The 116524-nt window shown below is 49.8% G+C and overlaps 5 protein-coding genes across 22 annotated transcripts in view; 3 read left to right on the top strand and 2 right to left on the bottom strand.

Annotated features, from left to right (window-relative positions):
- Window positions 1–3677: 3677 nt before the first annotated feature.
- On the bottom strand, window positions 3678–61248 carry VAV1 (vav guanine nucleotide exchange factor 1). 2 transcript variants are annotated; one of them, XM_084885508.1, is made up of 27 exons: window positions 60962–61236; window positions 29710–29826; window positions 29202–29260; window positions 29006–29074; window positions 28744–28852; window positions 28556–28651; window positions 27289–27357; window positions 26966–27069; window positions 26207–26306; window positions 25637–25732; window positions 25332–25400; window positions 24755–24841; window positions 24566–24651; window positions 24062–24194; window positions 23640–23749; window positions 22826–22927; window positions 22494–22591; window positions 22388–22410; window positions 22153–22198; window positions 20525–20661; window positions 20123–20188; window positions 18745–18776; window positions 13589–13705; window positions 10371–10458; window positions 8301–8415; window positions 6867–7015; window positions 3678–5470 (listed from the first exon to the last, which is right to left on the bottom strand). In XM_084885508.1, exons 1-27 carry the CDS (start codon window positions 61163–61165, stop codon window positions 5417–5419), a joined length of 2535 nt encoding a protein of 844 aa, XP_084741634.1. In that variant the 5' UTR covers window positions 61166–61236; the 3' UTR covers window positions 3678–5416. The 2 variants fall into 2 exon arrangements, with proteins under 2 accessions (XP_084741634.1, XP_084741633.1); XM_084885507.1 differs by having other exon boundaries at window positions 3679–5470; window positions 6867–7018; window positions 60962–61248.
- A 2598-nt stretch (window positions 61249–63846) lies between these two features.
- On the top strand, window positions 63847–75002 carry SH2D3A (SH2 domain containing 3A). 13 transcript variants are annotated; one of them, XM_084885573.1, is made up of 12 exons: window positions 63847–63982; window positions 64680–64741; window positions 65336–65433; window positions 67248–67384; window positions 69077–69426; window positions 69769–69845; window positions 71509–72014; window positions 72132–72247; window positions 72407–72581; window positions 72663–72774; window positions 73246–73431; window positions 74087–75002. In XM_084885573.1, exons 4-12 carry the CDS (start codon window positions 67316–67318, stop codon window positions 74245–74247), a joined length of 1752 nt encoding a protein of 583 aa, XP_084741699.1. In that variant the 5' UTR covers window positions 63847–63982; window positions 64680–64741; window positions 65336–65433; window positions 67248–67315; the 3' UTR covers window positions 74248–75002. The 13 variants fall into 13 exon arrangements, with proteins under 13 accessions (XP_084741699.1, XP_084741697.1, XP_084741695.1 ...); XM_084885571.1 differs by having other exon boundaries at window positions 64677–64741; XM_084885569.1 differs by having other exon boundaries at window positions 64053–64741.
- A 27-nt stretch (window positions 75003–75029) lies between these two features.
- On the bottom strand, window positions 75030–88938 carry TRIP10 (thyroid hormone receptor interactor 10). Of its 2 annotated transcripts, XM_084885558.1 has the most exons (15): window positions 88815–88938; window positions 87510–87625; window positions 87366–87422; window positions 86259–86406; window positions 86119–86181; window positions 85746–85850; window positions 85527–85655; window positions 84820–84966; window positions 84510–84704; window positions 83312–83479; window positions 82942–83051; window positions 76094–76226; window positions 75742–75887; window positions 75533–75651; window positions 75030–75433 (listed from the first exon to the last, which is right to left on the bottom strand). In XM_084885558.1, exons 1-15 carry the CDS (start codon window positions 88836–88838, stop codon window positions 75285–75287), a joined length of 1809 nt encoding a protein of 602 aa, XP_084741684.1. In that variant the 5' UTR covers window positions 88839–88938; the 3' UTR covers window positions 75030–75284. The 2 variants fall into 2 exon arrangements, with proteins under 2 accessions (XP_084741684.1, XP_084741685.1); XM_084885559.1 differs by lacking the exon at window positions 83312–83479.
- A 2287-nt stretch (window positions 88939–91225) lies between these two features.
- Window positions 91226–96712, top strand: GPR108 (G protein-coupled receptor 108; the record flags this gene model as incomplete). Its single annotated transcript, XM_084885347.1, is given in 6 exon segments — window positions 91226–91264; window positions 91903–92041; window positions 95726–95779; window positions 95782–95847; window positions 96345–96399; window positions 96613–96712. Coding segments are annotated over 6 exon segments (453 nt in total).
- An 8949-nt stretch (window positions 96713–105661) lies between these two features.
- LOC311623470 (complement C3-like) overlaps window positions 105662–116524 on the top strand; it is a gene marked incomplete at its 3' end in the record, with an annotated part of 113448 nt that continues 102585 nt past the window's right edge. For 3 of the 4 annotated variants that reach the window (XM_084885504.1, XM_084885505.1, XM_084885506.1), the window contains exons 1-17: window positions 105703–105862; window positions 106623–106815; window positions 107168–107333; window positions 107426–107496; window positions 110121–110215; window positions 110316–110398; window positions 110483–110573; window positions 110769–110871; window positions 110985–111114; window positions 111338–111453; window positions 111546–111695; window positions 112134–112343; window positions 112457–112660; window positions 113000–113161; window positions 113534–113663; window positions 113909–113980; window positions 114124–114324. In XM_084885504.1, the coding sequence (XP_084741630.1) occupies window positions 105783–105862; window positions 106623–106815; window positions 107168–107333; window positions 107426–107496; window positions 110121–110215; window positions 110316–110398; window positions 110483–110573; window positions 110769–110871; window positions 110985–111114; window positions 111338–111453; window positions 111546–111695; window positions 112134–112343; window positions 112457–112660; window positions 113000–113161; window positions 113534–113663; window positions 113909–113980; window positions 114124–114324 (2257 nt within the window). In that variant the 5' untranslated portion in view covers window positions 105703–105782. Of the gene's footprint in view, window positions 105863–106622; window positions 106816–107167; window positions 107334–107425; window positions 107497–110120; window positions 110216–110315; window positions 110399–110482; window positions 110574–110768; window positions 110872–110984; window positions 111115–111337; window positions 111454–111545; window positions 111696–112133; window positions 112344–112456; window positions 112661–112999; window positions 113162–113533; window positions 113664–113908; window positions 113981–114123; window positions 114325–116524 lie in introns of all 4 variants that reach the window. The other variant, XM_084885503.1, reaches the window with a different exon arrangement.

Genomic DNA, 116524 nt, shown 5'->3' with positions numbered 1-116524 from the left:
ATACAATATAATCCTATATAATAAAGAGGTAATATGCAAATTGACCATCACATCCTCATACAAGATGGCTGCCCCCATATGGTCACAAGATGGCTGCCACAAGATGGTTGGCAGGGGAGGGCAGTGAGAGGGACCAGGTCTGCAGGGCAGAGCAGGGGGGAGACTGAGATGGCAGGCAGAAGTGGTTAGGGTCAATCAGGCAGGCAGGCAGGTGAGCGGTTGGGAGTCAGCAGTCACAGATTGTGAGAGGGATGTCCGACTGCCAGTTTAGGCCCGGTCCCTGTGGGGGGGGGGCGGGGGGGGGGGGAGAGGGACACCTAAACCAGCAGTCGAACATCCCCCGAGGGGTCCCAAATTGGAGAGGGTGCAGGCTGGGCTGAGGGACACCCTCCACCCAGTACACGAATTTTGTGCACCGGGCCTCCAGTAGAATATAATGGCTGTTGTATTCAGCCACTGCATTTGGGAATAGTTTCTTACAAAGGAAGATACCTGGAACCACGGGGAAATGATGTACACGGGTTCTTTTATTAGTAGCTCTGGATGCCAACCACACAGGCTGAGCCAGGAAAGACAGTAGTAAGGTGAGACTGGGAATGTAATACTCTTCCTCAAATGACACACTTCCTGCTTGAATTTCAGGGTGTTTGATTCCTACTGTCTAGCTGATGGACAGACACTGTCAGGTGTCTGGGGCTGGGAGATGGATTGGGGCTGCCACTCCAGCACTCATAGGTCATTGGACCCATGGCCAGGAGGGAAGAGTCCAAAAACAAAGTGTAATTCCAAGCAATAAAAATAAGAAGAGGAGAATGGAGCAAATGGAGTAGACATTTCTCAAACTTCGTTCCAGCCGTAGTATTGTTTATTTGATATTTTTCTTTAAACTTGTTTTTTCTTATTTTACTGACTAAGCTGTTTCTGTAGCCACAGCACCCTTACTAATTTTGTCAGGGAACTGCCGGGGCGGGGCAGGGTGGGGGGGGGGGGGGTGTTGAAGACGACAAAGAGTGGTGTGTGGAGCTGAAAAATAAATTTAGTTGATGAATTACTCCAAGTGTTTGAGAGATTTACGTGAACAGAAGACAGGCAACTGCTAACTCTGGGAAAAACAAAATGTTGTTGGCTTGCCTGGCCAGTGTGGCTCAGTGGTTGAGCATCAACCTATGAATCAGGAGGTCACGGTTCCATTCCTGGTCAGGGCACTTGCCCAAGTTGCAGGCTCGATCCCCAGTAGCGGGTGTGCAGGAGGCAGCCGATCAATGATTCTCTCTCGTCACTGATGTTTCTCTCTCTCCCTTTCTCTTTGAAATCAATAAAAATATTTTTTTAATGTTATAGTCTTAGTACACAAGGTCCACTTTGTGAACAATATAAATGATCATCAGAATATAAACATTGGCTAGTAATTCAATATTTTAATAGACTTCTTTTTAGAAAAGTCTCAGATTTACAGAAAAAATTGATCCTATAGTTTAGAGAGTTCCCACGTACCAATACCCAGATTCACCTGTCACTAACATTTTACGTTAATCTGGAAAATTTGTTACAGTGAACAGACCAATCTTGAGACATGATCATTAAGTAAAGTCTATAGTTTATTTAGATTTCCTTAGTTTTACCCGATGTCGTCTTCTGTTCCGGGAAATCCCCATTACATTTGATTGTCCTGCCTCCTTAGGCTCCTCTTGGCTATGACAATTCCTCAAACTATCCTTATCTTTTTATGTAAAGTGCCATTTTCATCACATTGCATCCAGGGTACATGCTGTCAACATGACTTATCACTGTTGATATTGACCTTGATCACCTGATAAAGGTAATTTTGTTGGTTCAGTGTTTTTAAAATATTGAAGTTAAAATATATTTCAAAAATTAAGCCGTGTCAAAACTATCCTTAGAATATGAAATAAGGAAGTTTGTATATGTGTAGCATGTGGAGGGGGTGAGTAGGACTAGAGAAAGATAAATCTTTACCTTCCATACTTCCATACATAGGGGAGACTGGGATGGCAGGCAGAAGTGGTTATTGTGGTTAAACATTGATGTGAGAGAAACACATTGATTGGTTGCCTCCTGCACAAGCCCTGACCAAGGCTGGGGCCAGGGAGGAGCCTGCAACCCAGGTACAGGCCCTTGGCCGGAATCGAACCAGGGACCCTTTGGTCCACAGGCTGACGCTCTATCCACTGAGCCAAACCAGCCAGGGCCTAAATAAATATTTTATTGAATAAAATAGAGATAATACAGAGGAGGAAGAGACCATTAAGACAGTTAAAAGTGATTGCTGTAGGAAAGTGAGAGTTTATAACTGACTGGAGATTTCTGGAAAAGACTCTGTTCCCTGCCTCCTGCCTGGAGCACAGATGTGGCTAATGAGCTGGGAGGGAGCTGCACCAGCCGTCTTGTGGTCATAAGGGAAGAGCCAAGGAAGAGCCATCTGACCTAACGCTGCTGAGCGCGGAGAAATGCAGGGGCCACACCATCAGATAGCAGTCCCGCCACACAGATGTCATAGGCTGACCACAAGGACACAAATAACAGCAACATGTACAAAATAACTAGCAGGTGATGAGCGAGATGCCTTTATCACCTGTTTGTAATTCAGCCTGTTCCAGGATGCGATTATATAATGCAAAACCATCGCTGTGTTTAACAACCAGCATGCAGAACTCCTGGGGATTTCACCGTCAGCTTTCATAACCACTGGGAGCTACCTCCAGCATCCCACTGACTTGGAGGACGTCTCAAGGACAAAATGAGGACTTGCATCAAATAATGACCCCGCTCCCTCCCTCCCTCCCACTCTCTCTGAAAATCAATGGAAAAATATTCTCCGGTGAGGATTAATTAAAAAAAAAAAAAAAAAAAAAGATGGTTCAGTTTCTTCCTTGTGAGCTGGAACACACCTGAAAGCCTGCAGCTTCCATACATGCATCCTGGCCTCCCTGATGCCAACATGCTGTGAGCACCCCCAGCTAGCTATGCAGAGCCTGGGGTGGCGGGGGGGGGGGTGGCGGGGGGGGGCACTAGGCTCCATGATGAGAGAGAGAGAGAGAGAGAGAGAGAGAGAGAGAGAGAGAGAGAGAGGGAGAGAGAGAGAAGAAGAAGAGGAGAGGAGGGGAAGGGAGGGGAGAGGAGGGGAGGAGAGAGGAGAGGAGGAGAGGGGAGGGGAGGGGAGAGGGGAGGAGAGGAGGGGAGGAGAGGGGAGGGGGAGAAGAGGGGAGGGGAGGGGAGGGGAGGGGGAGAAGAGGGGAGGGGAGGGGAGAGGAGAGAAGAGGAGAGGGGAGGGGAGAGGGGAGGGGAGAGGGGAGGGGAGAGGAGGGGAGGGGACAGGGGAGGGGAAAGAGGGGAGGGGAGGGGAGAGGGGGGGAGGTGAGGGGGGAGAGGAGGGGAGGGGAGGGGAGGGAGAGAAGAGGGGAGGGAGAGAAGAGGGGAGGGGAGAGGAGAGGAGAGGAGAGGAGAGGGGAGGGGAGAGGGGAGGGGAGAGGAGGGGAGGGGAGGAGAGAGGAGGGGGGAGAGGAGGGGAGGAGAGGGGAGGGGAGGGGGAGAAGAGGGGAAGGGAGGGGAGGGGGGGAGAGGAGGGGAGGAGAGGGGAGGGGAGGGGAGAAGAGGGGAAGGGAGGGGAGGGGGGGAGAGTGAGGGGAGGGGGGAGGGGAGGGGAGGGGAGGGGAGGGGAGGGGAAGGGAGGGGAGAGTTCAGGTCAGCACCCAGCTGCCCCCGCTCCAGCTCCACGTGACTACAACCGCACAAGAGACTGAGCTCCAACCACACACAGGAGCCCTTGGAGAAGCTCCGAGCAGGAGGGCAGTGAGTCTTCAGAGAAACGTTGCTGGGGACGGGAAGGAAGGGACACGGTGTTACAAGCTGGCAGGAAGTCTGTCCCCTGCAGGAACCCGGAGGAGAAGCAACGTATGTAACGAGCTCAGTGATAGAGCAGAACACTGAGAGTGTCCGCCGGCTTTTTCTTGCTCCCTCTGATAAAATGCAAACGGACATGACTCATGAGCCAACGATTAAATATCAAGGAGCCAGGCCCCGCTGGGCTCACCAGCTGAACTGTGCCCCATTGCCAGCTACTCCAGATGGCAATACATCCTCCAACCGAGACATCTCGGGCTTTTATTGTCGGATTCCAAGCCACAGAAATCGAGACAGAGTGGTGATGGTGAAAGAGTAGACACAGATCGATGAAGCAGAACAGAAAGTCCAGAAATAGACCCACGCGTGTTTGGCCAATCGATTCTCAACCAAGGTACAAAGGCATTGTCTTTTTCAACAAATTGTGCTGGAAAATTGGACATTTGTATGTGAAACAAAAAACCCCAATCCTTGCCTGGGCTCTGCCTCTGGAAAAGTCCAGTCTAAGACAGTGACCATATAACGTATCATCTCAACCAGGATGCTTTGGTCAAGGAAAAGGGTTGCCAATGACCACCCAGGGCAACCCTGGGGGTAGAGTCATCCCACCCAACCTTCAAGGAGAAACAGCTCGAGAAGGAGGTGGAAGCCACAGAGGAAGCACAGGTGAGGCAGAAGCCACGACCGCTCAGCAGGTGGCAGGATGACCGCCGATCGGCACCAGGTCCCAGTGGTCTCCCCATCACCCCGGGGCCACAGCCCCTAGGATGTCAACATGACCCTGGGGAGAACTGACTAAGGAGACCCAGACTCAATTGGGACAAAGTGTTGACTGCCCAGTAGCAATAGAGGGGCTTCAACTAGCAATCCCTTTCCGGTAAAGAGAAAGCAAACGCGAGTGATGCTTTGTGATCCAGCATCTATGAGTGTCAAATGCTTTCATGCTACCTGGAGGTCCATTTCCTTCTTCAGGTTTTTTTTTTTTTTTTTTTTTTTTTATTTCAGAGAGGAAGGAAGAGGAAGAAAGAGATAGAAACATCATTGATCGGCTGCTTCTTGCACGTTGGACTGAGCCCACAACCCAGGCATGTGGCCTTGACCAAAATCGAACTGGGACCTTTTGGTCCGCAGGCCGATGCTCTATCCACTGAGCCAAACCATCTGCTAGGGCCTTCAGGTCCTATTTTAAATGGCAGAAAGGGTGGTAAGGCTGGAAGGCAGAGTTCAGTGGGTGCATCTGTCTGTGCCCCGGCATCCCTTTCCCTTCTGCCCCTTCCAGGGCCCCTGAACAACGCCAGTCCCTCCATTCATCATTTTATTCAAAGCGCTTGCCTTGAGGCCCACCTGCCCGAGGAGCCCCCAGGGGAAATCAGTGTGTTATAAATTAACCACGGCCGGGCATCACCCCCCGAGGCCCTGTCAGCTGGGACCAGACCCTTTATAGTCCATCTCGGGTGCTCCGCCCGCTGGGACCTGTCACAGTCCCTGGCCACACAGCCTGCTCATCTCGGGCTCACAGCCTGCAGCGTCTCGTCCTCCTGCCCGTATGCCAGAGCTAGCAGTATTCGGAGTAATCCTCCTCCACGTAGTTAGCGGGGAACCAGCCGATCTGGAAGGAGAGGAGGAAGGGGTCAGGACCGCCTGTGCACCGTCCCTCCCGCAGTTCCTCGGCACAGCAGGCATTTGTGTGTGTTGCTCCCGCCTCGGGGCCGGTGCACCCGCCATACCTTCCTCCCCAGAAAATGCCCCCTCAGACACACACACCGCCGACCGCTCCCACCTCCTACCGCCCCCACCTCCTACCGTTCTCTACTCACACATTGCCTTACCAGTAAGGACTTCCTGTTTTAAACGGCAATCCTCACTCATCCCCACAGCCCTTACCGCCATCTAGTGATTGTTTATGTTATTATTTATGGACTTGTTACCTGTCTCCCCCTCTTTCCACACACAAACACTACAAAATAAACTCCACGAGGCAGAGATTCTTGTGTCTTATTCACCACGGAGTGCCCAGAGCCTAGAAGCATTCCTGGCACTCAGTATAAACTTAAAGAATATTTGTTGAAAGGATGCATGGTTGTGTGGATGGATAGATGGATGCATGGATGCATGGATGGATGCCAGGCTGGACGGATACATGCTTTACAGCTTAGACTTTCCTAAACACCCCAAAAGGCTCTCTCAAACCCTAACTGTCTTCTACTGCAGACTGACCTTACCCTTCATGGCCTTTAACTAAACTCTTCACCTAAGCAGTATTCCGGGTCACTTTTTCACATGCTCCCCCTCAGCAGAACATAAGCTCCTAACCCATTCTTTGTCTTTAGTCAACAATTATTCCTGAGAAACCGTTACAAGTGAGGCAGCACTCCAGAGGTTAGGGGTTCAAAACAAAAATTAAAACACCTGGCAGAAACAACCTGTTTGTGAGGAATCTCGAGGTACCCTCCTGACGGTCTGAATTCAGGCAGGAAAAAGTGGTTAACCCCAGCTCCGCCTCTTCATGCACTCAGTATTTTATGGAGCATCTACTAGAGTGGCTCTTGTTCACTGGAGTATCACCAATGAACTGTTCCAGGCACTGGTGATACTCCAGTGAACAAGAGACAAAAAGCCCTCAGCAGTCAGCTTGGCCGCCTACAAGCTGTCCTGACCTGCACCCTTAGGGTTTTCACACTGCCCTGCGATCCCCCACCACAATGCTGGCTGTTGTCCCTCCTTGATTACAGTTTTGTCCTCTTCACTAGACCGAGAGTTTTCTGAGGGCAGTGATTGCACTGTGTTCATTTCCGTCTCCCGGCACTCAGCAGGTCTGGCACATAGCAGGTGCTCAGTAAGTACTAAATGCAAGTTGCGTCAATGAATGAAACCCCTAGGTGCCTCGCTCCCCTTCACCAGGTGAGGCCTCCCGTGAGCCACGCCCCAGCTGCTCCAGCCCCTCATTCCAGCCCAGCGTCACCGTGGCTAGGCTGCCTGAGGTGCCAAGCTCAGCCCTCACTCACCCGGCCGTAGATCTCCCCTCGCCACCAGCCCTGTTGCCCCTTCTTGTTAAGGATCTTGACAATGTCACCCTCCTTGAGGTTCAGCTCTGATCGGTCCCGGGCGCAGAAGTCGTAGCGGACTTTGGCTGTGCCAAAATATTTGGTGCTCCCTGCTGTGGAGGGGAGAGCAGAGGTGGTGAGAAGCCGCGGGCAGACACCCGGCCCACCATCCAGGCGCAGAGGGAGGACGATGCTCTCAAGAGGGTACTACTCGGATGAAGGGTCCTTCAACGCTTCTGTGATCAGGGCTGGGTGTCCCGCCCTCCGAGGGGACCCAGCTGTACTCCCAAAGCCACCCTTGCAGCCCAACCGGCGTCCAGATTTAGAAAATAACACCATAAAAATGTTTAAGATGGTTTGTATAGATTTATAGTAAAGGGAAACAGAGAAATGATTTGGAAAAGAAAACATTTTAAGCTATTAAATATTAATCATTTTTAAGAAGGACCGAGAGAGTCAGAAAAGAGGAAATGGGAGAAAGATAAGCAGGGGGGTAGAAGACACAGAGAACTCTTCATAGAACAATGTAAGTGATACTGTAGTTAGTTTGTAGCATTTCTGCAACTATGGTAAGGTTGGACATCCGTATCTATGCCAGTACAAATTAGAAATGTGCAGGCAGACGGAAACATTTATTCAATTTGGTGCTGTGAACAGAAATAATTTTTGTCTTGGAGTCCTTATGTTATGTTGTTTTGCTTTTTCAGTCATCCAATAGTTTAATGATAGTTACTTCTTAAATATCTTTAAAAAAACATTTTGGACATAAAAAAATCCAGGCACCACACAACCTATATGACTTTTCTGAAAAACATACTTCAGAATGTTTGCCAGGAAAACAATATAATTTGAATCAAAATAAGAAATTAAAAAAATAAAGAAAGAAAAACATAGGAAACAAGAAATATAGGGTCTAGGTAATTCTTGATTCTGTTTTTACAGGTCTGATTCAACTGTTATTAAAGGATTCATAAACATATGTCATATTATTTTAAGTTATAGAAAACTATATCCAACATTCCAGATAATTTCAACAAATCCCGTGGGTAAGAGATGCAAAGGAAAGGGGAAGGTAAACTGCGCTAAGGGAGGTGCCTTGTTGTGGGAGAAGGCTAGTAAATCCTTGGTATTGTTACAAAAATATAGGCTTAAAAGGAACAGGTGAGGACACTGCCTCGTGTCCTCATCTTCCCCAATATAAAAAAAAACATAGCCCGGTCCACCTATGCAAACCACTCAAGAGCAGAGGGACAGACAGGAGTAGGAAGGGTCCCTGCTGATTGACAGATAGGACCTCCCCGTGTCCACCGGAAGGAATGTCCCTGGTGTCCCCCAGCGTTCTCTCCACCATGTGAAGGAGCTGGGGCTGCAGGGCCCCAGCCTGAAGCATCCTACCTGTCGGTTTGCTGATGGTTCTCCTCTCGGGCTCCTTGAAAGGGAACTGCAGGGTGGTGTCCAGCGACTTGAAGCAGTCCTTCAGGGAGTTCTGCTGGTAAAACTCCACCAGCTCCTGGCAGGGGGCAGCAGGACAGATGCTATCCCAGCAGGCCCACGCCTGAGGGGGCAGCCCTGGAGGGAGCCACGCCCAACTCCTCCCATGAAGCAGGGCCTCCCTGGCAAGTGACTCCTCGAGTAATCCCCAGGATGGGAAGCTCATTCCATTACTGCACAGCAGGGCCATTTTATAGGGAAGAGACCACATTGCCTAAAGCCAGTTCCTCTAATAACCAATTTGCTTCATGACACACTTACACAATAATCAACCTATCTAACGACCACCTCACCAAAATCAAACCGGACCCCCATGCAGGTGGCCAGGAGCCTTATTTTTATAATTTAATCCTATGTAATTAAAGACTAATATGCAAATCAACTAAGCCCCAGAGGACTGGTTGTTATGGATGCACACTGACCACCAGGGGGCAGACGCTCAATGCAGGAGCTGCCCCCTGGTGGTCAGTGTGTTCCCACAGGGTTAGCACTGCTTGGCCAGAAGCTGGGCTCACAGGCTGGTGAGTGCAGAGGCAGTGGTGGGAGCCTCTCCCACTTCCGTGGCAGTGCTAAGGATGTCTGACTGATGGCTTAGGCCCATCACCCAAAAGCTCCTGGACTGTGAGAGGGCTCAGGCTGGGCTGAGGGCCTCCCACCCCCAGTGCATGAATTCCATGCACTGGGCCTCTAGTTATAATAATAATAATGAAGCTCCTAATATGTGCTGGTTAGAGTGCAACCATACATCATCCAAATCTCCTAATACTCCCGAGGGGAATGTGTTCGTGGTACCATGTGTTTTATAAATGGTGAAAATGAGTCACAGAGAAGCCAAGTTCCTTGGCCAGGGTCCCATGGCTGGAAGAGTGTGGATCCAGAATTCAGCCTCTCGGGAGGCAGTGGAACAGAGCAGCTAAGAGCTGGCTTCTGAAATATGAGTGATCTGAGTTCAAGTCCCAGATGCATTGCACTTAGGAGTATTTATTACACAACTGCTCAAGCTGATTCCAATAATAAGTAAACAACTAAGGGATATTCTGTAAAATGACACGCTTGCATTTTAGAGTTCTAGATTCCAAAGATGTCCATGAGGACCCTGAGAAAGAAGATATCTATTAAGAAGGGCTCCTGGCCTGGCGGGAGTGGCTCAGTTGGTCGAGCGTAGTCCCATGAACCAAAAGGTTTCTGGTTCCATTCCTGGTCAGGGCTCATGCTCAGTCAGATGATCGTGAAACAGATTAGGCAAAGCTAAATCTTCAAATCCAACAGGAACAAGGATCTCTGCTCTTCTCAGGTTCACTCATCTGTGAAATGGGAACTCAGAGAATGAGTTTTGAGGGGATTCACTGATTTCCTATCTATAACCTGTGTGGCACTCAGTGAGTGCTCTGTCAATGCTCACTGCTGTTACTTATTACTATTACTAAGGCCCAGTGCATGACATTCGTGCACTTGTGGGTGAGGTCCCTCAGCCTGGCCTACACCCTCTCACAGTCTGGGAGCCCTCAGGGGATGTCTGACTGATGGCTTAGGCCAGCTCCCCATCTTGGACATGCCACAAGATGAAGAAGGTATGGGGCAGTTGGACATTCTTAGTGCTCCCGCCACTGCCACTGTGCTCGCCAGCCTTCAGCCCAACTTGTGGCTGAGCAGTGCCCCCCCTGTGGGAGCAAACTGACCACCAGCATGCGGCTCCTGCATTGAGTATCTGCCTCCTGGTGGTCAGTGTCCATTATAGCAACTGGTCGTTCTGACGTTTGTAGACTTACATACTACCCTTTTATTATATAGGATTACCATCACCATCATCGTTATTGGTCATTAGTGGATTGCATTTAAGGCCAATTGATCCAAAGCGCCCTTGGAGGGCCCACTGTGAATATGGATAAGAGGGAGGTCATCTCAAGACGGAGCTTCAGGAAGGGTCCTGCCTTCATCCTGGAAAACTGGAGCTATGGGGAGATGGGCCCTTACCGCCAGCCCCCGGAAGGCCTTCTTTTCCGTGATCCGGTACAGTCCTTCTGCCGTCATGATTTTAATGTGCTTGACCTCAACATTGTACCTGAGGGCAGTGAGAGAGTGGGTGAGACGGTCATTGAGGCTGGGGACAGAGGCCCATACTCAGCCAAACCTCAGTCCCAGGCTATCCCCCAAACCATGGAAAAAGCAGTCTCGGCTGTTTCAGGGAGGGGGCGACCGCGGGAGCCTAAGACAGAAGCTGCTTCTGGCTGCACCAGCCGGTTCCTTCCCTCGGGCCTTTTCTGCTCTAAGCCTCCATTTCTTCCTCTAAGGCTCCAGATTGTCCTAAGATAACAGGAGTCATCTTCCTGCACTCACGGGGTTGTTGAGAAGTCAGATCTCTACAAAGAAAGGAATGTTCTAGAACGGTGATTTTTCAACCCGTGTGATGCAAGAATTTTTAAAACAGGCAATACCTGACTCTTTAGTCAGGGGCACTGCCCTCTTTTCCATTAGATTGTCAAATTTAGAAATGACAACACAACAGCCGTCCAGTGTGAATGAATCAAAATTACACTTTTTTTTTTTTTGTAAGATTGGCAAAAAAAAAAAAAGTATTTTTTGGTGTGCCACAGAACTCGGGTAGTTAGTTTATGTGCCACAAGATAAAGAAGGTTGAACATCGCTGGTCTACAATAGCGAGGACCAGACTTACAGTGTCTAGCTTAAACCACATGCAGGCCTCAGAGCAGAGGATGTGCAAGAGATGGTCACTTCGGCCTGTTTGGAGAACTGGGAAACCAAACCTCCTCCCACACAGAAAACCCCTAGAAATGCCCAGGAGAAAAGTGCTGAGTTCTCAACAACAACAAAAAAAGGGGAAATGCCCAGATGCCAGAAATGAGGACAAAACTAAAAACGAAGCAGTAAGCATGAACTGTGACCCTAAGGAGTCGCTGATCTTGGGAACCAGGAAGCTTATGTCTCGATGATCACAGAGACACGTGAAGAGGTACAGCGTCCCTCCAGGTGGAGAGTTGGCCTGAGACCCAGTGCACGACATTCATGCACTTGTGGACTGAAGGGTCCTAAGTTCTATTCTGGTCAAGGGCACATGCCCAGGTTGCAGGTTTGATCCCCAGTGGGGGACATGCAAGAGGTGGCTAATCAATGATTCTCTCATCATTGATGTGTCTATCTCTCTCTCCCTCTCCTTTCTCTCTGAAATCAATATATATATATATATATATATATATATATATATATATATATATATATATATATATATATATATATTTTTTTTTTTTTTTTTAAAGCTTCACCTTCGCCCTGACTGGTTTGGCTCAGTGAATAGAGCGTCGACCTGCGGACTGAAGGGTCCAGATTCGATTCCGGTCAAGGGCATTTGGTTGTGGGCGCATCTCCAGTGGGAGGTATACAGGAGGCAGCTGATTGATGTTTCTGACTCTCTATCCCTCTCCTTTCCTCTCTGTAAAATATCAATAAAATATATTAAAAAAGAAAAAAGCTTTGCCTTTAGGAAAGGGGAGAGGGGCCTAAAAAACCACCTCCCATCAGCGCAGCCAGGATGATAAGCATCTTGTCTGTCTCGGCTCCCAAACAGAAAGCCGCCCTTGCGAATTCATAACCTCAGCCTGCCCTCAGGAAGGTCTGCGGTGTCAACCACGGGGAGGTTCAGACTGACATGAAGAACAAAGGGCATTCATTTAAGCAAAAAGTTGCAGCCCTGGAGACACAGGTTTTGCAGGTATCAACCCAAATCGTTTTCCAGGGGAGAACAAACAAAGGCAAGGTCTGTCAAGGCAAAATCCTCGATGCCTCATTCTTTCCTGCAAATAAAGAGCTGCTGGCCGAGTGACCAGAGCTTCGCTCGTTTAAATATGCAATGGAAGGGGGTGAACACGACAAGGAGGAGGTCCGGTCCAAATTCCAGGCCTCAGTTGTTCCAGGATGTTTATGGCTCAGCCTGGAGCTCAGTTTAGCAACAGGTTAACAACTTAGTAGCAGCCCTGAGAAGGGCTGCAAGGCCCCCCTTCCCTAAGAGCCTCCTCACTCTATCTTGGGTGTCTTAGCCAGGATCACTCCATTTCCTTGTTTCCATCACCAGGAGTCTGAACTTGAGCCGGCGGGTGTGTCATCTGAGAAAACTAAGGAATCAGCCCAAAGGGCAATGAACCCGCTCGTGGGTCCCCCAGAACCAAATGCAAAGTCTCTGGAGATCCAGGCAGCAGAAGATCCTCACGGGGCAGGCCCCTGGTTAGGATGGTGAGACACAACTACAAAACCTCCCAGGAAGTGAGTCACCCTGAGCCAGCAGCTGGCCTCAGCAGCCAGAGGAGCACAAGAGACAGGATGTGTGTGATTCCTTGCTCTGCCTCTTCCGAGGGCCGTGGTCAGCAAACTGTGGCTCGCGAGCCACAGGTGGCTCTTTGGCCCCTTGAGTGTGGTTCTTCCACAAAATACCATGTGTGGAAGTGCGATTGAAACTTGGTGGCCCATGCGCAGAAGTCGTTTTTTGGCTCTCAAAAGAAATTTCAGTTGTTGTACTGTTGATATTTGGCTCTGCTGACTAATGAGTTTGCCCACCACTGCACTAGCGGGGTGATCAATGCCTTTTGGAACCTCCTTAGGAAACATCTCTCTTTCTTGCGGGTTGTCAGTGATTTAAAGGAAATAAATTTGTTTCAATGCACTCAGGACCCCAGGGTTGAATGCAAGGTGGCTATTGGCGCTCTCCCACCCAGGAGCACATGGTGCCTTCTCTTCCCCCACCCCCTCCCTCATTCCCAAGATCCAAGGGCGGTCCTTGACCTCTATAACTTGTTTCCCAAGCCCATTTCTTCTGGGAATTACTTTTTCTACCTCTGTAATTTGCCATATAAATGTTCTCTTACAAACAATAAAAAGAAGAATGAAAGAAAGAAAGAAAAAAAGAAAGAAAGAAAGAAAGAAAGGAAGGAAGGAAGGAAGGAAGGAAGGAAGGAAGGAAGGAAGGAAGGAAGGAAGAGGGAGGGAGGGAGGGAGGGAGGGAGGGAGGGAGGGAGGGAGGGAGGGAGGAAGGAAGGAAGGAAGGAAGGAAGGAAGGAAGGAAGGAAGGAAGGAAGGAAAGAAAAGAAAGAAAAGATGTTGATTGAGACTGTACATTCCCTTCCTCCCAGCCACCCGAGTCACCCAGGTCACAAGGGGAGGTGGGTCCGGGAGGGAAGTATTACTTAATGCTGATGGCAAATTCGGCCGCGTCCTTCACCCTCTGCCGCACCAAGAAGGTCCCGTCAGAGCGGTTGGTGAGGATGCTTTCTGCTCCAGCGCGCTCCATGGGGCCGGCATACCTGCCAAAACACACCAAGGAGAGAGGTCTGCACAGCCCCCATGCCTGCGGCCCCCTATGGCCATATGGGGTCACGTCTTCTCCTAATCCTTGTGACTTCTAAGTTGGTGACAGCACAAGTCCAACCACCCTTAGACACCAAAAGAAGTCCAGAGGAGGCAGTGGCCAGCATCCAGAGGAAAATTAGGAAGCAGTGAAATTAGATTGCAATTTAAAGGGGAGGGAAGGTTGTCAAAAAATTCAGCCATTAGGATAAATAATAAGTAGTACTTAACACTGTTGAAAGAAATGGAAGAAGCCACAAAGAAATGGAAAGATACTCCATGTTCATGGATTGGGAGCACCAACATAGTTAAAATGGCCATATTACTTAAAGCACTATACTGAGTTAATGCAATCTTCACCAAAACCCCAATGGCATTTTTTTTTTAATAAATAGAACAAAAAAATTATCAAATTTGTAGAGAACCACCAAAGACCCCAAATAGCCAAAGTGGTCCTGAGAAAACAAGAATGAAGTCAGAGGTATCAGCAACCTTGACTTCAAAGTCTACTACACAGCTACACCAATCAAAACGGTGTACTGGCAGGAAAGCACACTCACAGACCAGTGGGATAACATTGAGAGCCCAAGAAATAAACCAACATGTGTATGGGCAACTAATTTTTGACAAAGGAGTCAAAAGCATATAACAGAGAAAAGAAAAGCCACTTCAATAAATGGTGTTGGGAAAATTAGGAAGCCATGAAACTAGACTGCTATTTGACACCGCCCATAAAAATTAACTTAAAATGGATTAAAGACGTAAATATAAGACCTAAAATATTAAAACCACAAAGAAGAAAACATGGATACTAAACTTAATAGACCTTGGTCTCGGAGAGAATTTTATGAACTTCGCCTTAGAGGCAAGGGAAATCAAAGCAAAAATAACTGAATGGGGCTATATCAAACGAAAAAGTTTCTGCACAGCAAAAAAACCCATCAACAAAACATAAAGGCAGCCCAGCCAGCATGGCTCAGGGGTAGAGCATTGACCTATGAACCAGGAGATCATGGTCTGATTTTGGGTCAGGGCACATGCCTGGGCTTTGGGCTTGATCTTGGGTGTGGAGGTGTGTAGGAGACAGCCAATCAATGATTATCTCTTGTCACTGATGTTTCTCTCTCTCTCCTTCCCTCTGAAATCAATTATATATATATATATAGATAGATAGATAGATAGATAGATAGATATAGATATATAGATAGATTATATAGATATATAGATATATAGATATATAGATATAGATATAGATATAGATATAGATATAGATATAGATATAGATATAGATATAGATAGATATAGATTTTTTTAAATTATACACTTAAAACTTAGATAATGTTATTAACCAAGGCCACTTCAATAAATTTGATTTTTAAAAGTAGTATTTTAATGTAATGTTTTTAAAAGTCATGAAGACTACAAAAGCAGCCATAAAAAAGGAGCAAAGTCCTGACACTAGTTATGACATGGATGAATCTTGAACACGTGATGCTCAGTTAGAGAAGCCACACACAAAAGGCCACACAGTGTGTGATTCCATTCATGTGAAAAGCCCATAGCAGGCACATCCAGAGACAGGAAGTGGGTTAGTGGTGGCCAGGGGCTGGGGAGGGAAGGGAGGTGACTGCTCATGGGGGCAGGCTTTTCTTTGGGGTTATGAAGATGTTTTTCAGCAAGAAAGAAATAATATACACACATCCCTGGGAATGTACTAAAGTGTCATCCTTCCTATATAATAAAAGGCTAATATGCAAATTGTCCCCTTGACCAGGAGTTTTGACAAGGGGCGGGGCCAGCCCACCAACCACCCATAACCCCTCTCCACAGCCGGCCCCACCTTCAATCGCCCCCCCCCCCCCCTATTGGGGTCAGGGCTGGCCCACTAACTTCCCAACTGTCCCTCCTCTCTGCCGGCCTGGCCCAATGGGCCCCGATTAAGGTGGGCCAGCCAACCCCTCCTGTGCACGAATTCATGCCCTGGGCCTCTAGTTGAATATAATTGTCACTATGGGTATATTTATGTTGTAAGTGTAAATGTATAATAAGTATATTAATTATAGATTACATACAATTATAAATAATATGTAAATGTGAATATACATATGTTTATGCCACAAATGTAAATATGTAACATAAATAATATGGTAACTATAGATAATATATAACTAAATAATATATAAATGTGAATATGTATATATGTATGCTATAAATGTGACCATGTAACAAGTGTTAATTACAGACACAAAATTATAGATGATATATAAATGAGTATTAATGTATACTATAAATATAAACATAACACAAATAGGTATTAATTCTAGATAATGTATAACTATAGATGATATCCTATATAATAAAGATGTAATATGCAAATGGTCATTATGCCATGAAGTGTAATGACCAACTGCATAACAACTGGATCGCGGGTCAGCAGGAGGGTGGGGCAGTGAGCTACAAGTGAGCATCAGAGAGCTACAGGAGGGGCAGGGCGGTAAGCTATGAGGGGGATTGGGGGGGCAGGGGGAACTACAGGAGTGGGGCAGCAAGCTCCTGGCAAACTACTGGCACACAGATTCATGCGCAGAGATACTAGTATAATGATAAATATGTAATATAAATATAAACATGAATATACATTATACTTAAAATGGTCATTAAAAAAAAAAATCCTCATCCAAGGATATTTTCCCATTGACTTTTAGAGAGAATGGAAAGGTGGGGAGAGACAGAGAAAAGAAACATCGATGTGAGAGAGACATATTGAAGGGTTGCTTTTCATATATGCCCCAACCAGGGTTGGGGATCTGGGGATTGAGCCTGCAACAGAGGTATGTGCCTTTGACTGAAGTCAACCCAGGGACCCTTCAGTCTTTGGGTCGATGCTGTATCTACTGAGCAAAACCGGCTGGGGCTCAACATGGTTAATTTTATGTTATGTGAATTTCACCTCAATTTAAAAAATGAATGTGGCCCTGGCCTGGTATCTCATTGGTTAGAGTTCCATCCTGATACACGAAGATTGTGGGTTCAGTCCCTGGTCAGGCACATACCAGAGGCAACCAATGAATGCATAAATAAGTGGAACAACAAATCGATGTTTCTCTCTCTCTAAAATCAATCAATCAATAAAAACTTTAAAAATGAATACAGCCCTGGCCATTGTGGCTCAGTTGGTTGAGTGTCATCCTGTACACCAGAAGGCTGCCAGTTCAAATCCAGTCAGAGCACATGCCCAGGTTGTGGGTTCTGACCCCAGTTGGGGTACATGTGGGAGGCAACTGATAGATGCTTCTCTCTCACATCAATGTTTCTTTCTCTCTCTCTCTCTCTCAAATCAATAAAAACATATTTTTTAAATGAATGCAAAAGAACCCATGATGAACAAAATATCAACATTTTAAATAAACACAGTCTGATTCTGCACTTCCCTGATTCCACACAATTCACTTCTTCCTCCTCCCAGCCCGTCATACCTATCTGTATTTACAATTTTGATGTCTTGCTCATCAAGGATATTTTTTGCCTCGATCTTAATTTTTTAAAATGTTACATTAAAATGTTGTGGCTCTCCATGCCTGAGGTTTTGGGATCCCCCTTAGATTTTTCACCCACAGCAAGTGCCACACTCTCCTCACCCCATTTTCGACCCTGGCGACCGATTCCCAGCAGGGAGGAATGCCCTGTGATCTCAGGAACTGATTTTTCCGCTCTGAGCCCCAGTTTCCTCTTCTAGAAAGAGGGTGAGAAGCCCACACACCACAGAGGAACACTTTCGGCAAATGGCGATGATGCAGTGGAGGCACCTCATAGATGACATTCACAAGGGTGTTACATGCCCGTTGTGTTACTGCGACTCTCAAGAGGCAGAAAGGCCGGCCCCGGAGTCAGGCCGACGTGGGTAGAATCCCATCTCTGTCACTTCCTCCCTGTGTGGCACTGAACAGCTCACTGCTCCTCCCTGAGCCTCCGTTTCCTCCTCGGCAGAAAGGGAGTGAATTATAGCACCTACTTCAAAGGGCTGTGACCAGAATGAATGTGCTGACACCTGGTCATAAAACAGCACTGCTGCTATGTCAAGTCTAAGATGCCAAGACTGTAAAATGCACCCTTCTTTCATGAACCATTACAAAATGAAAATCACTACCCATAAAATGAGGTAAAGACGGAGACCCCATTGATTGTAAAAGATGTTAAAATGTGTTGGAGAGGGGTTGGGGGGGTGGTGAATGAACACTTAGGATCAATGAAATGAGACAATAGTTAATGATAAAAACAACAGATAATAAAGTGCCTATTGTGTGCCAGTTATGAAGCCTCATGACAATCCTGTGAGTAAATATTGGTATTCATCTATTTCCCAGAGAGGAAAGTGGAAGCACAGAGAAGCTGACTTACTAGCCCAAGGTCACACAGCTGGGAAATGTTGGAGGCAGGACTTAAACCCAGGTCAGTGGATTCCAAAAGCAATGCTGTAAACCTTCACCCCTCAAAGTTCTATATGTAGTAGATGCTCCAATGTATATATGGACCACCACTACCATGGTCACCATCATTTTCCTGCCAGGAGACTATCATCTCCTAAAGTTTGGTGTCCTCTTTTGTCTGTTCTCTCCTCAGCAGCTTCAGATGCTGGTCTGGACCCTACTGTCAATGCCAGAGTTCAAAGAGTGGTTTGAAAGTCTCAGGCACCCACCCCAGAGAGACCCCAACTTGAAAGTAAGGAAGGTGGCCCAGCTAGCGTGGCTCAGTGGTTGAGCATTGACCTATGAACCCAGGGGTCACAGTTCGATTCCCAGTCAGGGCACATTCCCAGGTTGCAGGCTCAGTCCCTAGTGTGGGGCGTGTAGGAGGCAGCTGATAATGATCTCTCTCATCATTGATGTTTCTATCTCTCTCCCTCTCCCTTCCTCTCTGAAATCAATAAATATATACTTAAAAAAAAAAAAAAAAAAAAAGGAAAGGAAAGGAAAGGAAGGAAGGTGGTTCTACTCACCAGAGATGAACTGACAGGTCCTGAGGGGGGCCCTAGGGACAAGAGACCGAGACTTAGGGCCAAGATACCAGCTTGGCAACAGACTTCAGGGGACTTTGTTCATTCTTTCATTCACTCACTCACTCATTCATTCATTCATTCCTCTGTCACTTACTAAATGCCTATCATGTACCAAGCACTGTACTGTCCACTGGGAAGCCAGTTCCGGAATCTAGTGGGAGCGGCTGGTCCCCTATTACCCAAGTCAGGGACTGTCCAGACACCTGTTTAGCAGGACCCCCAAGCTAAGAAAGGTTTTTGGATTTGTTTTAATGGTTGACAAAAGATTTTAAAAGACTGTTATTTCCTGGCATGTGGAGATAATATGAAATTCATAAGCTAGGGCCCGTAGATGGAGTGTCATTGGAACATGGCCACGCTCCTCGCTCACAGAGACTCTTGAGCTGCTCTGGCACCACCGTGACAGAGATGAGCAGCCATGACAGACAGCGTCTCACCGAGAAGCTGAAAATGTGTTCTAAGGGGAAAGTGTGCCAATCTCCTATCTAAATCAATGTAAAGGGGTACATTTCTACCACCGCCTCTGGTCTATGAGGAGGGCTACCCTTGAGAGAGACCATAAGAGAGACAGAATAAAAGAGGGGGCAGAGAGAAAATGAGAGAAAGAGGACAAAGAGGAAGAAAAAGAGAGGGAGGGAGGGAGGGAGGGAAGGAGGAAGGAAGGAAAACAACAAGCATGGATGAGGATATGGAACTCTAATTGCATTACTAGCCAGAATGAAAATGGTACAGCCTCTATGCAAAACCAGTAGCAGCAGTTCCTCAAAAAAATAAAATAAAATCTATACATGACACAGTGGTGGCTCTTCTGGGAATACACTCAACTGGAAACGGGGACTCAGATAGTTATACACCCCCGTCCGCAGCCGCGTTATTCATAGTCGCCAAAAGGTGGAAGCCACCCAAGTGTCTATCCTCGGATGAATGGATAAGCAAAGTGTGGCCCATCAGACCACGGGATATTCTGTAGCCTGAAAAAGGAAGGCGATTCTGGCACACAGCACAGCACGGATGGACCTTAAATGCACCGTGCTAAGTGACATAAGCCAGACACAAAAGGACAGATGCCGTGTGACTCCACTCACAGGAGGTCCCGGGAGGAGTCAGATCCACAGACAGAAAGTAGATGGGAGGTGCCAGGGGCTGGGGGAGGGGGAATTAGTGCCAAACGGGGACAGAGGTCAGCAGAAAGTTTGAGAATAACCTGCCATGATGGGTAGCCCCCTCCCTATCTCAGGGGTCTTCCCAAGCCTGCCTGCCCTCTCAGAACCCCTTCAGGACCCCCTGCCCTCATTCTGTCCAGCCTAGAGGCACTCACATGCACGTAGGGCTTGACCCTGTTGCAGGGAAACCAGCCAACTTCATTGGTAGCCGTGTTCCTGCCCTAAATCGCCGGGAGGGAAAACACGAAGAGAGAGGTCATAGGCATCTGCCCGCATATGTGGCCATCTTTCTATTTCATGGCCACGCTGCCCGTCCACCACTGTCTCTGTGACCTGGGGACCCAAAGATGTGCCCAGCAGAATCAGCTTCCTGGAAAGACAGCCAGCTCAGAAGGGCCCGGCCAGCTTCCTACACCACCCTCCCCAGGCGCCTCCTCCAGACCAGCCTTCCCCCTGTCAGAGTGCACTGAGGCCATGACCCCACTCCCCAGGGTCACCCACACCCATGGCCCCACACTTGGGTCCTTCCCCATCACTCCCCCAGCCCCAGCCTGTACCTCCCACCAGTTCTGCTCAGCCTCGGCCTTGGTGAGCTCCACGATCTCTCCGGGGTTGAGCCGAAGGAAAGGTCCCAAGGCTCCCGGCGGTGGAGGGATCCCGTAGTACTCCTGGCAAACCTCCATCTTGGGTAGCCCTGGCGGGGAGGAGGGAGACGGCCATCTGAGTCCCACAGTGGGCTGGGCACTCACGGGTGCGCCAACCTGCGTCTCACCGCCCACCGGGGCAGCAAACATCAAAAAGATTGACAAGACCACGTGGTGGCCAGGCTGGGGGCACCTGGAACTCTCCCGCATTGCTGGTGGGAATCCACTTCGGAAAGCTGTTTGGCAGTCTCTGCTAACACTAAACAGATGTCTGCCCAGCCATCCAGCAGTATCCCAAGAGAAACGAGAACACATGTCCCCGAGAGTCATAGGCAACAATGTTCCCAGCAGCTTGGTCCACAAGAGCCAAAAGCTGGCACCACACCAAATGTCCTCAATAAAATGGGTAAACAGCCCAGCTGGTGTGGGCCTGTGATTGAGTGTTGACCTATGAACCTGGAGGTCTCGGTTTGATTCCCTGTAAGGGCACATGCCTGGGTTGTGGGCTTGATCCCCAGTGTGCAGCTTTGCAAGGGGCAGCCAATAGATGATTCTCTCTCATCAGTGATGTTTCTCTCTCTCTCCCTCTCCTTTCCTCTCCAAAATCAGTAAAAATATTTTTTTAAAAAAACAAAATAAAATGGATAGAATGTGATTTAATCATAGAGTGGAATATTATACAGCAATGAAAAAGAACAAGCTACTTCTACAAGCAACCACATCAATGAATCTCACAAACATTGTGCTGAATAAAAGAAGCCAGGTGTAATAAAAGTACATATTGGATATATGCACACATACACACACTCATATACATTTCCTCCTATTGAGGACATTTCTGTTGTTTCTAACTTTTTACTACTACTGTAAATAAAGCTGAAATATGTATACATGAAGGTATCTACCTAATAAAAGAGTAACATGCTAATTGACCGTACCTTTGCAACGAATCAGGAGCAAGTATGCAAATTAACCCAACAAAAAATGGCGGGTTAATTTGCATATGAAAACTCCAAGTGGTTCAGGGCAGGGAGGGACATAGGCTTCCGCACCACCCCAGCTGCTTGGAGCCTCTGGACAGCATGCGAAGGTGGTTCCGGCAGCCAGGGGAAGGAAGGCCTATTCCTTTTTTTTTTTTTTTTTTAATATATATTTTATTGATTTTTTTATGGAGAGGAAGCTAGAAATATCAATGAGAGAGAAACATCGATCAGCTGTACATGCGCTTGACCAGAACCGAACCTGGGACCCTTCAGTCTGCAGGCCCACACTCTATCCACTGAGCCAAACCAGTTAGGGCGGAAGGCCCATTCTTGCCCTATCTTTGAGCATTGGGCCTTTAGTATCAATATACATAAGTAACAGACATGAAATCTGATTCTTTACTCTGACTCTGCGTGACTATTAGCAAATCATTTATTTCTCTCAGCCACACAAAATTGTTCTCAACTTCCTTCATAATGCTTTGCCTCCCTGCCTCCTAGCCTTTGCACATGCTGTTCCTTCTGCCTGGAATGCACAGTGCCCCTCTGCTGACTCACCCAGCTCATTCTTCTTTTTGTCCTGAGCCCGGCGATGTAGCCTATCCTGGAGGGAGAGACCAAGAAAACCAGCGTGGCTACCTGAGCCCAGCCTGGGGACTCCTCAGCCCCTATCTGAGCACCCAGAAAAGGGCCATGCCCGCTGCTGGGGTCTCCCAAGGCCTCCTGCCATTACCCCCACCCTCACCCACTGCCCCACTATTTCCAGGCACAGACAAAAAGTATGGAGTCTTACCTTCTTCATAGTTCCAGCAAAATCTGTGGGAGGGAAAATAAAGATGAAGATGGGAAACACCCCCAAGCAGAACCAAGCCCACCTCTGCCCTGTCTCCCACTGGTACCTTGCCCATGGCGGCCACAGGGAGGCACCCTCCCCAGACACTCCTTGTGCGCAGGTGCCCGGCACCGATGGCAGCGGTAGCCCTGATAGAAGGTGCCTCTGGTTGCGGGAGACGAGATAAAGGAGAGTCAGTGATGCTGATGAACACGGCCAGGCATTGACCATTAACAGGAAGGGATGGGCACTCTTTAGAGCAGGAGATGGAGAAGCTTAAGACCAAAGGAGAGCCTCCCACCCCCCTCCCAACCCAGGGGAGTGATGGCTGGAGGAGCCCCCTTAAAGAGGAAGTGCTGGCCACGCCCAGGACCCAGGCCCAGCCCCTCAGACTCCCACCTCAGCAGCATCTGGCAAGCCTTGCAGGACGTGGTCTCCTCGAAGGAGAACATCTGGAAGTCATGCCCGTTGGCTGTGGCATTCTCGGGGTAGATGTTGGAGCTAGAGAGGGGAGAAAGTTCCAGATGATAGAATAGAGTTCAGCCATAAGAAGAAGAAAGTGCTCATGCATGCTGCCACTTGGAGGTGTCAGTACTTCCTTTGTTTTTATGGCTGAGTACCATTCCACTGCATGGGCATACTGAACTGTGTGTGGCCATTCATCTTCTGATGGCCATCTGGGTTGCTGCCATCTTTTAGCCACTGTGAACGCTCTGGCCCAGTGCTGCTATGAACATGGGAGGAGACAGAAAGCAGACTGGTGGCTGCGAGGGGCTGGAGGGGAAAGTGGGGAGTTACTGCCTCACGGGGCAGAGCCTGCTTTGGGGGGTGGGGATGGAAATGTTTTGGAATTAGAGGTCATGGTTGCACAGGAATGGGATGCACGAAATGCCACTGAATTGTGCATTTTCAATTGGTTGAATTTTGGTTACGTGGATTTCACTTCAAGGGGGAAAAAAAAAAAAAAAAAAAAAGGAGGAAGAGGAGGAAAAAGTCCTAGGCTGGTAACCAAAGCTTGCACAGAAGCTTGGCATTCTGGGGATGCAGACAGCCTTCACCCTGTCCCTCCCATTTCCCAGATGATGGAACTGAGGTTCAGCGTCATCCCACAGAAGGTCAAAGACGATGTGAGACTAGACCACGGAATCGCCTCTCAGCCCCTGCACCCATGAGTCCTCTGAGGCCATAAAGACGGAGGAGGAGGGGGTCTCACATGGCCATCTCGAACTGTTCCATCCACTTCTTCTTCAGTTCTCGTGTCTTGAAGAACAGCTCATAGCCCTGAGCACCTTGGTCCTCGATCAGGAGAAACATGTGAGTCCACTGCAGGGAAGCAGGGTGCAGAATGAAGTACCCACCCTGCAGTGTGCGGGGCCACATGCCCACCACCCCTACGCCTGGAAGGAGAAGACCGTGGGGCCAGTGCCTGCCTCTCTGCCCCCAGGAGAACATGCGTTTACCATGGTAAAGGGATGCCCAGGACACATCCATAAATCTAATCCCTCCCCACACACACATGCACACACACTCACATCTGAGACAAACGCTCATGGGCATTGCAAAGGCCAAGAGGAGTGTCTCAAGCAAGGGTGCTTCCCAGCAATGGGGTCCCCAGTTCTGGCTTCAGAACCCCACCTTCTTGTTGTCTCGCTCTCCCGAAGAGTCATCTCGAATCTGGAAGCTGTGCAGGTTCACAAACTCCTTGAGGTCGTAGGAGTCCCCTCGTCTCTTACAGATGAGCAGGGCTTTGTCCAGCAGGAAGGCGTACCTGGGAGCAGCTGGGTCAGATGCTTCTGCCTGGCTTCTCCCTGACCAGCTCTCTGCCCGGTTCCTTCCACCCTCCAGGTCCACCCCTCTGTCCATCTAGGTCCTACCATCCTAGGACTCCTGCTCTTCTCTTCGTGGACAACTTGGCCCCGCCCACCTGCCCATCTTGACCTCACTCGTGGGTTCCCTGCTGGCCCTACCATCTGGTGGTCTCGGCTCCACACAACTATGCTTGTCCGTCTAGATTCCACCCACTGGTCCAGGTGGTCCTACCCACATGCCTATTTAGAAATCTGGCTCCATCCATGCCAAAGTCCCACCAAGATGTGTTAACTCCACTCACCTACCGGCCCCCACCCAGGCCCCACCCACCTGTCCGTCTTGGAGCGGCGCTCCACGGAGGTGATCTTGAGTTCCCCGTCGATCTTGGGCCGTCCATAGTGGGCCAGAGACTGGTCCTAGGCAGCAGGCAAGGAATCCGGCAAGGGGCCACCAAGGAGGAGACCAAAGTCCCCCCCTCCGTGGCCACGCCCCCTGGCCCTCCCAGCCTCATCCCCTCACCAGGTTCTCGATGGACAGCTGGAAGTTGGTGATCTGCCGCAGCGTCTCATTGTCCCGCTTCACCTCATTCACGCACTGAGCCAGGTCCTGGGGGTTAGCCAGGTGTGAGTCTGGGCACCCCCACCCAGCCCAAACCCCTAACTGGCCAGGGATAGGAGTCAGCCCCCATCGGGGCCAGCAAGAGCCTCAGTGTCCAGCCTGTCCAGTGTGGTTCAGCATCGACCTATGAACCCGCAGGATGGTTGGATTCCAAGTCAGGGCACATACCCAGGTTTCGGGCTCCATCCCCTGTGAGGGGCGTGCAGAAGGCAGACAATCAATGATTTCTCACCATTGATGTTCTATCTCTCCCCTCTCCTGTCCTCTCTGAAATCAATAAATATATTTAAAAGAAAGACAATGTCCACAGCGTGTCTGTGTCCTTAGGAGGATGCTGTGAATAACCTATCATAGAGGCATGTGGCCTGCGGTGGGGGCGGGGAGGGGGTGCTGTCCATGGATGTGACTGTGTCTGGGTGGCGTTGCGCCATGCTGTCCTGAATGTACGTGACTGACACCCCTGTGTGTGACCACTCACCCTCATGGCATCCAGGGCCAGCCGCAGATTCTCCTTCTCCATTGCGTCCTGCGTGTGTTTCACCAGCTCCTGCATGGCCCACAGAGGCAGACATCACCTGGGCCTGTCCTCTCCTCCCAGGCCTTACAAACCAGCCCCGCCCCCAGCTCCTCCTCCCTCCTCTTGCTTTCCCTCCTCCTGCCATCAGGAGGCCAGGCATGGGCCCATGGACCCTCCCAGAGGGTCCCACCCCCACTCCTGTGGCACAGGGAGGTAGAGATGCCAAGCCCATAATCCTTGGACCTAGGAGGTCCCCAGCTGTGCACCTGGAGAAGGAGGTGGTACTTGAGCACTCGCTGCATCGGCACCATCAGCAGGTCCCGCAAAGTGAACCTCCCATTGTTTGCTCGCTGAGAACATTCCTGGGGGATCAAGAGAACCAGGTAAGCACGATGAGCGATGAGGTGGAGACAGGTGTGGATTTTTCTAGAGCGAGAAGCATCCTACCTCCCCTGAGGAAATACGGGAGGAAGAAAGCCATGGGGTGGAGGCTCAGGACCCGCTAGCTGAGTGGGACTGGGGAGAGGTGGAGGGACAGGTCTGGAGGGTCCCCACCGTGCAAAGAGGCAGGATGCACGGGGCATCACCCCTGCCCTCTCTGTGCTTCCACCACACACGGGCCCAGGTTGGAGCTAGTCCAGGATTGGAGCTCAGTGTGAACTTGGAGCTCAGCCTCGACTTGGTGCAGAGCCAGGATTGGGGCTCAGCCCAGGGCTGGGGTTCAGTGTGGAGTCAGAGTTCTGCCATCTCCAACTCTGTGTCCTCCCTGCTGCCCCGGGGCCCGTGAAGGAGTGGGAGAGCCCCCTCCCACCCCCACATTGGGGCCCGGCCCCGACCTCCAGCTTCATTTGCACATCCTCCCGGGCGCTGGCCACGCGGTCCAGGTGCTTGCTGGCCGACTCCACCTGGCTGCAGTAGCGGCCATAGATGAGGAACCTGCGGGAAGAGGGCGGGTAGCAGTGGCCAGACAGGTAACGGTGGCCGGCACCCAGGTCCGGCAGCTCTGGGCGTCAGTCCCACCCGGCCCACCTCTTCCCAGCGGGGTGATGCTGAGCCTCCATCTCCCCGCCTATAAAATGGGCACAGCCATGGCATTTCCCATACGGGGTTATGATAACATTAAACGAGACAACGCACACGAAGCTCTTAGCACTGGGCAGATCATCTCTGCTCAATGTTCATTTACTTAATAAACGTATTGAGCACATACGTGTGCCGGGCCCTGTGCTACACACTTTAGACATCAATGACCTGGTCCCGTACCACGCCGACTTTACTGATACGGAAGCAGAAGCACAGAGATGGTAAGTGGCTTCCCAGAACTATACACAGCTCGCCAAAGGTAAGGTTACCAGACGTCCCGCTTTTGGTGGGACAGTCCCGATTTTTAACAATTTGTCTCGTGTCGCGTCCACTTAGCCATGTCTGGTCCACTTAGCCAAAGGCAACGCCAGAGGCTGAACCAGAGATGGGTAGCCCCTTGCCCAGGAGCAAAGAAAGAAAAACCCTCCCTGTCTGGTGGTCTCTAAGGGCAAAGTCCCTCAGACCCGGCCTGGGCAGGGCAGGGCGGCCTTCAGGGTCCTGGCTGGCCTCACCTCTCCTTGTATTTGATGAAGACCTGGTAGAGGGTAGGGGCACTCGTGGTGGCCAGGGCTTCCTTCATCTCCTTCAGGAAGTGAGTGTGCACACGAAGCAGGTCCTAGTCAGAGGGAGGCGTGAGGGCCGGGCAGAAGCCTGGGGCTCAGGACAAGGGTCATCCACTCGCCCTGCATTGCCCAGCTCCCAAACCCCACACTCCAGGGACAGATGGGGCCAGCAGACGGCTCCCGGCTGACAGCAGCCCCGGAGAGGGGATCAGACACCAGGTGAGCAAGAAGGAGAGGGGGGTGAGGGAAGGGCTGGGGACAGGCCGGCTTACCTCGATGTTGATGAAGATGATCTCTATGTCTTCAGGTTTGAGGAACCGCTGCAGGGGCTTCATGAAGTGCTGCAGGGAGGGGAGAGAGGAAGGCGGAGATGGGACCCTTCCTCCAGCCCCGTCCCAGAGAGGCAGGGACAGGGAGACAGAGATGGAGAGAGGTGAACAGAGAGACCAGGAGAAAAAGAAGAGACAGAGATATGGAGAGAGGAAAGAGAAAGACAGAGACCAAGAGACAAAGGCAGGCAGGGAAGGAGAGACAGGGATGGAGAATGTGCACAAGCAAACATGAATGGGATTGTTTACACATCAGTTACCCAAGACAGTTGCAAGTGGGAACAGCCCGAGTGTCCATCAGTGGGCCACAAGACGTGGTCCATCCACACACTGGAATATCGCTCAGCCATGAGAGGGAGTGAAGGGCTGGCGCTCACTACTGCGTGCATGGACCTTGAACCCACGATGCTCAGCGAGAGAAGCCAGACACAACGGGCCATCAATCGTGGGATCCCATTGATAGGCAATAGCCAAAATAGGCACATTCTAAGAGACAGAAAGTAGACTGCTGGGGGAGGATGGAGATCTAGTGGGGGATGGATAAGGAGGATGGGGTTTCTTCGGGGGATGATGAAAATGGTCTCAAATTAAACAGTGGCGATGGTTGCACAACCTTGTGTATAGGCCTAAAGCCAGTGCACTGTGAACGTTAAATGGGTGAATTGCATGGTATAGCCATTCCATCTCAATGAAGCTGTTTAAAAAGCAATGGCCTGCCGAAATCGGTTTGGCTCTTTGGCTAGAGCATTGGTCTGCAGACTGAAAGGTCCCAGGTTCGATTCCGGTCAAGGGCATGTACATTGGTTGCGGGCACATCCCCAGTAGGAGTGTGCAAGAGGCAGATGGTTGATGTTTCTCTCTCATAGATGTTTCTAGCTCTCTATCCCTCTCCCTTCCTCTCTGTAAAAAAAAAAAAAAAAAAAAAAAAAAAATCAATTAAATCTATTTAGAAAAAAAGAAAAGAAAAAAACAATGGCCAAAGGAAACAGGAAACAGAATGTCAAAGGGGTGGGGATGCACAGAGGGAAAAGGAGGCAGACGAAGAGAGAAATGAGACAGGGTGAAAGCCACAGGAAACCCGGGAGGAAGAGAGACACACACAACTCAAGGCATGGCCCCACAGCGAGGGACAGGTGGACACACCGGCCGCCCGCTCCCACCACGCACCTGGCAGGGGCTGGGGGGGGCAGGTGGGGGCGGGGCATCGCACCTGTTGGATGGAGCCCAGCGTGTCTGTGTACTTCTCCTCCGTCTGCTGGATCTCTCGCAGGCAGCAGCAACGCTTGTCATAGTCGGTCATCTTGGGCTGAGGGCGGGGAGGAGAGGCCGGTGTTGGGGGACCCGGGACTGCCCTTGGGCCGTGCACCCACCCCGGCCCAGGCCTTCACCCCCACACACCGGCATGGGCACCGGCTCTGAGCGCATGAGGTCCTCATAGATCTCGTCGCCCTCGGCCTCCTCGTTCTCCACACAGTCGTACAGGTCCTCATCCTCCTCCACGGTGTCGCTGCAGGACGCGGAGTCAGGCAGGGCCTCCGGAGTCCCCAGGCCAGGGACCCCTCAGGCCCCTCCCCGATCAAAGCGGTGGCCCCCGCAAACCCCAAGGTCAGGATCATGTCCCCCTCGGACCCCCAGGGCAGGGCCTGGGGCGGACACTCACTCAATCTGGTCGGATAGGCCGCTGTAGATGTCTTCATCCCCCACAGTCTCCTCCTCAGTGGGGAAGGGCCTGGGGGGCCAGGATGGTGTGAGCCAGAGGCCGGTGTGGGGAGGGGGCAGCCAGGTGGGGAGGGTGTTTCAGGGACTGAGAAGATGGGGCCAGCCCAAAGCTGTCTGCCACCTCAGCGGTTACTCACATGATCCCCTTGTTCTGGGCAATCGGGGTCCAGGACAGGGCGGACAGGGTGTAGATGACCTGCGAGAAGGGCCGTGCTTTGATCAGCAAGCCCCTTGCCCACCCCCATGCCAGGAGAGCCTTGCATTCCAAGCAGCCAAGGCTGCACCTTGATGTTAGATGCCCCCAGGCTTCTGGGAGCCTGAATCAGGATTTCTTCCACCTTCCCATCCCCCCGTGTCAGCATGCCAGTGTTCCTATTATTCTACTTAATTCTCACAAGCACTCAAAGAGGATGAGATGATATTATTCCCTAGGAATCAGAGAGGTACGGACACGTATCTGAGGTCACACAGCAAGTGGCAAAGCAGGGACTCACACCCCCTTCCACATCTCCTTCGCCAGGCTCTTTGCACCTGGGCCTGGTCGGGCACATCGGTCCTTCCCCTGACTGCTCAGAGCCGGCCTGGTGTGGAGGTTCACGGAAATAAACTGAAACCCACTCTGTGGGCTCTGTGTGCCCAGCTCACCTTCCCGAAATCCTGCACATCGAAGAGGTCAAAGGCCTCAAAGAGCTCGCTCCTCTTGAGGCCAAACTTCTCACAGCAGGTGGACAAGAAGGTTCGGATGTTCTTAAGGCACAGGAACTGCGGGCAGAACAGAAATGAGGGCGGGAAACATAACGGACGGGGAGAAGGGGAGCCCCTGCCATCTGACTGGGTGACCCGCTCGGGAGGGGAAACCTAAAGCACAGCCCCTCAGTAAGCCACCCCTCTTCAATAAAGCACCCCCTCTTCACCTGAAGCCAGAGCTACCCCTCAATTATTTTATTTTATTTTTTATTTATTTATTTGTTTTCCCCTCAATTATTTTAGTTCACACGACATAAAGTTAACCATGAACTGGTAACCAAACATCTGTAATAAATACAAATGAATAGTATTCAGCCATTAGGGAGGAAGGAGTTCTTACTTATGTCACCACATGGATGAACATTGAAACATTATGCTCAATGAAGTAAGCCAAACACATAAGAACAAGTACTGTGTGATTTTACTAATACGAGGTCCCTAGAGGAGTCAGATCCACAGAGACAGGAAGTAGATAGTGGGAGCCAGGAGCTGGGGGAGAGGGATGCGAGTTAGTGTTTGATGAGGACAGAGTTTCAGTTTTGGATGATGAAAAGGTTTTGAATATGGGGGTTATGGTTACACAATAATGTGAATCTATTTAATGCTGCTGAATTGTACACTCACAAGTGATTAAAATAATAAATGATCATTTTATTTATATAGTGTTAATATATTTTGATACATACTTATTTATATTTACAAAACATATACTTATATCGTTTTAGTTATAGTAATAATTAGTCTAGTTTTAATAATAAAAGTGTAATATGCAAATAGACCCAACAGCTGAAGAGCGGAATGACCTTCCGGACAACCTTCCGGATGACCTTCCAGACAAAGCTGGGCCTGTGAGGGCCAAGGAAGTCTGGGCTGTGAGGGCCTACTCTTGCACAAATTTTATGCATTGGGCCTCTAATACACACACACACAGAGTGGCCAGAGTATTATGATCTCTGAACACAAAACAATCTGGCCACTCAGTATATATATTAGAGGCCCGGTGCATGAATTCGTGCATGGGTGGGGTCCAACCAGCCCGCCAGGGGGAGGAGACACCGGTGGTTGGCCACCCTGCCTGCTGGTCGAGGGGACAATTTGCATATTAGTCTTTAACTGAGTGGCCAGATTATTATGTGTTCAGAGATCATAATAATCTGGCCACTTGGTGTACATATGTATGATATATATTTTACCACAATGAAAAAGTTTAATCATTAATCATTCTGAAGTATACACTACAGTGGCAATTAGTACATTCACAGCTATCACCCCAGTTCCAAGGCACTTTTATCACCCCAAAAGGAAACTCAGTTACTTTCCATTCCCCACTCTTCTCCCTTCCTCTTGGCAACCACTCCCTTGCTTTCTGTCTCTTAAATTTACCTATGTTCATCCACTGGTAAATGGACAAACAAAATGAGGATGTCCATACAATGGAACATTATGCAGCCATAAAAAAGGACCAATAGCCCTGGCCAGTGTGCATCCGTTGGTTGGTCATTTTCTCATGCCCTGAATGGTTGCTGCTTTTGATTCCCAGTCAGGGCACATGCCTGGGTTGTGGGCTCAAATCCCATTAGGGGGCATGCAGGATGCAGCTAATCAATGTTTCGCTCTCATATCAATGCTTCTCTCTCTCTCTTAAAAAACAATTTAAAAAAATCTTTAGCTCTAGCCAGTTTGGCTTAGTGGATAGAGCCTTGACCTGCAGACTGAAGGGTCCCAGGTTCAATTCCCGTCAAGGGCACATACCTGGGTTGCGGGCTCAATCCCCAGTAGGGGGCATGCAGGAGGCAGCCAATCAATGATTCTCTCTCACCATTGATATTTCTGTCTCTTTCTCCTTCTCCCTTCTTCTCTGATATCAATAAAAATATATTTTTTAAAAATCTTTAAAAAAAAAAAGGGGGGGGCAGTACTAATACACAAAGTGGATACCTTCAAAAACATGAGACTGAGTGAAAGGACCATACATGGTCACATCTTGTATGTTTCCATCTAAATGAAATACCCCTGAACTCTTCCAGTTTGGGATGGGTTGCTTGCAACCAAAAGACATCAGCAGTCAAACACGCAGGTTATCACACTGGTCTGGAGGGCATTGGGCTCTGTTATAAACAAGCCCTCGTGCCCTTGCATTTGCCCAATATCAGCTCAGTTCAAATGTCCCAATGGGCTCAGCTCTCTCCAAGGTCCCTCAGATACTACAGACTTCTAACCAATCTCCCAAACAACAGCCTCCCCTATGGTGAAGAGCTGGCCTCTCCCATGGCCAACCTTCCCAGAGCAGGTTCATCAGGAGACAGGTTAAAATGAGTCTCTCAAAACCACGTATCATGTGATCACACTCATACGAAATGTCCAGAATAGGCAAATCCACCCTGGAGTATGACTCAGCCACGAAAAGGAGTGAAGCACTGACACTCACTACAACACGGATGGACCCTGAACACATGATGCCAGTGAGAGAAGCCAGACGCAGTTTTGGCCCAATCCTGCAGGCCAAGCTGAGGGACCCGACTGGTGCACAAATTCGTGCACTAGGCATCTGGTGTCTCAATAAAAATGTGGATCTTCGAGGTCCTTCCCCCTCATACCTACTTGGTCTGTGGACTCCTGAGTTAGACCCATCCCTCCTCTGCCCACAGCCCTCCAGTGCTCCCCCCTCCCTCGGGATAAAAGCCTACATTCTCCCCGAGTCCACAACACCCTGCATGACCTCCCCCATTATCTCTCTGCTCTCTCCTCCTGCCTCCCCCCCCCCCCCAACCTCCCACTCACTCTGCTCCAGCCACATGGGCCTCCTCACTGTTCCTCCAACACGCCAGGCACAGACCTGCCCCAGGGCTAGTTATGGAAGGTACTTTTCCCTGTGTTATGGGCTGACTTGCATCCCTCAAAATTCGTATGTTGATGTTTTAACTCCCAGGTCATCAGAATTGGCCTGTATTTGGAGATCGAGCCTTTAAAGAGGTAACTGAGGTAAAATGGGGTCAGGAGGGTGGGCTCTAGTCCAATAGAATTGGTATCCTCATAGGAAGAGATCAGGACCCAGGTATGCTCAGAGGAAAAATCCTGTGAGGACACAGGGAGAGGACAGGCATCTGCAAGCCCAGGAGAGAAGCTGAGGAAGAAACCAAACCCACGTACACCTTGATTTGGACTTCCAACCTCCAGAGCTGTAAGAAAAAATTCCTGTTGTAGAAACTCCCCGTTTGTGGACATTGCTGTGGCAGCCTGGCCAACCCGGACACGCTGGCATCCACCAGGGTCCTTGCCACCTTCTCCAGGAGGCCCCTGTAAGCACTCTATTTAAAATTGCAACCTTTTTCCACTCTGTGCTTTCCTGATCGCCTCCCCCCAATAAATGGTCACTTTTAGAAGGGCGGGATCACTGTTCTGTTCCTTGGTAGACACCCAGCCCTTAGAATAGTATAGAGGACCCTTAATAAATATTTGTTGAATGGATGGGTGGCGATGAGGCCTGGAAATCTGCCTTTTAACAAACTCCCCAAGTGATTTCTGGGTCCCTGCTTAACCCCTCTCTGTGATTCTACAGTAACATTTGCATTTTTAGATACCTGTGGTTGGCCATTAGATTTATTCCATTCTCATGACAACCCTGTGAGTTTTTATTTATTAATTAGTTAGTTAGTTAGTTAGTTAGGTAGTCCTCACCCAAGGATATTTTTTCCATTGGTTTTTAGAGAGAATGGAAAGGAAGAAGAAAGGAAGAGGAGAGAGAGAGAAACGTTGATGGGAAAGAGACATGACTTGTCTGGGGATCGAACTTGCAAACCAAGCACATGCCCTTGTCCGGGAATCGAATCTGAAACACAAGCCAGGGAAACCCTGTGAGTTTTCAATTCCCATTTTCCCTGTGAGGAAGCAGGCTCGGAGGAGGAAGGAACGCTGGCCAAGAGTATGAACAGCAAGAGGAGATTCACAGAAGAGTTCGTGAAACGAAGCTCCAGGATACTGTTTCCTTGATAAATGCCTTTCTGAATCACAGCACCTCACTGCCTCGCCTGACTGCCAGTCATGGATGCACTCGATCCCCAGCACTGTCTAAGTGTTTATTAAAATCAAATACTTCAAAATAAAAATTATATAGAGACACAAGATGTACAATTTGATGACTGGATATTCAGAGTGAAATGACTGCAGTCCCACTAATTCACATTATCATCTCACAATCGCCAGTGTGTGATAAATGCCCCTGAAACCTGCTCTCCTAGCATACACCCAGTGTCATTGATAATGTTATCAAAGACAATTATCACGCCTGGACGTTACATCGCTATCATCCTCCATCACTGCAAGACTGTATTCTTTCGCAACTACCCTGCTACTGCCCTCTGCTTGTATGAGTGTCTGTCTCTCTCTCTCTCTGTCTCTCTCTCTCTCTCTCTCTCTTTCTCTCTTCTCATTTTTCCTCTCCCCACCCCTATCTATTGATAGATAGATGACATGGGATCCTCACAACAGTCCTACAAGGTAAGTACTATTCTTTCTAATTTTTATTTTATTGATTTTTTTTTTTTTTTACAGAGAGGAAGGGGGAGGGATAGAGAATTAGAAACATCAACAAAAGAGAAACATCAATGAGAGAGAAACATCAATCAGCTGCCTCCTGCACACACACACCCCCCCCCCCATGGGATGTGCCCGCAACCAAGGTACATGCCCTTGACTGGAATTGAACCTGGGACCCTTTAGTCTTTGGGCCCACACTCTATCCACTGAGCCAAACTGGTTACAACAGTAAGTACTATTCTTACCCTCATTTTACAGATAAGGACCAGATGGCCAGGATGGAAGCCCAGGCAGCGTGACTTTGAGTACTGGGCCTTTACAGCACATACGGATCAACTCCACACACAGTGTATCTCTCACTGCCCTCCTCAGATCATCTCTTCTCCATTATTGCTGCATCCCCCAGCAGTCTAACCTATTCTCTGTGAAGCGTGGACTGTGAATTAACTTTAACTTAAACAGATGTATTAAAGGAGAGAACTTTGCATCCCACCATCACAGGAAACTAGGATCACTGGCTGTAAACCAAAGCCAATGCAATATGATATAACTATGGCATCAACGGTGCCATTACATTGCGGCTGGACCTGTTCCCTCTCTGCCAACAGAGATTAGCCACAGTTAGGAGACACATAAAAGCCAGAGCAGCAAGTTACCATCCATTCCTGACAAAGAGAGAGATAAGTAGGCAAAGTAGGAATGGAAAGGAACTTCTACAACCCGATTTTTTTTTAAAAGCATCTTCTAAAAAAAAATTAAGCCTTTGTTTTAAATAAGAGGCAAAACATTATACCGAATCGTGAAATGTAAAAAGGAGTCCCTGCAAAATCAGAACCAAGTCAGGGGTGCCCACTACTACCATTTTTATTCCCCTGCGTACTGCAGCTCTTTGCCTGCACTGCAGCGCAGGATGGAGGGAGAAGAGAAAGAAATGCATGGTCATTCTTGTAGATCATAGGCTCATGAGCACAGAAAGCTCAAAGGAACATACAGATAAATAACTAGCATTAATAAAATAGCTCAGCTATTATGCCAAGTGAAGTAAGTCAGAGAAAGACAAATACCATCTGATTTCTCTTGTGGGTGGGTCTAAAAAACAAATGAGCAAACCAAACAGAAACAAACTCTAGATACAGAGAACAGACTGATGGCTGCCAGAGGGAAAGGAGTTGGGGGCTGGTGAAAAAGACAAAGGAAGTAAGAAGTACAAATGGGCAATTACAGAATGGTCATGGGGATATAAAATACATCACAGGGGCTCTAACCGGTTTGGCTCAGTGGACAGAGCATCGGCCTGCAGACTGAAGGGTCCCAGGTTCTATTCTGGTCAAGGGCATGTGCCTTGGTTGCGGGCATATCCCCAGCAGGGGGTGTGCAGGAGGCAGCTAACCAATGTTTCTCTCTCACCAATGTTTCTCTCTATCCCTCTCCCTTCCTTTCTGAAAAAAAAAATAAAATAAAAAATAGCCAAAACCGGTTTGGCTCAGTGGTAGAGCGTCGGCCTGCGGACTGAAAGGTCCCAGGTTCGATTCCGGTCAAGGGCATGTACCAGGGTTGCGGGCACATCCCCAGTAGGGGGTGTGCAAGAGGCAGCTGGTCGATGTTTCTCTCTCATCGACATTTCTAACTCTCTATCCCTCTTTCTTCCTCTCTGTAAAAAATCAATAAAATATATTTTAAAATAAATAAATAAATAAATAAATAAAATAAATTAATAATTTTATATATATATATATATATATATATATATATATATATATATATATATATATATAAAGAACAGCACCAGAAATATTGTCAGTATGTATAATAATAAAAGTGTAATATGCTAATTAGACCGGATGTCCTTCTGGATAGCCTTCAGGATGAAGTCAGGCCTGCAAGGGAAACCCAGGTCCCCGGTGTCAGAGGGAAGCCAGTGCCAGCAGTTGGGGGAAGGAAGGCCTTGCTCTTGCATGAATTTCGTGCATTGGTCCTCTAGTATTCCAATAAATATGTATGGTGCCAGGTGGGTGCAAGACTTATTGTGATGATCACTACATAAGCTATATAAATGTCCAACCACTACACTATACACCTGAAACTAATATTACATTGCATGCCAACTATAACTGAAAAATAAGCCCAACCTATGAACCCAGGGGTCACAGTTTGATGCCCAGTCAGAGCACATGCCTGGGTTGCAGGCTCCATCCCTAGTGGTGGGCGTGCAGGAGGCAGCCAATCAACGATCCTCTCTCATCCTTGATGTTTGTATTTCTCTCTCCCTCTCCCTTCTTCTCTGAAATCAATAAAAATATATTTTAAAAAAATAAAAATGAAAAATTATTTTTAAAAATAAGGTAATTTCTCAATGTGACTAAGTACAATATCAACACACGAAGTTTACGATGGGTTGGTTCATCAGCGATGATGGATCAGAAAATGCTTTTCATTTTAAAGGTAACATTTGCGAAATCCTAGAATAAATAAAACTAACCTACGGTGATAGAAATCAGAGCAGTGGTTGCTTCTGGGCAGGGGAGGGTGGTGGAGATTGACTCAGAAACCCCACAAGCGATGGAAGTGTGCTGTCTTGATAAGAGTGTGGTTGCACAAGGGAAGACACGTGCTGGACTGATTGAATGGTAAGCGGAAGACTTGAGCATTTCGCGGTATGAACATTGGACTTGGATTTTAAAAGGGTACCATTCACCATCACCTAAAAAGGTAAATAAACAACAACAAAAAAAAGACTGGTAATCTCTAACAAATCTAACAAAAAGAAGTGCAAATCTTTTATGGAGGAAAGCATAAAATGCTATTGAAAGACATAAAAAAGACCTAAATCAATAGAGTGAAATATATATTAATTCTTATCGAGAAAGAGTCAATATTTTAAGTTTTTAACCCTTTTCAAATTGAGTTATAGATTCAATGCAACTTCAATTAAAATCCCCAAATGTTGCTTTTTTGAAAAATATTTTTTTTATTGATTTCAGAGAGAGAGAGAGAGAGAAAGAGAAAGGGAGGGAGAAAAAGATAGAAACATCAATGAAGAGAGAGAATCATTGATTGACTGCCTCCTGCATGCCCCCTACTGAGGATACCGGGAGTCGAACCATAACTTCCTGGTTCATAGGTCAATGCTCAACCACTGAGCCTCATTGGCTGGGCCCAAAATATTTTTTAATAAGATTTATTCTAAGCCAGATCATATTCATTCATTTTGAAGTTTAAGGATTTTAGTTCTTTCGTTTTTATTATTTATTATGTTTACTTGGTTTTCCATTGAACTTGACAGATGAATGTAAGAATCTGTGTGAAAAGCAAAGAGCTGCAAATAGCCATGATGATTCTATAAGGAAAAAATAAAGTGGGGGTACTGGTCCTCCTACCAGATATCAACTTATCACAAATCCACAGTGATTAAGACACCCTAATTATAGTAGTCAGCTTCCAAGATGGCCCCCAATAGTCCACAAACCCAGGATTCATGCTCTGTTTGTAATCCCCTGTCACCCTAAAGTTTAGGGCCTAAACCAAGACCAGCCCTGTGTTTTGGACAGAGTATGGCAGAAGCAACAATGCGTGACTACCATTCAAAGCTAAGGAATACAATGCATTGAGACTTCAACTCTGGCCTCCTGAGCTGCTCACTGGTCGCCGGGTGATGAGGCCAATCAGTCAGTCCCTTGCAGAGTGCATGCGGAGAGGATCAGGTCCTACAGACTGAACCACCTGTGTCCCTACCCCCCAACCCCTCACCCTCCGCAGCCATCAATATCTGACTGCTGATGTCAGGAATCCTGACGCAAATCGTTCATGAGCAAAATGGCTATTTTAGATGGTTACGTTTCAGAATACCTTGTTGCTCAGCCACAGGCATAGACATGGCTACATTTCAAGAACATAATGTTAAGTAAAAAATCAATGCCCATACATATTCTATAATTCTATTTATATCAAATATAAACATCAAAAAATGAAACAATAAAATGTTTAAGGATACACAAGTAGCAAAACTATAAAAAAGAAAATCAAAGAAATTATTGCCCAAAAGTTCAAGATAGTGGCTACTTTTAGGGAGCGGGGCAAGGCAGGGTGTGTAATCACTGAAGGGCAAATAGGGGCTTTTAAGGCTGTTTTCCAAACTGTGGATCATGAGCCATTAGCAGGTCACAGAATGAGCTTAGCAGATCCCCCTAGGATGGAATAAAGCATGTTGCAATGTTTTCTATAGAAAAGATAGGGGTGAAGAACTTTCATTTTAGTGGCATGTGCTCTTGTGGCAGTGGGCTAGGGAATCATGGGGGGGAAATTCATTTCTTTTTATAGTTAAGAGTCTCAAAAGCTTGAAAAACACTGTTTTGTTTTTGTTTTTGTTTTTGTTTTACAGAGAGGAAAGGAGAGGGATAGAGAGTTAGAGAAAAACGTTGATCAGTGCCTCCTACACACCCCCTACTGGGGATGCACCCACAACCAAGGTACATGTCCTTGACCAGAATCAAACCTGGGACCCTTCAGTCTGCAGGCCGACACTCTATCCACTGAGCCAAACCAGTCAGGGCGGAAAAACACTGTCAAGGGTTCCCAAGAAATGGTAATGCTCTGATTCTTCACCGAAGTGATGGGTACGTTGCTTGTTTTCTTATTTTTTAAACATTTCCTATTTGTTCTCCACATCCTTGTGCATATGTGACAGATTTCACATCAGGAAGCGTATGTGACCATAGAGCTGAGCAGAGACTCTCCAAGGAGAAACGAGAAGGGCTGACAAAGAACCGCGGGGGGAATGCCTTCACTCCTGGGTGAGCAATGCTCTTTGTGGTGTGTCCGTGGTCAGCATAGATCAGCTCAGGTGCCACCTGTAGTAACGGGTGCCACCACAGTGACTAAGTTACTTTACCCTCATCTTTGCTCTGTGTACAGTGTGTTACAGTTGTCTGAGGTGTTACTTATGTGACAAATTGAGAAGCATGCTCAGGCTGCATCCCTGGTCTAGTTGGGGTCCCTGGAAGAAGCCCCGGAAAGAAGGATCTGGGGTACATGTAGTAGATCTAGAAGGTGATCCAAGAAGGACTCAGGGTAGCAGGGAGGTGGAGCAGGGAGGAGAAGGAAACCAACCCAGGAACTTGCTCATCAGGACCTGCTGGGGTCAATGGGAGCTGCATCCTCTGGGGGCCTCTGGAGATGAGGTAGACATGGACAGAATTGTCCCATCTGGGAAATAAGAACACCCTAATATTGAGCCCTCAACTCCCTGCAGCTTGATTGTGGGTGCCTCTCGGGGTAACTTCCCAGCACTTCTAGGCTGCTCTGTGCAGGCCAGGAACCTTCCTGCACCAGAGAACGTTCTGGGTCAGAGACTCCGGGGGTCATCAGGAACCCTCTGTAGGTGACCCCAGCGTGGCCTAAGAACGTATGAGTGGGGCACCCACGGCACCTGTCTGCCCTCCCCTCTCATCTTGCAGAGCTTCATATTGTGTTCACACAAGTGCCTGAAGAAACTGAGATTCCACAGAGTCCACGGGAGAAATATGGGATCAGGAAGAACTTCCCAGAGATATAGGGATAGGACAATAAGGCGCTGAGGGTGGGAGGAGTTCCAGACACATTTCTCCCATCAGCCAGTTCACTCCAGACCAGGGTCACTGCACCTTGGGTGTGACCATCACCAGAGTGTCAGAGTTTCCTCTCCAACCTACTCTCCTCAGGCCCTGGACCCAGGAGGAAGATCCTGGGATGGAGGGAAAGGTAAGGGACAGGATGGAGAACAAACCCACAATGGGCGCCTAATCCAACAGGACACGGGAAGATCCTCCTACCTTCTGTGTGTCTTGAGGCAAGTCACCCACCCTCTCTGAACTTGCTGGGGATCATCATAATGCCTACTGTGTCCTGTTGTTATTATTCAGTACAATAATCCATGTAAAGGGCTTGGCATGGTGTAAGCCCTCAATCTCTGAAAATGGTCATTATCCGTATCACCACAACTGTCACCATCATCATCACATCACCACCACCACCATCATCACCATCACCATCATCACCATCACCATGAATACAACCATCACCATCAATACAATCATGGGGCCACAGAGTAGGACTGAGGAGCCACACACCAGCAATCTGGACCCAAAGGCCATGCCCCTGACCACTGCTTCTCTGTCTCCTTGAACCGCTTCCCCTTGGTGTCACACAGGACTGTGATGGAGGTTCGGCACGTGACAAGAACCACATGTGCCCTCTCCATCCCAGCAGCCTTTGCGAGGTCCTGGGCTGGCTCCCGCCAGGGCTCGCAGGTCACTAAGGGCAACTGAACAGATGGCCTCATCTGGGCTCGGGGAGGAAGTTCCTTCCAGAACTCAGGGTGATCAGCTGAGCCTTGAGACTCCTTCCTCCCCATCATGTGACACCTCAAAGTGGGGGAGAGGGGGGGTGGGGGATATGACTCATCAGCCCTCAGGGCAGGAGCAGGGTCCAGCTGAAAAAGAGGGGCTACCTCGGGCAGCAGGGGGGCAGCAGGAGTGCCTGAGGTGAGACCCCACAGAAGAACTTCCCCGTAGCCTGTGACATGGGAGAAGGTGGCAAAGCACAGGAGGCCCTTTAAACAAATATAGGCCCGGGTGTGTGAGCACATTTCCTCTTTGTTGGGGGACAACCCCTTCAGCTCCCCTCCGCCTGCCACCAGAGTACCAGAATCCGGCTGGCATCTTACCCGCATGCAAATCAGCACCCTGGCACTTCCCTTTTGCCTGCAGGTCCCCATCAGGGCAGCATCTGCCCCAGACAAGGAAAGAGCTGGAAAGGTTAGCTAATCCCCTGCCCTCCTTTAGTGGGCAGGGCTAGGCCCCTTTGGGTGGCTGCAGTGGGAGCAGGAGAGGCGACCCGGAGCTGAGCACACTGAGGCCATCAGCTCCCCCACCCCCACCCCAGCCCCAGGGAGAGGCCGGAAACAGGAAATGCCTGTTACCAGGGCTTGCTGGGGAGACAGAGAAAGGGAAGGGGGGTTGGGGGGATCTCTGCCTTCAGCCCTCGAAGCCCCTTAATCTTGAAACTGCAAGACTTCATCTTGCAGACCAGAGAGGGTGGCTGTGCTGTGCACCCTTTTCAAAGCCTATAAGCAGAGGTAGAAAGCATACACTTGCCATCCTGGTCTTCGAAATCCACCCTGCGCCAGCCTGTGTCTCCTCTCCCCTCTCCGGACACCCCAGCACACACCCGACATCTTAAAGACAGTCAACGGGGTTCCCACAGACTACCAGCCCAAGGGCTGTGAGCGGAGGGACCTTGGGTGGGTCTCTGCACCTTCTGGGGCCTCGGTTTCCTCATCTTCACACAGGGAATGAGAATACCAACCAATGAATCTCCCCTCTAGCACCTGGCCCACGAGCCAGGGTCGTACGTTCATTCAGCAAGCATGTATTGAGTGCCTACTGTGTGCCAAACCCTGGACCTGCTGGTGGCCACGACAAACCCTGTCCTCACAGAGCATGTACAGCCTAGTGGGGAGACAGACACGGAGCAGATTTCACCACCGTAGGCAGTGCGCAGAAAAGCACAGAGGGCCATGGGATCTTGTTTAGTGAGAGGTGTGTCTGATAAAGCCAAGGATTAAGGGATGGATGGCAAAGCAAAGAGGAGAAGCAGTCCAGGCAACCCTCGCACGCTGCTGGTGGGAGGCCAGAGGGTGCAAGCACTTTGACAAAACAGTTTGGCAGTTTCTTCACAAGTTAAGCATGCACTCCCATGCAACCTAAAGTTCATGTTCATGTGGAGACCTGCACACAGATATTCCCGCAACTTTATCCATGAGAACAAAAACTGGGAGCAGCCCAAGTGTCCAGGCAAAGGGAACGACAAGTGAGGGGGCTCTGAGCATCCAACCACCCCCTTCCTGGGTTCAATGCATAGTTCTTGAGCACCTACTATGCTCCAGGTAGTGGTCCAAATGCTGGGATACAGTTGTGAGCAAAAGCGGTACCCATCTCTGCCCCTGATATTCTGGCAGAAGGACACAAGCAATGTATTATATGCATATGAACATAGCTTGTCAGGAGGTGGTGAGCGTTAAGAGGAGACCAATGTTCCATCCACAGAATGGACTACAACTCTGTGTTAAACAGTATGATGAATCACAAAAGATCATGCATGGCTGGCATGGCTCAATGGTTGAGTACTGCCCTATGAACCAGGAGGTCATGGTTCAATTCCCAGTCAGGGTACATGTCCTGGCTGTGGGTTCCATCCCCAGTATGGGGTATGTAGGAGGCAGCTGATCAATAATTCTCTCTCATCAGCAGAGGTATAGATTAGAAGAGGTCAATGAAGGAAAAAAGGGAAATCTGTAATACTTTCAACAACAAAGATACTTTTTTAAAAGTGAATAAACCTTAAAAAAATGTAGTCACTATGGGGGAAGGTAGGAACTGGGTATGTGTGGTTATCTGAGGGACAGGAATAGAAGTTAAATTTCCCCCTGTATAACTTTTTATGCATTTTAATACTTGAATGATATGGGTGCATTATTTAACCAAAGTGTTCAATAATCTGAAGATTCTATTAGGCTCTCTGTCCCCTGGCACCGGCTTCTTCTTAACCTCAGCACGGCCGACATTGGTGCAGGACAATTCTCTGTTGTGTGTGGCTTCTGTGGGTGTTGAGCAGCATGCCTGGCCTCTACCCACTAGATGCCAGCAGCAGCTCCTAAATGGGGAGCGAGCTCTAGCCAGTTAGGCTCAGTGGATAGGGAGTGGGCCTGCGGACGGAGGGTCTCCGGTTCGATTCTGGTCAAGGGCACATGTCCTGGCTGCGGGCTCGATTCCCAGTAGGGGGCATGCAGGAGGCAGCCAATCAATGATTCTCTTTCATCATTGATGTTTCTATCTTTTCCTCTCCCTTCCTCTATGAAATTAACTTTAAAAATATACATTTTTTAAAAGCCTAATATTGCATGATTCCACTTAACTAAAAGATGCAAACGCATCTATAGTGACCCAAAGCAGATGTGTGGTTGCCTGGGGATGGTAGGTGGGGATAGGGTGGGGCAGAGAGGGTGGGAGGAAGACATTTTGAAAGAGTAGGAGGGACCTTTTGGAGGAGATACGTTCACTCTCTTGAGTGGGGCTGGTTTCACATGCATGTCACAATTTATCAAATATAGTGTATTTTAACCATGTTGTCATTTACTGTATGTTAATAAAACTGGATTGTTCTTTTTTTTGTTTTTTTGTTTGTTTGTGTGTGTGTGTGTGTATGTGTGTGTGTGTGTTTAAAAAAAACAGTGGGAGACCAGATATCTGTTGTCTTTCCCTACAACTAAAAGCTTTAGGGGAGCCGAAACCGGTTTGGCTCAATGGAAAGAGCATTGACCTGTGGACTGAAGGGTTCTGGGTTCGATTCCGGTCAAGGGCATGTACCCTGGTTGTGGGCACATCCCCAGTAGGGGGTGTGCAAGAGGCAGCTGATCGATGATTCTCTCTCATCGATGTTTCTAACTATCCCTCTCTTCCTCTCTGTAAAAAATCAATAAAATATTAAAAAAAAAAAAAAAAAAGCTTTAGGGGAGTTTTTAGGGAATGGTAGGTTGGGAAAAAAGGAATAATGTAAACCATCATTGGTCAATAATGCAAAAGGTACTCTCCTATCACATGTTTGCTCCTAACTGATAAAATATACTAAATTAGAGACAAATATGTGCTCTTTCTGTCTGAATAAATCTTCAAGTTGGGGGAAAAGTTGGGGAGGGGGAGCGGGGAGAAAAGGTGTTCCAGGCAGAGGAAACAACATGTGAGGGAGCTCTGATCATCCAATCAACCCTTCATGAATTCAATAAATAATCAGGGAGCATCTACTATGCTCCAGACACTCATACAATGCTGCAGACACAGCTGTGAACAAAAGAAATACACATCCCTGCCCCGTGAGGATGACATTCTGGCAGGAGGCAAGCAATGTGTTACATGACTATGAATATAGCTTGTTAGAAGGTGGTGTTAAGGGACATAAATCAGTAGGAAGAGGGGGTGGGGAGTGCCAGGAGGGGGTGCAATTCTAAAGAAGGAGGTCCAAGAAGCCTCACAGAAAGAGTGGCATTGAGTAAAGGCTTAAAGGAGGGGAGGATGCAGGGGTGTGTCTGGGGGAACAACCAGGCAGAGGGAACAGCCAGTGCAAAGGTTCCGAGGCTGGACCCTGCCTTGTGTATTCCAGGAAGAGGTTGGAGGCCAGAATGGGAAAAGGGGCGTGGGGGGTGAGATTGTGTGGATCAAGGGTGGTCTCAGGTGCTTCTTTATAAAACAGGCCATGTGATCCAAAGGGCAAGTGTTGTCACCCTAAGCATCCCACCACTCTGCCACATCTCCCAGAATGCCTGCAAGGGAAGCACAATTGGCTGGCAGCTTGTTAAGCATTTTTTCCAACTCCCCTGGACCCCTGCTCCATCACAGATTAGCCTGAAAGCAACAGCCTCGCATCTCTGGGAGTGCTCGCCTACTGTGCCCATCTGGGGGTCATTCTAGGTCCCCAGGGCAGACAAGCACACGACAGCCACCCTCCTGGAGATGCTGTCCATTGGGGAGCCAGGAAGATGGTACAGGTGTCCAGCCTGTGCTAGAGGAGGCTGGGGGGGAAACGTGGACATAACCATGGTAAGCAGATCTCGGATGCACTGTATGGAGGAAGACTGATCAGCTGTGTGCTGGTGGCCCATGACAAGGACAGTCCTAAGAAAGATCTGGATTGGCCTGCCTGCTCTCAGATCCATTCTGCACCCTTCCTCTGCTTTGCTCTGCAGTCAAGGGAACTACATTTCCCAGGCTTCTTTGCACCTTGGCTTCCAGGTAGGTTCAGCCAATGAGAGGCCCCGTCAGGAGACCAGAGAGCGGGAGGAGGAGAGAAGCCAGGGTATTTCTCCCTCCTTTGCTCTGCCTCCTCCAGCAGCAAATTGTCTATTCCGTGGCTTAGTTCCCCGAAGACAGCTGTTGCCCCCGGTTCTAGTTCTCACTGAATGGCCCTGGACCCAGGTCACACCACTTCCTGTATTGTTCCACTCGCTCAGTGACTCCTCTCTCAATGTCCCCCACCTGTCTTCTCAGCTTCCCCCTCACCAATCCTCTGGATTAAACCCTCTGTTTGAGAGGCCTAAGATTATTTCTACCTTCCTGGCTGAACCTTGATCAGGAGAACCAGAAATCTGAATCCAAGTCTATCTCCATAACCACCTGAAAGGCTCACATGTCCCCTGAAAGAGGCAGAATTCATATGAATTCTGGTCACAAGTTTTGGGGGCCTGGATATTTGGGTCCAAATCCCAGCATAGCATTGGGCATCTAAAACTCCATGTTTCCGTTTCCTCATCTGCAAAATTAGGATCACATGTCACAGGTTGAGCTTTCCAAAGATGGCCACAAAATGTCCGCCATCCAGCATGCTGATGCTTGTCACACTCCCGAGAGCTGGAGGCTGACTCCTCTCTCCTTGAATCTAGACTGGCCTCAGGGACTTGCTTAGTCACTAAGAGTGCAACTCAGTAACACTGCATGATCTCCAAGCAGGTCAGCAGCGACCTTGCAGCTTCTGTCTTGGTCTTTTTTTTTTTTTTTTTTTTTTTAGAGAGAGAGAAAGTGGAAAGAAGAGGGCTAGAGAGATAGAAACATCAATAAGATTGGATGTCTCTTACACACACCTCACTGGGGAGCCCGAAGCCTGGGCATGTGCTCTGGAAGGGAATCGAACCAGTTACCTCTTAGTTCCTGGATCGATGCTCAACCACTGAGCCACACCAGCCGGGTGAGCTGTCTTGGTCTTTTTGAGGAGCAATTGCTCTCTCTTCATGCTTCTCCTCAAAACCCAGTCCTTATATTAGGAGGAAGCCCAAGCCACACAGAGAGGCCACTTCCCAATGCTCCAGTCCACAGCTCACCCAGGCACCCGCCATGCCAGTGAAGAATTCTCCAGATGATCCCAGCCCCGGGACATTCAAGGTCCCTCATTATCGAGCTGACAAACCGTCACCACCAGGCCCCATCTGAATCCCTGACAGAATCTGTAAGAATTATAAAATAGCTACTGTCTTACACCAATGTGTTTGGGGTGGTTTGTTTCACAGTACAGAAGTTCCCCTTCTCCACGGTGTTACTTTCTGTGGTTCCAGTTATCCATGGTCAACCACAGTCCAAAAAAATTAAATGGAAAATTCCAGAAGCAATTCATACATTTTTAAATTACACGCCATTCTGATATGTGTGATGAAATGTTATGCCATCCTGCCCCATCCAGCCCCAGGAAATAAACCAACCCTTTGTCCAGCATAGTCACACTGTCCATACAGTACAGAAGATACTCAGAGAGGCAGACCACATTCACTTAACTTTTATTACAGTACTAGTGGTCCAGTACTCAAAATGGTGCACAGTAGGCGGCCCACCATTTCCATGGGAGCCAGCAGGAACAGGGGGAGAGGGAGGGGGGAGGGAAGGAAGGGACTGAGATGTGCTTTATACATCTCCTGGTCATGCATGCAGCCCCGCCCACCCACGTGTGCCTGCTGTGCACACAGCCTCCTGCTGATTGGTCGTTACACATGAGGGCGTGACAACCATTTGCATATTAGCCTTTGATTATATAGGATACTATTATAATTGTTCTATTTTATTATCATTTATTGTTGTTCATCTCTTACTGTGCCTAATTTACAAATTAAATATTATCATAAGTATGTATGTACAGGAAAGAATATAGTATACATAGAATACAGTTTCAGGCATCTACCAGGGGAAGGGGGGGGGCGGTCTTGGAACATATATCTCACAGATAAGGGGGGATGAGTGTAATAGGTAACTGAGAAATGATGGCACCTACTCCATGGGTTTGTTGTGAAAATAAAATGAGTTAACAAGTATTAAGTGCTCAGAACACCTGTGTATAGTAAGTGCTCAATCAACAGAACCCGTTTCTGTTGTCATTCGTTTCTATTTTCTGAATCAATTCCCGTGCACTTCATTAAAACGGTGCCACGACCTCAGCGTGGATCCGCTTTCCTCTTTGGGCCTGGGAACACCACACCCTTCCAGCTTTACTCCCGAGTCACTGAATTCTCCTTTCTGACTTCTTGCTGCCTCTTCCTTCTCGCCCTCCGCTCAATGCTGCTGCTCCCTGGGGCTCAACCTTCAGGGCCCTGACCTCCCTCTCTCACCTCCCTCCCATGATGAGCTCACTGGCTCCAAGGACTGATTTCCCAATCACTACCAGGTACTGCCTGTGGTGCTTTACAACGTTACAACTATTAGCTCATTCAGCTCTCAGAACAGCCCTCTGTGAGAGGAGCAATCCTTACCCCCACTGGCTTCCGCGGCCCAGCCACACACCGGGGAACCGCCAGGAGCTGGGAGAAGCAAAGAACCGGTCCTCACCTACAGCCTCTTGATGGAGAACGGCCCTGCCAACGTTTGGATTTCAGACCTCTGGTCTCCAGGGCTGTGAGATGACACATTCCTGTTGTTCTGAGCCACGCAGTTTGAGGTACTTTGTTACAACAGCCACAGGAAACACACTCCCTCCTCAGCTCCCTCTCCCCCAGGGCCATGAACTCAGGAGAGAGGAGAGTTCATGCGTGTGCCTTCCCAGAGCCCAGCCATCAGCACAGTGCCTGCTGCTGACAACAATATAAATGAGTATTCCAACTCTAAGACGCTCCGTCTCTTCTGAGCCATCACCTGTCAGTAAGTGGGGTTTTTTTTTTGGTTTTTGGTTTTTTTAAAATATATATATTTTATTGACTTTTTTACAGAGAGGAAGGGAGAGGGTTAGAGAGTTAGAAACATTGATCAGCCAAAATCGGTTTGGGCCGAAACCGGTTTGGCTCAGTGGTAGAGCATCCGTCTGCGGACTGAAAGGTCCCAGGTTCGATTCTGGTCAAGGGCATATACGTTGGTTGCAGGCACATCCCCATAGGGGGTTGTGCAGGAGGCAGCTGGTCGATGTTTCTCTCTCATTGATGTTTCTGGCTCTCTATCCCTCTCTCTTCCTCTCTGTAAAAAATCAATAAAATATATATATTAAAAAAAAAAAAAAAAACCGGTTTGGCTCAGTGGATAGAGCGTCAGACTGAGGACTGAAGGGTCCCGGGTTCGATTATGGTCAAGGGCATGTACCTTGGTTGCGGGCACATCCCCAGTAGGGGGTGTGCAGGAGGCAGCTGATCAATGATTCTCTCCCATTGATGTTTCTAACTCTCTATCCCTCTCTCTTCCTCTCTGTAAAAAATCAATAAAATATATATTTTTTTAAAAAGAAACATTGATCAGACATCGATCAGCTGCCTCTTGCATACCCCCCACTGGGAATGTGCCCAAAACCAAGATACATGCCCTTTACGGAGATCGAACCTGAGACCCTTCAGTCCAAAGGTCGACATTCTATCCACTGAGCTAAACCGGTTAGGGCTGTCAGTGAGCGTTTACATTCCATTGGGTCCCCCTGAAATAGGCGGTGCATTCCCTCCAAAACAGGGTTTTCCTCCCCCAGGGGTGATACTGCTCCCCAGGGGGACATTTGACCATGTCTGGGAGCATTTTGTTGTCACAACACCGGGGGTCGGGGATGCTGCTTAGCATTGTACAATGCACAGGGTGGTCTCCAGTACAGAGAATGATCCATCCGGTCCCAAACTTCAGAAGTGCTGATACTTGGAAACCCTGGACTAAATTTAGTACTTGGTGCCAATACAAAGGGCAAATGCCTCCTAACATCTATTCCCCCTTCTGCTAACAGTCTCTCAGTTTCCCCTTTGTAACTAGCCCTCCCCTCCTCTCAATCTAACTCCTTTGGGTAGAGTCTAGGCAGCCCCCTCTAGGAATGGGCAGGTGACTCGGCCTGACCAATCAGAGCATGATATTCTCCTGAGCACAGCCATTGGTTAGGAATGGGCACGTGACCTCGGCCTGGCCAGTGAGAGCATCATAGTTTTCCTGGCCACAGCAACTGATTCAGGGAATATGACTTCACCCTGGCCAATCAGAGCATCGTATTCTCCCGGCCACAGCAGATGGCTCAGGAATGGACATGTGACCCCCACCAAAAGAATCATGGCCGATGAAAACCAGATTTTGGCCTGGGAGGTCTTTGAATCACCGCTCCCATTTTCCATCAGACATGGAATGGTGGGAATACAAATCTGAAGCAGCAGGTCTACCTTCATTGGGAAAAAGAATGCTGAGAATAGGGAAAAACACCCCAAAGAGCAAAGTTAAGAAATGAAGGGTGGGGTGGGGCAGATCCCCTGATGTAATAATGCTAAGGGCCCCTCTCTCCCCCCTGAATCCAGCCAAACCTAAAGGCATTTTTCTCCCAATAATTTTAGTTTTGTGAGCCAGTTTCCATCGGGTATTCTGGTCACAAGAGCTAAGATCCTTGATTCAAACTTCTGCAGACTCAGCTCAGAATTTCCTCAAACCTTAAACTTCTTCAACTGAACATCCCTTATTTCTTCCACTGTTGCCCAATCGATCTGACTCCCAAGTGTCCCCTAAAACCCAGGTACCACCCCTGATATCAAAGGGGAACAGTCCATCTCTGCACTGTGGTGAGATCTTTAAAAGGCCCGCTATGAGCCCTAGCTGGTTTAGCTCAGTGGATAGAGCGTTGGCCCAAGGATTGAAGGGTTCCCTATTCAATTTCGGCTCCATCCCCAGCCTGGTCAGTGCACATGTGGGAGGCAACCAATTGCTGTCTCTCTCACCTCGATGTTTCTCCCTGTCTCTCCCCCTCCCTTCCACTCTTTCTAAAAATAATCAATGGAAAAATATCCCTGGGTGAGGATTACCCAAATAAACCCCACAACAATAAAGGCCAGCTATGCTCATACAACGTACACTCAGGTCTTGCCCCCTTCCTGGCACCCTTCCCGCATTAGCAAAGGAGACCAAACAGAACTCCCTTTGACTCCTTAAATATGCCCCAACTTCCCACACTCTATTAGCATGCCACTTCCTCCAGGAAGCCTGCCTGGTTTCTTCTGGGGTCCCCCCCCCCCTTCTGCTCCCACAATGCCCTGGGTTCCACCCATCACTGGATGTGTTGTAACTGCCTATTTCCTTGTCTAGTTCCACGGGCTGCATGAGAATCTGTGTCTCATTTATAATGGAATCCTCCATCACCCAGAACATGGCCCCAATATAAAGAAATGCCTATGGTGTTATCATTATTGTTGTTGTTATTGTTATCAACATCATTTTCCCCATTTTACAGATGAGAAAACTTAAACCCTTGCCCAAAGTCACATAGGAACTCGTAGAGGTGGATTGATCCTAGGCCATCCATACTCACCCACCACTAACCAACTACCACTAACCAACCATCAGTAAGCACTCAGCAAGTGCCTATTACATCAGGGCTCAATCAGCAAACTCTTCTGTAGAGCCAGAGAGTAATTTTTTTGGCTTTGAATGTCTCTGCTGTGACTATCAGGGGAGGAAAAGCAGCTATGGGCAATATGTCAGCAGATGGGGTGACCGTGTAACAACTCAATTTTGTTTATAAAAAGAGGCAGGAAGCCACAGGTTATGGTGTGCTGACCCCTGTGTTAAATGAATGATGAATGATGAATGAATAAGTGGAATGCCCAATAAATATTTATTGAGCACCTACTTATGTTCTGGGCACTGGATATATAGTTGTGAACCAAACAGACAAAATGCCTTGCCCTGACATCCCAGTGGGAGAAGCAGATAATAAGCAAATAAGTAAAAACTATGATAGGTCAGAGGTTGCTAAGTGCTATGGGAAAAAATTAGACAAGGAAGAGAATGAGAATTGTATACGTGAATGGAGGGGAAAAGGGTGGGAGCCAGGGAAGATCTCTCTGATAGAACCTGAAGGAGGTAAGAGAACAATCTCAGTGTGTATTTGGGAGAAGAAGGATCCATGAAGCAAGAACAGCACATGCAAAAGCCCTGAGGCTAGATTAGCTTAGTGGTTCTAGGAACAGTGAGGAGGCGCATGTGGCTGGAGTAGAAATGAGTGAGGGGGAGGAGATGGAGGAGATGAGGGCTGAGAGGTAAACAGGAGACAAATCTGGGTCATGGTGAGGACTTTGTATTTCACTCCAAGAGCAATGGGGAGTCACGGGAGGGGTGGGAGAGAGAAGGGACAGGGTTTTCCCGGCCCCTCTGTGAGAGCCCTGAGGAGTAACATTTCCCAGTATCGGGCCCCGGATGAGGTCAGGGAACAGAATGGAATGGAATGGAAAAGAAGGAACAGCATCCAATGTTGACTCTCCCAGGCTTCCGACGTGTTGAGATGAAGTCTTCCAACCAACACAGCCCAACCCACGCAGGCCATTCGTCCCTAACTGAATTCTTCCCCCTGGCTTTGTTCCAGGTGCTCCTCATTCCTCATCCTGCCAAGCTTGCCAACGAAACAGCTCCCTCCAGACTCGCATCTCTGAAGCCAGCTAGGTTTCACATTGGGCTTCTTGGGGGCAGGAACTTCTCTATATCCACCCAACCCATTTCCCGGTCCATTGGCTTCCAGCTGAACTGCATTCCCAGCTGCTCTTGCAGTCGGATGGGACCTTGTGAGCGAGTTCTAGCCAATGGAAGGAGGATGGAGGTGAGCGTGCCCCTTCAGGGACAAGCCTCCCATGATTTCCTTTCTCACACTCCTTCCTTGCCCTCTGGATGAGTAGAGAGGACTCCAAGGGCTGTAGGGAGAATGGGAACATAGAAAAACTGTAAAGAAGGACCATCTCCTCAACCCCCCCACTTGATCCAAACTAGATTGTTATGTGAGCAACAAGTAATAACTTCTTACTGTCATTGAAGCGATGCAATTTGTCACAGGAACTACCCTCAAAACCCTGACTATACCACATCCTACAGCCAACTCAGACCCACTGAAATCAAATTAACCAAAAGAGTGACTCCTGTTAATTTAGCACTTGCTGTATGTCAATCACCATGATAGGAACTTAACTTACCTTATCACATTGAGTCCTCACACAACCCTGAAATAAAGGTCCTATCCACATCCCCATTTCATAGATAAGACAGGGCTCAGACAGGTTAAGTAATTTTTGTCTCCAGGATCACAAGGCTAGTAAGTACCTGACTTGAAATTCAAACCAGCCTAATACAATGGAACCTAGCTTCTCAAATGTCTTCCATTTCAAACAATTTGCTTCTCAACCTGACAACCCTTTAAAAAAAAATACACACACACACACACACACACACACACACACACACACACACTGAGTGGCCAGATTATTATGATCTCTGAACACATAATAATCTGGCCAGTCAGTGTATATTATATATAATTAAAGACTAATGTGCAAATTGTCTCCTCGACCAGGAGTTCGACCAGCATGCAGGCCAGCCAACCGTCCAGCTTGCCGGACCCCATCCATGCACCAATTCATGCACCAGGCCTCTAACACACACACACACACACACACACACACACACACACACACGCATAGGCATACGCATACGCATACACATACACATACACATACACATATACATATACATATACATATACATATACATATACATATACATATAGTAGAGGCCCGATACATGAAATTTGTACAAGGGCCGAGCTTCATCCGGAAGGTCACTCAGCTGTCCAGTCTAATTAGCATATTATGCTTTTATAATTATAGATATATATATATGCATATATATATTTTATTGATTTCAGAAAGGAAGGGTGAGGGAGAGAGAGATAGAAACATTAATGATGAGAGAGAATCATCGATTGGCTGCCTCCTGCACACAGGATTGAGCCCGCAGCCTGGGCATTTGCCCTGACCGGGAACTGAACCGTGACCTCCTGGCTTACAGGTTGACACTCAAACACTGAGCCCCTCTGGCTGGGCCTGAGAGCCCTTTCATGCTCATGCCTGTGTGATGAGTAACACGTCTCTCAGGTGACAAACAAAGAAGAAAATGCGCAAATATGAGTCAGTTCACCACTGTTAAAATCTCAGGAGATTGTGCTGTGAATATTTTTGTGTTTCTTTGCTTTTGCTGCTGCTTATAATTACCGTAAATTTTTCTCTTTTTTTACTGCACATTTCCTTTCCTTTTTGTTAAATTTTCATTTACATTTCATGTCATTTTTGTTTTTGAAGTGTTTGTTTATAGGTTAAACAGTACAACAGACATGTACTGTATATAATGGGTTAAAACGGAATCATTTGGGAGTCTGGAACAGATTAATTCAATTTACATTTTTTCTTTCTTTTTTTCTTTTTTTTTAAATATATTTTATTGATTTTCAACAGAGAAGAAGAGAGAGGGATAGAGAACTAGAAATATCGATGAGAGAGAAACATCCACCAGCTGCCTCCTGCACACCCCCCACCAGAGATGTGCCCATAACCAATGTACATGCCCTTGACTGGAATCGATCCTGCGACCCTTCAGTCCGCAGACCGATGCTCTATCCACTGAGCCAAACCGGTTTTGGCGAATTTACATTTTTTTCTAATGGGAAAAAAAACACCACAATTCAATTTTTGAACAGTCTTCTGGAACAAATTAAGTTCGAGAAAAAAAAGGTTCTGCTGTATATAAAGAGCCATGGAAAATGAATAAGAAAAAAATGGTCAACAGTATAATGGGCACATGATATGAACAAATAATTCACTGAGAAAAAATAAAAACAGCTCTTAAACATAACAAAAGAGGATCAACCTCACTCAGAAAAAGAGATATAAACTGAGCCATAATATGCTCCATTTATCCCCCAAATAGCAACCCCAAAAGTGGGATAACAGAACAGTCTGTAAGCAAGGCCACAGAGAACAAGCATGCTTATGCACTGAAATCAGGGAGATCTCTCTGATAAGAAAGATCTTCCCAGAGTCACTGGAACAATCCATATGGGAACAATCCCACATAGAGGACGATTTCCCCCTATCCAAAGCACACACTCACTGCCTTTGAGCCAACAGACCCTTCTGATAATTTATCCCATGGATATGCTTGCCCGTGTGTAAGGCTGCCACAGGAGCTTTTACATGTAGCCAGATATTTTTCTAGGTTCTTTACGGCCACTTGTTTATCCCTCACAACGATGCTTTAAGATGGGAATGTTTATCCCCCGTTTTACAGATGACGAAACTGAAGGACAGAGAAGTTAAATAACATGTCCCAAGTCACCGAGTTCAGGATCGGAAAATGAATCATGAGATTACTGATTGCAGTAAGCTTGTTAGAACAAAAGCCAAGTGTCCATGGATGAAATAGAGGTAGTTTAGAGTGATCGTTGCACATAAGGATCCTGGGCCCAGGCTGCCTGGGTTCAAGTCCCCGACTCTGCCACTTTCAAATTGGGTGCCCCGGAGCAAGTTACTTAACATACGTGTGCCTCAGTTTCTCCAAACGAAAAAGGAGGATAACAGTACTTTCTACCTCCCCAGTTGTTGTGGGAATTAAACGAGTTACTAGTAATGTATAGAAAGCATTTATACCAGGTATCAGTGAGCTTTTTCTGCAAAGATCTGGAGAGTAAATACCTCAGCGCCTCAGGCCAGACAGTCTCTATCACAATTACTCAACTCTATAGTTGTAGCTGGAATTCAGCCATGGACAGTATATAAATGAATATGCATGGCTGCAGTCCAAAAAAACTTTATTTATAGAAACATATGTGGACACATTCAGCCCTCTGACTTAGTTTACTGTCCCCTGGATAAAACCTGACACATAGCACAGTATAAGAGCTTTGTTACATAAATGAATGATCAGGAACATCATATAGCCATTTTTGGAAAGGAATGAGGACAATCTCTATGTATTGATTTGGTAAAATTCCCAAGATAATTATTAAACTGAGGAAAGCAAGGTACAACGCAGTGGATAGTACATGCTATAGTTCATGTGAAAGAAGGAGTGTAGTAAGAACATGAATTCTCTTTTGCTTACATTTGCATAAAGAAATTCTGGAAGGACATACAGTCAACTTTTAAAAAATGAACTAGGGTTCCCTTTTCTCCACATCCTCGCCAGCACTTGTCACTTGTTGATTTGTTGACGGGTAGCCATTCTGACAGGTGTGAGGTGATACCTCATTGTCCTTTTCATTTGCATCTCTCGGATGATTAGTGACTTTGAGCAGTTTTCCACATGTCCCTTGGCTATCTGTATGTCCCCTTTGGAGAAGTGTCTATTTAGGTCCTTTGCCCATCTTTTAATTGGAATTGTTTGTCTTCCATTTGTTAAGTTGTATGGGTTCCTTATATATTTTGGATATTAACCTTTTATCAAATGTATCCTTGCAAATACGTTCTCCCATACAGTGGGCTCCCTTTGTGTTTTGTTGGTGGTCTCTTTTGCTGTGCAGAAGCTTCTTATTTTGATGTAGTCCCATTTGTTTATTTTCTCCTTAGTTTCCTTTGCCCTAGCAGATGTATCCGGAAACATATTGCTATCAGAGAAGTATAAGATTTTGCTACCTATGGTTTCTTCTAGGATTTTTATGTGTCCTGGCTTCCATTTACCCAGTAAGTCTTTTATCCATTTTGAATTTATTCTTGTGTATGGTGTAAGTGAGTGGTCTAGTTTCAGGGTGTTTTTTTTTGTTTGTTTGTTTGTTTGGTTTTTTTTTTTTTGCATGTATCTGTCTCATTTTTCCAGCACCATTTATTGAAGAGGCTGTCTTGACTCCATTGGATGCTCTTGCCTCCTCTGTCAAATATTAATTGAGCGTAATGGCTTGGATGATTTCTGAGGTGTCTATTCTGTCCCACTGATCGAGATGCCTGTTCTTGTGCCAGCACCAGGCTGCTTTGATTGGTGGTTTTGTAGTATAACTTGAAATCTGGTATTGTGATTCCTTCAACTTTGTTCTTTCTCAAGATTGCTGTGGCTTTCTGGGTCTTTTTTTTTTTTTTTTTTTTTTGTTCCATATAAATTTTTGGAGTGTTTGTTCTAGATCTGTGAAATATGCCGTTAGTATTATAATAGGGATTGCATTGAATCTACATTGCTTTGGGTAGTATGGACATTTTAATGATGTTAATTCTACCAATCCATGAACAAGGTAAAGGGAACCCTATGCACTGCTGGTGAGAATGCAGACTGGTGCAGCCATGATGGAAAACAGTATGGAGTTTCCTCAAAAAAATTAAATATGGAACCGCCATTTGACCCAGTGATCCCACTCCTCGGAATACATCCTTAGAAACCCAGAACTTCAATCAGAAAGAATACATGATATGCACCCCGATGTTCATAGTAGTGCAATTTACAACAGCTAAGATCTGGAAACAGCCCAAGTGCCCATCAGTGGAGAAGTGGATAAAAAAGCTGTGGTACATTTACACCAGGGAATACTATGCAGCAATAAAAAAAAGAAGGGTCTCTTATGCTTTGAGACAGCACGGAAGGACCTGGAGAGGATTATGCTAAGGGAAATAAACCTCAGAGAAAGACAAGTATCACATGATCTCACTCAAATGTGGAATCTAAAGAACAAAATAAACTGATGGACAAAATAGATCCAGAGACACAGAAGCATGGATCAGACTGTTGAACCTCAGATGGAAGGTGGGGGTGGGTGGGTAGGAAGAAGTTAACCAAAGAACTTGTATGCATATATGCATAACCCATAGACACGGACAATAGTGTGGTTAAGGCCAGCGTAGGGCACAGGTACACATTAGAAGGGCTCAATGGGGGGATAAGGGACAATTGTAATACTTTCAATAATAAAGGTTTTTTTTTTAAGTGAATAAATCTTTTAAAAAATGTAGTCACTATGGGGGAAGGTAGGAACTGGGTATGTGTGGGTATCTGAGGGACAGGACTAGGAGTTAAATTTCCCCCTGTATAACTTTTTATGCATTTTAATACTTGAATGATATGGGTGCATTGTTTAACCAAAGTGTTCAATAATCTGAAGATTCTATTGGGCTCTCTGTCCCCTGGCACCGGCTTCTTCTTAACCTCAGCACGGCCGACATTGGTGCAGGACAATTCTCTGTTGTGTGTGGCATCTGTGGGTGTTGAGCAGCATGCCTGGCCTCTACCCACTAGATGCCAGCAGCATCTCCTAAATGGGGGGCGAGCCCTAGCTGGTTAGGCTCAGTGGATAGTGTTGACCTGCGGATGGAGGGTCTCAGGTTCGATTCTGGTCAAGGGCATGTGTCCTGGTTGTGGGCTCGATTCCCAGTAGGGAGCATGCAGGAGGCAGCCGATCAATGATTCTCTTATTGATGTTTCTATCTCTCCCTCTCCCTTCCTTTCTGAAATCAATAAAAATAAATAAAAACTAAAAAGAAATAAAAATAAAAGGAGGTCAAAATGGCTGCGGTTGAAAACTACTACCCTAACCCAATTCCTACCTGTGTGTTATGCCCTCCCTCCCGCTACCTCACATCCTTTCTAAAAAGGCTTCTTAGTGAGAGTTTATCAGGTATTAGACACTGCTATGGTAAGTAGTACTAAAATATCACGAAAATCCACCCCTAAATCGGAGACATTTTAATTTACGGTTCACTGAGGAGAAACCAAGGCTCGGGGAGGTGAAGCCAGGAAGTGGTGGCACCAGCACTTGAACCCACGTTTGGCTCCTCCAAGCCACCGCCTCCAGCCCACCCTCCTGTTCTAATCCTCCTGCCCTCTCCCTTTTCTGCCTCTGCCAGTAGCACCAGCATTCACTGAGCCTGGGACCTTGACATCATCTTGGCCCCAGAGCCTGTCCCCACCCCAAGTCTAATCAGCTCCCATGTCCTGGTGGATCTTTCCCACAATGACTGTCACATTCATCTCTTCCTCTTCACGCCCTTATCCTTCAAGCTTCTTCATCTCTGCAGCCCAGAAAGTGGAGTCTCAGAGAAAGAGTTGGGTCGAGCTCCAGTGGCAGAGTTGCGTTGTCTGGTCATTCAGTGACCGCTTCTGAGATAGTAGCATCCATTCTCTCTGGGCCTCCGATCTGAGGGACCTCCCTGCTTGAAGATCCCCTCCAATCAGACCTCACCCATGAACCATTGCCACCAGCCAGGCCACTCACTGCCCTGCAGTGCAGCACAGCCTAAGTGGGCATTCACCCTTTCTGACCCCAGGGCCTTTGCACTGGCAGCACCCCCTAGCAGAAGCACTGTTTCCCCCAGATCCACATGGCTCACTCATCCCCTCCCTTTCCCCAGGTCTCTGCTCAAATGTCACCTTATCAGTGAGGCATCCCAGACCCCCTATTCAAAAGTGCAGCCTGATCCTCCGGAGTCCCCTTCCTGCTCTGTTTTTTCCAGAGTACATACTGCCTCCTGACAATGTATGTTTCCTTCCTTATTTGCTCACTGTCAGTCTCTCCCTCTAGAATGCATGTTCCACACAAGAGGGGTTGGTGTGTGCCCTGCTCTCACTGTCTTGGCCCCCAGAAGAAGGCTGGCGTACATTGGAATTGTTGCCAAATGACTGAACATTTAAATATGGCCTTCCCACCCCCTCCCCTGGAAACAACTGGGAAAAAGCAGAAGAACTAGGAAAAGAAAACGAGAGAACCCGGGAAGCACCCCGATTCTAGCCTCCACACCTTTATTTGTGCCATAGCTCCTCCCTCCCCCACACCCTTCCCTTTTCTCCCTCTGCCCTTCCACATCCCACGGGCCTGCCTTCCATCTGTTAACAGACAGGGACATGCAAACCCAGAGAGGTTGTTCTTTTGGCCCCTCCCTCGGGCTTCATGTTTTAGCTTCCTACACGCATCCCCATCCTCCCCACCGCGAGCGGGGCATGGGGCTGAACTCTGAAGGGAGACAGGATGAGCAGGGGCAGGAGGGTGCAGAGCTCCCACACGGGGAGGATCAGGGAATACACCTGCACAGGCTGGGGCCTGGCACAGCGGGGTGCAGGAAGCCAGAGCAATGAGAAAGCTCCTATTCACTCTACAAAACCCAGTACAAATGCCTCCTCTTGGAGAAAGCCAGACTCCCTCAGGCAATGCCTTGCCTTTGCTACAGGACCCCCAGCCCAGAGATTTGTCCCTCCACCAGTCCTGACAACAAGGGGCTGCAGATGTCCAGTCCCATCGCCCCGAGTCCGGGAGCACCTTGAGGGTCAGGCCTGGGGCTGGGTTCAGGGCGTTGCCCAGAACGTAGAAATAGGATGGCCCCTGGAGTCCCTGCAGCTGCTCTCCTAAACATGAATGCCACATCCCCCCGCTTTTCATCAGAGAGCAAGCCTTAGGCAAGCTGCGTGCAGGGGTGGAAGTTCATCCTTATGTCTATCCACTTCGCCATTCGCTGCTACTGAGCCTCACTGGGGACCTTGCCTCCCTGCTCATCTGAGGCCTGACAGGTCGCAGAGTGACATCCTCATGTGCTGGAAGGAGATAAGCAAATGTAGGCAATTTCGGGATGGCAGGTGTCGAGAAGGGCTGGCCATGGGGGAGGGGTTCCCTAGCGCTCCCTCGCGAAATCCTGCCTGGGCTAGGAAAGGGGGCCCACCCACCTCTCCACCCAGGGCTCTGTCCCCAGGAAATGCCCCTGAGGATCCCCAGGGCCCACTCCCAGAGCAGTCACTTCCCCTCCCCCCACCTGCACATGGCAGGTCAACCCAGAGAGGAGGCTACGAAGGCCCCAACTGCTGCCCACCCCCCCTCCGCCAGCCCCCTGGCCTACAGCTCCTCTGGACAAAGCTTTCACCTGGGCACAGAGACTAAAGGCTGGCCTACAGGTCCCAATGGACCTCCGTGGCGGGTGGGGCACCCCCAGCCCCCACCCAACAGCATACACCACTTCCACCCAGCACCCAGGCAGCCATAGAGAACCAGGGGAGGTGCTACAGAGAGAGCATCCAGTCCTGCTCCCTCCCCCACCCAACCGCATTCAAATAGGGACTTGAATGTGTTTCCTGAGCCGGGGGCGGTCACAGTCAAATCTGCCTCTTTCTGGGACCCTTCGCCTTCACAGAAATTGCTGCAGAGAAAGAGGAGCTATTCCTAGGCTCCCAAACCCCCAGAAACCCCTGGGGGGGGGGGGGTGCTCAGGACCTGGTCCTGCCTCCATGTCCCCCAGGGGATGGAGGGCGCTAGGAAGAGCAGAGCCCTGGGTCACAGGCCCCCATCTGCCCCAGGCCCCGGCAGGAAGCCAAGGGGAAGGAGATGTGAGGGGAAGGAAGGGGCCCAGGGGCCCGGAGGAGGAGGAGACACATGTGGGGAAGGAGGCCCCTCCCCCGGAGCCAGAATCTGGGGGTAGGAGCAGGGTCTATGAAACCCTTAGGCACCCTGTTGGCCAACGGGGGGTTTCTAGGCACCCCCTCCAGACTCCCAGAGGGTGGCACCTGGGGCCTTGAACCCCAGCAAAGTCAGCCTGGGGCTTAGGAGAGGCTAAGCCCTGGCTTGCCAGTCGGTCCTCAGCCTAAAGTGGGGCTCAGTTCATTCTGTGCCTACAAAGGCATTCCTGCTAACCTTTGGCGGGTCACCCCAGAATTTCAGTGTGACCGTCCACACCGCCCCTCTGTCCACACACACACACCCTCCCTCCCCTAAGCCAGCCGAGGAGCTGACATATGCCCCCTGCAGTGCCAGCCCAAGAGGCTCAGCACACTAACCCAGCCTGGCATGTCTCCCCTCCTCTCCCCCCACTTCCAACCCTGGGCCCGGCAGCCCGCGGCGGGCTCACCTGGGACATCTGGGGACGCAGGTTGACCTCGCGGAGGTTGATGGCGTGGGGCAGCAGGTTGTTGAGCAGCTGGCAGAGGAGGACCCCATCGCGAAGGGCCTGCGCCAGCTCGCACACCTGGGCCCCGTCCCAGGTCACGCGGTGGCTGGGCGGCAGCACCCGGCACTGGATCAGCCAGTGGGTACACTGGCGCCACAGCTCCATGGCGGCTGCCTCCCCGCCCGGGCGCCCGCCGCCCGCCCGCCCGCCTGTGCTACTAGCTACCACTTCCTCTTCTTTGCCTGTAACTGTCGCGGGGAGAGGGGGTGGAGGAGGAGGAGCCGTAAGGGGTGGCGATGACGGGGGTAGCACCTGCAGGCCAGCCCCGCCCAGCCCAGCCCCTTCCTCCAGGGACCTCTCTTTCCCCCACCAAAGCCACACCTGGGCACAAGGCCGGCTGCCCTTCCCCAATACCCAACCCTTGAGCAGTAACACCTCCAAGTACTCGAAATCCGCCCTCTGCTCACCCCTCCCCTCTCTGCCTCCGCCCGCCCGGGTCCAGCCCCATCATCACTGTCCTGGACCAGTCTAGCCTCCTCCGCCCAGGTCCCCGCGCTTGCTCTGGCCCTCTGCCTCCCCAGTCTGTCCTCCCTACGACGGCCAGAGGGCGCCTGGGCTCACCTGAGTCAAGTCGGGTGTCCCTCCTCTTGTCACCTACCTTACTTTTTCGGGGGTAAAAAGTCCTTCATGCAACCCACAAGGCCCTCTATGGCCTGCCCTCCCTAAACTCTTTCTGCCCTCAACCCCTCCACACCCCTTTCTCTCACTTGCCACATAGGCCTCCTACTGTTCCTCCAGCAAGCCAGGCCTTGTCTGGCCCCAGGACCTTTGCACATGCTCCTCCCCCTGCTTTTGGCAACGTCATAGCTCTTTCCCTCACCACATAAAGGGGTTTTTTTGCTCAATGTCACCTTTTCATGAAGTCTTCCCAAACCACTCTATTTTGAATCCCACCCGATCATGCCCTATCCCTACTTTAAGCCCTGATGATCATCACACCTGATATTTTATTATACTTATTTATCTATTTCTAAATATATTTTTATTCATGTCAGAGAGGAATAAAGAGGGAGGGAGAGAAACTTACACGATAATCGGCTGCTTCCTGCATGCCCCACACTGGGTGTCGAGCCCAGAACCGAGCATGTGCCTGACTGGGAATCCAACCGTGACCTCTGGTTTCATAGGTTGCCGCTCGACCACTGAGCCATGCCGGCTGAGCTATACTTGTTTCTTTATTATCTATTTAGAAAATTGTCTTTTGTGTGCTGCAGGACCCCTCCCTTTCCGCCCCAGCACCTGGCACACATATACATGCTCCATATATATATTTGCTGAATGAGAATAAGCAAACAAATGAGTGGTTGAAAGCTCTGTTGACACCACCTCTGACATGTATCCCAAATCCATCCGTGTATGCCCACGGTCACTGTCATCTCTCTCCTTTATATCTTCATAGTGCGGTTCGTTGGCACGTTTAGCAAACATTCGCTGTCATCGGGGAGCCCTCACCACCTGAAATCATCTTGTCTATGCGGTCTCTCATCCCACTAGGTTATGAGTCCTCTCAATTTCCCTAGACGCCCCCTTACATTTTTTAAATTCTTGTAACCATTAGGGGGCGCTATGCTCCTTCGCTGGACATACCCAATATATCAAAATTAGGCAGGGGTGGGGGGTGGGGGCGGTGTTAAGGAAAAGATACTCCCCTCAGCCCTCTTGAGCCCCCCTTCCACGGGAGGGCGGGGAGGGCAGTGCAGCCTGGAAACGTCTAGCTTTGTGATCTTGTAAGCACCAAAATGTTCCATCCCCAAACATCCCTCGCTGTCTAGGCGTCCTCTTCCTCGTCTGTAAGATGGGCTCGAGTTTGGAATGACGGCAGGCATCAGAGATAGTGGGGGTGCCAAGACCGAAGCGAGGAAGACAGGGTGGCCTGCCCTGGGCTCCGCGCTCGAATGGCCCACTCACTCACAAAGCGGCTCCGTTTGTTTCTGCAGCTGGAAAACGGGGTGATGGAAGCAGCGCCTACCTCGTTCGGTGGCCTGGGTGAACGAACACTAACGCGTTGAGGCCCGTCAAGCAAGCAGCCCATCCTGGCACACAGCCAAGCTCAGAAACTGTTAGCTGGGACCACCACCCCCTTTTTCGTCCCTCCCTTCCCCCCCTCCCTTCCTATCCCTCCATAACCATGGCTGGAGCTTCTCTCTCTGATTCCCGATCCCCCCACCTTTCTCATGTTTGTCTCCGGGCATCCCGACGGAAGATCCAGCACCTCCTTCCCCCTACCTGAATGTCCACACACACCCCCCCATGCCTCTCCCGAGTCTAGCTCCGCAGTGCTGTCCCTGGGGCAGGCGGGTCGTGTTTTCCCGCATCTCTCCACCAAACCCAGCGCCCAGCCGGGGTTCCGCTCCCGGAAACCCGAGGGGGCGGTCTCGAGGAAGTGCACCCTTCCACGTCACAGCGGCCGCCACCCCACGCCACTCCGGGAGAAAACCCGTAAAGGGCCGCCCCGCCCCTTCCCGGAACCCTGCGGAGCGGGAGAGACACCCCCTCCCGCGTGCGCCCCGAGGGGCCCGGGGTGCTCAGAGCCAGCCCGAGGGTGATGGAGGAGCCCGATTCTCTGCAGAGGGGCGGAGGGCAGCCGGAGGCGAGTGGGCGTGGCCACTCGGCGGGGGCGGGGCGATGCTAATTATGGGCGGGCCCACTTAAGGAAGCGCGGAGTTCCCCAAGCTGGTGCGGGAGGCGCAGTATTATTCAAAGAGGCGTGGTTAATGCAAAGAAGCTCTAAGGGGGCGGGGCTAAAGCCTAGGAGTCTCCGGTTGGGGCGGGGTTTTAAAGGGGCGGGGTCTTAAGGGCCCAGGGCCCGGTGATTGGGCTGGGCTCTCACCTGGCCCGGTGGCAGGGGCCCGGAACCGTCCGTAGAACCTCAGACTTGAGTCCGGCACCAGCCTCTCGGGAGCTCCGTGAGTCCAGACCCAGGTGAGTTGAAGGGTCCCGGGCGGATCTAGGACCCGGGGATGATTCGGGTGAGGAGTCCTCTCTTTTCCAGGTGGGGTCACCTGCACGCAGGGAGGATCTGGGTGTCTGTCCACGGGCGTCCGCGGACGTGTAGACTGGGTCGCCGAATCCCTGATTGGATCGCTGTGCATCATGCGTGTCCGTGTACCTGGGTGTGCTCCTCTGAGCGTGTTTCCTTTGCAGCACGGAGGTCCTCACTGCTTTCACTTTTGCCTGACATCTTTTTAAACCACAAACCAGATTGTGCCCCTCCCTCTCTTAAAGCCCTTCCTATTCCATCCCCCAGAGCTGGAAATTTGGGGTCCACCAATTCCTGCACTGTCTCGCCCCAGCCGACCTCACCGAGCTCCTTGCTCATTGCATTCCCGCCACGCTGGTCTCCTAAATAACATCAAATGTAAAAAGCAAGCTCCGTCTTCCCTCTGCATTTGCTGTACCCCTGCACCCCAACGGCTGTTTCTCCAAACCTTTGCATCGCTGTCTCCTTCTCTTTCCTGAGGTCTCAGCTCCAGTGTCACCTTCTGGGAGAGACCTTCCTGACTACACTATGTAAAGCAGCCTGCCCCCTCCAGCCATCTTACCACCTCTCCCTGTTTTAACATCTTCATTGATTACGCATAGAACTTATTCTTATTTTGTGGTGTGTCTTGTTCAGCAGACAGTCAAGGGCGAAGGCAGGTCTCTATCAGCACTGTATTTCCAGGTCTAGAACAGCACAAAGTAAGTGTTCAGCCAATTGATGATTATTCAATGTCAAGTTTGTCCCTCTGTCTCCATGTGTCTGTGTGCTGGTGGCTGCTCCCTGTGATGTGTACACATGTATATGGTTTACAGGCTATGAATACACCCTCCCTCCTTTCCCCATGCTTGCCCCTACCTCACCTCCTCTCCTGATTCTGCCCCCTTCATCTCTCCCCTGCCCAAATATCCGGAAATTATTCCCAAAGACACAGGGCAGGAGGATGACTTAGCCTATGGCTGACCTGTGCCCACCTTGACCTTTTCCCCCAACTAACCGGAATGTGGTCAGTGACCCACCTCGATGCCCACTAAGGGCGACATGAGGCAGAGGAACTTGGAGTTGGGGGACTCTTAAGACAGAGGCTAGGCCTGGGCCAGGAGACAAACAGGAAGTGTACAGGCATCCAAGAGACACACCTGGTGTTGAAGTATGTGTCGCCTAGAGCCAGCTCCTGGCACTGCTCCCCACCCGTAAAGTCACCTAGGGCTGGTCTGTGAACTTCCTGCCCTTTGCAGGCCCTCGGCTAGGTTGACTCATGATGATGTAAGAATCCTGGTGCTGTTTTTCTGCAGATCCTGACCAGGCCACGGAGACCCTATGGGGTGGAGAGAGTGACCCCTTGCTTCACTCCTCCCCAGAGTGGGATTTCACCACCAGATACTTGAGACAGGTCTGCGTGATAATCAAGGGAGTCCCAAAGTGTTTGAGCCCTAAATTTGATGATGATGATGATGATAATAATAATAATAATAGTATTGAAATGTATCGGCTCCAAAATTGCATTTGCTGACATTTCAACATCCTTAAATGTGGTGTTATGTTGGAAAGCCACGCATAGGTTAGATTTTCTTACATCCTACGAATCCTTTTGTGTGCACAAGGATTGCTTAGAAGCTATAAACTTGAGTAAATTAAATTACCCTCAGCCTGGAATGTTCTTTCACTCTGAGAACCACAGGGCTTGTTCCCTCGAAATCATTCTATTTGTACTGACCGAGACCTTCCCAGGCCACCCTAGGGAAAATCTGAACTCCACCACTAGATCTTGGCTCTCCCTGACCCATCTGCACGTTCATCCATATATATATATATATATATATATATATATATATATATATATATATATATATTTGATTTCAGAGAGGAAGAAGCAAGAGGGAGAGAGGGATAAAAATATCAATGATGAGAGAGAATCATTGAACGGCTGCCTCCTGCATGCTTCCTACTGGAGGTAAAGCCTGAACCCTGGCATGTGCGCTGACCTAAAATTGAACCCTGAGCTGTTTCCTAGGTTGACACTCAACCACTGAGCCATGCCTGCTGGGCTATTTATTTTCTTAAACGCTCTCTCCCAAACTAGACTGGCAGTGGTCTCGTGTTTTTTGTTTGTTTGTTTTTTTACTGATGGGTGTCTAGCACCTGGAACAGCGCTTGGCACACAGCGGGTGCCACATAAATATTGGTTTGAGTAAATTAGCTCATTAAATCTCTATAACATGGATCATTATGTCATCTGCATAAAATGCCACTCTATTTTAAAGCAGTGCATAGATCTTCTCCCTTTGTAAAGTCCCAGTGAATGCATGGCTGTTTCCATGAAATCACAGCCAATTCTAAATTAAAGTGACTCATAGCCTGATTTTATATGTACCAACAATTGACCCTGGAACAACATGGGCTAAAACTGCACGGGTCCACTTACATACAGATTATTTTTTATGCAGATTATTTTCAATAAATTCTCTAAATGTATTTTCTCTTCCTTATGATTTTCTTAATGACATTTTTTTTCCTGTAGCCTGTTTTATTGTAAGAAGATAGTATATAATACATATAACATACAAAATATGTGTAATTGACTATGTTATCAGTGAGACTTCTGGTCAATCTTAGGATATTAGTAGTTATGTTTTTTTGGGGGGGGTGTCAAAAGTTATGTACAGATTTCCTACTGTGCAGGGGTCAGTGCTCCTAACCCTTGCATTGCTCAAGGGTCAACTGTAATCTGGCATATACTTATATCTACATCTATATCTAGATCTATATTGCTTATACACACACACACACACACACACACACATATATAATCTGACTATGATTAAATTAATTTATATATGTATGTTATATATATGTAATATACACACACACACACACACACACATACACACACACACATATACTTAGAGAGAGAGAAAAATGCATTTTAAGGTTTGATAGTATATGGGCTGCTGTCTCCAAAACTAAGAGGAACACAAAAACAAATTTTAAAAAACACACAGAAAACCCAACTGTGCTCATTTCAGCAGCATATATACTAAAATTAAAATAATACAGAGAAGATTAGCATGGCCCCTATGCAAGGATGACACACAAATTCATGAAGTATTCCATATAAAAAATAAAAAATACAATGAAAACTAAGAGGAACATAGAAAGGCTGACTCAGCCACACAGGAAGCAGGAATAATTATTCCCATTTTACAGATGTGGAAGACTGAGGCCTGTTGAAAGTGCAGAGCTGAGCCCCAACATTCATTGCCCCCATAAGCTTCATGCAGGTGCCACAGAATGGAGAGGACTTTGCCAGCCAACCCTGGTACCACGGCCTCCTGTCCCGCCAGGTACTGCCTCCTGCAGGCCCTCAGCACCATGTGATGCGGAGCCTCTCCTGCCCATGGCCTGTCGGAGACTCCAAGGCCCTAGTTGTGGGAGTTAGGATCAAGGGCTGTTGGAAGAGGTGGCTGGGGGACTGGGGATTGTCTTGAAGCTTGGTTGGTGTGGCACATCACTCCTTATATTTAAATTATCACTTCCTTTGGGATGGTGTTGAAGATGGTAATGAAGATTGAAAAAGGTCCTGGCTCCCTCAAAGCACCCCTTGCTCTGCTTGTCTCCCTCTTTCTCTGGGTCCTGGGCACCTGTGGCCACCAGGGCCCCATCTTCCTCTCAATTCAAGGCTCCCTGCTCTCATCTTCAATTCAGGCGTCACTCTCAGGAGTCCTAGGACCCTGGGCATCCAATCAAATCATGAGAGGCAGTATAGCTTAGTGGTGAAAACTCCACACTCCAGAGTCAGACATCCTGGGATTAAATCCCAGCCCTACAACTTACATTCTGTGTGACCTAGCCTAAGGTATTTAACTGTTCTGGGCCTCAGTTTGCCCATCCGTAAAATGGGGATAATAGTACCTACCGTTTAACTTAGGTAAAGGATTGAGTTCATATATTTTACACCTAAAGCAGCAACTGGCGTCCAGTAGGGCTACACATATGTCCATTGCATATATTATTCAGTCCCTAGCCCCTATCACCAACTCTGCTTTGCCTCTCTGGTGTTAGAGCCCTCAGCCCCTGTTTGTTTTCACACTAGTCATAAGACAGCTAGAAATTTGTATACAGGATTTATGGGTCACACACTGGAAGAATCAAGTAATGGCTAATTTTGAAGTCACCTTTGTAAAACAAGCTAGTACAGTATATTTACTCAGATTAGAAGCAGTACCAGTCAACATCAGCTAGCAACTATAACAAACCCTTCCAAGATGCCACTGGCTAAACACGCTCAGTTAGGGCTTGTTCATGTCACAGTCCAAGGAGGTTGAGGAGTGAGGATGCGGAGCTCCAGAAATCAGTCAGGACCTTTCTATCTTGTGGCTCAGCCTTATCCCAGAGCTTTGGTGACATCAGCTGACAAATACGGGACAGAATCTGTAAGATTTAAAAGTATTTTCTTTTCTTTTCTTTTTTTAAAATATATTTTATTGCTTTTTGTACAGAGAGGAAGGGAGAGAGATAGAGAGTTAGAAACATCTATGATGAGAGAGTCATCGATCAGCTGCCTCTTGCACACCCCCTACTGGGGATGTGCCCGCAACCAAGGTACATGCCCTTGACCAGAATAGAACCCGGGACCTTCAGTCCGCAGGCTGACGCTCTATCCATTGAGCCAAACCGGTTTCGGCAAAGCAGCGATTTTTTTGTTGCACTAGATGACACTCAACCAACTGAACCACACTGGCCAGAGCAGAACCCGTAGGACTTTGCAGGAGGGTTTTTATGGGCCAAATGTGGATAGTCCCCACTGTACTTCACTCTCATCCTATTGGTCAGATCTTGTCACATGATAGCTCTAAGTGCAAGGGAGCCTGGGAAATGTAGTCCAGAGGTGTGCCCATGAGAAAAGGGTAAATTGTTTAGTACAAAACTACCCAGTCTCTGGGATGGCTTTTTTTTTGGGTAGGGGTGTTGAAGTACCATGAACTATTGATCTGGGCTTGTACCTAAACCTCCTGCCCCCTGTTCTCCATTCCCAGAAGGCAGAGGCTCTTCTTCAGCAAGATGGTGACTTCTTGGTCCGTGCATCTAGGACCTGTGGGGGCCACCCTGTGATCTCCTGCCGCTGGCGGGGCTCTGCCCTGCACTTTGAGGTGCTTTGTGTGGCCTTGCGTCCCCGGCCAGGCCGGCCCACAGCCCTCTATCAGCTGGAGGATGAGCGCTTCCCAAGCCTGCCTGCCCTGATTCGCAGCTATGTGAATGGCCAGCGTCCACTGACCCAGGCTACAGGGGCTGTGGCCTCCAGCCCGGTGATGCGGCAAGGGCCTATTCCACGCAGCTTTAGTGAGGACACCCTCCTAGAGAGCCTGTCTGGGATAGAGCTACTCAGGTACTCACAGGCTCCTGGCCTTCCTGGGGCCACCCAAGTGTCACCTTGGCACTATTGACACTGGGGGCAGATCATTCTTGCTTGCGGGGAGGGAAAGACTGTCTGGTGCTTTATAGGATGGTGAGCAGCATCCCTGGTCTCTATCTACTAGATGCCAGTAAAATCCTCCCCACCCCAGCCACTAGTTGTGACAAACAAAAAGTGTCTCCTGACATTGCCAAGTCCCCTGGGGGTAGAGCACCCTGGTTGAGACCCAATGGTCCTGAGTAGGGGTTTGGGGCATTGGTGGGGGTGGCCCTGCTTAGGCTGGGACTTCACATCTCTCCCATCTCTGTCCCCCAGGGCTAGGAAGTGGAGTGACAGTCAGCCTGCAGGTTTGGAACACGTGGGGTGGTCAAGAGAAGGCCACTCTGACCCAGGTGAGCGTCTGCCAGACAGCCCATGGCTCAGGAGTCTCTTTGCCCCTCATCCCTTGAGTGATCTTGGGCAGGTGACTTAAATCTTTTGGGAAATGGGTACGCTGAGACTCTCAAAGTGGTTAAAAAACACATAGAAACTTTGTAGGTGACTTTACAATTATTTTAAGAAACCCTGTGTGTTCTGACCATGGCTGGCCTCCCTAATAACCCTGCCACGTGCCCTTGCTCCGGTCACACAATCTTTCTATCAGTTGCTAGAATATTTCAAATTTGTTCCTGCCTTAGGGCCTTTGCATGAATTATTCTTGCCCATTCCCCTAATCTTTTTCTGACTCCTCCTCACCCACCATGCATTCTTCAAAACAGTTTACCCCAATCATCCTACCTAAAGGAGGTCTCCTCCCCCCTCATGCCCAGTCTGCCTCGTCTGCCCTGTCCACCCCCCACTCCATTCAACAGGAGCCCTCTCTGTGTGCCAGGCACTGCATTAGGTGCTGAGATACATCGATGAATCAAAAAGACAAAGGTTTCTGCCCTAGTGAAGCTAACATCCTGTTAGAGGAAGACAGATCAAGAACAACAACATAAGTCAATTATATATGATTTGGGGTAAAAATTAAAAGTACAACAGAGTAGGGGAGACTTTAAGTAGTTGTCAGGAAAGGCCCCATGGAGAAAGATTTTGAGAACGTAAAGAAAGGAAAGATGTAGACAACTGGGGGCTGAGAGTGGCCCAGGGAGAAGGAACAGCAAGTGCAAAGGTCCTGGGGCCAGAACAAGAGTTTGAACTATTCATTCAGCCAAAAGGAGGTGAGTGTAGCTGAAGCAGTGGGAGGGGAGAGTCAGAGAGAGATCTGGGGCTTAGATTTTGTGAGCTTTTGGGGCTACTTTGAGGACTTTGGCTGGCATTCAGAGTGAGCTAGGAATTGTGGGAAGCTGTTAAGCCCCTGTAACAAGGTCTATTGAAGTGCTTTGTAAGTACAGAATCTCCCAGAAGTCTGGATACACTTCTTTTAAGTTCTAATAACCTTGGAACTCAACATGCCACACACTTAACCACAGACATCATTTAATTACACTGCTTTGATGTGTATGTAGTTTTGTGAATTTTGGTTAGTATGTTTGTTTTTGTTTTTTTTAATATATTTTATTGATTTTTTACAGAGAGGAAGAGAGAGGGATAGAGAGTTAGAAACATCGATGAGAGAGAATCATCGATCAGCTGCCTCTTGCACACCCCCTACTGGGGATGTGCCCGCAACCAAGGTACATGCCCTTGACCGGAATCGAACCTGGAACCTTTCAGTCCGCAGGCCGATGCTCTATCCACTGAGCCAAACCGGTTTCGGCTTGATTAGTATGTTTTTTATTTCAATTTTGTAACGTCAGTGCTTCACCATCTTCAGCCAGAGGGGCAAAAACCAAAGGGTTCAAATGTAAAACGTGGTATTCAGAATTTGCAAAACTATTTAAGTGCCAAAGAAAGTTTATTTTCAAACCATTGGTAAGCGTGTAGCGGTTATACTGGAGAATTTGTTAGAAGTTCCAAACCACACCAAGACAGGTAGGGCTGCCCGGGTACTGACTGAATGAGTGGATGAACCAGGACCCACCCAACTATCTTCTCTGTGTACCTCTGCACCCCCTCTTGTATGACCCCCAGGAGCCTCCCCTGTGCCCACACTTGCCCTGACTTGCATGGGTAGTGACCCTGAGCTGCTGAAGCCCCCGGCTCCCCTGGGATCCATCGCTGACAGCCTCAGCGCCTCAGATGGGCAGCTTCATGTTAAGATGCCAACTGAGCCACCTCGAACGTCCTCACTGGTGCTGCCTGATGCCTCTGAACAGCCCCCAACTTACTGTGAGCTGGTGCTTCGCGTGCCCAGCGCCCAGAGAACACCCCCTGGCCTCCAATGCCCACAGCTAGAAGCCCCCTGGTGGGAGGCCCAGGAGAAGGAGGAGGAGAAGAAGGAGGAGGAGGAGGAGGAGGAGAAAAGTTTTGCAAGACCACAGGCAGACATCTCTTTCTGCCACCCCGGCAAATCCTCTGGCCTTCTGGGCCCCCAGAATCGGCCCCTGGAGCCCAAAGTCCTGAATACTCTCCGAGGCCTGTTCCTGGAGCACCATCCCGGGAGCACTGCCCTCCACCTGCTCTTGGCAGACTGCCAGGTGAATCTCATACCAGATCCCTTCTCCCTAGTCAGGGTGGAGGCCCAACAGAACCCCACATCCACATACTCACCTCTCCTCCCCACGCCCCCCGCCCCCCAACTCCCCTCCTCCCAGGCTGCTGGCCTGCTGGGAGTGGCCCAGGCTCAGCGGGATGCCATGGGGGTTGACTCCGGCCTGGAGCTGCTCACACTTCCCCATGGCCATCGTTTGAGGTCAGAGCTGCTGGAAAGGTGAGCCAGCCACCTGGAATTCCCACCATCTCCAAATCTCCCTACTCAGCGAGGGGGGGGGGTAGGGTGGGGGCTGGGCCATGCCACCTCCCATCCTCCCTCACCCCCCAAATGCAAACGTCCCCAATGCCCCCAGACCCTTGCCCTCTGCCTCCGCAGGCACGAGGTGCTGGTGCTGGCCGGCGCGCTGGCGGTGCTGGGCTGCACGGGGCCGCTGGAGGAGCGCACGGCAGCCCTGAGGGGCCTGGTGGAGCTGGCCCTGGCGCTGCGGCCCGGGGCGGCGGGGGACCTGCCCGGACTGGCCGCTGTCATGGGCGTCCTGCTCATGCCCCAGGTGCACGGGGTGCCGGGATGGGGAGGAAGCCCGGGTGCAGGTGATGGGAAAGCGGAGGCATGTTCAAGGTCTTTACCCCAGGTGTCCCGGCTGGAACAAACGTGGTGCCAGCTCCGAAGGAGCCACACCGAGGCCGCAGTGGCCTTCGAGCAGGAGCTGAAGCCGCTGATGCGGGCGCTGGATGAGGGCGCGGGTGAGTGGCATCCTTTGGAACCGCACGCCAAAGCAAACTCAGAATCCTAACCCAGTCCTAGGCCAAGTAGGGGCTCTGATAGTTAGCCCCGCCCCTTCGTCTAGGCCCCCCCCTCCAGGCTCCGCCCCTCGCCAAGGCCCCGCCCCTCGCCCCTCGCCCCTAGGCCCTACCTTCCACACTAACTGGGCTTTGGATCCAATCCCTAAGCCCCGCCCTCACTGCGCCCTAGGCCCGCCCCTTTATCCTAAACCCTGCCTTCTGCACCCTATGGCCCCAGCCCTTAGGCCCCGCGCCTGCTTTAAACCACGCCCTTGACTCCACCTAGCTCTGCTAGGCTCAAGCCTGCTCACCCAAGCCATGCCTGGTTGCTTTATTCCTAGGGTGCCTGGTCCAATGCCCCACTCTCTTCACCCTAGGCCCTGCCCCCTGTCCAAGGCCCACCCCCCGCCCTTCTCCCCCCCTCCCCCTCAGGACCCTGCGACCCCGGCGAGGTGGCGCTGCCTCACGTGGCCCCCGCGGTGCGCCTGCTGGAAGGCGAGGAACTCCCTGGGCCGCCGGAGGAGAGCTGTGAGCAGCTGCTGCGCACCCTGCAGGGGGCGCGTCAGATGGCCCGGGACGCACCCAAGTTCCGCAAGGCCGCGGCCCGGCGCCTGCAAGGTGGGTGCCCCCTCTGCGCTGGGCTGCCAGAGGGCCCTGCCCTTAGGAGCAACCTGCGGGGATGCTCTAACTTGGTGCCCCCAAACCGCGACAGGGACCATAAGTCTCCCACCACGCCTCCCAAAGTCTCACCCAAACTGGGACAACTCTTCTCAGGGGCCCCCAGGCCAGCTCTGCAACCAGCAGTGATGACCGGAAGTGCCCTGCACTCAAAGGGGGTGGCCCTGCCTCCCGCCACACCCACGGTCCCACTGCCACCCATCTCAATTGCCAAGTGTGTCTCACAGGGTGGCCCAGGACCCCAAATCCTGACCCTGGGGCGGCTCCATCTCCAGGCACAGCCTCTAAGGTGGGGCCCCTAGCAGCTCAAACTAGGAACAGAGTGTCATCCCCGTGCACCCTGGCAGAGCTCACCTCCACCGATCAATCCCCTCAGCCACGCCCTCTTCCCCCCGCCCCCCCTACCCGCAGAGGCCCTTGCCTCCCCGCTCCCCACCAACCCCACCTAACTGTCCAGAGTACTTGGGGGCAGAGTTCCTCCAGGGCCCTGCTGGGTCAAAGTCCTCAGGAGAAAAGGCAGATATGAGGAGGGGCAGTGTAGGTCCCTGGGCCCCACCCCTAGTGCACCTGGCCCTTTCCCCCTCCACCCCCCCAGGATTCTGGCCGAACCCGGACCTGCAGGAGGCCCTGACCACTAACTTCCTGCGGAGGCTGCTCTGGGGGAGCCGGGGTGAGAGCGCTCCGAGGGACAGTCGTCTGGAGAAGTTCCGGCAGGTGCTCAGTGTCCTGTCCCTGCGCCTGGAGCCTGACTGCTGAGAGCCAGACCCCCTTTCTCACACGGGGATGCCCAGATTTCTGGTGACCCCAGCAGGACACCTGGGAAATCTCCCCAGTTTGCTCACAGAGCCAAACAGGGTGAGGACCCACACCCTGGCTTGCAGAAGGGGGGTCAGGTTTGCAAGAGCCCACCCTGCCCCCTAAAAATATACAGGGATCCTGGGGTGAGGGATAGCCTCCCCCCCATCCCTACCCTCACCCCTAAGCCACAGGAGACCCAGGCCCGTGGAGGCCCTGGCTGCCCTCTCCCGGCCCCACCCCCACCGCCATTTCACAAATGGTGAATGTGTAGCTTCTCATGATAAGAGAACTGGAAGCTCTGTGCGAGGCCAGAGTTCAAATGCCTCTCGGAAAGCTGTGACTGCCAGCAGGCTGCCTGGCTTCTTTGTGCCTGGCTTCCACGTAGAGTGAGCCCGTACTTCCCAGGCGTTGTCATGGGAATGAAAGCTCGATATTTACGTGGGATAATGGGTGGAGGATGCGTGGCACACAGCAGGTGCTCAACAGACGCTACCTGTTCTCAGGAAGTCGCTGTGAACATGGGAGGGAGGTTGGCCACCCCTCTCCCTACACTGGTTGCAGACAAGGGCCCAGGCAGGTCTCAGGAACAGAGTGTGTCCAAAGTGTGCCCAAATCCCCCTTCCCTTCCTCGTATCCCGGGTGGCCTGTGAGGAGGGTGGCGTTTGAATATCCAACCCCAGTATCTAAACCTCCTAATAAAGCACGGAATCCAAGGACTTTGCATATTTTTTTTTTATATATATATATATATATAAAACAAAACGGCCCTAGCCGAGTGGCAGGAAAAAAAGATTTAAAACATGAGTATGTACATCAACGGTAGAAGGCACAGCGGGTCCATCTGAGGTGAGGCGTAGGGTGGAGGTGGGGGGCAGCAGGTTACACAGGTCTCAGCTGAAGCCACGGGGGCAGAAATAAAGTGCTTAGGTCCTGGGGCCCCCTGGGGCCCAGAAGCAGCAGCCGGCAGCCCCCCCTCCTCCCACCTCTGGCAGGGTTCAGTTGAGCGTGACCCGGAGGTAGGAGGTGGGCACGTAGCCTTCCCCCCCCTGTTTCCGCCTGACCCGAGTCCAGCCATCGCCTTTGTCCTCTTCCATGAGACTCAGGTCTTCACCCTCAGCCATGGATATGGTGCCCTCGCTGGACCCTGTCGCGGGAGTGGTGGTGGGCTCAGGCCTGCTTTAGGGGCATTTCAACAGAAGCCAGCCAGATGCCCCCCACCCCTGCCCAGGCAACCGATGCTCACCTTCAAAGTGGTAGATGGCCACACAGTGACCTATAGGGGATGCAGACTCCTCGAAATCCTCGTCGAACTCTGTGTAGATGGGGGTGTCCTGGCCTTCCTCCAAGGGGGGCTCCTCACAGCTGACAGGGGAGAGTGAAGCTGGTGAAGACAGCTCCCCCCACCCCCCAATGTCCCGGGGGAGGCAGACCCACCGTGGCCAACCCACTCACCTCTCCCTGTTCTCCTGTGAGCCACTGTTACTGCTGCTGCTGCTGTCGGGTGGGGCGCTGGCTGGGGGGTCCGGAGGCCGGGTGTGCCGGCTCAGGCTGTCTCCCCGGTTGCTCAGGACCCGGCTCTCAGCTTCCGCCAGCCACGCCTGAGAGGAGGGGGCCATGTGGTCAGTTCCAGGGCAGGGCTCCGGGGTCAGCCCAGTCTGGGCTCAGATGTTTCCTGAGGTCACCCATGCACACCCAAAGCTGTGATGAGAAACAGCTGCAGCCTCCCCACAATTCCTCCCTGTCCCCCAGGCGGTGACTAAGCCCGGCTGGCCGGCCCCCGCCCCTCCCCAGGGTCTTCCCTGACCTCATACTTCTGCACTTCCAATTTCAGCCGCTCAATGTTGTTCAGGGTTTCTGCAATCTGGGGCTCCAGGCTAGTGGGGTCCCCCATCTGGGGTGTCTTCTCATACACATCCTTCATTTTCTTCAGGGCTTCCCTAGGACCAGACCGACAGACAAGATGAGAAAGAGCAGACCCATTTGATTTAACAAAGCAAAAACTATGGGTTTTGCCCTGGCCAGTGTGGCTCAGTTGGATGAATGTCATCCCATGCACCAAGAGGCCCCTGGTTCAATTCCCAGTCAGGGCACATGCCCAGGTTTGGGGGCTTGATCTGGGGATCATGCAGGAGGCAGCTGATGTTTCTCTCTCTCTCTCTCTCTCTCTCTCTCTCTCTCTCTCTCTCTCTGTCTCTCTGAATCAAAAAAAAAAAAAAAAAAAATTTTTAAAGCTCACATACTAGTGCTTCACTGACTGGGCTTGAATTCTAATCAGGGCATTTTCCTGCTTGTCAGTTTGGGTTGTTACTGAATCTGCCTCAGTATGCTAACCTTGAAAATGAGGATAACGATACATACGTGGGAATGGTTGTGAAGGTTAGAACAGTGCCTTAATTTATTCAGATACACACAGTACTGCATGGCAGGCACTGTCTTACGCAAGACAGCCAGGACCCTGCCTCTGCTCACACACAGTCTCCAAGAGAACCTGGGAACTCCAGGGAGTCCATGTTTGGAACAGTGTGTGGCATACAGTAAGTGCTCTGTAAATGCTAGGTGTCACTATTATCACTAGTCCTTGGTCCCTAATTCCCCATGATTATATGTACGAGCAGTAATCGTTATATGAACATAGACTTCTGGAAAATGTCAAACCCGGGTTCAACTGCTTTCCAGTCTAAATAGTACCCATGTTAGAGATGCAGAAACTGAGGCACAGAGCGACAAAACAGCTGGAATTCAAGGCCAGTCTGCCCTGACTCTAGAGCACGCACCTTTAGCTCTACATCATAAACACTCGGGAAATTCCACGCTCCTAATGGAACTTTACACCGATAAAAGCTGTTTTGTACAAGATGGCAAAATATAATTTGTCTGTCTGTCTCCAAGCGGCAAACGTCATTTCTATTATGTAAGAGGACTGGAAAGAGAACCTTGCTGTCTGGAAAGAATGAGTAAAAATTTCTTTAATCTGGCAGACTTTTTATTGTTAATATTTCAAGTGTTTGAGTTAGTAAATAGATAACCATATGTTGTTATTGTTTTAGACAATCAATCTGGTGAATGAGACTGAAAGATCCCCCCCCCCCCCCCCCCCCGTTTTGGAGACTGTAGCTGATACTCTTTTTTTTTTTTCTCCTCTTTTTAATAATCTTTATTGTTGAAAGTGTTACCTCTGTCCCCTTTTTCTCATGACTTCCTCCAGCTTGCTCCTACCCCCTACCCCAGGCCTTCACCACCCTGTTGTCTGTGTCCATGGGTTATATATATATATGCATACATGTTATGTGGTTGAGCTCTTCCCACCATCCCACCCTCCCCTGCCTTCCCTCTGCGACCTGCCAGTCTAGTCCATGCTTCTATGTCTCTGGATCTATTGCATTACCGGGGCAACATCCAACTGTCTCATGATTTTTTAAGTCTTAAAAAAAAGAAAAGTTTTTCCAGTTCCCTGTGCTTGGCAGTAGCAGCGGTCGGTGTGAAAGCCTGGTGCCAGCGTGAGGCAGGGCAAAGCACAGAACCAAGATGGCAGCATAGGTAAACACCAGTATGTGCCACCTCCCACAACCACATCCACAATTGCCTGAAATCAGGCAGAATGAAAGTCCCACACTTAGAGAAGTAAAGAAGAAAGTGCACTGAGACTGGTAGGAGGGGCAGAGGCGCTGAACGGGCTGGTCCGACACCCATGTGTGGTGTTTCTTTCATTGGGAGGGAGATCTCCAAGGCCTCCTGTGAGAAGCAGGAATCCCAGCCCCACACCAGACCCCCAGTCCAGGGTTCCAGAGCTGGGATGAGAAGTCCCCATAACTTCCAGCTATAAAAACCAGCAGGGATTGTGGCTGAGTGACATGGAGGCTGCTGGAGTCCCAGGTGTTCCTCTTAAAGGGCCTGCAAGTGAGCTTACACAGTCACAATTCCTCTGAGCTCCAGTGCAAGGCTACAGCTTTAGGGAAAGCCGAGGAGGAATTGGACTGTCTGGCATTGGGCAGGAACTCAGGGGTGGTTTTCTCATTGTTCCTGTGCTGGGACCTGTCCCATCATAGAGCTGACTGGTAGCCATATCTGAATTTCTAATAGCAAGGCCCACACAGTTTCACTGGTCACTCTGCCCTGGTGATTTCCTGAGACCTTGCCCCATCCAATTTGCAGACCCACCAAAGCCATTTGCAGCTGCTTTTCCATTTGAATGGCCTGTCCTGGTTCAGCCTTCAGACTTTGCTAAAAATCTCTTAAACAAGCAGTTTAACTTATCAATAAAAGGCCCAAACTTATCAATAAAAGGCCCAACCCTCAGCACTAGCACCAGCCTGCCTTGCCTCACTGCTGGGCCTTGCCTGGGCACTTCCTAGCCCAATACAAATAGCGGTCATCTCCAGATCTCTCTGTAGCTCCTGCTAGGTGGCACCAGGCAGTGGCTGACTTTGCACCTCCCAGGAGGCCCTAGAGTCAGTGGCTCAGTAGACAGATTCAGACCATAGCAGATTACAACTCTACACATCCACAAGTGACACACTCAAGGGGCAGACTCAGTGAGCATCAAGCCCCACTGAAGCAAGTCTTGCTCCATACAGGTGTCTCCCGCATAGCATTCTTCCACTGCAGATGCAGCTGATCCTGGAGGCCAATTCCTCCCACGGACGCAAATCAAGACTCAACTACAACAAGACTGTGCATGCAGCCCACATAGGGTTGCACCTAGAGTGCCCGGCTTAGGTGATTGGGGAGGCTGAACCACTGGGCCCTGTAGGACACCTATTACACAAGGCCGCTCTACCAATTCCAGGAAACATAGCAGCTCTATCTAACACATAGAAGCAAACACAGGGAAGCAGTCAAAATGCAGAGACAAAGAAACATGTTACAAATGAAAGAAATGGAAGCAAGTAAGCTACTGGATACAGAGTTCAAAACAACTGTTACAAGATTACTCAAGGATCTTAATGGAGCTTCAAGGGACACAGTGAGACTTTCAAGAATCTTAGGGAAAATGTCAAACACACACACACACACACACACACACATCAGAAATTAAGCATTCACTAACTGAAATAAAGAATAATTTACAGGGAGCCCTAGCTAGTTTGGCTCAGTGGATAGAGTGTCACCCTGTTCATTGAAGGGTCCCAGGTTCAATTCGAATCAAGAGCATATGCTTGGGTTGCAGGCTTGATCCCAAGTAGGGGATGTGCAGGAGGCAGCTGATCAATGAGTCTCTCTCATCGATGATGTTTCTATCTCTCTCTCCCTCTCCATTTCTCTCTAAAAATCAATAATAAAATATATTTTAAAAAAGAATAATATATAATGAATGCTTCAACAGTAGAGTAGAGGATTCTGAGAATTGAATCAAGGATTTGGAATATGAAGAAGCAAAAACCACCCAATCAGAAGAGCAAAAGAAAAAAGAATCCAAAATTATGAAGATAGTGTAAAAAGCTTCTGAGACAACTTCAAGCACATCAACATTTGCATTATGGGGGCGCCAGAAGGAGAAGAGAGAAAGCAAGATGTTGAAAATCTATTTGAAGAAATGACAGAAAACTTCCCCTATCTGGTGAAAGAAATAGACTTAAAAGTCTAGGAAGCACAGAGTCCCAAACAAGAGGAACCAAAAGAGGCTCACAGCAAGACACATCAAAATTAAAATGCCAAGGGTTGCCGAGACCGGTTTGGCTCAATGGATAGTGCGTCAGCTTGGGGACTTAAGGGTCCCGGGTTCGATTCTGGTCAAGGGCATGTACCTTGGTTGCGGGCATATCCCCAGTAGGGGGTGTGCAGGAGGCAGCTGATCGATGACTCTCTCTCATCGATGTTTCTAACTCTCTATCTCTCTCCCTTCCTCTCTGTACAAAATCAATAAAAATATATTTAAAAAAATAAATAAATAAAAAATAAAATGCCAAGGGTTAAAGACAAAGAAAGAATCTTAAAAGCAGCAAGAGAAAAGCAGTTAATTACTTACAAGGGAGCATCTATATGACTATCAGCTGATTTCTCCACAGAAACTTTGTCGGCCAGATGGGAGTGGCAAGAAATATTCAAAGTGATGAATAGCAAGGATCTACAACCAAGATTACCCAGCAAAGCTATCATTTAGAATTGAAGGTTAGATAAAGAGCTTCACAGACAAGAAAAACTAAAGGAGTTCATCACCACCAAACCAGTATTACATGAAATGTTGAAGAGTATTCTTTAAGAAGAGGAGAAGAAGAAGAAAGAGGAGGAGGAGGATGGAGGAGAAGAAAATATGAACAATAAAATGAAAATCAATACATATCTATCAACAATTTAATCTAAAAATCAAACAAGAAATCTAATGCACAAAATAAACTGTTGAATAAAATAGAATCAGTGGCATGGAAATATGGGACTGACGAATCTCAGAGGGAAGGGGGGTGGGAAAGAGTAGATAGAGATTATCCAAAGATCTTATGTGCATATATGAATTACCTATGGACACAGACAATAGGGTGGTGAAGGCCTGGGGCCAGATGGGAACTGGGGTGGAGGGGGGCAATGGGGAGGAAAAAGAGGGACATTTGTAATATTCTCAACAATAAAGATTTAAAAAATTTTTTAAAAAATATTTTATTAAAAAATATACAGAATAAAAATTAAAATTCCCATTTGAGCCATTTTTGGCTCATTTATGCCAAATGTACAGTTCCATGGCATAAAGTACATTCACATTGTTGTGCAACCATGGCCATTGTATTTGCTTGGCTAGGATTTTGCTTCGAAGATCCTAAGTGAAGAAAAACGAGCCCATACCTCTATTTTCTTGAATTCTTTTTTTTTTTTTTTTAAATATATTTTATTGATTTTGTACAGAGAGGAAGGGAGAGAGATAGAGAGCTAGAAACATCGATGAGAGAGAGTCATCGATCAGTTGCCTCTTGAACACCCCCTACTGGGGATATGCCCGCAACCAAGGTACATGCCCTTGACCGGAATTGAACCCGGGTCCCTTCAGTCCCCAAGCCAACGCTCTATCCATTGAGCCAAACCAGTTTCGGCTATTTTCTTGAATTCTTGCTACGTGGTTTTAAAATAGAGATTCTACCAGACTCCAAAATGTGCTGGTGGCATTCACTCACTGTCTGTGTGCTGGAATGAGTTGTGTGAAATGGGAAGGAATGGTTTCTTATGAGTGGGGTGGGACTCACCTGTATTACCACCAGAGATTGGGGCTTGATGGAAGATGTTTGAGTACCATTTCCATGTACAGATATGATCGTGCAAAAACTATACCCATTCAGCAGAAACCATACTTAGAACTTTGACCTTTGCGAGGGCCAGTGATATGCAGTGTGATACTCTGTCGTGATGCTGGCAGCAGCAGAGAACCAGAGCTCACAGTCAGCCAGTCATAGAGGCAAACAACCGGCACTATGCACTGCAGTACTAAATGCGTTTTGACTTTTGGTATTTTCTTTTTTTTTTTGTTTGTTTGTTTTTTTTAAAATATATTTTTATTGATTTTGTACAGAGAGGAAGGGAGAGAGATAGAGAGTTAGAAACATCGATGAGAGAGAGTCATTGATCAGCTGCCTCTTGCACACCCGCTACCGGGGATATGCCCGCAACCAAGCTACATGCCCTTGACCGGAATCGAACCTGGGACCTTTCAGTCCCCAAGCCGACGCTCTATCCATTGAGCCAAACCGGTTTTGGCGACTTTTGGTATTTTCAATTCATGGTGCGTTCACTGGATGCAACCCCATGGTAAGTCTCTACTATTTTGTTGTTGTTAATCCTCACCCGAGGACATTTTTCCATCGATTTTTAGGGAGAATGGAAGAGGGAGGCAAAGACAGAGAAGCATGCATGGGAGAGAAACACATGGACTGGCTGCCTCCTGCAGGAGCCCGGACCAGGGCTGGGCTGGGGAGGAACCAGAGACCGAGGTACATGCCCTTGATCCGAATCTGACCTGGGTAGTCTGCTTCTTGTCTCTCTCTCTCTCTCTTTCTTTCTCTCTCTCTCTCTCTCTCTTTTTATCCTGTTTCCCAATTTCATTTCGACACAACTTTTTTTTTCCTCTTTATCTCATTATTTATCCCTCTTTTTTTTTTTTTTTTTACCTTTCTTCTTTCTCCCCTACCTCCTAATTTGCCTTTCTCTAGTGATCACCTTTATTAGAGGTTATTAATGTTGCAAATACATTCCTGTTCAGTGCTTTTTGTGTTGTACCTGGAGGTGTTGTATTTTGTGCCTTTAAATCAACGCAGGAGAAAAAAAACCACATAACCAGACATCCTGTAAAGAGAGACCATGGGCAGACAAAGAAATAGCCCGCACATGAAAGAAAAGCAAGCATCACCAGAAAAGGAAGTAAATGAGTTAGAGGCAAGCAACCTACCAGAGCAGGAATTCAGAGTAATGATCATAAGATGGCTAAAAAGGATGGAAGAGAAATTTGACAATAACCAAGAAGAAATGAAGAAGAACCATGAGGAACTGAAGAAGAACCAAGAGGAACTGAAGAAGAACCAAGAAGAAATGAAAAATGACATCGCTACCATGAAGAACCGAATCCGACCTGGGATCCTTTGGTCCAAAGGCCGCGGCTCTATCCACTGAGCCAAACCGGCTAGGGCTGTCTTCACTGCTTTACTTTCCTCTCTGCCAGCCTCCCTCTCACCTTACCTCTGGTCAATCTCCTTCTGTAGCTCACGGTTACGCTCCTCCAGCTGCTGCTGAAGCCGCTTTCTCTGCTGCTCCGGGGGCAAGTGGCTAAAATCCTCAGTCGCCACTGTCTGCAGGGAGAAAGAGCTGACTTTGGGATTGTGGAGTGTGAACTTCCAGGCCCTAGCACACTCATGAGACACTCCAAGTCCGCCTTCCACCCCACCCGAGGTTCCCGGGGGGCAAGGCCATGCACTGAGCAAAGCAGGTCCGAGTCACGCAATGGGAGGAGTGGGTCCAGCCTGCAGCAGGAAGCGAGCCCAGGGTCCCGCCTCCCGGCCTCTGGGCAGGCTGGGGGGCCCTCTCCTCCTCCCCTGGAGGCCTCACTTACCCCACGGCTGCCTCGAAAGCTGCGGAAGGATGCTAGCCGCGGTTTGACTGACTTACTGATCTCACTCAGTATGGCCAAGGGGTCGAGGCCGGAGCGGGGGGATGGGGATCCATTAGGCATTGCCGAAGGCAGGGGGCCCCCCAGGGGGGAGAGGGGTGGGGGATGCGGCTACCAGTGGGGACCGCGGAGGAGGTGTGGGGTGGGGTGGGGTGCGGGAGGGGGGTGTAAAATATAGAGAACGAATACAATATGGACCGATGGAGGGATGCAATAAAGGAAAAAACGAAATGGAGAAAAAGAAAAGAAAAAAAACAGTAAGAAAACCACAACTCAAGATGTATAATCACACACAGAAAATGCATGCAAAGAACAACACAAAAATCTGGGAGGTGGCAGGGGGTGGGGGCATTAGACTGTGAGCCAGAAGGCCAGACCCTCCTTCCCCCAGGGTCTTCCACAGCCCCTGCATCCCATGCCCAGTACCGAGGATGGGGTCTGAGGGTGCAGGGAAGCCCACGTGTCTGCCCCCCAACCCCAGCTTTCTGGGCTCACAGTCCACCACAGGGAGGGAGGTGCATGCAGAAATCAAGATCTCATACAGGTATGGGGCCACAGGAGTCAAGGGCAAGCTGAGAGAAGGGTCAAAGGCGTGAAATATGAGAGAGTTACGGGGGGGGGGGGGGGGGTGTCCGCTGGGTAGAGGGACACAATTTGTACATTGAAGTGGGGTACCAAGGGCCAAAGATACAAACTAGGGAGAGGGCAATTGTAGCAGCTATAAACCAGGAGGGTCCAAGTATGTGCTTGACAGTGAAAACCAAAAATCCCAAGACAAAAACAGCCTGAAGGTGGGGACCCAGCCTCATGGGTGGGATGGGAAGAGTCCGGGGGAGTCCCTACGGTCAGCATCCGGGGCCTCACTCAGCCCTAAATCCCACAGGCAGGTCTCCTCCTAGCATCCCGAGAAGCAGCAGACACACACCACAGCCACCCACCCTCCCTTCCTGGCCCCCCGTCAGCCTCAGGGGACTCGCAGGCCAATCACGGCCTTCCCTCTAGCCTGGGCCGGCAGCCAAGAGGAAAATTCCTGCCCAGGACTCGGCGTTCCAATGGCTGGGGCTGACTCAGGGCCCCCCCGCGCACACACACCGCTGTCCCCACTCACTCACACCCCCTCCCCAAGACCCCTAGCCCCCACCTTGTTCTTCTTGCCAAAGGGCCAGCGTTTGGCGCGGCTGCGGCCCGGGCCTCGCAGCTCAGGCCGGCCCTCGGAGGGGGTGCCCAGGCTGCTGTCCGAGTGCGCTCTGTTCATGGGCTGGCTGAAGTCTTCGAATTCCACGTCACCCGGGCGAGCAAAGCCGGACTTGTTCAGCTCAATTAGGACCTGGGCGTCCTGTGGGGAGGACACGGGCAGGGGGAAGGGCAGTCGGAAGTCAGACGAGGTGCCTAACCTTCAGGGCCCGCCTGCCCACTCCCCACAACCCGCCGGCACACCACCAGGCACGCACGTTCTTGCTGTCCACGGCAGCCGCAGCCACCTTCATGCCCTCCAGACACTTGGTGATGATCGGAAGCACCTGCAGCTCAGCCTCCGACAGCAGCCCGTACCCCGCCCCCAAGTGGGTGGCCCGGCGCTCATCCATGTCCTGCAGCTTCTACAGGGACAAGGCAGGGGTGCTTGTGGAGGGGCCGGAGCAGATCCTTCCAACCCAAGGTGGTCAAGGGAGGGACAAGGGGCCAGGCTGGTTTCAGACGGGACTTTAAGGACCAACCCCCCACCCCACCCCCTCACCCCAGCCCAGGGGGTCAAGAAAGGCTCCTCAAAGGAGGTGACCGTGGAGCCAGGGCTTTGGAGGGAAAGCAGACCCAGCGCAGATATTACCAATCCCAGGATTAGGACAAAAGAGTGGAACGGAAAGGCTGAAATGGGAGAGGGAAAAGTCAAGATGTTTCAGAGGGGTTGTTAAGAGCCGGGGCTTAGAATAGGATGCTCAGGAGGAAAGGAAGCCATCCCTGGCAGAAGGAACAGCTGGAGTGAAGGCAGAGCTCACTATTACCATTTTGTTTCTAAAACCCCTTTCAATTTGGAGATTAGGACATTGCAGCTGGGGTTTTGACACATGTGTAGGAGATGGTTAACAGTGAGTGTGTGTGTGTTTGTTTGTTTTGTGTGTGTGTGTGTGTGGGAGGGGAGATAAGGGCTTGAAACACTCACATCAAATATCTGAGGCATCTGGGAAAAATAGAAGTGGGCCTGGTCTCGGTTGAAACGCTGTAGTTGGGCTGCGTACTCGTTTTTGCTTTCTTCTGCCATGTGACTCCGGAGATGGGCTTGCTGCTTGGCCTGAGGAACATCGAGCTGGGGGTCAGTCGCTGTCAGGGTCTGGCGCCATCCCACCCCAGCCTCTACGCCTTCCCCAGGCCCCACAAGCACCTTCTCCACATCCGCCTTGGTGGCATTGATATCCTGGTCTAGCCGCTCTGCGGTCTGGGCCGCCTTCTCAGCCTCCCGGCAGTCCCGCTCAAATTTACGCTTGCTCTGTGCGGTGGACAGAACCAGAGTGAAGGAGCTGCCAACCCTGATGGCGAGGGGGTGTGGGAAGCCAAGATCCCAGCAGCTGGCAGGAAATCACCCAGCAAATGGGGGGCAATGGGCATTCTAGAAACCTTTCTTTTTCTTGGGGGGGTGAGGGGGGGGTGGGTTAGGGGAGAGGTTCTAGCCAGACAAAAGACTCTGTGGGTCAGCAACCCTCACCCTGCTCCCTCACCCTGTGGACCAGAGCCACCGTCCACACCCACAAACTCACATTCTCCAGCTGTTTGAAGCCACTTTCCAGCTGCTGCTGGGCCCGACGTCCTTCTTGGAAGTGCTGTGGGGGAAAAAGAGTGACAGGCTCACCCGGGTCACGGCAGGGCCCCTGGGAAGACCCGGGAGGAGACCACTCACCATCTTCCTCTCCTGCTTCATCTCCTGCGAGTATTTGGCCAACTCGAGACACACGTGGACGCTGAGGTTCTCAGCCACGAGCTCCCGCTGGCCAGCAAAGTCATTTACTTCCTGGAGAATCTGCACGAAGGACTGCTGCTGGCTGAACCTCAGGGGAGAGAGGGGACAGCCAGCCAGAGGTCAGACCCCAGGACCCACCTCCACAGGAGAAAGGGGGAGGCTCAAGACATTCACTCCTGAAGCACTGACAAATTCATCCCCTCCCATATCCCCTACCCCTACCCCTTGCTTGAGTGAGATGCATTTTGGGACTTAGAATATTTTGGGTTTTAGAAAGGAGATGGCAATGCTTAGACCATCTTTTGTCTAGCATCCCAGTGGGGTCAGGGACAACATCCTGTAACCAGACACTACAAGTATTTTTGCAGAAAGAAGGGTTAAAAATCAAGTGGGATAAAAACCAAGCCCATAATGGACCTGATCCACCCCAAGTGAGTTCTGATCAGAGGTGGCCTCCAAATAAGAAACTTTTGGATTTCTCGAACCCTTTGGGTTCTGAACATGAGACCCATATGGGCTGGACACTGTTTTAACACACTCATTCAGTTACTCTTCATGTGCGCCGCCCACAAGGTCATGGTCATCATGCCCATTTCACAGATGAACACAACAGAGGCACAACCATTAAGTTACTTGCCCAGAGTCACTCACTTAGTACCTGCTGGAGCCTCCCAGGTTTAACAGATAGAGGAAAATGGAAGCAGAGAACTGAGTCAATTGCCCAAAGCAGTTTGGCTAGAAAGTAGTGGATTTAGAATTGCAACCCTGATACTCTGGAGCCTGTACCTATTTTTAAAAATTTTGTAACTGGTTTGAGAGAGATTGAGAGAGAGAGAGAGAGAGAGAGAGAGAGAGGAATCGAACCCTCCCCTTTTTGGGTCACAGTGGCCAGAGCCTATACTCTTAACTCTAGGTAGGAATCTAGATAACACCTGAGGGATCTGATTGAGTGACTCAGCTCTGGGAGAGAAACCCGGACAAAAGCCCCCTAGCTCCCACCCCCATCCCTGCTTCCAGTCTAGCCCCACACCCTCTCCCCATCCTTACTTGGATTCAGGGTCATCTTTCGCAGGCCTCTTGGGGAGATATTTTTTCACCAGGTTCCTAGGGGGGGAGAGGCCGGAAGGCTGAGCCCCCAACCTACCCAACGGCACCCTCTAGCCCCAGGGCCTGTCCAGCCTAGGGTCTCACCGCAGCTGCTTCGCGTAAGCCTGCTCCACCTCCGTCCGCTCTTTCACGAACTTCACGTATCTGTCCAACAGGTCCAGCCCCCACTGCGTGTGCCGCTCTATCACCTCAAACTGATCCTGACGGGAGGGAGAGGGAGGACCGGGTCTAGACCCCGCCGCCAGATAGCACGGAGCCTCAAGGCTCTGGGCTCCCTCGGAGAAGGAGTGGCTTCCCGGACCCGCCCCGGCTCGGACTCGGCTGGAGGTGCGGGGGGAGGCAGGAAACCAGCGGGAACCCCCTCCCCTTCCCGGGAAGGGCCAGGGAACAGGGGCGGGGCCCCAGCCGGACGACGACGACAGGGTCTCCGTCCCCGGACCGGCCAAGAGGGGTGTGGAATGGGGGTAGGGCCACTCCCCTCGCTCCGACTCCCCTAATCCCCCCGGATTCCGGAAAATCCGGCAGGCCCGGCGTGAGTCAGGGCTACCGGGCCGGGTTCCCTGCCTCTTGGGGGTTAGGAGGGGCAGAATGGCCAAAGGGCAGGCACCCCGAGGTACTCAGTTTCTCTCCCCCGCTTCCCCACGAATTCCCCTGCACCTCCAAAAGAAACCCCAGAGTTGAGGAGGGGGAAAGGCAGTTACCTCGCTGCACCCGGGAACCCCACAGACGCCCCCGCCTCCAGAAAAAGGAGGGGTCGGAGGTCCCGGCTAGAATTAGGGGGGAAGTCTTGGGACTTCCAGAACTGAGGTTAGAGGCTGACTGGAGGCGGCCCTCCCTGAGCCTGGAACAGAGGAGGCCAAGCCTCACAGCCCCTTCCCCCCGCAGAGCGTCCCTAGCCCCCAGGTGCTGATCGGAGGTGACGCAAAGGGCAGCTCGGACTCCTCCGTCCCACGTGGGGTTGGAAGTGGCCAGAGGGTCCCCTCCCCCTCGCCAGGCGGACAGGCGGGCGGCGGGCAGGAGCCCAGGGGCCGTAAGATAAGCCGCCCGCCCAGCTCAGGGCGCCCAAAATAGGTGACCTCGCTCGGCCGCCCCGGCCTGGTCCCAGGACTTCGTCTTCCCCCTCAACGCGGAACCCGGTGCCTCAGTTTCCCCACGCCGCACCTGCAAGGTCTCCCTCCCCTTTGCCCCCGAGCTTCCTGAGACGTCCCGGGAAACTCCTCGAGCGAGAGAGAGAGAAAGAGAGAGAGAGAGGGCGGAGCGGGGACTACAGGGATCGGTGGAAGGGAAAGCGTGGAGCTCCGGCGAAGGAACTGCAGGGGAGGCAGAGGGAGGGTGGCGTCTGGACCCCCAGGAAGATGAGAACTTGGGAGTCAGGCCGATGGGACTCACCCACAGTTCGGTGCCCCAATCCATCCTGCTCCCGCCGAGGCCGCCGCCGAGGCCGCCGCACCCGGTCCCCGCCGCCCGCCGCCCTCCGCGGGGAAACTCAGTCGAAGGCTATGCGCCCGACCCCGCCCCGCCCAGGACCCGCCCACTCGCGACTAGGCCCCGCCCCTTGTGGCTAGGCCCCGCCCCTCGGGCTCTGCCCCGCCCCGGCCGCGAGGATCTACAGCCCAGAAACCTAAAAGGGGGGTTTGGAGGGGGGGGGGGGGGGATGGAACTGGACAGATGCCGGACTCCCACCCATTTTCCAAATCCCCGGGCCCCTTTTAACTTCCCCGACATGCCCGGTTTCGGACTGTTCTAACTTTCCTCTTTCTCTTCAATCTTAACGGTCAAGACACTAAAAATCTCTAAGAGGTCCTTCCCCACCCCTTCGCAGGGAGAACCTGAGGTCACCCAGCTCTTGCGGGCCGGCGCGGCTCCAGACGTCTATGCTCGTCCCACAAATGGTCTGGTCCCTCCCGCCACAGGAAGGATCGGAGGACTTCGATCCTGCCCAGGACGCGCGGCTTCGCCAAGACCGGGTCCATTAGCCCCCACCGCATCCTGCCTTCCCTCCCCTAACGTCTGCGCCGGGAAACTGAGGACGGGCCGTCCTTGGGGCGCCGGGCCCAGGCCTTTCCTCAGCTCCCGTCCAGTTAAAAGGGCTTGCACCTGCCCATTTTTCAGTCGCTCCCATCAAGACCCAATGAGGTTTAATTGTCTGTCCTGGGATTCCAACTCCGCCCATCCCTCCCTCATAAAAGTTGGTTCACACTGTTTGTTAATCCCTTTGAGGCTCTGGGATGAAAAGGGAGAGATCCCAGCAGTCCCAACCCTTACCCTCTCCCGCCTTTACTGCTTTATAGCTACCGAGGTGATAAACGCTCTGCTGGAGCTGGGCGCTCTGGCCATCGGGACTAATTAGGCTCCCAGATGCCCACTAATGTACCAGGGAGCCCTGGAGGATAGCTTCTGGAGCTCACACTAGGAGAGATGGCTCTGTGGAGACCTGGCCCCACCTGCTGGTGGCTTCTGAGCTAGAAATCCTCGAATTGTAAAGTGGGCTGTGCTCCGGAGTGTAAGGGAGGCTGGGGTCTGGACACAATAGCTCAGCCTGGGATTAGGGTCTCAGCTCTGGTTTCGAGCTCAGATTTATGCTAGGCTGGGACTGAAGTTGGGATGGGATCTCAGATGGGTCAGAGTTTAGCAGAGGGGTCAGCAATCCAGTTGGGGGGTGTGTGTGTGTCTAAAAATAAATTCCTAGGATCTGGTTTCTTCTGGGGTCAAGTCTCAGTGCAGGTGAGGATACCAACTACAGAGGAAGGAAGACTCAGTGTAGGTCGAGGGTCAGAAGGGCGTAGGGAATTTGGGTTTCGGGATGAGGTCGGGGCTCAACTGCAGGAAGGGAACGCAGCCTGGGATTAGGGTTTAGTCCATCTGGGGGGTAGGACTCGCAATTGCCTCACTGTAGGATAGGAGGCTTCGCCTAAGGCTGAGACTCAGCCTGGGGTCATAGGTCACTCTAGAGTCAAGATAGAGCCTGGGGCCAAGTTTAGGCTTCTGGGTTGACAAAAATGATTAGAACAGGATGGGCGTTGGCAGATGCGCGTGTTTACTAAAAGCTGGAACTCCCTCGGGGAGTCACATCTCCAGGGTCGGAAAGTGAAAGCCCGCCCTTGGGGATCCTGGGAAAGGTAGTCCTCTGAATGCCCTGATGCGCAGTCTGTTCCCTCTGCATTCTGGGTACTGTAGTCCTGGGCCAGTCTCTCCGTTAAGAGTGGGTGGAGGCATGCTCTAAGCCGGGTTGGATACCAGATCTATCACAATTGGCTAGGTGAATTGTTTTAGCAAATTATTTCCGGGATTCCTTTTCTAGTGATTTGGTGAGAGTAAAGGCGGGCTAAGCGTTTATCAGCTCTTTCATTCAGAGCTAGTGCTGTCTATTTGGTGTCGTTGAGGGGCGGGTTTGTGAGAAAGAGAACCACTGATTGGTCTGGCGGGCTGGACAAGCCGCAAGGTCGGCCCCCACCGAGCGGCGATTGGCTCCTCGGCAGGCGGGCCTGGGAGCGTCAGAGGCGGAGTCGGGGGAGGTGGTGGCTCCAGGGGTGGCGCTGAGCGAGAGGCGGGGCCCGCCCGCGGGAGCCCCGCGGAGTGGGGCCCGGGGCTACCTCCGCTGCTCCAGTTGGGCTGCGGTTCTGGGCGCATCCACTAGCCGGCGCTAACGTCGAGTCATAGTCACATCGCGGGCGGTCTGGGCGGGCGGGCGGGCGGGGGGGGGGGGGGGGGGGGGGGGGGAGGGGAGAAACGCATCTTTGCCCCAGAGAAGCCTCTGACTTGCAGTGGTCTCTTCCTATTTCCCCCGTTATTTTCGCGGGATGGAGCGGTCCAGCGCCCCAGGCTTCCAGGATCGGAGAGTTCTCCTTCCAGGAGCACCCCCAGTCCACCGGATTGAGTCGCCCGGTGAATCACGTTGGGGTCGTGCCGCCCATCAGGGACCGGGCTTCATCTGTCCGCACCCCCAGGCTCTTAGCTCTCTAAATTCCTGGAATCTCATTGAGGGGGCTAATGGCTCTTGCTTGGCTCCATCCAGGAGTCCCCGGGGTCCTCTGGGCACTCACTGGGATCTCAGGGGCTCAGTTGAATTCAGCACCCTGGGGACTCAGTCTGGGATCTAAAAGTTGTCCGGGCGTTGAGGGCCAGACACCAGAAATAGCTGTGCTTTCAGGGTGGTACTCACCCGATGTTGGTGATGGGAAGGGGGGGGGGGTGCGGGGGTGGCGGTACTGCCAGGTGCCCCAGGCTTTTTTCCTGGAATCTCAGAACAGTGGCGGAGGATACGGAAACACTCTGTCCCTGCCTAATATTGGTCTAGGGACACAGCCTCCAGGGAAGCCCTCGCAACCTGTTCTATCACCCCCTTGGAGCTATCTTAAATAAAGGGGTGCCAGAATGGGGCCACCCCAAGCCCTTGGGGGAGCCTCGTGCCCGAGCCCTAGGGCTGGGCCCTTGAGAAGAAGTCTGAACTGCCTTTAGTCTCCTTGGTGTCCGGTAGGGGGAGAAGCGACCAGACATCCAGCTGAACAGCTTCGCTTTCTATACCAAGGGCTCTCTGGAGGTGAACCTGAGCCTCCTGCGGTTGGAGCTTCAGGAAACGAAAAAGAAAATCCCTTTGAGGAGTTTGCTAGAGGAGGGTGAAGTGCACTTTTGTCTATGCTCACCTCTTCCCAGTTCTGGATTCACATCTTAGTTCTGCCCCTCACCCATATGATCTTGAGCAAGTAAGTCCCTTGATCTCTCTTGAGTCCCAGTTTCCTCATTGGGAACACGGGAATAATATTATAATATCTCATGCAATATGTGTTAGGGACTGAGATGAGGTGGGGGAGAGGGCATAGCAATGAACAAGACAGCCCCAGTCCCCATGGTCGAAATGAATAGCTAGCATTTATTAAATACCCACTCGATAGCGGGTACCATGCAAAGCAATTTCCATGAATCGGTTTCCTTGTAGCCATCTTTCAGGGATGCTGCAAAAGCATCCTGTAAAGCCAACTTTTCATAGGCTTGGAGGTATGTGGCTAGCTCAGAGTCACAGAGCCTGCATGCAAATCCAAGTGTGCTGGATTCCTGAGTCCCAGGCAGGAAACCATCAACATTTTGTTAATTAAAAAAAAAGAAAAAGATTTCTCGCCTTAGCCAGTATGGCTCAATTGGTTAGGGGTGTCGAACTCAATCAGAGAAGGGGCCAAAATCTAAAATCCAGCCTAAATCGCGGGCCGAATGGTTTACTGAACAGTCATAAACTGACAATGTCATAAACTGACAGCGGAGTGCAGTGATGACAGCGCGGTGCGGGCCACATTGCAAGGCCTGGCGGGCTGGATTTGGCCCGCGGGCCTTGTGTTTGACACATGTGGGTTAGAGCATCATTCCGTACATAGAAAGGAGGTGTGTTGGATTCCCTGTCAGGGCACATACGTAGGTTATGGATCCAATTCCCAGCATGTGAGAGGCAGCTGGTCCATGTTTCTCTCTCAAATTGATATTTCTGTCTTCCTCACCCTTTCTTCCTCTTTAAAACCAACAAAACATATTTTTAAAAATGTATTTCTTTTAAAAAATAAATCTTGTTGTTCAGATTGTTACAATTGCTCCTCTTTACCCCCATAGCTCCCCTCCACCCTGTTCCCACCCCACCCTCTGCCCTTACCACTCCCCCCCACTGTCCTCATCTATAGGTGTACCATTTTTGTCCAGTCTCTTCCCGCACCCCCACATCCCTTTCCCCCCTGAGAATTGTCAGTCCACACCCTTTCTTTGCTCTTAATTCTATTATATTTACCAGTTTATTCTGTTCATCAGATTTTTTTTATTCACTTGATTTTTAGATTCACTTGTTGATAGATATGTATTTGTTGTTCATAATTTTTATCTTTAATTTTTCTTCTTCCTCCTCTTCTTAAAGAATACCTTTCAGCATTTCATATAATACTGGTGATGAACTACTTTAGCTTTTTCTTATCTGTGAAGCTCTGCTTTGCTAGGTAGAGTAATCTTGGTTGTAGTTCTTGCTATTCAATACTTTGAATATTTCTTGCTACTCCCATCTGGCCTGCATAGTTTCTGTTGAGAAATCAATCTGACAATCATATGGGCACTCCCTTGTAGATAACTAACTGTTTTTTCTCTTGCTGCTTTTTATATTCTCTCTTTGTCTTTTGCCCTTGGAATTTTAATTATGATGTGTCTTGGTGTGGTCCTCTTTGGATTCCTTTTGTTTGGGGTTCTCTGCGCTTCCTGGATTGTAAGTCTTTCGCCAGATAGGAGAAGTTTTCTGTCATTATTTCTTAAAATAGGTTTTCAGTATCTTGTACTCTCTCTTCTTCTGGCACCCCCATAATTCTGATGTTAGTATGCTTGAAGTTGTCCCAGAGGCTCCTTACACTATTTTCATATTTTTGGATCCTTTTTTCTTTTCTAGTTGGGTGTTTTTTGCTTCTTTGTATTTCAAATATTTGACTTGATTCTTTTGATCCTCTAGTCTGTTGTTGGATCTCTGTATATTATTTTTTATTTCAGTCAGTCTATGCTTAATTTCTAATTGGTCTTTTTCATATCCTCAAGGATCTCACTAAATTTATCAACCTTTTCTAGAAAATTCTTGAAAAACCTTATAACCGTGGTTTTGAACTCTATATCCAGCAGTTTGTTTTCTTCCCATTTCTTTCATTTGTGACCTGTTTTTTTGTCTCCGCATTTTGGCTGCTTCCGAGTTGATACAGTGGCTTTGTGTGCTAGGTGTCCTATAGGGCCCAGTGGCTCAGCCTCCCCAGTTACCTGAGGTGGACACTCTTGGTGCACCCCTTTGTGGGCTGTGTGCACAGTCTTATTGTAGTTAAGCCTTGGTTGTTGTTGTTATCACTGGGAGGAATTGACCTCCAGGCCAATTGGCTATGAGAATCAGCTGTGTCTATGATGGGAGAACTTCTGTGCTGGAGACACTCTTATGGGACAAGACTTGCTTCAGTGGGGCTTTGGTGCTCACTGAGTCTGCCCCTTGAGTGTGTCCCTTATGGATCTGGATGGTCCTACTCTGACCCCTGAGTACACTGGCTCTTGAATCTCCAAGGAGGTGCTAATTTAGCCTCTGCCTGAGGCCACCCAGCAGGAGCTACAGAGAGATCTGCAGATTCCTCTTCTTTGTTTGGGTTTTGGAGGTGCCCAGATGAGGCCCAGCTGTGAGGCAATGCAAGCTGCTGTGGGGCCTTGGGCCTTCTTTTGGATATTCTGAGTCTCATTGACTCAGCTTCAGTTTGTTAGGTAAGTTTAGATTTCAAAGGACTGCCATTCATAGGCAAAAGCCTCTGCACATTTTAGATGGGGTGGGGTCTTAGGGTGGAGCAAACAGAAATGGCTTCCTGTCAGCCCTGCCTGGGCTTCAATGTCCCTTGGTAATTGCTGCAAGCACCTCTGAGAGAAAGCTGCCCTTGAGTTCTGCTCACCGCCAGACAGTCCAGTTTCTCCCCAAATGAGTCTGGGTTCCCAGAGTTTCGCCTGGAACTCGAGTTCAGAGTAGCCGGGAGCTTGTGTCTCCCTTTGGATTGATAAAGCCAGCCACATACTCAGTTGCCAGCCCTCTCCACGTGCACGCCTCCATACCTCTGCCTTTATTTCTGCAGCTCCTCTGAGTCTCAGTGTGCTTTTCTCTTTCCATCTAGTTGTAGAATTTCCACTCAGCCAGTCTTCCTGTGGTTCTGGATGATGTCCATTTTGTATTTTAGTTGTAGTTTTGAAGTTGTTATATAAGGCAGCAAATTCAGGTGTTTACCTATGCCGCCATCTTGGTTTCTCCAAAATGTATTTCTTTTTACATCAACAGTTTAATTGGGGCCAGGGGAAGGGGGAGGAAGGGATGGGCTGGGTCCAGAGGATCAGCAAAGGTCTCCCTGAGGAAGTGATATCCAAGTTGAGTTTGGGTATCTGTGGGACCCCTCACTCCAAACTGAGGCTGTCCCCACCACCCAGTTCCACAATGTAATTGGCTTGAGGACCAAGGAAGGCCAATATAGTCTCAGTTTTCACAACTACTACAATCTGATGCAGGGACAGGAATGCCTACTTGAAATCATGTTGAGTGGTTGTTTGGGCAACAGGTTCACGGAGCCCTAACTACAAGTCAGGTCACCATGTTGAGTTCAGCTTCATCAGATCCATTTGGTAGCCATGCTGTGAAATGAAAGCTGATGTACCCATTTGGGAGATAGGAAGACTTAGGGGGAGTTGGCCAGTTAGAGAGTGGGAGAGCTGGAGATTCCCAGTGATGGTTCTGCAAGTTCAGAGCTAGCATGCAATGCCTTCCTTTTCCCTCTCCCCAGAAATGATCCAGGAGAAGAACCCAGAGGGCTTCCTATTAGCATTGGAAATTCCCCTTTCAAGCTCTATCTGGTCCTGTCTGCCTGTTTCCTGGCCACTGGCAATTTTTGGGTATCTGTCATCTGCAAGATCACATGATATCCTTGCCCTTGGGGTCCCCACTTCTAATCACCACTCCCTCATATCCCTACCCCTGACTGATGCCTCTGTGCCATTTTCTGTTCTTGACTCCACATCAGGTACAGTTTCTTAAGATCCACTCGCTCATGGTGGCCCTGGCTTTCACTAGGAGTATCTTGCTCCTTTTCCAGTGTGAGAACCTGGGCCTGGAGCAGGGGGCAGGCTGGGCTATCTGGGTCCAAGATGCAGTCTGGACAGGCCACCCCCAGCTCTCTGCAGACTCTAGGCGTGGCAGTTCCATGTGTCCATCCATTTTATCATTGTGTCCATCCACTTCATTTGTCTATCTGTCCTTCTGTAAAGCTGTGACTATCTACCTGACTGATTCTCACTCTCCACCCATCTAACTATGATCTTTCCTCCATTGTTGTGGCTGTGACTGTCCATTTCTGAGTCCACTCACCGTGCTGATTGTAACCATCAGTTTAGTCAACTTTCTAGCCATCCATCTGACAATGATTGTCCATGTTCCTAAACCACCACCATCCACCCATTTGTAACCTCTGCCCATCTCTCTGCCTGTCCATCTATCGGTCCACCTCCACATCAACTACTACTTCATCAACAGCCAGGGCCACCACATCAAAGCCTTGCAGTCATGCATTACATGACACACTTATGAGTGACCTTCTCTGCTGGGAAAGGTGGTGGACAGCGGGCAGGAGAGGACTGGGTGCCCCTCTCACTACTCACTCTCTTTGACCTCTAGGATGATGGGTGCCCTCCTGTTCACCATTTCCTTGATCAGCTCTGGCTGGGCCTTTGTCCAGTGCATGCTGTCCAACAAGGAGAAGATCTTGGGATCATGATCCTGATTCAGGTGCATTCGAGGCCCCAGGGGGGCACACCTGCACACATGGGCATACCCTCCCACCCTATACCTCAGGGCCCCACAGGTCCTGGCTGACCTGGCCTACATTGTCATCACATCCTATGAAGAGGGTGTCAGTGACTGTGGACTTCTATTTCTGGTAGATCTTATCTGTTGTGATACCATCCTTTTTTTTCCTGTGGTCTGGTGAGGACTCTACCCCTGTCCTCCCCCAGGCCCAGACCCCACCCTCATGGACATGGGTGGAGGCAGCACTGACTGTTCCTTGTGTGCCCCTCTCCTTCCCAGGTCCATCCAGCACCTGGACCCAAGGAAGGGTGAGGTCCTGCTCCCTGGGACCCACTGAGTCCCCAGCCCTCATCCGCTACAAGTCCTTCGTGCTGATCCCCAGATATCCCTTCCTTCCTCTCTGACTACCCTCTCCCCCTCCTCCATCCCCTTCACTGTCTCATTGGACATCTCCCTCTAGATTTTCTGCCCCATGTTCTCCCTGACACCCGCCCTCTATCCCTCTCCGTGTTTTTTAAAAAATTATATATATGTGTGTGTGTGTGTGTATGTCTGAGTGTCTGTGTGTGTTTTATTGAGTTTTTACAGAGAGGAAGAGAGAGGGATAGAGAGCTAGAAACATTGATGAAAGAGAAACATCGATCAGCTGCCTCCTGCACACCCCCTACTGGGGATGTGCCTGTAACCAAGGTACATGCCCTTGACCGGAGTTGAACCTGGGACCTTTCAGTCCGCAGGCCAACACTCTATCCACTGAGCCAAACCGGTTTCAGCTAAAGTATGTTTTATTGATTTTTTTTACAGACAGGAAGGGAGAGAGATAGAGAATTAGCAACATCAATAAGAGAGAAACATTGATCAGTTGCCTCCTGCAAACTCACTACTGGGGATGTGCCTGCAACCAAGGTATATGCCCTTGACTGGAATCAAACCTGGGACCCTTCAGTCTGCAGGCCAATGCTCTATCCAGTGAGCCAAACCAGTTAGGGCTTTCCCCATGTTCTTGACTTCAGTTTCCATCCCCTGACCCCCACTCTCTGTGCCCACCTCTCAGTGGCAGTGAACCTGGCCAAGCTGAAACTGTTTCAACATTACTATGTCATGGTAGGAACCTCGTTCCCACTCATGAAGGAAGTTTTGAGGGGGAGGACAAATAGCCCCTTGGTACACCCTCCCAAACCCCTCTTTCTGCTGTACCTCTGAACCCCACCACTCAGCCCTCTGCCTTCTATCTGTGGGCCCCACCCCAGGCATCCCTTCTGATCTCACTGGGCCCCTGTGCCCAACGGTGCCCCTTGCAGATCATCTGATGCATCTACTTCATGAGGATGATCTCAATTCTGCTGTGGGTGGCCATGCCCTTCCAGTGGCAGTGGCTGTACCAGGTGAGTATAGAGGCCTGGGGAGGGGTGGAAAAGTGGGCTAGACAATGGAGACGGAGACAGGGGTAGGTACCTGACACTTCTGCTTGGGCCCCCCTGCCCCAAGCCCATCCCCCAACTCTTGCTTGAAGACTCCACTCTCACCTCTCCTTATTCACTACAGGTTACAAGTGCTGCAGGCAGGCAATAACCCCTGCAAGTGTGAGCTCCCAGACAATGCTGGAGGGTGTGGGGGAGGGCTATGGTGGGTGGAGTGAAGCCTAGGATTGGGTGGAGTGGGGGTAGCGGGGCCTGACAACCCTTGGGACTGCCTGGCAGTTTCCCAGGTGGAATGGGGTGGGACTTGGACAGCTCTGGGGACAGGGCTTAGCACCCATTAGCTCCGATCACTTTGCGGTTGCTTTTTGAACGACAGATTCTGGGTTCCTGGAAGGCTGGCTGTCCAAAGTCAACAAAACAGCCAATGTCCCAGAGCTGTTGTGGTCAATCCCCCCTCTCAGACCATGCTTTTTCACCCTCCTTCTCTGCTCACACACATTCCTCACTCCAGCTTCTCTCCCAAAGTGTGGGGGGTTTGTAGAAAGGGGGCCTGTGTGTATAAGGCCCCTAACTCCCTGGGAGCCATGTTCCCAGAGCCCATTCAGAAGAAGACGGACAATTCCCTCTTCCCCCAAGTATGGGGCAGCCGGTCCCAACCCGGGACCAGGGACCATGCCCAACTTGCAGCTGTAAAATAATGACCTCTCTGTTTTGCTCCCCTGATTTCTTGCCTTTCTGGGGGCGGAGGTCTAACATAGGGGTTGTGTTTACAATTTAGAAACCTGTATTCACGGGAGGAGGTGGTTGTACTATTTACTGCTTTACACATGCAATTAATATGAATTGAGCAACTACTATGAGTGGGCCCTATATCTAGTGCCCAAGACCCACCCAATTCCAACACTCAAGGGGCTTTTAGACCTGGGAGTAGGAAGTTGGACAGGGGGACAGGGACAGGGACATGTTATAGCACAGTTTCATCACAGGGCCCTGACCCGGCCTGGCAAGTCAGGGAAAGTGAATAGAGAAGTGGTGGGAAGAATGGGGGCCCAGATGAGGAACAGCATGCTCAAAGGCTGGACATAAGGAAAATTGTGTTTGAAAGACCTGCAAGTGGCTCAAGCAAAGAGTATAAGTAGTAGTAGCTGCCCAGCTGGTGTGACTCAGTGGTTGAGTAACAACTCATGAACCAGGAGGTCATGGTTCAATTCCAGTCAAGGGCACATGCCTGGGTTGCAGGCTCAATCCCCAGTAGGGGGCATGCAGGAGGGTTCTCTCTCATCATGATATTTCTATCTCTCTCCCCTTCTACCTTCCTCTAAAATCAATAAAAACATATTTTTTAAAAAGTAGTTCCTCTCTGAAATTAAGTAAAAAAAAATTTGAAGTAGTAGTAGCTATCCATGGACCTTAACTCATTAAAAAGCTTCTGGCCCTAACTGGTTTGACTCAGTGGATAGAGCGTCAACCTGCAGACTGAAGGGTCCCGGGTTCGATTCCAGTCAAGGGCATGTACCTTGGTTGCGGGCACATTCCCAGTAGGGGGTGTGCAGGAGGCAGTTGATAGATGTTTCTCTCTCATCGATGTTTCTAACTCTCTATCCCACTCTCTTCCTCTCTGTAAAGAAATCAATAAAAACATATTTTAAAAACACACAAAAACATTTGAGGCACAGACGCTAAGTGACTTGCCCAAGGTCACACCACTAAGGCGTTGTTGTGAGACTCAATAAACAAAACAACAGGGATCACACCTCAATCTTCCCCTATTTTGCTAAATGGCCCTAGATATGGGGTTTAATCTCTGTTTTCTCACATGTAAGATGGGGGTCATTGAGCATCACCTATGAGTGTCTGGCTCAGTGCAGTGCCCAGAAACACAGCCATTTCTTTCTTGGACTGTCTGAAACTAGAGGAGTGACCTCAGGTTAGAGATACACCTATGCACACACTTGTGGACAGACTCCCAAAATGCATTATGTTCTTCTCACCCCCTGACCTCCTTTAACTAGAGCACACAGGATCCCTTTTGAAGCTTTGAGAAACATTCCTCAGTGGGGGCCACAGGCATGGGAACCTGTTGGGGTCCAGGCTTTCTACAGGCGGAAACAAGTGTAACTGGGGCCCAGATGAATAAATAGCCCAGCCAGACAAAGAAGGAAGTGGGAAGGCATTGCAGCATGAGGAAGTTGGGTGAGAATATCCTGCAAGTCCTGCTGTAAGGTTGGCAGGGGCCAGTGGGAGGGCAAGAGCAGCTGGCAGGAATCTAAAGACAGGCAGACACACTGGGACTTTGTGCTGGGACCCAGGAAGGGAAAGGGAGAGGGAGATAGAATCATCAATGATGAGAAAGAATCATTGATCGGTTTCCTCCTGCAGAACCCCCATTGGGTACTGAGCCCACAACCCAGGAATGTGCCCTTGGCTGGAATCAAACCTGGGACCCTTCAGTCCACAGGTAGACGCTTTATCCACTGAGCCAAGCCGGCTAGGACAAATATGTTACATTTCATGACAGAAGACACTTTGCAGAGATGATTAAGGGTCTTAGATTGAAGGCTTATTCTAGACTAGTAGAGGCCCAGTGCTCGATTTTGTGTACCAGTGGGGTCCCTCAGCATGATCTGCAGGATCAGGCCAAAATCAGCTCTCTGACATCCCCTAAGGGATCCCAAATTGTGAGAGGGAACAGGCCCGGCTGAGGGACCCCACTGGTTGCACCATCAGGACCAGGGAGAGACACAGGAGGTTAGCCAGCCAGGGATGGACCATGGGCGTGTCAGGCCCATCTTGATCAGTCCCAATTGGCGGAACCCCAGCAGCAAGCTAATCTACCAGTCGAAGCATCTGCCCCCTGGTGGTCAGTGCGCATCATAGCAGCTGGTCAACCAGTCAACTGTCTGCCCCCTGTGGTCAGTGCATGTCATAGCAAGTGGTTGAGTGGCCTTAGCATATCATTAGCATATTATGCTTTGATTGGTTGAACGGCTGACTGGTCAACCAGACACTCAGCATATTAGGCTTTTATTATATAGGATTCTTCAGGTGGGCCCAACGTCATCACAAGGGTCTTGATAAGGAGGCAGAAGGATGAGGGTCAGAGAATGAGACGTGATGATGAAACAGCCTGGAGTATGTGCTTGGAAGGAGAAAGGAGCCATGGGCCAAGGAACGCAGGCAGCTTCCAGAAGCTGGAAAAAGCAGGGAATGGATTCTCCCCTATAACCTGCCAACCTCTCCATTTCATTCTTCTGCCTCCAGGACTATGAAATAATTAATAGATGTTGTTTTAAGCCATCTCACCTGTGGTCATTTCTTATAGCAGCAGTCAGAAATTCACAGAGTGGAGGGGCATGAGCTCTGGAGTCTAGCTGCTTGGGTTCAAATCCCAGTTCTTCCCAGCTAGAGGATCTTGAGCAAGTGCCAAAGTCCTCAGTTTCTTCATTTATAACGTGGGGCTAGAAATAGCACCGATGGCATGTGAAATAAACCAGATGCATGAAAGAGGCAAGATGCCGCCAGCTGAACCTCATGGAGACATTTGCTATCGGTTGCATGTCTTCATGCATTATATATCATAACTTTGCAGAGGGAATACAAAGGTGTGCTCTAGAGCAGTGGTCGGCAAACCGCGGCTCGCGAGCCACATGCGGCTCTTTGGCCCCTTGAGTTTTTAGCAAAGGCCAGCTTAGGAGTACTCTAAGTTAATAACAATGTACCTACCATATAGTTTAAGTTTAAAAATTTGGCTCTCAAAAGAAATTTCAATCGTTGTACTGTTGATATTTGGCTCTGTTGACTAATGAGTTTGCTGACCACTGTCTAGGGAAAAGCCCTAGTGAATGTAATGTAGATGAATTGCAAGAGGGGAGTCTACAGCAGGGAAGCCAGGGAGCACAGAGTGAAGAGAAGGGATGGGCTCAGAGAGACAGTCCAGGGGTTGGTGAGGGCTGGACACAGAGGCGAGGGAGAAGGAGGAAGGGAGGACCCTGGCTGGGAGGCCTGTTGGGCTATCAAAGACATCAGGCAAGAGGGAGGAGGAGGAGATATAACCAAAATTACATAAGTGTATCAGGCACATCCAGCAGTTGCTACATGCGGGGTGCCACGCTGAGCATTCTGCTTGCCAGGTGCCCTGAGCAGAGGTACATGATTGTGAATGTCCAGTGTGCAGATCAGGAACAGGCTGGGAGAAGTCAAAGCTAGAATCAAAATCTGCCCACCATGTCCTCCCAGGATGCGGGTTCCTGGTGCCCAGGCCTCTGCTGAGTGTGCATGAATGCATGGGGGAAGAAGCCATGGGGCAGCTGGGTTAATTCAATCAGGTCAAGGTTACCTATGAGTTAATGAGTTAATGAGTAATGAATGGTGTGTGTGGAGTGAGGGGAAGACCAGGCTGCATGGTGGTGGGAGAGGCCTGGCTGTGTGTTGAGGAGAGAAAGTCTCAGAAAGCAGTGTAGCAAGGACCCTTCTTGGAAATGGGGGCCAGGAGCGAGGGGGGCTTCTTGCTACTTCCAGACCTGGCAGTGCCTGTGGGAAACGGTGAGCTGCAGCAGGGAGATCACTGCACCCAGGCTGGGGTGGAATAGGGTGGGAGTCGGGGGGTCCCAGGTCTCCCCCCTTTCTTCCTCTTCTCTCCTTGTGCACACAGCTAGCATTGTCAGGCAAAACACAGGGCGCCCAGTTAAATTCACATTTCAGGTAAATAACAGGTAAAAGTTCTTCCCCAGATGGCCACCTAGGTCCTCAGGCAGCCTGGCTCCACCACCCTCGGTGCCTGAATGTTGGGCCAGGAGGAAATCCCCTCACAAGCCACCTTCCCTATCCCTCCCTCCCAGCTTCTCTTGACCCCTCTCTCCCTCCCAAACTTCACCCAAAAGTCAAGAAGCCTTTCTCCTGTCACCTCTGTCCTCCCAATGGGTGCCTTGCTGCACTCCCCACTCCTCTGGTTCAGGAGCTTCTCAGTTCCTTTAATTGTCTGGACAAATAGGGACTGTCATCAGTCTCATGTCATCCTTCAGACAGATTCACTGAGGCTCTGAGAAAGGAGGACCCAGGCCTTGCAGGGAGACAGAGGCCAGGCCAGGAACTTCCCAAAGCTGTCCAACCACAAAGCCTGAAAGCTCAAGGCTCTAATAACATTGGGAAGTGAGGTGGGAGTTGGGGGGCACCAGGGGAGGGAACAAGGGCAGAATTGGGAACAAGGGCTGATAAATCCTAGCAAGCACCCCACCCCAGTTTCAGAAGTTCTATCCCAATTTTGAAGAAAAAGCAGGTCTGTTTGTACTCCCTCCTCTTCTAAAGAAAGGGTGTTGCAATCACAGCAGACAGAGGTCAGATTTGTTCTGTTTCTCTGTGCCTCCCCCACGCTGGACACAGCCAGGAAAAGAGCAAGAGTGTGGTTTACAGGAACTCAGAACCAGTTTCCCTTCAATGGGGCTTTGGAAACCAGCCCTCCAGGAATCAGGATCCCCACCCCACTGTGCCCTGACTTCAGAAACAGCCCCGACCCCATATGCCCAACCTTGCTGGGAATCAGAGCGTTGCATGTTAAAATAATACTAAGGCAAACATTCAAAGCTTTATCTCTATGATCTCATGGGGGGGGGGGGACTGGGGGGATGGCTTGCAGTGGGACAACTGACAGTTTTCTAAGGGGCCATTAAGTACGTAAATCAGTACAATTATAACGGGGAATTGAGCGCTATCTAGTAAGATTAACAATGGCTGTAGACTTTGATCTGTGTTATCTCCTTTCCCTACCAAACAAGCCTGTAGAGTGGGCAATGTGATGAGCCCATTTCACATGGGGAAGCTGAGACGCAGGGTGGTTCTCAGGGGTTTGAGACCACCGTAAGTGACACAGCCGGAAAGTGACGCAGGCTCATAGCTCACTGGCAAGAGTATGGTTTGTAACCCATGAAAGTCTGTCCCTCAGTTGGAGGACTGTAACTTTCACACAATGTAATAAGACACAGTCTTTTTAAGAACAAGGAAGTTCTCTGTGCACTGGTAATCAATAGTCACTAGCTGCTTATAAAGAAGCAAGGTGTGACTCAGGGAGACCAGGAAGAATTGTATGTAGAGCATGCCAATATTTGTTCCTACAACTGTGTGAACATTTTTAAAAGCAAACAATACCTTTGGGAAAAAATAATATGTTCCTTCATTACATGGTCGTGTCTGGAACCTGGATGGCTAGTAACAGGCCCAGGAGGAAAATTGTCTTTTCCCTATATATACTTGCACCTTTTTTTTTTTTAACAGTGTATTTTTAATTTTTAAAATATATTTTTATTGATTACAGAGAGAAAGGGAGAGGGAGAGAGAGATAGAAACATCAATGAGGAGAGAAAATCATTGATCAGCTGCCTCTTGCATGTCCTACACTGGGGACTGAGCCACAACCCAGGCATGTGCTCTGACTGGGAATAGAATCGTGACCTTCCAGTTTGTAGATCGATGCTCAATCACTGAGCCACGAGAGCCAGGCCATACTCGTATCTTTTAGATATTAAATCATATGACCGCATTATTTATGTATACAAAAAAAATTAAATACAATTTTAAATAATAATATCCTAAGAGAATGCTGATATAAGATAAATACAAAAGTTAGCAATGGTCCACAAATATTACTTTTTAAAACATATATATTTTATTAATTTCAGAAAGGAAGGAAGAGAAAGAGAGAGATAGAAATGTCAATGATGAGAGAGAATCATTGATAGGCTACCTCCTGCATGCTCCCCACTGGGGTGTCAAGCCAGCAACCAGGGCATGTGCTCCTGACCAGAATCGAACCTGGGACCCTTTAGTCCACAGGTTGAAGCTCTATTCACTAAGCCAAACCATCTAGGTCCCCAAATATTACTTTTTAAATTAACACAGCTCTTCAGACATCCTGACAAGAGTAGGTGAAGGAAGCTCCATGCTCCTGTTGCCTATAAAACATGCTCACCTGGACAGTGAGGTTCCATTGCTACTTCAAGGCCCAGCTGAAATGTCCCCTCCTCCAAAAGCCTTCTCTGACCCTCCGAGAAGCAGAGTTCTTCTCCACTTGAGATCACACTGCAGAGGACTGGCAGTGTCTGTGCTGGAGTCTGTCCCCCACTCTGCCCCAGCATGGAAGACCCTGAAGTAGACTCCTAGGAAGGGCTTGGTTAATAAGTGCATGGACGAAACTGGACTGGGCCAGGTTCAGATGTCTGAGGTGGGGGAGAGGGGGTCTATTGTGCTAAGAGTTCCTAAGAGTTCCTCCATTATAATGTGGGTATAACGGGAAAGGTCCCTGTTCACCCCTGGCCTTGCCCCTGTGGAAGGTCAGGGCAGGGGGCACTTGTGCTCCTGTTGCAGAAGGACATGCCCTCAGGTTATTTACCCAGAACTTACTGGCCCAGGAAATGAAAAAACTTAGGAAACGTTATTGAGAAATCTGGGGCAGTCCCAGGGAGGGGAGAGGCCATGGGGAGCAGAGGGCTGGACTAAGTGGGGGAAAGGCGGGAGCCAGATAAAAGGAGGCCTCCAGCAGACTCTGCTCAGTCCTCCCTGTCCTCTCCCTCCGACCCTCAATCCCTCTGTCCCTCTGTCCCTTTGTCCCTCCACTGTCCCTTTACCATGGGGCCTGCCTCAGACCCCAGCCTGCTGCTGTGGCTGCTGCTGCTGAGCAGTCTCCCCCTGGCCCTGGGGGACCCCATGTGAGTAGTCATGACCCTACCCCAAGTGAGGCAACTTCTGAGGTGGAGTGGGCATTTGTGAGTTCAGGTTCTTGTAGAATTCAGGGTGCATGATGCTGGAGGAGGAGGAGATAGTGGGGAGGAAGGCTCATAAATGGGGCTGCCTGTGACTTTGAGAGTTTATGGATTGGATGTTTGTGAAATTCGGGCTTTGTGCAGAGGTGGTGTGGTTGTTTATGAAACTGGGGTCCACAGGTTTAGGGTGCATATGGTGTTTGTGGATTCTGTGGATGTGGAGGTTTGACTTTACATGATTGGGAGTTTGCAGTTCTAGGATTTATGGGTTTCAGTGTGTGTAGAGCTATGGTGTGGGGTTATGTCGGCTGGGGGTGGGGTGGATTAAGTTGTATTTATAGGCCTGGGTGATAAAGATTTAGGTAGAGGCTTGGGGTGTTCAAGGATTTGGGGTTCAAAGATTTGGAATATGTGAGTTTGGCTATATATAGTTGGGGTGTCCGAGAGTCAGGGTGTTTAGACACTTAGGGTGTTTAAAGATTTAGGAATTTGGGAGTATGTATGTGGGTTCCCCAACTGTGGGTTTGCAAGTCTAGATAATTGGGGGACTTGCTGGTTCTGGTTTGGATGTTCAGGGGCTGATGAGACCTATAGCTCCTGAGCCATTGCTGGTCACTGGCTCCCCTCCAGGACCAGGGACTGGGGAGACCCCTGTGCAGGCTGGAATGTCGGGTCCCTGGGATGACCCTGTGCACTCCTCCCGCAGGTACTCCATAATCACCCCCAACATCCTGCGTCTGGATAACGAGGAGACGGTGGTGCTGGAGGCCCACGATGGGACAGGTAACATTCCTGTCAAGGTTACGGTACTTGACTTTCCAGGCAAGAAGCAGGTGCTGTCCAGCAAGGATACCAATCTGAACAGCGCCAATGGCTACCTGAGCACAGTCACCATCAAGGTGGGTACTCACTGGAGCCACCCCTCGGATTCCCTTTCCCTTCCAAGCCCTCTCTTCCTTCAAGCCCCTCTCCTGTATGAGTCTCCTCCCCTTTATGAGCCCCCTCTACTATTGAGCGCTCCATCCTCTGAGCCTCCTCTCTGATACCTCTAGTCTCTCTCTTGCCCTTGCCCCCTCGCAGAGTAACCCCCTCTCCCCAAACCCGGGCCAACCAGAGAGACCAGGCAGGAACGAGGGGCAGGCTCTGTTGTAGGAGGGGCAGATGTGGACCCAGCCAAAGGCCCAGAGGTTGGACGGTAGGCAGGGGCCCTGAGGCAGCCCCCTCCTCACGCCCTGCCCGATCCATGCCTAGATCCTGGCCAGCAAGGAGTTAAAGTCACAGAAGGGGAAAAAGTTTGTGACTGTCCAGGCGGCCTTTGGGAATGCTCCGCCGGTAGAGAAGGTGGTGCTAGTCAGCTTTCAGAGCGGGTACCTCTTTATCCAGACGGACAAGACCATCTACACCCCAGGCTCCACGGGTAAGGCTGGAGGGGGCTCCGAGGGCTGGGGCTGCATCATCGGGAGGGCAGGGCCTCACTGAGTTGTCCCTTTTTCTCCCACCACCTTCCAGTCCTCTATCGGATCTTCACTGTGGACAATGAGCTGCTGCCCGTGGGCCGGACGGTTATCGTCAGCATTGAGGTACCAGGCAGCCGGGCCCCCAGACACACTTGGGGCAGAGACCCAAAGAGAGACTAAGAGAGAGTTTGAGACAGAGAAAGAGGTACTAGGAAAGACCCTAAGGCAAGCATGTCAAACTCAAAGACTAACACAAGCCAAATAATCAAGGTGTAAGATGTGATGGTCACAAAGAAACAATAGCTTCAACTTTCATAGAAACGTAGGTTTATTTCGATAGAGACATGCTGAATACAAAGGGCTGAAATAAATGAGCGATCATTAACATAATGTAAGAGAACATTTTAATAAAAATTAATATTTTTTCTGAACATTACCTTACCAGACACTGAATAACTGCACAAATTAATAAGGGTAACACAAATTAAACCTATTTTTCTTGTTCCCCAAAAGCAAAATATTTCCTCTTTTGCACTCCAATCAAATCAGTACAAGATTAATGATGTGCCAATTGGCTGCTAAAATATTTGCTGCTAGTATTAGTGAGGAGAAATGGTGCACTGCAAAAAAAAAAAAAAAAAAATATGCGCAAGGGAAATGAATGCAACAGGATTATAGTAATCAGTCATTAGCAAATGTTGCAGTACGTTACTAACAATTATGTATAACAGGATATTGTAAAAATTAAGTTATTAAATTGTTATTAAAACGTTTCTTACATACCGTTATATTGGCTGGGCCACAAAAATATTCCTTGTTGGCCACACGTGGCCCTCGGGCCTCGAGTTTGACATGCTTGTCCTAAAGCAAAGAAATATACAGAAGCACTAACACAGAGGCCTTAAGGTGGGCGGGGACCCATGCTGGCACCTGTGAATTCCACCTCCAACTAAACCCCTGGTCCCTGTGACTCCGGCCAGGGACTCTTCCTGAGCCTAAGATTTCTCTTCTGAAGACTGGAGTAATTTCATAAAGCTGTGTAGTAGTCTGTTCTGCCTACTGAGCCAGGAGGCGCCTGTGAGCACCTGAATCTGGGCCAGCCCCTCCTCTGCTCACAGCTCTCCAGGACTCCTCCTCCTGCCAAATAAAAGCTCAAGGCCTGGCTCAGTGGTTGAGTGTCTACCTATGAACCAAGAGGTCAAGGTTGGATTCTAGTCAGGGCACATGACCAGGTTGCAGGCTAGATCCCCAGTGTGGGGCATGCAGGAGGCAACCGATCAGTGATTCTCTCTCATCATTAATGTTTCTATCTCTCTTTCCCTCTCCCTTCCTCTCTGAAATCAATTATATATATATATATATATATATATATATATATATATATATATATATATATATTTAATTGAAGTCCTACCTGTTACCTACAAGGCCCTGAACGACCTCCCTTGTCCTTTTCCTGCCATTACCTCCTCCCACTCTCCCTCTCACTCACTCTATTCCAGCCACACAGGCCTCTTCCCTGTTTCTCTGACACACAAGGCAGAGTCTCCTGCCCCAGGGCCTTGGCACTGGTTGTTCCTCTGTCCAGAAAACAATCTTCCTCCAAATATGCACACTACTTTCCCTGTATCTCATTCAAGACTTTGCTCAGATGTCACAGTGAACACCTTTCTGAGCATCTGTAAATTTTCAACCCTGTCCCATTCACACTCTCTGTGAAATTTACAACCCTGTCCCTGTCCCACTCTCTTCCTGCCATCATTTTGGCATCCTGTAAAATGGATTTATTCTCTTATTAAATGCCCCCTCCACCAACCTCTGTGGAACCTCAATTCCCTAACAGGAAAGAGATTTTTTAAAATATATATTTTTATTGATTTCAGAGAGGAAGGGAGAGGAGAGAGATAGAAACATCAATGATGAGAGAGAATCATTGATCAGCTGGACTCCTACTGGGGACTGAGCCTGCAACCTACACATGTGCCCTTGACTAGAATCAAAACCAGGACCCTTCAGTCCGCAGGCCAATGCTCTATCCACTGAGCCTAACCGACTAGGGCTACGAGAAGGAGATTTATCTGTTTGTTCAGAGCCTTATTTCCTGAATTCAACAAAATGCTTGTCATATAGTGGGGCTTAATACAAAGTGATTGAAGGAAGGAGGCAAGAAGGGAGAAAGGAAGAAGCGAAACATCACCTGTGCCAAAGGGAGGGCATTATCCACAATTACCCTGGTTTCCAGGAGAAGGCTGAAAACCAGATTTCTATGTGGTGTCTCCTGATGTTTAACTGTTGACAGAAATGAAATAATATGTGTACAGGGATTGCTATTCTTGCAGAGCAAAAGGTTGGACAGAGCAATTATGTATGGTTTAGCTTAAATCAAAGGCTCAGCCCAGGGCCTTGCACAAAAGGAGGTAATTCACTCTACAGATTCTTAATATCAGGCGGACACTCATAATGATGAGCTCCTGCTTACATGAACTCTGTCCCACGCCAGAGGGGCTGTATTTATCTCCTGTTTTCAGATGTGCACATTGAGCAACAGAGAAGTTGAGTAACTAGCCCAAGGTCACAAGCTTGTAGGTGGCAGAGTGGGATCTGAACGCAGGCTGACCAACTCAGGTTCATGTTCTTAGCCGCTGCTGCTGTAGACATGACAGAGAGAGTGTCCACACATAGCAAAGGAGAGGGCCAAGGGGCTAAGCCTGCTCTGAAGAACCACCCCCCTCCCTGTCTATCTACAGACGCCCGAAGGCATTCCCATCAAGCGGGACCCCCTCTCTTCTCAAAACTACTTTGGCATCTTGCCCTTGTCTTGGAATATCCCGGAGCTGGTCAAGTACGTCAGACCCTCAGGGAATGGGTTTGGGGCTCCCCTGTGCCAAAAGGAGTGGGGGGCTGCCAGGTCTGAGCAGTTCACTCACCTGCCTTTCCCACAGCATGGGGCAGTGGAAGATAAAAGCCCACTATGAAGATTCGCCAGAGCAGGTCTTCTCCGCTGAGTTTGAGGTGAAGGAATATGGTAAGTGAAGGAGGGAGCCAGGGTGTGGGCACCATAATCCTGGACTCAGTGCAGGCTCCTCACTAGTGCTCCCTGCCCCTCTAGTGCTGCCTAGTTTTGAGGTCCAAGTGGAGCCAGCAGAGAAATTCTACTACATTGATGATCCTAAGGGCCTGGAGGTCACCATTACAGCCAGGTGAGGACCACGTGAGGGGCTAGGTAAGGGGCCAGGTGAGGGGTCTGGTGAAAGACCAGATGAGGGGCTGGGTGAGGGCCTGGTGAGGGTGAAGTGAGGGACTGGGCATTCTCGGTCCTCTCTGTGGCCAGTGGAAGTTTGGGGGAAGACTCAGCTTTTCAGGAGGGAGAATCTGAGACTCTCCTCTCTGCACAGGTTCTTGTACGGGAAGAATGTGGATGGAACGGCCTTCGTCATCTTTGGGGTCCAGGATGGTGACCAGAGGATTTCCCTGTCCCAGTCACTCAAGCGTGTTGTGGTACCTACCAGGGGCCCCATGAGCTTCCTCCACAGTGAACCATTCCCTCTCACTCTCTGAATCCCCTCCCCCCCTGAGTCCCTCCCCCTCTGAGCCCTCATTCCCTGTCCCAGATCGAAGATGGCACTGGAGAGGCTGTGCTGGATAGAGAGGTTCTGCTGAGTGCGGTCCCAGAGGCCCCACGAGAAGCTGCCCTAGTGGGAAAGTCATTGTACGTGTCTGTCACCGTCATCCTACACTCAGGTGAGGCCTGGGCCAAAGGTGGAGGCTCTGTACAACCACGCAGTCCAGTCTGAGAGGGGAGGCCCAACTGAGGGAGAAGGCCCAGAATGAAGATGGGATCTACCTTATGATAGAGGCCCTGTCTGGGGAGGGAGGTCCCATATGAAGACTGCAGTGTACAATGTGGGGGAAGCCTCGCCTGAAGGGTGGCCCAGGAGCCCACCCTCACAGCTGGCCCCCTCAGGCAGCGACATGGTGGAGGCGGAACGTAGCGGGATCCCCATCGTGACCTCCCCCTACCAGATCCACTTCACCAAGACGCCCAGATTCTTCAAACCCGCCATGCCTTTTGACCTCATGGTGAGACCCAGGGCAAGGTTGCACCCCACTCCTGAGCACTGGCCTCGTCTCTGGGTCTGCTGAACCCCCTTCACCTTTCCCTGCACCCACAGGTGTATGTGACGAACCCCGATGGCTCCCCTGCCAGCCGCATCCCTGTGGCCACTCAGGGCTCCAATCAAGTGAATTCTGTGACCCGGGATGATGGCCTGGCTAAGCTAACCATCAACACACACAAAGGCAATAATCCCCTGCGGATCACTGTGAGTCTGCACCAGCAGGACTCCACCCCAGGAAAACAGGACTTTATTCATACAGCGGGCTTCTAATGATTGTACAAATGGGTCTTGTCATGTGCATAGCGGGGGTCCTTTCATTTGCATAAGTGAATCTTGCCATTCACACAGAGATGTTTCATTCGCATAGAGGAGTCTTGTCTGCACATTGGAGTCCTGCCTTCTGGGTAGAGGGTCCTCCTACCATTTACACAGGGCCTCCTGTCATCTGCATGAATGTCTTATAAGGACCCTTGTGATGACATTAGCGCGCCTGAGTAACCTAGAAGTCTTCCCATGTCCAGATCCTTAACTCCATCCCCTCTACAAAGTCCCTCTTGTCACAAGCTGCCATATTGCCAGGCGCATGGTCTTAGGTCATGGACATCCCAGGTAGGCAGCATGCCTCCCTGTCTCCCTTCTCAGGTTCGCACAATGAAGGAGGGCCTCCCAGAGGGGCGACAGGCTACCAATCAAATGGAAGCCCTACCCTACAATACGATAGGCAACTCCAACAACTACCTGCACCTCTCTGTGCCCGCCACGGAGCTCAAGCCAGGGGACACGCTCAATGTCAACTTTAACGTGCAATTGGACCCCGGCCAGGATGCCAATGTCCGGTACTTCACCTACCTGGTGCGTGGCTTCCTACAACCCCAGGTCTTCCCGCTCCTCACTTCTCCAGATCATTCCAGATCCCCCATCTTCCCTTCTACTGTCCTGATCCTTATGCCAACCTGTCTGCCAAGGTCATGAACAAGGGGAAGCTGTTGAAGGTGGGACGCCAGGCAAGAGAGCCTGGCCAGAACCTGGTGGTGCTGCCTCTGACCATCACGACAGAGTTTATTCCTTCCTTCCGCCTGGTGGCCTATTACAAACTGAACAAAGGAGGCCAGAGGGAGGTGGTGGCTGATTCCGTGTGGCTGGATGTAAAGGATTCGTGTGTGGGCAGGGTAAGCATTGCTGAGTCTCTCTGCCCATCTTGTGACTCTCTGACCAGCTGTGGCTTTCTCTATCTCTGCCTCTCTCCCTTCTTCTGAACCCATTTCTCTCCCCTGCTTGTAGATTTCTGTCTCTCTCTTCCCACTTTCCATCTTGTCTTCTTCTCTGTTTTAGTCTCAGTAACTCTCTTGCTCCCAATTTTATCTTTTCTTGACTTTCTATCCCTTCTTCTCTCTGTCTCCACCTTTCTCTACTTCGGGACCAGACCAGTACCCCTTCTGTCCTCTACCAACCAAGGCTGGGTCCCCGCTGGGCTGACTTCTCTCTCTACCCCTCCCACCTCCTCACAGCTGGTGGTGAAAAGTGCCATGAAGGAGGACAAGCATCAGCATCTACCTGGACAACAGATATCGCTCAAGATTGAGGGTAACCAGGGGGCTCGAGTGGGGCTGGTGGCCGTGGACAAGGGAGTGTTTGTGCTGAATAAGAAGAACAGGCTGACTCAGAAAAAGGTATGTCCCCATGCCACTGAGGTTGGGTAAAAGAAGGCAGAGGCAAAGAGATGGCATTGGGGTGAGGTGGGAATGTCGCTGGGGAGAACCAGGGATGTGAGGTTGAGTGCCAATTGAGTGCAGAAATCAAAATGGACACAGACATGGGGATGGGTTGAAGTTCAAGTTGCAGATGGAAATGTGGATGGACAGGGTCTGTGTTGGGGACAGTCATGGTAATGGACACAGCTCTGAGTCCCACCGCAGCACACTCTGATCACCGACTGTGGAGTGTCTGGGGCCCGGCATGAGGACGGTAGTGAGGTTGGGCAGATGTGTTGGTGCAGTGTCCTAGGCCCTGCACATGACCACCCCCTTATGAACCCCTGGCAGATCTGGGACACAGTGGAGAAGGCAGACATTGGCTGCACACCGGGCAGTGGAAAGAACTATGCGGGTGTCTTTACGGATGCCGGGCTGGCCTTCCAGACCAGCAAAACACTGCAGACCGAGCAGCGGTCAGGTGAGGAGTCAGCCAGTGGACATCCGGGGAGGGGCAGCACTTCTACCTCCCAGATAGGATCCGGGACCCTGGTTTCAAGTCCTGCCTCTACCTCCTACTAGCAAATTGCTCTGCTCTCTGAGCCTCGGTGTCTCCATCTGGTGAATGGGAGCAATAACACTCCCACCTCGCAGCTACTGTGAGGAGTAAACCAAGGACAGGCAGTCAGTGCTTAACCCATCTTGTTCTGCCCTCCTGCCCCTCAGATTTGGCATGCCCGAAACCAGCCACCCGGCGACGCCGCTCAGTGCAGCTCATGGAGAAGAGGAAGGGCAAAGGTGGGAGCCCTCATCCGCCTCCCCCACCCTTGTACCCTGTCCACTGAGATCCCAGCAAAGCGGGAGGAGGGGACGGCCTGGACCTGAGCAGGTCCTCCCTGCGAGGCCCTGTGGGGACCTGCCTGGGGTGTGTGTTCCCACAGCGGGTGAGTACCCCAGCAAGGAGCTTCGCAAGTGCTGTGAGGACGGTATGCGGGAGAACCCAATGCAGTACTCCTGCCAGCGCAGGGCACAGTTTATCCTCCAGGACAAGGCCTGCGTGGATGTCTTCCTGGACTGCTGCAACTACATCACCAAGCTGCGGCTGGAGCTCAGCAGGGACAGCGACCTGGGCCTGGCCAGGAGTGAGTACTGTGGCCTGGGGGGCCCTACCTGAGGGCAGGTGGTGGGAGGGGGAAGTGCCCGTCACTGGGGACGGGAAAAGTGTGGGTCAAATTTGCTTCCAAGAGCAAAGGCAGGTGTGAGCTCTTGTGAAACTGAGGGAAATTACGTTATCAATTACAGGATGAAAAGTAACAAAAAAAAGATGCTTCTGCTTAAACCCTAAGGAAGATTGGGAAACTTGCCCAGGGGCTTGCTGGCCAACCAATGCAAAAATAATTATCTTATTTTCTTTAAAAACCTTTAACTTACAGACAAACTTGTTCTAGTTAATCTCTCCCTCCCCCTATCCCCTCCCCAAGCTGTTTGATGTCCCCAGAGTTCTGAATAGTTCATTGTGGATTATTTTGGGGAGCAGCAAAGATATTCTCCTAAACACCACAACACAATGCTCAGCATCAGGAAATTACTGTGGATTCTTTCCCACCATGTAATTCACAGACTCCACTCAAACGTTGCCACCTTTTAAATTTTTTTAGTTCTCTTTAGGAAAATGACCTAGTTCTGAATCACAGGTTGCATTGGCGTGTCTGGCTGTGTCTCTTTAGCCTCCTCGTATCTGCCCAACCCCCAGCGGCTGTTCGGTCTTTCTGTGACTCTCACATTCTTCACGTACAGGAGATACACAGGCGAGATTTTTTGAAAGTTGTTCAGCCCCCTGAGTCTGCCTGATGTTTCTCCTGCTCACATTCGGGTTTCAAATTCTGGGCAGGGTTGTCCCTCCTTGATGCATTGGCTTGAACCATCATTGTTGATGTGAACCTTGATCACTTGACTAAGGTGGTGTCTGCTCCGTTTCTCCATTGTAAAGTTCCTCTTTATTCCCTTTATGTATTTTTCATTATTGTTATGAGAGGCCTGGTGCACGAATTAATGCACCAGTGTCATCCCTCGGCTTGGCCTATGAGATTAGGCTGAAACCAGCTCCCCCACACCCTCTAAGGGGCCCCAGATTTGGAGGGGTCACAGGCCAGGTTGAGGGACCTCACCAGTGCACAATCAGGGTTGGGGGGAGATGCAGAAGGTTGGCCAGCTGGAAAGATCTGCAGGAGGGCTCAAGGGCATGCCTGGCCCTTTAGTTCAGTCTGGATTTCCAGATCCCAGCAGCAAGCTAACCTACCAGTTGGAGTGTCTGCCCCCTGGTGCCAGTGCATGTCATAGCGAGTGGTTGAGTAGCCTTAGCATATCATTAGCATATTAAGCTCTGATTGATTGAAGGGATGACTGGACACTCAGCCTATTAGGCTTTTATTATATAGAAGGATTGATTTCAGAGAGGGAGAAGGAGAGAAAGATAGAAATATTAATGATGAGAGAGAATCATTGATAGGTTATTTCCTACACACCTTCTACTGGGGATCAAGCCCAAAACTGCACGTGCCCTTGACCAGAATTGAACGTGGCATTCTTCAGTCTGCAAGCTGACTCTCTATTCACTGAGCCAAACCAGCTAAGGCTGGGTTTTTGTTTTGTTTTGTTTTTAAAAATAAATATTTATTGCTCAGATTATTACAATTGTTTCTCCTTTTCCCCCCATAGCTTCCTTCCACCCAGTTCCCACCCCACCCTCTGCCCTTACCTCCCCCCCTCATCGTCCTCATCTATAGGTGTACAATTTTAATCCAGTCTTTTCCTGTACCTCCCACACTCCTTTCCCCCTGATAATTATCAATCCACTTCCTTTCTTTGCTCCTGATTCTATTATATTCACCAGTTTATTCTGTTCCTCAGATTTTTAATTCACTTGATGTTTAGATTCACTTGTTGATATATATATATATATATATATATATATATATATATATATATATATATATGTTATCTTTTTTTCTTCTTCTTCCTCTTCTTAAAGAATATCTTGCAGCATTTCATATAATACTGGTTTGGTGGTGATGAATTCCTATAGTTTTTTTTTTATCTTTGAAGCTCTTTATCTGCCTTTCAATTCTGAATGATAACTTTGCTGGACAGAGTAATCTTGGTTGTAGGTTCTTGCTATTCATTACTTTGAATATTTCTTGCCACTCCCTTCTGGCCTGCATAGTTTCTGTTGAGAAATTAGCTGATAGTAATATGGGTGTTCCCTTATAGGTAACTAATTGTTTTTCTCTTGCTGCTTCTAAGATTCTCTCTTTTGTTCTTGGCATTTTAATTATGATGTGT

This window comes from Pipistrellus hanaki (assembly GCF_964339955.1).
Source record: "Pipistrellus hanaki genome assembly, chromosome: 5".
Taxonomy (NCBI): Eukaryota; Metazoa; Chordata; class Mammalia; order Chiroptera; family Vespertilionidae; genus Pipistrellus; species Pipistrellus hanaki.
The sequence above is the reverse complement of the archived record's forward strand: the minus strand, read 5'-3'. Positions and strand labels throughout refer to the sequence as shown.

Bases quoted from the DNA above. Each gene is read 5' to 3' on its own strand.
- TRIP10 (XM_084885558.1), bottom strand. From the start codon at position 88,838: ATGGATTGGGGCACCGAACTGTGG. The intron at 87,626-88,814 runs GTGAGTCCCATC...CCCTCCCGTCAG, and splicing joins ATTGGGGCACCGAACTGTGG to GATCAGTTTGAGGTGATAGA. The intron at 84,967-85,526 runs GTGAGTGTTTCA...TTGTCCCTGTAG, and splicing joins AGATGCCTCAGATATTTGAT to AAGCTGCAGGACATGGATGA.
- VAV1 (XM_084885507.1), bottom strand. From the start codon at position 61,165: ATGGAGCTGTGGCGCCAGTGTACCCACTGGCTGATCCAGTGCCGGGTG. The intron at 22,199-22,387 runs GTAAGACTCCAT...CTCTCCCTCCAG, and splicing joins TTGCTGGAACTATGAAGAAG to GATAGGCTACATCGCCGGGC. The intron at 10,459-13,588 runs GTAATACTTCCC...CACTGCCCTCAG, and splicing joins GAATTTGCCATCAGCATTAA to GTACAATGTTGAGGTCAAGC.
- SH2D3A (XM_084885564.1), top strand. From the start codon at position 67,316: ATGCAGGTGCCACAGAATGGAGAGGACTTTGCCAGCCAACCCTGGTAC. The intron at 67,385-69,076 runs GTACTGCCTCCT...CTCCATTCCCAG, and splicing joins ACGGCCTCCTGTCCCGCCAG to AAGGCAGAGGCTCTTCTTCA. The intron at 72,775-73,245 runs GTGAGTGGCATC...CCTCCCCCTCAG, and splicing joins GGCGCTGGATGAGGGCGCGG to GACCCTGCGACCCCGGCGAG.